The sequence below is a fragment of the Chrysemys picta genome, chromosome 5 (assembly GCF_011386835.1).
Source record: "Chrysemys picta bellii isolate R12L10 chromosome 5, ASM1138683v2, whole genome shotgun sequence".
In the NCBI taxonomy this organism is placed as follows: domain Eukaryota; kingdom Metazoa; phylum Chordata; order Testudines; family Emydidae; genus Chrysemys; species Chrysemys picta.
The window spans coordinates 107,743,781-107,885,593 of NC_088795.1; the positions used below are offsets into that span (position 1 = coordinate 107,743,781).

The following is a 141,813-nucleotide window of genomic DNA, read 5'->3' on the forward strand; positions in this document are numbered from 1 at the left end:
CGTCGACTCCGGAACTCCACCAGAGCAAGCGGCGGTAGCGCAGTCAACGGGGGAGCCGCGGCCGTCAATCCCGTGCCGTGTGGACCCCAGGTAATTCGATCTTAGATACTTCGACTTCAGCTACGCGAATAGCATAGCTGAAGTTGTGTATCTTAGATCGATCCCTCCCCCCTCTCCCCCCGCCCAGTGTAGACCAGCCCTTAGAAAGGCTGTGGGGGATCAATAGATTAAAAAGAAATAAGTAAAATGGTGAAGAACATGAAGAGGAAAACAGAAATGGAACAGAAGCATTTCTCTGATTTCTCCTAGGAAATGACATAAAAGTTCCCAAAAGTTAAAGCTCATTTTCAAGTGTTACTGTACTCTCGAGTTGGCATTCTTGTAGTGGGGGCTTGAATAAGTTATAATCAGATGAAAGACAGTTTTCTCCAATCTGATATTAGTGGATCTGTTACGGCACTCATATTAGATCAATAATTTAACTGCATTACCTTTGTTTTATTGCATTTTACATGCATTTTAATACATTGATTTGCGTTATTTATATGCACAAATAATGATTCTCATACCTCATCAGTTATATCTATTGCTGTTATGTTGAAATACAGCAGCATGCAAATACACAGGTTAGTGTGTAAAGTTATTATTTTATATGTAGAAAAACTTACATTTAACTGTAAAGAGAACATGATCTGTAAATGACATATACATACAGTTTAATTTGGTTTTATGCAGACGTTGCATAGTTCATTATTAGTTTCTAATGAAAGACTGGATGTGTGGTGTCAGTGACCTTGAAGCAGATCAAGTGACAGTGGCAAACAGGAAGATCTGAAGAAGAGGCATAACCTTCAGGGTTGAAAGGTCAGCAAGTACAGCCTGGGAAAAAGAACAAAAAGGATTTGCTAAACTTGAAAATTGAATCAAATTTCTCTGAAGTAGTACCTAAGAAATCAGAAAAAGTTGAGGCAAACTTGACTGCAGAATATATTGACAATAATTACCTTCTAAACTCTATTATATCATATCAGTCTGTGGAGGTTCCTTTTCCCCAGATTTTTCAATCTAACATTTCAACGCGTAAAAAAAAAAAAAAAAAAAAAAAAGTGCACCTATATGAACAGACAGCAAGTAAAGTCACTTTATTTTACCCTTTAGACTTACTTCAAATATAAACCCATGATACCAGGCACAAGAGGTCTAACATTTCAACTTGCTTCTAAAAATAACTGTACATTATGAATCTTTATCCTGTGTCTTGGGTAGCACTTGTAAGATAAGTCTGTGACTTTAATGATGACTTAAAGTGAATCATCATCTAATGGAAGTATATATTTTAAAAAAATATAACTAGTCATCACCAACATTCCATAATATAGAATAGAATTTTATCAGCTTCTTGGGGGGGGGGGGGGGGGGGATTAACAAAAATAGTAATTAGTAACAATAAGCTTCACTTTGGTCAGTTTTCACATATATAACAAGATGACATTTATCAAGATGAAATTTCTAATTCATTATTTGATAAAAGCAACCTTTTAAAATCTATGTAATATCAAAAGGCATAGAAGCAATTATCTTTTTATATTTATTAATAAAAATGAGTGTACAAACCTCCCCAATTTTTAAGGGTAATATTCTTTAATCATATTAGTAGAATAAATTTAGACCACATACTAAAATAGTGGGGAAAAAACTCAGATACACAAAGAGCTCAATGAGAGTGCGTTGTTTATAATATTTTATATGCTTTTGTCATGTGCCAAAAAAGGAATTTTATGCACTATATTCTTGTAACTTCCTCTGAGTTTTTACCTAAGATAAGAATTTAAGCATAGAGCTTTGTATTGCATGCCATGTACTTCTAAAGCTTAAATTGCTCTGGTTGGCAATGCATCAAGAACTATTTCAAACTCCTCTAACTGAAACTTATCCTTACTTCAGCTGCAGCCAGTGATGTCACCTCCATCAGGTTCACTGCTCGGAAAGCAAACACAGCAGCTGCCAGGACTGAAAAAGAATGCACAATATTTAAACTGCTGACCTATTAATTAATTGTTAGAATTAATCTTGATCTAAAATTAACAACACACTCTCTCTCTTTAGCAATCATTCTGTTTTTGAAGGACAGTAAGTAGTGGATTTCAGTGCTCTAGTTCTTACCATGTGGCTACTCCTTCATAAAAATGAATAAGTATGTTACTGTGTTCTTTCAAAAAAGTTGAGTAATATGTTTAAGGTTTTAACTGTGTGAAAGACATGATTAAAAATAACATTTTAAATTGTTTCTTTTCTAGGCATAGGATAAACATTTATTTAAAATAGCAAAATTTCAATGCATAAAGTGAACAAAGGGCTCATTTATGTTGCTTTTGGGCTGTAAAATTAGTTTCTCTCATAAAGGGAGATATTCTCTCTCTACATATGTCGTACAGATGCAAATCTAACTAAAAGGCTAATGGTCTATTCTTAGGGCAAGAGCTTTTTATTTTATTGAGCTTCTGCCTCAGGCTAGCTTCTTGCCTCACACTGTGCCTCTGTAATAATCAGATGTGTGATATTTTCAATTAAAAAAGCAAGCTTTTAATTCCACTCTAAATTACTTGTGAAATGCTTTGCAAGCTTGTTGTGAATATAAAAAGATACAACATTTATAATTAACTTAATTAATGATGTTACTAAAAAAAGTAAATAAAGTTCACATTTCTAAAGAGCAGGGGTATAGAGTAGTAGAAAATAAGGAGGATTTTTAAGACTCCTATTGATAGTAAAGGAGTCATCTTTTCCTGGGTCGGGGGCAGGGAGAACAACATCTTTTGTGTAGCAGTGACAAACTAACGTAAACTAGACTATGCACTACACTATCTTTGGGGCAGGGAACATGCAAACCTTCTTTTATGTTCACAAAGCAGCTAGCATGTTATCAATGCTATCAAAAGAAAATACTACTACTAATAATATTGGAGAAGTAGTCACAATAAAACCATTTAATTCTCTGACAATTCCTGTAAGAACTGGAAAATGCATGAATTACTGCTTTACCCATTTAATATATATTGACTTTCAGCAAATCTATTTTCAGCAGTCATATAAAAGGAATTGAATTTTCCTCTCTTGATAACATCTATTTTCATTTAGCACGTATTATCTTTAAAATTATTGACAAATAAAATTTTCCATTACCAGCGAGAATTTCTAGAGAATTGTATCCTAGGATTCTGTCCCACAAAAGCAGAAGTTGGTCTGTAGCTAAGTAACCAGAGAATGCTCGTACCATCCATTTAAACGATATTCGTAGTCTGTAAACAATTGGAAAACAAGAAAGTATTATATTTCTCTCACAAATTACAGATACACCATTTCAAAAAGAATTCCATGACCTGCAAGTCTTTGTATTTATTATTATTAATATTTATGCTGCAGTAGTGTCCTGAAACCTAATCAAGACTTGTAGGGAAACGTTCAGTATCTTCTATGTCTGGGCTCCAAATCAATTTTATTAATATAAAACTTCCTAATCCACGAAACCCATTGAAAGGGTTCTAAGTCACCTCCACCCAAAACCCTGAAACCAAAGACACCCATCCTGGAGGAACCAACTAAGGGGGTGTGCTCTTCTTGACCGGCTGCACACAAACAGGGAAGAATTGGTAGGGGAAGTAGAAGTGGGTTGCAACCTGGGCAGCAGTGACCATGAGATGGTCAAGTTCAGGATCCTGACAAAAGGAAGAAAGGAGAGCAGCAGAATACGGCCCTGGACTTCAGAAAAGCAGACTTTGACTCCCTCGGGGAACTGATGGGCAGGATCCCCTGAGAGGCTAATATGAGGGGGAAAGGAGCACAGGAGGTCTGGCTGTATTTTAAAGAAGCCTTATTGAGGGCACAGAACAAACCATCCCGATGTGTAGAAAGAAGAGCAAAATATGGCAGATGACCAGCTTGGCTTAACAGAGAAATCTTCTGTGAGCTTAAACACAAAAAGGAAGCTCGAGCATGCAAGAGTGTAATCAGGAAGGCCAAAGCACAATTGGAGTTGCAGCTAGCAAGGGATGTGAAGGATAAAAATGAAGGGTTTCTACAGGTATGTTAGCAACAAGAAGGTGGTCAGGGAAAGTGTGGGACCCTTATTGAATGGGGAAGGCAACCTAGTGACAGATGATGTGGAAAAAACTGAAGTACTAAATGCTTTTGTTGCCTCCATCTTCACACACAAGGTCAGCTCCCAGACTGCTGCACTGGTGAGCAGCCCTCAGTTGTGATAAAACAGGTTAAGGACTATTTAGAAAAGCTGGATGAGCACAAGTCCATGGGGCCAGATGCAATGCATCCGAGGCTGCTGAGGGAGTTGGCTGATGTGATTGCAGAGCCATTAGCCATTATCTTTGAAAACTCGTGGCGATCGGGGAAGGTCCCAGATGATTGGAAAAAGGCAAATATAGTGCCCATCTTTTAAAAAGGGAAGAAGGAGAATCCGGGAAACTACAGACCGGTCAGCCTCACCTGAGTCCCCTGAAAAATCATGGAGCAGGTCCTCAGGGAATCCATTTTGAAGTACTTGGAGGGAAGGAAGGTGATCAGGAACAGTCAACATGGATTCACCAAGGGCAAGTCATGCCTGACCAACCTGATTGCCTTCTATGATAAGATAATGGGCTCTGGGATATGGGGAAAGCAGTGGACGTGATATACCTTGACTTTAGCAAAGCTTTTGATACGGTCTCCCAGCAAGTTAAAGAAGTATGGATTGGATGAATGGACTATAAGGTGGATAGAAAGCTGGCTAGATTGTTGGACTCAACGGGTAGTGATCAACGGCTTGATGTTTAGTTGGCAGCAGGTATCAGGTATCAGGGGTCAGTCCTGGGGCCAGTTTTGTTCAACATCTTCATTAATGATCTGGATGATAGGTGGGATTGCACCCTCAGCAAGTTTGTGGATGACACTAAGCTGGGGGGAGAGGTAGATATGCTGGAGGGTAGGGATAGGGTCCAGAGTATCCTAGACAAATTGGAGGATTGGGCCAAAAGAAATCTGATGAGGTTCAACAAGGACAAGTGCAGAGTCCTGCACTTAGGACGGAAGAATCCTATGCACTGCTACAGGCTGGGGACCAACTAAACGGCAGTTCTGCAGAAAAGGACCTGGGGATTACAGTGGACAAGAAGCTGCATATGAGTCAACAGTGTGCCCTTGTTGCCAAGAAGGCTAACGGCATATTGGGCTGCATTAGTAGGAGCATTGCCAGCAGATCGAGGGAAGTGATTATTCCCCTCTATTCGGCACTGGTGAGGCCACATCTGGAGTACTGCATCCAGTTTTGGCCCCCCACTACAGAAAGGATGTGGACAAATTGGAGAGAGTCCAGCAGAGGGCAATGAAAATGATTAGGGGGCTGGGGCACATGACTTATGAGGAGAGGTTGAGATAACTGTGCTTATTAAGTCTGCAGAAGAGAAGAGTGAGGGGGCATTTGATAGCAGCCTTCAACTACCTGAAGCGGGGTTCCAAAGAGGATGGAGCTAGGCTGTTCTCAGTGGTGGCATATGACAGAACAAGGTGCAATGGTCTCAAGTTGCAATGGGGGAGGTCTAGGTTGGATATTAGGAAAAACTATTTCACTCGGAGGGTGGCGAAGCACTGGAATGGTTACCTAGGGAGGTGGTGGACTCTCCATTGATAGAGGTTATTAAGGCCCGGCTTGACAAAGCCCTGGCTGGGATGATTTAGTTGGGGATGGTCCTGCTTTGAGCAAGGAGTTGGAATAGATGTCCTCCTGAGGTCTCTTCCAACCCTAAACTTCTATGATTCTAGTAATTCGCTTCTTAAAAATCTGGGGAAAAGCTATTATTATTTATATTACACTATCATCTACAGGAGAACCAGGTTGGGGCCCCATTATAATAGGTGTTATACAAACATTACAGGAAATGACTGTCTCTGGCTCCAAGTGTTTATGCTGGTAAGTGCCATATCATAGAACCATAGAAATGTAGGAAAGGACCCAGAGACGTCATCTAGGCCAGCCGTCTGTACTGAGGCAGGACCAAGTACATCTAGACCATCCCTGACAGGTGTTTGTTCTAGCTGTTCTTAAAAACCCCCAATGATGGGGATTCTGCAACCCCCCCCCCCCTTGGAAGTCTATTCTAGAGCTTAACTACCCTTATAGTTTGAGAAGTTTTTCCTAATATCTAACCTAAATCTCCCTTGCTGCAGATTAAGCCCCTTTACTTCTTGTCCTACCTTGGACATGGAAAACAATTGATCACTGTCTTCTTTACAACAACCCTTAACATATTTGAAGACTTAACTGGTCCCTGCCAGTCTTCTTTTGTCAAGACTAAACACAGCTTTTTAAAAAAACCTTTCATCATTGGTCAGGTTTTTCTAAAACATTTAATATTTTTATTGCTCTCCTTTGTACTTTCCAATTTGTCCACATCTTTCTTACAGAGTGGCACCCAGGATTAGACACAGTACTGGAGCTAGAGGCCTCACCGGTGCCGAGCAGAACTGGACAATTACCTCCCACTTCTTACATATCACACGCATGTTAATATACCCCAGAATGATATTAGCCTTTTTAGACACACAACTCACTCAATTTATGATCCACTATAACCTTAGATCCTTTTCAGCAGTACTACTACTTACCCAGTTATTCCGCATTTTATAGTTGTGCATTTGATTTTTTTCTTTTTTTTTCCTTCCTAAGTGTACTATTTTGCATTTGTCTTTATTGAATTTCATCTTGTTTTCTTCAGACCAATTCTCCAAGTGTCAAGATCATTTTGAATTCTAATCCTGTCCTCCAAAGTGCTAGCAACCCCTCCCAATTTGGCGTCATCTGCAAATTTTATAAGCATACTCTTCACTCCATTATTCAACTCATTAATGAAAATATTGAATAGTACTGGACCTAGGACAGCCCCCTACGTGACCCCCTGGATGTGTCCTCCCAGTTTGGCATCAAGCCACTGATATCTACTCTTTAATAACCACTTTCAACCAGTTGTGCATCCATCTTCTAGTAATTTCATCTAGACAACTTCCCCTCTATTCACTAGGCTGTCAAAGAAGGAAATTAGATTGGTTTGGCATGATTTGTTCTTGACAAATTCATAATGGCTATTCCTTATAAGTCTATTATCCTCTAGTTGCTTACAAATTGATGGTTTAATAATTTGTTCCAGTATCTTTCCAGGTATTGAAGTTAGACTGACTGATCTACAATTCTCTGGAGTCCGGTTTCTTCCCCTTTTTAAAGGCAGGTACTGTGTTTGCCCTTCTCCAGTCCTCTGGGACCTCACCCCTCCTCTACAAGTTCTCAAAGGTAATTGATAACAGTTTCCGAGATTGCTAAGCTAGCTCCTTAAGATGAAGTTCACCAGGCCCCACCAACATGAATACATCTAACTTATATAAATACTCTTTAATTGTCCTTTCCCTATTTTGGTTTGTGTTCCTTTCCCGCTTGTTGTTCATATTTATTATATTGAATATCTGGTGACCATTAACCCTTTTAGTGAAGACTGAAGCAAAACTCCTCAATCTTCTTGATGTTGTCTGGTATTAGCTCTCCCTCCCTGCTAAATAGAGAACCATTTTCCTTCATCCTATACTTTCCTTTTGCTCCTGGTGTACTTACAGAACCCCTTCTTATTTCCTTTTATGTTCCTTACTAAGTGTAATTCATTTTGTGACTTTGCCTTTCTGATTTTGTCCCTACATGCCTGTGGTATTCTTTTGTAGTCAACCTTAGCAATTAGTCCATATTTCCATTTTGTTGCAGGACTCCTTTTGTGATTTTCAGGTCATAAAAGAGCTCCTGATGGAGCCATATGGGCCTCTGACTATTCTTCCCATCTCTCCTTTGCATTAGGATAATTCACTGTTGCTCTTTTAATATTCTCTCTTTGAGAAGCTGCCAGATCAGTATCACACTGTAATCCAACCATCAATTCCCCAAGAAATAAACTAAGACAGTCCTAGCAGATCTGGCATGAATTACTGAAATCTGTTTAGAAATCAGATCCTTACTTCAGTGAGTTGGTTCCTCTGAGTTCATTTTTCAGTAATTCAATCAAAAATGTAATATAAAGAAAGCAGAAGTCTGTTTAATATCCAATCTTAATTGTAGAATCTGGCCTCTGGGTAAAATCACACATTGAGAATTTGGAATTTATATACAAGGCAGAAAAGATCTTAAGGATTTTCCTGATATACTATCTATCCTGTAGGCCAGGGAAATTCTTGTGAAGTTCCTTTTGGCTGCAATACTGGAATTCCTATGAGTTCTTATTCTCAGGGATTTTATTGTTTGGGCATACCTTAAACAAACTGTTGGTGTAAGGTATGCCCAAACAAAGCAAATATGCTCACCCTTCAATTGTCAAAGAGGGAAGTACAGTGCTTACGTTGGAATTTAAAAAGATGCAAGCCCATTTTCTATTTTATGAACTGTAGGGGAAGACTTTCAAAAGCACACATGGAATTTAGGCAACCCACTCAAATTGACTTTCAATGTATGTTGGACACTTAACTGACCTTTGGGCTGTTAAAAATCTCCCCATAATTGTTAAGTTACAATATCACAGAACAGCATTTCTAGAACAACATGAGTTACAGTTATTGTCATGAATAAGTGGTGAAACAGGGAAAAAGTACTTACGGTTGCGCCCCAATTTCTCGAAGATGATAGAAGAGCTGAGGGAGATGGGTTTGAAGAAGTGTCTCAAACAGCAAACATAGTGACACGATGCCCTAGCAAAACAACAATACCACACCCTGAAAACATATATTCACTATTACTCATATATTCAAATTTAAATATTAATATAGTTTTAATTTAAGCATTAAGACAAACCATTAATACATCAGTGATACACAACTAGAGTAACGTGAGCAAACCAGATACCTTCAACCTCTAAGGCCTTGATCCTACAAGCACTTCCACTCCTGAGTAACTGTATATATAATGAGTAGTCACATTCAACTCCAAGTCACTCATGTGTAATATCTGTAGGGTTAAGGTCTAAAGGCCAGATATTTATAAGTACGTGGACACTGAAAGATACGGATAGGTGCCTAAGCAGGATTTTCAAAAGCACTTAAATGACTACGTCCCATTGACTTCAATAGTAGTTAGGTGACTAGGTACTTTTGAAAATCCCACTTAGGCACTTATCTGTATTTTAGGTGCCTAAATATCTTTTTAAAAATCTGTCTCTAAGTCTATTAAAGGCCCAGTAGTACATAACCTATGTGGTCTTAGTTTTAGTCTGATAAAATAGACTCCAGTTACACTACACCTGGGTCACTGACAAAAACAGGGTTTTTTGAATTATCTTTTATAATTAGAAAAAAGTGACAAATCAAATTATTACAAACAAGGACAAGTTAAGTGATCTAAACTGTGGAATAACATTTAAAATTTTTCCCCTTTTTAAAAATTCCTTTTAAAAATCATGAAACTAGCCTACATTCCCATATACTGGGGTACAATGCTGCTAATATCCCAAAGCATAGGCCCAATCGTGTAAATGTTTGTTACCAAACAGACTATCTACCACTGTGATGTTTGTTTATTTATTTGACCATCAATGTGACTATTCACAGTACTAAGTGGTATTCCCAAGAGTAAGCATTTGCAGGATCAGCCCTAAGTCACATTTTAACAAAATCTGTATTACAACGGACTCTTAATGGCCCTCATATTTTAATTTTATTGGACATTCTTCTGTGCTGTTCACATAATTCATAATACATTGTTACATAATTGGAAATATGATTGCTCTCTTCATTTATACAATCTCTTAATGGAAAAAACACTTGTCAGTTTAAAACGTTTTCTATAGCTTATGTAGGGCAAGAAGAACTTGTAATCATGGGAATTTTCAAAATTGTATGCTTAGCTAAATGAATACCATTTTCTTTTAAATAAAAGTATTTTATCAAAATGTAATTAATAACCAGATTTTGTACGAAATAGAAGAGAAAAATGTTATACTTTAATAGTTAATACTGCAGCATAAACAAAAAATAAGGCAACCAAAACTTTCAAAAATTCACTTGTATTTGTATAAACAACACTTGCACATGCAAGTGATAGAATTCACAAAGAGTCCATCACCTGCGTATGACAGTGCTTAAAAAAAGTGCATTCAAGTATGTTTATACACAAAGATGCATGAGTAAAAAGGGGCTAGTTGAGACCCCTTTGAAAATGACTAGTAATGACTAAACCTATAAACTAAGACTCTTATGAGAACTGAGCATTAATAACAGAGGTATCCAATGTAATTCTAGTACAGAGTAACTCAAAGAACACTGCAGTCCATCATCTATTACCTCTGTATCACACACAAAACTAACTGGCCTCATTCAGGAAGGCACTTAAACACATGCGTAAATGCTGTTCTGAATTGAGGCCTATAAAAGCTTTGGCTCCCCCCAAAGCCTGAAAGCATGACCACTGTATTATTAAATATGTCTTTGCAAGAGAATTTTACTACTATTATTGAGGTATAAATTATAGGATTTCAAATAAAGTTGTATAATGTTACTTCAGCCATGTGTGGCATTTTTATCACAGTTAAAGAGATATAACTCAGCCATGTACACTTAAGAAAATAAAATCAGGCTACTATGCATTATTGTTCAATAACAAATAGAAATATAGACTGATTGGGTGTTATTTCCTAATGAACTTACAGAAGGATGAGAAGAGATGGAATGGAGTCTGAAGAAAAAACGCACATACATCTCACGGAATATCTGATACAATTTGGAAGGTTCATGGTACAGAAAACAAAGTGGAGCAACTGAAATGATAAAAGAATTTAATTGACTCAATGCTGTAAACTGTTAAAATAGTTCAATGAGCAAGTGCATGAAGTAGGAGGAAAAACGAGCCAATAATCTCTTTAGAATAATAAATTTATAAATTAGTTCTGATTTATTTAGAAAGATATTTATTTTTAATATTAGATCCTAGAATTAAAAGAAATGACAAGCAAAGGTGAATGTTGTAGCCCATGTTACAACCCTATAGATTTCAAGAGACAGAATGAACTGGATCCTGCCTATTCCATAGAGTCGGCCCTGCATGAGCATCAAAAATATGTTTTGAGGATGGATGGTCCAGTGGTTCGGGTGCTAGATTGAGACTCAGGAGACCTGGATTCAATTTCGTACTCCACGACAGACTTCCTGTGTATGCTGGCAAGTTACTTTGTCTCTCTTGGACTCAGTTCCCCATCTGTAAAATGGGAATAATAGCACTTCCCTACCTCACAGGGATGCTGTGAGGGTAAATGCACAAAAGACAATGAGGTACTCAGATACTTCAGTAATGAAGACCATATAAGTATAATCAGTCAAAGGATATATGGACAGTTGCATACTCATTCTAAGATCTGGATGAAAATTTACATTTACTGGGCAACCATTATGTAGTCCTTTAAATATTAGCTGATTCAAAAAATTGCTATCTAATTAAACTAAGCTGGGTAGATTTCTAAAGGGTTGTTTCAATTCTAAACATTAAGTCATTTTAAGAGCCAGTTTTTAAAATAAACCTCCAGTCAGGTAGAGAAAGTGAAGGACTCCTGGCTGTGACTTCAACATTATCAACTGTGAGGAGGTTAGGTGGAGTTTGTAACCAAGCAGTTCAGTACTTAGAAGACCCAGATTCTCTATGCCAACCAGGGTTTAGGGTGACCAGATGTCCCGATTTTATAGGGACAGTCCCAATATTTGGGTCTTTTTCTTGTATAGGCTCCTATTACCCCTCACCCCCGTCCCGATTTTTCACACTTGCTGTCTGGTCACCCTACCAGGGTTCAAACTGGATTCCATACTCAAGTGACACTCCATCTTTTGTAGCTCAAACAGTGGAGAGAATAATGATTAAATCTGTATTGTTAATGGTAGGGAATGCAAGTTACTAATTAGGAGTAGTACCATTCTGACTTCCCAGGCTACCTATGCTCTTCAGAACAGAAAAGCTATTGAAAGTTATCAGAAAAAGCAAAAACTTAACTAAACAAAAACATTCCATCATCTGAGGCAGGACCAGTTTTAATTAGTACATTTGTACCAGCTGCCTTGTCAGGTCTGAGTGCTAAAGGATTTTTCACAAAATACAGAATTCATGTGTTTCTGGAATTCTTGTTGGCATAATGACATGTTCATTTAATCTAAACTTTTTTTTTAAAATCAGGATTTCCAGAGAAGACATACTAATGCAGTAAAGGGAGAGAGCCCAAACCATCCAGTATTAACAAGCTGCTAATGTTTTGTGAATTATTCATTGTATTCACAAAAGACATTTTTGTAATTCCATTATATGATGCCACTCACTATGTGTCCCAGCCACATGCTTATGCCAGTGGGCCTTTTACATACAATTCACTTTTATAAGAAACCACTCTTCACACACATTTCTTGCCTATTTGCAGCACAAAGATAATGCAGCCTGCCAAGACATCCTCTCTCCCCATTTGTGTACATTGTAATTCAATTACCATGAATGAAGCTAGCTTCTGACCTAGAGATCAGCTGCTCCAATAATAGGTTTCAGAGTAGCAGCCGTGTTAGTCTGTATCCGCAAAAAGAAGAACAGGAGTACTTGTGGCACCTTAGAGACTAACAAATTTATTAGAGCATAAGCTTTCGTGGACTACAGCCCACTTCTTCGGATGCATATCATCCGAAGAAGTGGGCTGTAGTCCACGAAAGCTTATGCTCTAATAAATTTGTTAGTCTCTAAGGTGCCACAAGTACTCCTGTTCTTCTTTTTGCTCCAATAATAGTTCTCTATATAGGGATTCCCACGTTAGCAAGTTACAACAAGAGCAAATGAGATCAGTCTGGACATTTTTCTAATTATGCATACACACCTTGGATACACAAACACGTGCAATACATAAATGTTTAAAATGCATAAAAGAATAGTTTACATTTTACCAAAAATATGTGGATGGTGTGATATAAACTGTGGTTTATTTACAAAAAATTATGCAGAATTGTTACTTAAAATAGTAATATTTGAAAGTCATACTTACCATACATTGAAAAGCCATGAAAAGGAATTACACCTACAAAATAAGGAAGGTTCTTTTATCCTTTTATTTTTATCTATTTATCCATAGAAGTATTAATATTTATTGCTTTTTCAAATTCCTAAACTGAGCTTTGGGTTTCACAGGAACAACTAAAGACATATTCCATATCCTGAAGAGCTTAGAGTCTTAGACCCTGATCTAAGCAAACACACACATGCTTAATTTAAACAGGGGGTATTCCCACTGGTAAGTGGGGGTATTCCCACTACTCACATGGTTAAAGTTAAGCATGTCCTTACGCACCTGTAAGATCGGATTAAGGACCTGATTTAGCAAAGAATATAAGCACATGTTTAACTTTAAGCATGTGCTTATGTGCTTTCATGAAATCAGGGCCCAGCTTCAGATAAGATACAACCAGCAAGGGCCATACACTGACAAGAAGGATGGAACAGGGAAAAAAGAAAGAGTTACAATAATGAGTTCATGCAGTACCCAGTAAAGATATGTAGCCATCTTGGCAGTTGTGTTTTCCTCTCTTTTCCAAATCATCTCACTTCCCATAGGTGACATGGCTGAAATGAGTGTTTAGAGAGGATTTGAATGAGGAGAGGGAAGTGTTTGGCAAATGGGTCTAAGGAGGATGCTTCATTCTTAGGGGGCTGCATAAAAGAATACATGGAGTCAGAGGTGGGAGAATGCGACAGAGGATGTGCCAAGACTGGCATCATTGCTGGAATGGAGAAGACGCAAAAGGAGACAAGGTTAGAGATACAGACACAAGACCAGTGACGTAGGACCTTGAAAGCAAGGACAAAGAGCATGAACTTGATATAAAGGGCAATGAAAAGCCAGCAGCAGAAGTCAAAGGGGAGGGGGGTTGATATGGACAAAATGACCAGTGAGAAAAAAAGACAACGGCAGCAATAAGGGTAACATTAATAGCATTAATGTGATAAATATATTCATACATTCGTGTCTAAAAATCAAGACCAAATGTTCAAAAGCAGAAGCCTAAAATTGGCATCTCAATGGCATGCTTTCCAAAGGTGCTGAGCAGCTGGGTAGTAGCTGGTGTTAAGTGGTGTTCCAGTCAGGTCCCCTAAGCATGAATCAAGGAGACTGAAATATGAGCTGCTATCCCGACCCTATGCCATCAGAATATTCCCCCACATAGAGAATGCTCAAGTGGCTAATAAAGCTAGAATTAACCTGGCTTTGCAGTGGTGCAAAGCAACATAACCCAGTGTGAGGTTCTAGCTCAATAACTTTAATCTCATTATACTACTGGCTAAGGTTCACTCTTATTCTGCTTATTTGTTAAGTTTAGCTTATTTTTGCATTGCAAAAAGTAGTAATTTTCCCATCTTCCACTAGAGGAGGCAATAGTATAACTCTTACCATTTGGTGGATAAAAGACAGCATATTCTTCCATGCCAAGTTTTCCTGTGAATGAGCAGACATAGGTTTAAACACACTCAAATGGTAAAAAGTCTCTTTAGAAACGTGAACTTTATTTACTTTTCAGTAATATCATTAAAAGTTCATTAATGATGAATTTTTTTATCAGTTTATATTGACCACAAAACATTTCACACGAGTCATATAGTAAAAGAAGATATAGTGTTCCTCAAATGTAAAACGCAGACGTGACACAACAAAGGAGATTGACAAACAATAGAGGGGAGATGAGGGAGAAGGAAGAGTTCAATAATAGGATTGTTACGTTTTGTGTTTCGTTAAATAAAAATTAATAAAGAGTATAACTGACTCACTCACTGTGGGCCTTGCAGACAAAAGTGAGTTTTCAGAAAGGATTTAAATGAAAAGGAGAGTGCCTTGGCAGACCAGAACAGGGAGAATGTTCTATGCATAGGAACAGCACTTAGTAAGGTGCAAAAATGTTAGTGAGAGGAAAAGGAAATTGTTGCATTAAGGCTGAATCACTGGAAGAGTGGAGGGGTACCCTAACTGAACTACTTTACCTATTTTTCTTTAAAATCTTAAAATCCCTATTGCTTCAACAAGCCCTTTTTTCAAATCTAATATCGGTGCCAACAACAAAAAATGAACACACAATTTCTTCTATTTCTATGCAAAACGAGCATGTGCTAATACTATACAAAATTATTTTTAGACCCACAATAAAAATATCGACCATCAATTTTGAGGCATACTTCAGTGCTTTTCTTAAACACAACTGCACCTATTTTAAAAGATGTTTTTAATTTCTTTTCTATAGTTTTAAGATAAAAGAGAACATTCAACTAGAACAGATATAAGTTATTACTAGTTATTTAAATTTATGGTTTAAAAATCTTAATAAATGATTATTTGTTATGATAAGAAAAAGGATCTCTTTGAATATTATATGTTTTCATCTCTTGTTCTTTGCATTTTGCAAATGTTATAAAGTAGGATCCTCTGCAGTGAGAGAGAGATTGCCAAATCCAGCAGGAAACCAAGAAAATCTGTGTTACATTATATAGTTTCCTGTACAGTAGAACCTCAGAATTACGATCACCTTGGGAAAGGAGGTTGTTCATAACTCTGAAACGTTTGTAACTCTGAACAAAACGTTATGGCTGTTCTTTCAAAAGTCTACACTGAACATTGACTTAATACAGCTTTGAAACTTTACTATGCAGAAGAAAAATGCTGCTTTTAACCATCTTAATTCAAATGAAACAAGCACAGAAACAGTTTTCTTACTTTGTCCAAATTTTTTTTTTAAACTTTCCCCCCTTTTTTTTTTTAGTAGTTTACGTTTAACATAGTGAATGTACTGTATTTGCTTTTATTTATTTATTTATTTGGGGTGGGGGTGGGGGGAGAGTGTCTCTGCTACTGCCTGATTGCATAGTTTCGGTTCCAAATGAGGTGTGTGATTAACCTGTTAGTTTGTAACTCTGGTGTTGTTAATTCTGAGGTTCTACTGTACTAGGGAACCAATAGAACTGGATCAAAAGCTTCCCTGTTTAGCTGTGGCCAACTGTATATATACACACACACATGAACCCTGTGGGAAGAGAAAGTTTGTCTACTTAATGGACGACTTAGTAACAATTAATCTGATTTTTAGATTTAATACTATCATATAAAGAAGAAGTTTAACCACAAATACATTAAAATATGGCTATTTGAATATACTGAGATTATATACACAAAAAATATACAATCATACACAACACATACATAGTGGTGATATACATGGGATAACTTTGAGACTTATTAGAAGCTGCAGTATCATGTACATTCTGACCACTAATTCATTGGAACCAGAACTTGTTCTAAACTTCTAAGTAAGTTCAAACAAATGCCATTTTTTAAAATGACTCTGCTAAGAAACTCTCTCATCCTTCACCAAACTGTGGAGTTTCTCAATAAAATTACACTGAATGGAAATCCAAAATGGTCAACATTCAGTTTTGCTCCAATGGTAACTTTAATCTAGTATCTCATGAATGTACTAGCAATGAGAGTATACGACTGGAAAGGGAAGAGTCCCAGCTTTCCAAGATTATATACACCATTTGCTCTGGGCCCTCCTGGCAGGACGGCCTAGAGATATTGATTTAGCTGGGAATTGGTCCTGCTTTGAGCAGGGGGTTGGACTAGATGACCTCTTGAGGTCCCTTCCAACTCTGATATTCTATGATTCTATGACTAAAGTTTCATAGGTTTATAAAATTTGTTATATTCTTCTGTCCTTCCAAGTACCATGCAGTTAAACTCAAGCGGTGAAATCGTGGCTCTATTAAAGTCAATGGGAGTTTTTCTTTTATAAAGTAAGCAGTATATACAGAATACACGATAGTTTGTCAGGGTAGGATTTTATTGGCACTCATTTAGAGTATCTAAAGTAACTCTCTCATGACTTCACCATTCATGAGTAATATAGCTAACTATCTCAAACTTATGTCAATAAAACTTTACACCATTTATTGTCTGTATACAGTAAAAGCTTGTATATCTGGCATGTTGGAGAAATGGGGGGGGGGGGAGGGTGCCAGTAAGTGAAAAATTCCGTTAACTAACAGGGAGGGAGTTTGGGTGCGGCAGGGGGTGCCGGCCCACCCCATCCCAAGTGCTGGCTCTGAGCTCCTATTGGCAAGGAGGCAGCGTGCAAAGCTGCCAAACTGCACCTCCGCCTAGGAACAGCAGGGACAGGTCACTGCTTGCGGGGAGCAGCTCGAGGTGAGCGCCCGCCGTATCCAGCACCCCCAAATCCCTCATGCGCCCCAACTCCCTGCCCTGAGCTCCCTCCCACCAGGGCCAGCTCCAGGCACCAGCTTAACAAGCAGGTGCTTGGGGCAGCCAAGGGAGAGGGGCCCTGCGGCAATTCGGGGGCGGCAGGTCCCTCACTCCCTCTAGGAGCAAAGGACCTGCCGTCGAACTGCCGCCGCCAATCGCGGTTTTGGGTTTTTTTGCTTGGGGCGGCAGAAATGCTGGAGACGGCCCTGCCTCCCACACCCAAACTCCCTCCCAGAGCCCACACCCCGTATATTAGATGAAGAGCTGGACAAGAGACTGTAAGTGGGACAGAAAGTGCAGAGAGTAAGGGTAGGATATGATGGACAAAGAGATTGGGACAGGGACAAGGAGCCAGGGGTGGAGAAGAGATAGGTTGGAGGTGATGAGGCAAGGGGTCAAGTTTGGGGTGGGGAAATGGATAGAAGAACACACTCCTGTCCAGAGCCTGGAATGGATTGCAGATTCCTGAGTCCTCTGCTGTCAGCAAATATCTGTAAAAACCCTGACAAAATGTCCCATCCCCCATAGTACTTGTCCACACAGAGGATGACAACCTGCTACTGCAATCAGTTACTCCATTAGCTCAAGTGGCAGAGGTCTGTATAGTGGATCTCAAGGTTCCAATCCTGCTGATGACCCCTATAGGTGTCAATATGATAACATATGATGGAATTTATTTTTTCAGTTTGCTTTTTTAAAAACCTAGGAAATTACACATAAAAAAAAACTAAGTTAAAATAATATTAAGGTCAAGCACTCCAAAAATCAGGAAACACGAGAATTAAGATTGCCCGTTCATGTGTGTATTCATCATCATATACTCTTCAATGACATGATCATATATTTCATGCTTTCTCTAACGCTGACCCTCACGCCTTTAAGAAATTTCCTGTAAACATCTTCAAAACATTAGCTTCCTCCAAAACCCTCCATAAAACTCTCCTTTGTCAATAGGCCTACGTAAAATAGACAAAAGCTATACACTGCTGGTATGCTGAGACTGTAGACTATCCTGATGACCAATATTGTCTCACTGTTTCTTTGTATGCAACCTTTGGTCTGCCTGTATCCATCTGTGGTCTGTCAGACTGTAAACTCATTGGGACAGAGACTGCCTTTTTGTTCTGTTTGTACAGCACCTAGCACAATGGTGTCGTGGTCCACAACTGGGGACCCTATGTGCTAATACCAGTAAAATAAATAATTATAGTATTTTCCCAGCCTCAGCTGGCTCATTCTGTGCACTGAATAAGGCAGGGGTTCTGTGGAAAAAACAGTATATGATCATGTAATTAAAGACTGTTTCATAATGCACATACATAGGCAACCTTAATTCTGGCATTTCTTAACTTTTGTGTGTTTGACTTTGTGATCTTAACTATGTTCTTCTAATGTACTTTTTGTGTGCATATGTAATATACATAAATTAAGTCCATAGAGATTTGCTTTTTTGGTATACTACATGCAGCAATCAACACTACTCTTCATGTTATCTTACACAATACTTTTTCTTTACCTCGTATGTATGATTTGGGTGGAGTAGCACTATTGTAAGAAAAGTGCTCCAGTACTGATGTATCTCGGGAAAAACAGAGTAATACCTGCAGAAAGCAAAGTAAAAAAACATCATCTGACTTGCTCGATGAACAAAACAGTGTCAAACATAAAATTATGCACTGGCAGTTGTTTCATTTTAAGATCTTCCTTACCGAATGCTATAGAGTTAATAGCGAAAAAACTCTTATGAGACTATTTTAATTTTTGAAACATGTTATGGTCCAAGATTTCTAGGTTTGTATTTTCAGACCAGTGTATGACGAGATGTGTGTGTAAACCATTTGTGCATGCAGTTATATGTATGCATGTAACTGACCACTTACATGTCTAGCAGGCTATTTCAATACCCAATTACCATGATTGACAGCCAACATACTAACTGCATAAACAAATGAAGCACGTGCATTTTTGTGTATGTGCAGTTCCTAACATTCTCCATCAGACACAGAGCCTTTACAGAATATCTTGATATTGTATATTCTCAACATTCACTTTATTATGAAACACCACAATAGGGCCGCCCAGAGGGGAGCGCAAGTGGGGCAATTTGCCCCAGGCCCTGCAGGGGCCCCCACGAGAATATAGTATTCTATAGTATTGCAACTGTTTTTTATGGAAGGGACCCCTGAAATTGCTTTGCCCCAGGCCCCCTGAATCCTCTGGTCGGCCCTGCACCACAATGGGAAAATACCAGATTAGGAAGACAGCACTATATCAGCCGCTATCAAAAAGCATATTTAGTGTTTAATAGTTTAGGATAAGAACACAAATATATCTGTACATGGGAGATCATTCTAGATTCTGAAGAAGAAAAGAGGCTAGCACATTGTGAGCAATCCTGGAATAGGTATAACTAGGGTGACCAGATGTCCCTGATATTTGGGGCCCGGCTTTTTCTTATATAGTTGCCAATCCCAATTTTTCACACTTCTTCTCTGGTCACCCTAGGTATAACAATAATAAAAGATGAAATATATGAATCTGAAGTTACAGAAAAATTGTGCCATATTATATTATATGATATTTGAAGATCTGAATGTTATCATGCAATCAAAGACTGTACCATCATAAACATACACAAGGTGGCAGAGTTAAAGTTGAGTCTGCTGTTTCCTGACTTGAGTGCTTATCTCTGCAATTTTAAACATTCTTTAATATAGTTTCTAATAGGGAATATTTTAAATCTGGCCTACAATTTAAAAAAAAAAAAAGAAGATCAAAATGTTTTAAATGTTTTAGTGCTGTTTCGTTACATATTTTCTGTTTAATAAAATAAACTGTTTTTTTCTTTGAATAAATTATTGTGATTAGTTTTCAAATAATAAAACAGTTTTAAAAATAAATTAAAAATAAAAAAAAGTTTTCAAAAACATGCAAAATTGCGACTTTTGTAAACCACTTGCACTTCTATTTGAAAACAGATAATATTCTTTTTGTGATAACATTTTACTTTTTTTGAATCCCAAACTATTTCTCATATTTAAACATCTTTTTAAAAATAAACAATCTATCTTAAATACTCTAAATTAAATATTGTTATTGAATAACTCACAATCATCTTCAAACTGTAACAATAAGCAGACAAAGTTAATACTCAGTATATATTAACTGATGTGGGAGAGACTAATCGAAAAAGGAAATAAACAATGTTCCCCAGTAGGAAAAAGAATCTAACGTTTATCTGCAGCCCTGTCTTAGGAATTCTTGTGTCTGGAAGTTTTTAAATCAAGACTGAATATCTTTCTAAAAAGTATGCAATAGCTCAAACAAAGTTATGGCTCGATATGGAAATTACTAGGTGAAGTACTTTGGGCTGTGTTCTGCAGAGAGTCAGACCAGATGATCATAATGGCCCCTTCTGGCCTTAAAATCTATTAATACTGTGTCTCACACAGAAGAGAAATAAAGCCAAAAGAAAACCATGATAACACAAGCTCTTTTTAAAGTATACAAATATTTGACAAACTAACGGAGGTGTTTAATTTTCTTCTTAATTTTGGACTAAATTGGACTAACCGCTAAATTCAAAGGATAAACCTAAAGTAATAAAATCATAGGGCATGTGATAAAGAGGAATTTTACAATGGATGTCAATGGAGCTGAATCATAGTGTAGGAGAGTTATAAAGTGGTAAAAATGTAATGTAGAAATCACATTAATGCAAATAATTGAAAATGATCAACTTTATCTCACTGTATTCTTCACACAAAGGATTATTTATGACTAAGGGTCTACCAAATTCATGGCCGTGAAAATCAGGTCATGGACTGTGAAATCTGATCTCCCTTGTGAAATTGGTCTCCGGCCACCCAGTTCTGAAGGCAGAGTGGAGAGCAATGGCTGCTGGCCAGGCACTCAGCTCTGAAGGCAGTACCACTGCCAACAGCTGCACAGAAGTAATATGCAATCCTACACTTCTTTGCTGCTGCTGCTGGTGGCGCTGCCTTCAGAGCTGGGCACCTGGCCAGCAGCCACTGCTCTCCCGCCACCCAGCTCTGAAAGCAGAGCGGATAGCAGCTTCTCCCGCAGCCCAACTTGAGGCAGCGCCTCCACTGGGAGCAGCAGAGAAGTAAGGATGGCAATACTGCGACCCCAAATAGGCTTGCCACCCCCTTTTGGCATTTCCCCAGTTTGAGAAATGCTGGAAAGAAATCACAAAATGTTTTGTAGGCTGGTCACTGCATAAATAGCAAATGTCTGTTTATGCTGTTACCAACCTGCGAAAAATTTAAGTAGACCCCTATTTATGACTAAATGAGAACCAATGGTACAACTCAATATTATTAATTATTATTATTTAATCTTTATATTATCATAAGCCCAGATGCTCCAGACAGGATCAGGGCCCCACTTTGGGTGCCGTACAAACCTAAGAAGTAGACATCATCCTTTCCCCAAAAAGTTTACAATCTAAGATGTAATAACTAATTCTGCCAAAAAATGAAGTACTAGACAGACAACTGATTCCTATATTCCTTTTAAGCTGTAATTTTCAGTGTTCAAATTCTCTTACTTAACCACTTATCCCCCTCACTTATTTGGAATCAGCAAATAATATGCCATAGCAGAGTGATTCTTAAACTGTGGTCTGTGGAGCTGCTTCTTGGTGGTCTACAGAATGAAACAATTTGAGAACTAGTTGAAGCTGAAGATTAGGTAGGAAATGAAGGTTGTCTTTAGGAGATATACTTCTTTTACAAACCATTTTGCAGAATGGAATAAAGTACTAAATGGAATGAGACACAAGGAGTGATCAGAAGTTTAGGGTTGTTTTTCGAATCTTAGAACCAAATTTAGCTCTGCACTTTTTAAAAAGCACACACATGGATTTAGCTAGGTGACTGTTGTTGAAGTCATTGGAGATTATGTGGCTAAAATCCAATACTTTTTGAGGTTTTTGTTTCTTTGAATTCCTACAATCACATTCATCTTTATTACTCAAGACTTAAATGTTGAAAGGAAACAAAAATAAAACCTTCAAATGTGGCTATGTACTGAGAAATGACGGCAAAAATGTCATCATATTTAGCATATTTGCTCTCCTATGTCAGAGTGACATAAGCTTCCCAGCACTGATAGAGACAAGCTTTTATGTCTGTCATCACGGTAGAGCCAACAAATTATTCTTTCTTCTTCATGACTGTCAGATAACTACTAACTGTAACATATTTATTGAGCCAAAAGAACAGTTTGATTTCAGCTCCCAACCTGAGATGCTAAGACTGACAGAAAAATTATATTCTATGTATATTTTTCTCGGTTTAGGAGTCAGAAGTATTTGAGACTGAATAAATATGGATACCTGGGATGTAATTTTTATGAAGTCTCTTTTCAGAATATAAATTACATTTTAATTCAGATATATTTTTATTTGAAAACGGTCATTGTACTTTTAATTGAAATGAAATAGAGATATAATTTGAAATGGACACTTAAAAGAATTGTGTAAAGTTTTATATATACAGATATATTTGAATAAATATATTTAATTACAAAATGTATACATTTTCTACAAGCAGCATTAAGCATAGTTTCTTGGTTATTTTTTCCTCCAGACCCTAAGCACAGATTTACATAGGGCACACTAACTTCAAAAGGCACATATTTAGTTTCATGTAGCTATGAAAAACAAAATTAAACAAGCCCACCCTAACAACTGTGACCAATCAAGCTGAAAGTGCTGTGAAAATGGTAAGTTTGCTCCATGACATTTATGTTGACACTGCAATCAAATACACATTAGGAAATTCATGAATGTAATCTCCTTCCATTTAAAAAGATTTAAAGGGAAGTAATGTAGATAATTCCATGTAAATTAACTAGAAATTATTTGCTAGAAATGTTAGAAATGATGAAAAATGACATTGCTGCATCCACACATTATATTTATAAATTACTATATTTTTTATTTTTAAAATAGTTAACCACTTCATTACCCATTACAATAAGCCATTGTCAAGCAACATTTTTATTTTTAAGCTAAGATTTTTGACTATTCTTCTCAAGACTTAGTCAATTTGTGTGTCCAACTCTACTTTAAAAAAAAGAAAAGAAAAAGAAAAACAAACAACTAACTTATGACTACTGGAAAAACAAAGAACAGGCTGGCTTCATCCCTTTTATGTTATTGTATTGAAAAAACAAACAGGTAGAATCATTTCCAATTTGGGGGCTTCTGAATAAGTCTTTGTCTCCTCCAATACACTCCCATCCAAGTGTCTTGCTCAGCTTCTAGACTAGTCTTGTTCAAATTCAGAAATATTCTATTTGATAATTCAAGGGACTTCAGAAAGTCCAGGGCATTGACACAGGAGAGAGAGTGACCCTGGTCTTTCTACAGCATAAAGGTTATTTTATATAACCTATATCCAGAAAGTGATATTATTTATTCTTTGTATTACAGTAGCATCTACGGCCCTCAATTAGGGGCCCCATTATGCTAGGTACAGTCCAAACAGGTACTAAAACACAGTTCCTCCCCCAAAGATGTTACAATCCAACAAATACATACTTTCATCTTTTCTAAAGCAGAACTAGCTACTTACCTGATATAAATAATCCTCAAATACAAAATAGTAGTCATCATTGCTTGCTGTCAGCTTTACATCCTACAATTAAAAAAATATAGCAGTTTGGTGCTGAAAGATAATTTTTTCATTTGGGTGATGCCTGCAGAATCTAGGCCCAGCATAGTGGTTGAGGACATTGTTTCAGCATTAGTGAGTTTCCTGTCACTTATCAGCTGATGTCATACACAGACTTCAAATTTACAATTACAACACAAAAACACTACAATGGTTTGATTACAATCATATTCTGGACTAAAACTCGGAGACCAAAAGCTCTTCCCTTGGTGTTTATTCAGACCAGCATCAAACAAAAAGCATCCTTGAGTCACCCCAAACATCAACAGTTTAGGGCTCAATCCTGCAGACAAGTCCTCTGTGTTCTTGTGGGGATTTTTAAATAAAGACTGGATTCTACAATTGTCATTCATGCTAAAAGGAGGTTACTTACTTGTAATGGGAATACTTGAAGATGGACTCCACACATTCACACTCATGGGATGCATTGGCTGGTGCAGCTTGGACTGTGGAAACTTCTCACACCAGTGCCTGTTAGGGGATCACACATCCCTACTGCTGCTCCTGCCCCTCCTCTCAATGTTTGTGAACATTCTGAGAGCGAGGCTATAAAAGGGGGCATGGTGTCCCATCTCAGTTCCTTCTAGCCCACCGCAGAGTCAATATTTCATTAACACTCTGAAGAAGAGGGGAAGGTGGGCAGGGAATGGGAATGTGCAGCTTCCCTCTCAAAGAATTCCAGTTACAAGTAAGTAATCTCCATTTCTTCTTCAAGTGTCCTCTGCATATACTGAGTCATGGGATAGTTTGGCAAGCAACACCCCATGACTGGATGGTGGGATTCAGTGTCGTAACTGAATAAAGATAGTAGTATGGATGCTCAGTTCAGCAGGGCCAATCTAGATGCTGGATCTAATGAACAGTATTTTGGAAAGGTGTGACTAGAGGCTCAAAGTAGCAACCTTACATATTTCAACAATCAGAACATTTCTGGACATGCTAGAGAGGTAACCACTGTGAAAGTCAAGTGTGTCTATAAAAGATGTGTGCCACGCCTGTGTGGCCCCTTGTGTCCAGACGCAGCAGTGCAGGTGCACCCTGTCTTAATTTCCCAGATTGGGTTGTATCAAATAGCGCCTCCACACCCCCCTGTCCCCGCACACCTTTGAGGGTCTGGATTTATTAACAGAAAGTTCAGCAGACACACAAGAAAGACTTTCACCCAAGCTTCTTAGCAGGGAGGCAAACTACATCTGAGTTTATTAGTCCCACCTGAGTCTAGCAATCCCATGGCCAAGCTCATTACCCGCAAGGCACTCTCGACGATGCCTTCCCTGTAACTAAGGGAGTCATAAGGAGGAGGGAGAAAACTTGTTCACCTTAGCCTCTAAGGATAGAGCAAGAAGCAATGGGCTTACACTGCAGCAAGGGAGGTTTTGGTTGGACATTAGGAAAAAGTTCCTAACTGTCAGGGTGGTTAAACACTGGAATAAATTGCCTAGGGAGGTTGTGGAATCTCCATCTCTGGAGATGTTTAAGAGTAGGTTAGATAAATGACTATCAGGGATGGTCTAGACAGTATTTGGTCCTGCCATGAGGGCAGGGGACTGGACTCGATGACCTCTCGAGGTCCCTTCCAGTCCTAGAATCTATGAATCTATAAGGCCTCTGCAGGGATTTTGTGTTGAATATAGATCCTCACCTGGCAGCATGCAGCTCCTCACAGGCTGGGCCTTCTGCAACTATCTAGGAAGTCCCTCCATAAATTCCTTTTCCTGAGGATTCTATTGCTGTGTTCCCTGGGAGCACCTCTCCCTTACAAGCCTCCTAGCAGCACCCTCCTCCAACTGAGCATAGGTAGCTATTTATCAGATCCAGGTGTTTGTTAGCTAATTAACCTATTAACCTGGGCACTTAGCTGCTGACATGTGGCTGACATGGGCTCATTTTCCTTTACGAAGTCCAACACAGGCAGACTGGTCCTGACATCGCTTAAAAGGGCCCAGACACCCCATGCCAATGTCCTAACTTCTGCAGAAGGAGGATCTAATGCAACTGTATATCCCTGTCCTATATGCTTTCTAACACCTAGATAATAGCATGACCCTTATAGTTGTCAGCATAAGAAATAAAAATTTTAGGAAACTTTTGAAGCTCTAAGAAAAAATGAACAAGGAGTACTTGTGGCACCTTAGAGACGAACAAATTTATTTGGGCATGAGCTTTTGTGGGCTAAAACCCACTTCATCGGATGCATGCAGTGGAAAATACAGTAGGAAGATATATATACACAGAGAACATGAAAAAGTGGGTGTTGCCATACCAACTCTAACGAGACTAATCAATTAAGGTGGGCTATTATCAGCAGGAGAAAAAAAACTGGTGTAGTGATAATCAGGATGGCCCATTTCAAACAGTTGACAAGAAGGTGTGAGTAACAGTAGGGGGAAAATTAGCATGGGGAAATAGTTTTTACTTTGTGTAATGACCCATCCACTCCCAATCTTTATTCAAGCCTAATTTAATGGTGTCCAGTTTGCAAATTAATTCCAGTTCTGCAGTTTCTCATTGGAGTCTGTTTCTGAAGTTTTTTTTGTTGAAGAATTGCGACTTTTAGGTCTGTAACTAAGTGACCAGGGAGGTTGAAGTGTTCTCCGACTGTTTTTTTTAATGTTACAATTCCTGATGTCTGATTTGTGTCCATTTATTCTTTTGCATAGAGACTGTCCGGTTTAGCCAATGTACATGGCAGAGGGGCATTGCTGGCACATGATGGCATATATCACATTGGTAGATGTGCACATGAACGAGCCTCTGATGGTGTGACTGATGTGATTAGGTCCTATGATGGTGTCCCTTGAATAGATCTGTGGACAGAGTTGGCAATGGGCTTTGTTGCATAAATTTGTTAGTCTCTAAGGTGCCACAAGTACTATTCATTCTTTTTTCTGATACAGACTAACACAGCTACCATAAATATGTAGTGTAGATTCTTTTTTATAAGCATGAGAGCTTGGAAAGGCAACCAGCAATTAACTGATTGATATGAAATCCAGACACCACTTTTGAAAGGATTCTAGGATGAGGTTTAAGGGCAATTTTATCTTTTGAAAAACAGTGAATGGTCAGGTCAGCCATAAGAGCATGCAACTCACTCACTCACCTTGCTGATGTAAAGGCTATTATAAAAGCTGCTTAAATAAACAAATTAAATAAGGAACCATCCACCTTATGTTCAAAAGTAGGATTCATAAGCTGGGTGAAGACCAAATTAATTTCCTATGATGGATTTGAGTCTTTCACTGGTGAGTACATATTAACTGACACTTTCATAAATATTTTAACTGTGTCATGTGCATCTATAGTACATGATGTGCTGCTATTGCTGTTACGTGTATTCTGAAACAGGTCTAGAGACTTTACATGCAGTAAATATTAATATACTAAATTGGTGCCCACACAGAATCTATACACTTGTCAGGTCATGAATTTATACCACCTAAACTCCACACTTTCTGGGTGATTGCTTCCTGGAAATAACCTTCTAACATGCAAGATTTTTTTCTAGATCCATTAAAGTCCTATAACCCCTGGCAGTTAGATGTAGAGAAAGAGAGCCTGGGAGATGAACCTCCACGTGCACTTGTGAAAACAGCTTTTGCTGCCATCACTGGCAGAAGGTTGTAAACCCCCTCAGAGAAGTGAAGAAAGTCCTTATACCACCATTGTCCCAGCGAGGTGGAAGTTATTAGAATTACTCTGGCCCCATTGTGCTTTATCTTTATGACCCGCTGTATAAGAGGAAAAGGAGGAAGCATATAACAGGCCCATCCCCCAATTCAGAAAGAAAGCATCCAATGTGTCCATTCTGAGCAGAAACAAGGGTATTTTATATTCTGTCTCGTGACAGAGAGATCTACTTCCAGAAACCACCAGAGAATGAATATGTCCTGAATTACTGAATCCTTAACAGAACATTCATGCAACTGCCTCACAGTACTGATCTATTATGTTGCTGTACTTGCCCCCTAAGTTCAGGGCAATTGGGTAGACGTTGTAGTGGATACAGCAGGACCATAGCTAGATTGCCTCTTCGCACAGCTCAGATGAGTGAGCTCCTCCCTTCTCATTGCTGTTATCTTGCACTACTTTGTTCTGGATGTGAGACAGAAAAAATTTGACAGCTAGACAGATAGCACTCATCTCCAGTTTACATTGTGGAAGCAGAAAAAGAACTGACAAAAAGGAAATTGCAATGCATAACAGTCTATTAGCAAGAGTCAGGCTAACTGTAACCCTAATAACGCAAAATTACCCAAACAAAAAGTGAGAACTCTGTTATTCTCCGACAATTTGGGGGCTCGTCCGGGATGGTAACACCCGCAGAGGCACCAGCAGCTCCTATGGATCGTTCCCCTTCGAACTCCATGGCACCACAATAGAGGTAGGAGACATTTTAAAATCTCTATTGGGGTGTCGGAGAACTGTCCGTGGGGCCATCAGTCCCTGTTGGGCTCACGCCATCTGAACTTATTAACTGTGCAGCAAGATCAGATGCAGAGCGGTTCTGGGGAATTGTTTTGCCATCCCCAATAAGGTAGTTTTATGCTGTTCTGGGGAACTGTTACTTTGGCCGCCCCCATATGCATAAGAGAAATGCATTAGGTATGCACCGGTGCTGAGGGGTTGTTACCGCCTCAAGAGGGGTTGTTACCACCTCATAGTGTATTAAGTCCGGACATAAGGTACAGATGCATCGTGGTATTTAGAAATAGAAGCCTTGGTGTGTGTGTGTGTGTGTACACCAGTGTAAATAAAAGTTACCGGAAGACGCCCAGAGTACTCTGCGAAGTCTTTTGGCTCGTGACCAGAACTACTCTAACGCAAGCCTGGTAACTAGAGGATCTTTTAGAAGATTCAACCCACGGTGGGCTAACTCGGCCTGGCATCGTCTGGCAAGAAAGCTACCTGGGTCTAGGAGTGTGTAAACCCATCTTCCCTCCCCTTCCTCTCTGTGTGAGCCACTGACAGTCTGATCATCTGGCTGGATGCAAAGAGAGTAAGCGGTGCCGTCTCCCACAGACTAGCCGACGCTCTTTGCTAAAGGAAGGTGTAAAAGGGTCGTGGCCATTCTCGTTAGTCTCTCCTGTGTAAGTACCCTGTAGGGAGAGATCCTTAGTTTATGTGCCGCTAGCGCGGACAGGGCATCCTCCCTGTGTGTGTGTAATTGAAAAATGGGTGGGGTACAGTCTAAGCATTCCCTCTCACCCCCTAAGGGTACCCCATCTTATTTCATGTACGTACATTATGGTCCTAAAACCTGCAAGTATTTAGAGAATTGGAATCATTACACGCATGCAAATCCATCTAAAACAATGCCCACTAGAAGGTACCTTCAATCTAAATAAGATCATACATCTCAGAGGAGCTTTTAATCACCAAAAAGCCTCTGACACACAATGGGAGCAATTTGTCTATTAAGGAAAGGAATGGGTTAATTTAAAATTCAGCTTGGTCCAGAGATAAAGAGAAAGTTAATCTGCGTTCAAGGTCAAGAATCAAAGCAGACCAGGCTAAGTACAAATAATAAATTTTAACAAGTTCCTGAAGGACCGGTACTTGCTTAGCAAGTGCTTCCTTTTCTGCCTGGAAGTTCTGTTTCATGGCTTGCAACTTGCCCTGGGTGTAGGTTTGAGTTACTGCCTGGTTTATGATCTATGCTTTTAATTGCTCAATTCTAGTTATCATTAAAACCACAAAGTCCAGAAATTCCTGCCTACAAAAAACATTAAAAAACTAATCAATTTTTAGTCAGTGCTCCTGAAATTACATCTGACATTTAAATGGGGTTAGAAAGTCAATAAACATTTTGGCCTTTAGAACCTCCACAGCTTCAGTGTATCCATAAACTGAAGCCAGGAGAAGTTGTTACTCTTCATAACTAAGTTTGCTGGGAGGTAGAAAACAAGAAACTACCCTAACAGAACACTTACTTTTTCAAGCTAATAATAGCTGTGTGTATGTTAAAGCCACCACATTGCAAAACATACATTTTAATTTCATTATCACTGCAGGCAATCATATTATTTACTGGCCTGCAGATAACATTTTGCAAGTAGCCCTTAGGTTCCAAATACCCTTTAATTAAACTAGTTTAGTGCCTAATCAATTTCAAAATTTGCTTTCACTGTTACCAAAGGTTCAAAAAAATCTCTAAAATACAAGGGCAAATTCACATGCTTCAAAATACATATCAAGTTAAAAAGTATGCCTTTCATACAGCTTACAAAGTGTTTACTTTATGTACTAAGTATAATGTATTGTGCTTTATAACTAAAATTGTACAACAACCCCATCATATTATTGCTATGAAAATGTTATTGCTTGTGTTGCTATTAGTTAGCTTAGAATTATGTTATTGTTGTTACAAAGGACGTAATAATAGTAATACCTTTCATGTCCATGTTCATCATGCATTGTTATTACATCCAATCAAAACCCCTAAGGTTAAAGCATTTAAAGTAAAATCTAAATTCCTAAACTTAACGCACATAAAAATTTAAAAAGGTTTGTTGTACTAATAGTACAAAAAGGGGGATTGTGGAAGCAGAAAAAGAACTGAGAAAAAGGAAATTGCAATGCATAACAGTTTGTTAGCAAGAGTCAGGCTAACTGTAACTCTAATAACGCAAAATTTGTAAAAGCGAGAATTGTGTAAGGCAAGTAAAAAAAACAACTGTGTAAAAAGTTGTTGCAACCTTGTGTAAATAATGTGTAAATAATATTGTATGTAAACTAAAGTCTAAACAAGGAAGAAAAACAAAATATCAGAATAACCTATGTATAAACAAAATGCAGCTGTTGCTCATTGTTATCTGTAACAAAAGGTATAAATGCTTGCTGTAATTGTTTACCTGTTAAGAAACCTGTTTAGCTCTCTCCCTTATAAGCAATTGCTTAAAAAAATAAAGTATCTAACTTGCTGTACCCAAACAAAAAGTAAAAACTCTGTTATTCTCCAACAACATACAAATCTCTTTTCTCCATAACTCCAATTGTCCTGAATTAACAGATCATGAAGGTGCACTGCCCATCTACTCTTAGACTCATCCAAAGTGACTGTCAATGGTGGAGTTACGAAAACTGAATGATCCCCCTTCAGAACATTCTCTTAGAGTATCCACGATGACAAAGATGAAAGAATTTCCTTCGGGAAAGACAACACTCTGAACATACGGCATGTCTACTGAGCAGCTAGGAGTCTGCTTTCCAGCACAGTAGACAGATATGTGCTAGCTCTGCCAGAGCTAGCACACTAAAAATAACAGCATGATTATGGTGGAAGGTCAGCGGCTTGTACTAGCTTCCAGGGGGGTCAGGCAGGATAGTCATATCTAAAACTTGGAGACACACCTTACTCTGCATTAGAACCGAAAATATCAAAAACTAGGTGGGAAGTCTCCTCTAAAACAACTGACAGGAGCGTTAATATTGTAACCATTCTACCCATGAGATAATTAAATTGCAAATCCTCCAAAGGTGAAGAGACTGCAGCATTACCAACATTCGTATCAGGAGAAGAATCATTCTCAAGCTCTGGTTATAACTGCTGATATTCCATTTGAATTACAGGCTTCTCTTCTTCAGATAAAGCATCCAACACTATAGTGGGAAAGTGCTCTCTGTAAGTAGATACAAAAAAAGGTCTCGGATCTGAGGTCTGAACCTTTTCCTATCTCTAGTCGGAGATGAGTGCCTATGCTGGTAAGGCTAAAGAAGGTCTCTGTGATGCCTAGGCAATGGGCAATATGGCCACACAGTGCAAGGTGGCACTTGCCAATCCTGCCATTAACCAAACTATGGCAACATCTCATAGGACAAGATGATCCACACAGATCATATCTAGTTGTATAGTCAGGTTTTTGTGACTGAAAGCTCAGTTGAACATCAGTAACACTAATGTGATCCAATTCTTCTTCAGATTGTGGATCTGATCTCAGATCTGACAATCACACTATTGGCAAAATAACTGATCCTAGCATCTATTCTAAACAATGGATTACAATGGTGGGGAGGGGAACCTGGCTGACTCTTAGGGAAGCAGCCAGGGAATACCAAGATAGATCCCTCTCTCTCTTCCTCTCATCTGCTGTAGAAGGATGACTCTCATTCAGATCTGGGAAACACTCCAACTGCGGCTCTGTGTGCACCTGAGCCATAGGAACCAGATGTACTAGCAACAAGAGTTACAGAGGTTTTTTCAGAGCCGATGCAACCCTCTGAACTGAGGAGAGATCCGTTGGGAGAGGTTTTCTCCATTCTGGATCATTTGTTCTCTCTGGCTTCAGAACAGTTAGGCTCTGATCTTGCTCAGAGGGATCTGAGGAATCCCCAGCATGTGGCTCTGTCTCAGCCTTCAGAGCATGCTTAGCCTTGATATTGTCTTTCTTGGAACCAAGGTTTATTGGATCTGTTGTGGCTTGGCTCTCATGTCAGAGGCCACAACCAATCGAAGTTTTAAGTGCTTCAAAGCTAGATACCGATAATGCAATAGCCTTGGACCCAGAGCCCAGCTCGGAGACCAGTGTCTTTTGCACTGCAAGGTCTGGAAGGTTCTAGGCATTATATCAGTTTCCTATCTTTAAGCTTGGATTCTTTAGCAGAGTTGGAGCAAAAAGGCTTCACAGCCGGTGCTTCTTGTGACAGTAAAGCTTGTAGCCTATTCTGCTACTCCTTATGTGTTCACAGGGTAAAGGTGCTGAAGTTTGAGCATCTTGAAGAAGAGTGGCCTTCATCCAGGCATGCCATCTAAACATCTAGTGCGAGCATCTGATACTGGAGAGACCACATGATATCACACACACACACACACACACTTAAAATCCGGTTATTTCAACTTTGGATCCACCATGGAACCAGAAGTCAGAATCAAAGAGCTGACTACTAACTAAATATATCCCATAACTAATACTAACTGTACTAACGCTAAAGCTAGACTAGACTAAGGTACTAAAGTCTTATTGAGAGAAGGATCTGGATTCAAAGCATCCGGAGAGGTTCACATCTTCCCGCTCCTGCAGCTGGAAGGAAATGAGGCAGCACAGAGCACCACACATTCAGAAACACTGAGGGAGGGATAAAAGGGAGATGTGAAGACTCCAAAGAGCACTGCTACAAGAAGTTTCCACCATCCAGTCTGCAGTAGCCAGCACATCCCACGAATGGGAATATGTAGAGGACACTCAAAGATGAGCACGCTTTATTCCCATGCTCCATATAACCAGAACATTTGTGTTTTCTTTATACGGAGTTATTGCTTTGATCAGTAAATACTCACTAATTAATGAATTACTCACTTTGTAAATCAGGCTGTCCACTAAAAGATCATGCTGAATCACATTGGACTTAAGCTGTTCGTAGTACAAAATGTCCTAAAATGAAATAAATATTATTAATCATTCTTCAGTCTGAAACAAACCCCCGATTTATACTTATATAAGTAAAATAAATGCTGATAGTTACATAGGAGGGCATATTACTGAAAAGAAGGAAAAATTATAAAAAGAGATCCATATGCCCGTAAATACCATTTGAAATATCCTTCCCCCAACTGTCAAGAGATACATTCCATTGCTCATTCTAAATTTCCTCCATAAAACACGTTAAAAAAAAACCTGGGGGAAATGCATGAGGATCCACATAATACAATATTATTGTTTAGTTGTACGTTAGAGGACACACAAAAAATGAGAATGAAGGGAAGGGAAGAGTTTGGACAAAATTGAATATCTCAGTCTTCCAAACTTTTGCTCTCTCTAGAGCCAAGCCTTGCCTGCTTGAAAGTTCTGAAAGAACTGTTCTGATTATTCTCTCCAACAACTTCTATTTTAATGCACTTCTGTTTTTATGGGTCCCATCAAATCTTGTTTAATATTAGTAATGTTAATATCAATTAGAACTAAGTCGGGCATTTGGATACAATATGAATATCCAAATATTTAAACCCACAAAAAGCCAGTCTAAATAGTATAAATGTCAAAAGGAGATCACATTGAAGAAAGGTTCAGACTTTTCCATGTTCATCTTAAATCACCCGGTTACTCCCTAAAGTCTGTGGAGAATATACTGGGGTGAACTCTTCTGCTTTTGCCCATGCTGCCCCCTATGAGTGGGAGGAGCTCCCTGCAAAAATCCACAAAGCCACTTTCTCCTCTTTTAATTCCCTCCTTAAAACTTACCTCTGCCATGATGTCACCAAGTGAATATGGCTTTACACAGTTTTACAAGGATTTTTAAATAATCCAGTTGCCCTCAGCTCCTTCCCTTCCACAGAACCCTTCTAGCTTCAGTGGGACTCCAGAGGACACAGTCAAACAGCTTGAATGATAAAGGCCCTAGACAATATTCGCTGGCTGATTTCTTGTAAGTGCTGCAGCAGAAGTGGTTCTTTCAAGTGAGGGATTTGAAGAGTGAATGGGTAGTGGCCTTACGAGTAAGTTTGGGGAAAACATTTGCAAGGGGCAGCATGCAAGAAAATAAGAAGGTGGTGGGAAATAGTGGTTGTTCTTTTCATATGAGTATTAACATGAGAGTGGGAAGAATACTATGCTTAATTAAATCAATTCCATAAACTGAGGGACCAGTTAAAACTAGCAAATTCTGAAACTAGGAAACACACTGTTCATTTCATGTTAACTGAAAATAGCTCAGGAGAAAATATATTTTCATTTTTCTTTCCAATAAAGGGCAAATAAAAGTAATAAATCAGAATTTTGTTAAATATTTCCTTTAAACTAGTTCAGACATAAAATGTTCACAAAATGTAAATGATTCAGGATATGTACTAATTGTGCTTTTTTTAAAAAAAAGCTTTGTACAAAAGTTTTACTGGTTTCAGAGTAGCAGCCGTGTTAGTCTGTATCCGCAAAAAGTTTTACTATTCATGTTTAAAGCCACTATTTTGAAGCAGACACTGTAATCTAATTAAGAAACACAGTCAAATTAAAAATCACTGTCTGAATTTTTTGTTACTGCTATTACAAACAATGAAATACATTTACCATAAAATAGAAGGATTTAAGAAAAAATATCCCTATCTTTTCAGTTTATTTTGTGCATTTGAAAGCAGGCTGTCTGTTTCACGGTTTCCCCTTGTATAGGCAAACAGACTCTGCCAATGGGCCATCCTCTGTTGCGCTCAAGGGTGGCGCTAACTTTTTTTTGCTGCCCCAAGCACGGCAGGCAGGCAGCTTTCGGCAGCGCACCTGCAGGAGGTCCGCTGGTCCCGCGGCTTCGGCGTACCCGCCACCGAATCGCTGCCGAATCCGCGGGACCAGCGGACCTCCTGCAGGCATGCCGCCGAAGGCTGCCTGACTGCCACCCTCGCAGGGACCGGCAGGACGGCCCCCCATGGCTTACCGCCCCAGGCACACACTTGGAGCGCTGGTGCCTGGAGCCACCGCTGGTTGCGCTACAAGCGGCCTGCCTCAGATTCCCCTTAAATGGACTTTTCAAATAAACTTCAAAGGCTTTTTTGTTCAATTATGCCCCTTCTCCCAGCATGTAATTTATTGACGTAAGACAAAAAGCAAAACTCAGTCCTGGGGCTTCTCTTCTTCCCATGAGTCTGTTCTTTGCAGCTCTTCCCTGCCTTGGCAAGCTATTCTCAGCCCTACCTGGCTGCAGTCTTTTTTACTCCCGTGGAGTCTGCTTTCTTTCCATCCAATTCTACCCCTCCTTGGGGGTCTGGTTTAATCAAAAACAGATCAAAATACAGTCTCTTCAAATCCATCAATTTACCCTCTTATCAGGGATCCTCCTAGGCTTTTCCTGTCTACAGACTCATTCCCAAATCCCAGGTCTCTCTCTTGGAGCCTACTCACTCATAACAGCCTCTGTATTCCACTCTGGCTTCCCTGAGTATCCCCACTTCTCTGCAGCTTTCTGCTACTCTTTATAGGGGAATCACCTGATTCCTGCTCAGATGTGCTTCCTTAGTAACTAGAGTTGGCTGGCCCCAGGCCTCTAGCTCTTAAAGGGGCAAGCCACCCTGTTACAGGCTCCAATATACAAATATTTATGCATGCGCTAAGCACAAAAATAGTCCTGTTTAAAATCAGAGGGACCATTCACATACTTAAAGTTAAGCACGTGAATAACTGTTTGCAGGACTTAGGCTTTTTGCTAGTTAGTCAATTTCTCTGGTCTGTGTGGGTCTTTCACAAAGCAAAATGAAAAAAAAATATGAAATGTGATTAAAATCCACTAAAACAGGCAGAAGGACTCAGGCTGATTTCAAGTTAAAATTTTTCTTTAAACAAAATCAAGTTCTCATAGAATTGTACTGTCTGTACAATGTGTTACCACAGCAATCTGAGGTGGTTGTCAAAAGATTGTGCACTAGCAGATGTCTACCAGCCCTAATTGCAATGAGAGCTCCATCATGGTATGCACAATGAGACAGGCTCTACTCCAAAGAGCTTGCAATCTAAATAGACAAGACCAGCACAGAGTGGACAACAGGAAGTATTATATCTGTTTTACAGATAGAGAATGGAAAGATTCAGTAACTTGCCCAAGGTCACACAAGAAGTCTGTGGCAGAAATAGGAACTGAACTCAGAACTCCCGACTTCTAGTCTACAGTTTTAACCAAAAGACTGATCCTTCCTCAGTTATATGTAATAATGAATATAATGAACATAACACAGCAGTTGGTCCAGAGATTACAGCACATGAATGGGAGTCAAGAGACAAGTTTTCTTCTCAACTGTGCAATCATGGGAAAGTCACTTAACTTTTCAGCCTTAGTTCCCCCACTTAAAAAATGGGGATTATAATGTTTACTTAACACTCTCAGATCTGTGAGGCTTAATTTATTATTGTTTGTAAGGCAGTTTGAGCTCCTAAATTGGAAGGCGATGTATATATAAAAACACTTTGCATTTTAAGTATGTGTATTTAATTATACTTAGAAATAGCAATTTTGGCATATCTGAAACTCATCTGAAAGTCCTGAAATCTTTATCAGAACTATGCTATGTAATTATCTGAAATGCAAGAGCCAATAGATAAGTCTGTATTTTCTGATGACTTCGTGCAACATAGTATCTTCATACTTCATTATCTTAAAAACACTGATGCTAGGGACCACCGCATTTTCTTAACAAATTAAATGTGTTACACATAGCTTTTGATCTACCAAGTTCAAAGAATGTCTAAAGAATTAAACATTTCTGCTGTCATCATAACCAAGAATCTGAAAATTGTACTAGAGGGCAGTGTGTTTTCTCAAAAGTAGCCTATATTATGAATGATTGTCTCCAGAACAGAAATACAATTAGACAATTCAGCAGAACCTCGCTAATTTGTACTTCAGGTACCTGGAAACCCAATAATTTACAGAGCAGCTCCACTCCTGTCACAATCACCATACTTTATCAGGCAGGATCAATGTAGATAGACCGTGTTCCTTGACTGGCCAATGAGGACCATCAACATCTCATATACACACAGGCTCACAACCACGCACACTTCACATGTGGTTTCTTGATCAGTGTGAATGAGTGTGGTTTTACCATATTAAACAGGTACACATTATTATTCATTATTTTATTGCATGGTACTCACAAATATGCTTCTCAGAAAACACTAAAAGACAGGTCCCTGTCACAAAGAGTTTACACTCCAGATTATTTTATGGCATTGCATCTCTGTTATGAAACTCTGGAGTATTTTTGTCAGGCAGGTGAAAAGGAAAACTTCAACAATGGTACACACTGTCTGAAGAATGCAGCTCATGAGAGCTTAAGGCGAGGCAATCCTAGTATGAGCCCCACATCTTTGAAATTTGCTACACCAGAAATATTCTTAAATGTGAAAGAGTTGCAAGATGCATTGATTTGTTAACCATGGCTTTTTCAGGGGACTTTGCTAACTGGCCATATAATTCTCTAGCTAAAAACTAAGGCAGCAGGAGAACATGGTATTTTGCTCCTTTACAGGGAATGTTAATGACTCAACTTTAGCTATGCAAGGTATGTCCAGCTACTACTGTAATGGGTGTTCTACAAATCTATGTAATAAAATCATAATCAAGCATTTAGGAAACTAAGGAAGCAGATATTATTAAAGGCCTAATTATTTAAAAGAAATACGTTGCGTAGCAGTGGGCTACAATAATTTTTTTCTGCTTTGTGCAGAGTGGGGAGAGAGAGAGGCTGTGACAGTTTTCTTTCACAATAAAGAACAAGCTGCAAGAGAGCAGTCCTAGGGGACATATGAGGTCAAAGAACCAGCAAAACATTTCTGAGACAGCATACTGAAAGGCAACAATCCCTTTTTCCATAACTAAGCATATCACTTAGCTCTTCAGAAAAAAATTATGCAGAAACATAGTATTAAGTAAAGTCTTCACAAACAAGTTTAAAATGAAATCTAAGTGAAAGCAGACTCAAGCCAAGCGAAACTTTTAGAGGCAATTTTAGAGCCAAAAATGGAGCTTATGTGGAACATGTCAAGAAGACAGATGCCGTAGTTGGAAGAATAAAATTAATGACTTGGCATTCAAATGTCATGACAGCTAGCAACATTTTGTAGGTGGTCATTGTAGCTATTTCTGTGTAACATACAAATAAGGAAAAAGAATAGGATGAACAATATGATTCTGTTAACATGTTCTATTTTTTAAAATTGTATATGAAATTTAATAATTTGTAAAATATAAATATTATGGTCCCTGTGTATAGTACTTCAAGGAATGTTGTCAGCTTTTTCCATTTTATAATTTTAAGAAGATAATGTACTACATATATTAATCCACAAAGGATGGCCAGACATTTAAACAAAATGAAATCCAATCAAAAGCAATAAAAGAGAAACATATAGCCACAGATTATTTACTGAACAAGATCTAGATAATTTAGAACATATAAATAGTCCAGCTGTAAAATATACAGAGACCATGTAATATCCAATTAGGAAAAGATAGGTAAAAACTATTCAGACACTGGGAATTATATTTAAATATAGACTTCTGGGGAAAGTTATCCTTTGCTACAATGCATGCAGAGCACATTTTCAACTCATAATCAAAAACAATTTTTTTTCTGAACACAATCACACTTTAGGGTCACAAGTGGTTCCAGCCCACAGGTTAGACACCACTTATCTAGTTCTTGACTTCATATTTCTTGTTTTATCCAACTGGCATGATTTTCCCCCCCACACCTGTTTGGGAGTTTTGTTACAATTATTTTTATTAAAATATTATAAAACTATAGCTAAAAAGTAATAATTTAAAAATAAATTTTCTATTTAACTTCATAGTCTGAACAATCTTACATTAAGCCCCTTTACTAAAAAGGATAAATATTCTTTATGCAAGAGAGAAAAAAAGAGCTTCACAATTTACACCCCAATTTAACAGACATGAGTTTTTTAGGACCGTTTTGAGTTTTAAGCTTTGTTTATGGCATTATATTGCATCATGATCAGAATGTTAATGGTTTACTTTTAATTAAAATATTTATTAGCTTTTTATCTCTGGACTTGAAGGGCAGCTTGTATTATTAATTAAGCACAGCAAACTGCAGTTTTGAATAAATTACAATGTAGAATAGACACTAAGAAACCTTCATGGTAGCTAAACAGTCTACGCTATAGAAAGCTGTAAAAATAAAATAATCTAAATGGAAGTTTCACTTAAACTAATGAGCTATTCCTTAATCTTAAGCATAACAAATATCTTTAATACAATTTTATAATGTTTCTGTTTTTATTGGTTTAAATGTGAAGAAAATCAGTAATGCCAGTTTAAAAAAAAAATCACAGCCTTTTGTGATAATTTTAGAAAGCATCCTCCTTTCCAGAATATAATTAATTTTAACCAGGATTCAGACATAGTGTACAAAAAAGGAGGATTTTAAACATCCTTTGAGAAAAGAAACAGATACTCTAATGAAAAATTGTATTTGACATTATCTGGTCCAGAACCAGGCATGCTCACTATTAAAACACTGGAGATTAAATTAAAAATCAACATTATGGGTTTTTAAAACAAACCAAAATTCGATCTAAATTAAGAAACAAAGCATATTTCCAGCCTGCTCAGTGTGAAGCAAAATCATGTAAAACTGTTACTTTACCCAATATTTCCATAAATAGCTTTTCTGTAGCACTTTCCATTAAAGGATCTGCAAGAACTTTACAAACATTAAATAACTTAATTTTCAACCTAAACAATTTACATATTTTGGACCTAATGCTACAGCCACAAGAATGTCACGAATACTAATGATAACTTAATTTTTAATGTTTCAGAGGGATTGCCATGTTAGTCTGTATCAGCAAAAACAACAAGGAGTCCTTGTGGCACCTTAGAGACTAACACATTTATTTGGGCATAAGCTTTCATGGGCTAAAACCCACTTCATCAGATGTATGGAGTGGAAAATACAGTAGGAATATATATACAACCGTACATGAAAAGATGGGAGTTGCCTTACCAAATGGAGGGGGGGGGGGTCGAGACGATTCAATTAAACTCAGATATAAATGTAAAAACGGACTCATTGAAGTATTTCAACTATGAGTGTTTGCAATCAACTATATATTTTATATTTTTCCTCCTGTGCCAGAATGATCCTATCCACTCCAGGAATGTTATTTCTGATTTCTCATTGATCATGAATTCTCTGTTCTGCAAGGGCGAGGTGCAAAATAAAGTCAGTGAGTTCTTTTGGTATCACTTGCATGCTTATCTGATACTAGCTGTAATGTGATTGGAGCTGAAATTTCATTATGTCTCTTAACAGGTGAGAACATTTCTGCTCTAGGCTGTGGTGTTGCAGGCCAGTTCTTTACCAATTTATTCCCTTGACTTCTCGCAGTGCACTAGGTCATGTACTTTTCACCTGCAATACTTGTTAGATTCCTTATTCCCCAATATTTTAAGTGCCTAGCAAGATCTCACATAGTTCCTTCTCTTTGCTTACTGATCTCACTGTTTCCCATGTAGGGTATGTCTATACTGCAGTTGAACACCTGTGGCTAGCCCATGTCAGCTGACTCAGACTCACAGGACTCGGGCTACGGGGCTGTTTAATTGTGGTGTAGATGTTTGGCTCGGGCTGTAGTCCAGGCTCTGGGCTCCTCCCGCCCCGTGGAGACCAGCTGCTGGTGTTTAATTGCAGCATAGACATACCCTTAGAGCTAGTCAACACTACAATGGCATTTCCAGTACAGCTATCCCGGTATAGCTTTACTGGCAAAGCCTCATAGAGGAATCACAAAATATACCCCCCCCCAAAAAAAAAAGTTCTGTTGATATTCTAGTTAAACCAACTTCCCGAGCTCTTTGGCCAGTATAGCTTGTGTCATTCAGAAAGGTGGTTTAACTACACTGGCAAAAGACTTCTGCCATTATACACTGCGTCTACACAGGGGATTTTGCCCAGTTAGCTAGGTTGGTTAGGGGTGTGGTTTTTCACACCCCTAACCAACATAACTATGCTGGCAAAACTTAGTAGGGTAGACCCAGTCTTAGTCTATGTCTAACCTAGTACTTTTGTCAGTATAATTTATGTCGCTCAGGGGGTTGAAAACAACAAACAACCCTCTGAACAACATAAGTTACATCGACAGAATTGCCGGTGTGGACAGCGCTAGGTCAGCAGGAGACACTCTTCCATCGGCATTGAGTGGCTACACAGGAGATCTTACAATGGCGCAACTGCATCAGTACATCTATAAGATCTCTACTGTAGAATCCGTTTGTAACAGAGTCCCCTCACCCTTTTTCAAAATTAAAGTAATGTTTTCTCATTAAAGTCAATGGAAAACTCCCACTGACATAAAGGGAAGCAGAATCAGGCCTCACATCTTCTACATACACTTTTACAAGCATTGCCAGACTTACAAAGGACTTAAATATTGCTCAAAGGTTCTAAGAATCTATGCAACTTGACTACAGGAATAAATTTGAAGATGTAATCTTTATGAATTGCTGTTTGTATATGTATAGACTCAGTAGAAAAATAGAGAACATATTAATAGGAAATAATGTAAAATAACAAGTGGGAGCAAAATAAAGAGTAACGATTTTAGTCATTTTAAAAATCTACTGTTGTATATTCAAGTTATTTCTTTCAGCTTCCCTTTCATTACATAATTTTAAGGACATTTCAAACTGCTGTAGTCCACGAAAGCTTATGCTCTAATAAATTTGTTAGTCTCTAAGGTGCCACAAGTACTCCTGTTCTTCTTTTTGCGGATACAGACTAACACGGCTGCTACTCTGAAACCTGAATATTCCAAATTGTAACTACTTGCCACCCTGAAATGGATTCCTACTACTTCCTGGATTAGTACAGTACAGGAAAAAATCCAAGAATAATTCTGTGGTTTCTCTCTCCACTTTGGAATGATTCTTCTTATGGGACAATTAACAACTGCTATTCCTGAACTATGAAGATCCAAAGGAAACAGAAGTGCTGTTCTCACAGAAGTAAAGTGCTAGTTGAACTGTGCAAACAACAAATCCAATAGTTATATTTTCTTCTGGACACATATTAATGCCAAAGAACACAATGAGCACTTTCATTTTCTACACCACTATAAGACTTGCAATACAGCCAGCAGGTGTGTACGTATGAACTTCCTGATATAATTCTTCAAGATGTACAAAACATTTTGCTGACAATTTCAATGTCAGACATATTTGAAATAAGATGATTCGGATTTCATGAAATGGGAAGTGAAATATATTTATTACAAACAGAGCTGGAAGCAGTGCCTATGATTAGGGCTGGCCTATACTTCTCATTACAAGACCCTGTTTTCAGTTGTTTACAACTCTGCCAGATATTAACTGTTTGGGCTGAAGTTCTCCATGCTAGATTGCTTCCTGAGACTGAATTCTTTTGAAAATTTCACCCAAAATGATTCCACAATTTCCAAGAATGAGGTTAGGGTAAAATATGTTGTTTTCCCCATGTCAAAATTTTTTGGCAACTTTTATTTGAAAAGTTCTATTTCTTCCATGCTTTGGAGCAGGAACCTGGAATTTGGAATGGTGGTGGCATTTGTATCAGCAAAGTGCACCAAATTTGGCCAATTTATAGGCATCTGAAATAACAACAAACAAACAAACACAGACACAGTTCAGACATGCTCAGCAGAGGCTTTCTTAGATTTTGTCCAATAAATTTCATGAAGAGTCTGTTTGCATTGAGGCTTAGCAGAAATTTTCCTGCAATTGCAGCTCTGGGCTGCTGCAGGCCAGGTCCAGGCACCTGAGCTGAAAGCAGGGGACCTGTTCATGTGATCTCAATGACCTTCCCAACCCCTGCCGGGCTTAGGCTACATTGAGGAGGAAGCTATCTGATTCTAATGCAGAAAGGTTAAGAGTCTGACCTATGCGAAGGGGGCAGGGAGAATAGATTGGGACAAAGAACCTGGGAAGTATGGAAACAGACTGGTGGGAGAAGAAAAGGGAAACTGAAAATTGGGACGGAATCTGGGAATAGGGCCAGAGACTGGGACTGGCTGGACAAGGAGAGTAGCACTGGGAGCTGAGGAGGAAAGAACAGGGTCTCACTAGACAAAGAGACAGGGACAAGGAGTCGAGAGGGAAGAGGTTGAGAGACACACTGAGACTGGACCAGGGTCCTGGGCAGAAGGATTCGGACTGGGAGCTATTGGGGACAGTGAGGTTATGGGCAGAAAATGCTGAGGGAAAGAGTCAGATCAGATGAGGAGCAAAGAAGGTGGGTACTAGGACTGGCTGGGCAAGGACACTAGAGAAAAGGCGCTGGGAATAGTTGGACAAGGAAACTGGGACTGGAAGCGGGTGAGCTTGAGGTGAGACTAGGACTTGCTGGGTAAGGAGACTGGGAATTGAATGAGATGTCTGAAGGGTGGAGACAGACTGGCTAGGTGAGGAGAATGAGATAAGAACAAGGAGCTGGGATGGAGAAGAAACAGGAATGGGACAAGAACAAGTAGGAGAGAACAGGGCAGAAGTTATTTTGGCTCTACTGATGAACAATATACAAGAGCTTTGCATTAATTATTATTAATGGGGGGGGGGGGTGGACACAAAATCTACAGTATATTCCTCATTAGAGCCCACTCCTTTCCTGAGCCTAGAATGGACTCAAGATTCCTGAGTCTCACCATTCCTCCCTCTGCTATCAACAAATATCTGTAAAAACCATTGGTGCAAAGTATCCCAGCCCTCTCTTGCAATGGTCCACAGAGCATGACAACACACTACTGCTATCAGTTACTCTATTAGATCAAGTGGCAGAGGTCTATGTGTTGGATCTAACGGTTTCAATCCCACTGATGATGCAAGTGGGTGTCAATATGATGCCACATGTCCGAAGTTCTGCTTTTTCAGTTTACTTTCTTAAAAACCTAGGAAATTATACATACAATATTACATTAAAAAGAAGATTAAGGTTGCAAAGTCAAGCAGTCAAAAATTAGGAAATGTAGAATTGAGGCTCCTTGTGCATCCTAAATTTGGCTCCTGCTGCCTATTCATTATGATACAGTCTGCTTCTTTTGTTGCAGAAGTTGGAAGGTATATAGTGAATGAGGCAGAGGATTGCATGAAAACAAAGGAGGGTCTCATGGTTAAGATAGTTGAATGCTGCCCTGGAGAAGTGGATTCTACCCCTGTCTCTGCCACAGAGTTCCTATGTGATGCTAGTCAAGTCACTTGTGATACTCAGCCAGGAAGGCTTAAGCAACCAGCAAGCTAAAGTTACCAAAGATCAACCTTTAAGAACATATTAGGGAAATATTGAAATGGTAAACAGGGCCATTGCTTGTAGATAGTTATCAAAGCCAGGTAAGTAGACTAAATCTTTGGAAATGTAAATCTGTATTGTCAGAGAATTAGAAGTAAATACTAATTGTATTTGTCTGTGTCTACCTATATGTTAGAAGCTTCACAATGTGATCTCATTAACTTGTAGATTATAAAACTTCTGTTCCTGTCTGTTACTATAGCCTATTGATTCAGAGATCAAAAGGGAATATTAGCAATAAGATGAAATGTGTGGTGTAATATCATTGTCTTCATTTCTCTTTTTTTCCCCCCATGCACCATCTGCAGCAAAATGTGCACCTCTAGAATTGGCTCGTACAGTCATCAGAGGACACACCATGAGACCAACAATAGATGATCTGCACAGATTTGTCATCATCGGATCAATGGACTACCAAGAAAGATTTCTCTTTGAAGTTTTTAGTATCTGGACTGTGAACCTTTGAATGGTTAATTGCCTTATGCTAATCAATGCAAATAATTACCTGTGCATAAACAGGAAATAGGAGATTTACTTCAAAGCAACAACATATATTACCTATTCTTCATCCAAGGAATGCCTGTTGTGTTATCTGCTGACAAGAGGTTATCATAGCCTGCCAGAGATCTATAAAAGAACTTTAGGATCTGATCCTGTTTATCTCAGGGTACGTCTACACTACGAAATTAGTTCGAATTTATAGAAGCCGGTTTTATTGAAATCGGTTGTATACAGCCGATTGTGTGTGTCCACACAATAAAATGCTCTAGGTGCTCTAGTCGGCGGACCGCGTCCACAGTACAAGGCTAGCGTCGACTTCCAGAGTATTGCACTATGGGTAGCTATCCCACAGCTATCCCACAGTTCCCGCAGTCTCCGCCGCCCCTTTGAATTCTGGGTTGAGATCCCAATGCCCGGATGATGCAAAACAGTGTCGCGGGCGGTTCTGGGTACATGTCGTCAGGCCCCTCCCTCCCCCGTCACAGCAACGGCAGACAATAGATTCGCGCCTCTTTACCTGGGTTACCTGTGCAGACAACATGGAGCCCGCTCAGCTCAGCTCACCGTCACCATATGTCCTCTGGGTGCCGGCAGACGTGGGACTGCATTGCTACACAGCAGCAGCTGCTAACTGCCTTTTGGCGGTAGACGGTGCAGTAGACTGGTAGCCTTCATCGGCGATCTGGGTGCTGGCAGCCGTGGGGCTTGCCTTTTGGCAGTAAATGGTGTATTACGACTATTAGCCGTCCTATTACAAGTCGGGTCATTGCACGTTAGCAGAGTCTTCCCCGAGCAGCCGATTGTGCAATAGGCCTGAAGACCATCGTCATACGCCGCCCCGTATTTGCTGCCAAGCACCCAGAAAGATGCCGAGGGCTATCAGTCACGCTGCACCGTCGTCTTAAGATGTAAAAAATAGATTTGCTCTGTATTCATTTGCTTCCCCCTCCCTCCGTCAAATCAACGGCCTGCTAAGCCCAGGGTTTTCAGTTTAATCTTTGGGGGGAACATTCTGTGTGACAGTTGTTTGTGTTTCTCCCTGATGCACAGCCACCGTTCTTGATTTTAATTCCCTGTGCCTGTACGCCATGTCGTCACTCAGCCCGCCCTCCCTCCTTCCCCTAGTCCGTCAGATACTACGTTTGCGCCACAGCTCAGAGAGCCGAGAAGCGGTTCGCGCCTTTTCTTTGAATTCTGGGTTGAGATTCCAATGCCCGGATGATGCAAAACAGTGTCGCGGGCGGTTCTGGGTACATGTTGTCAGGCCCCTCCCCCCTCGTCACAGCAACGCAGACAATAGATTCGCGCCTTTTTACCTGGGTTACCTGTGCAGACAACATACCACGGCAAGCATGGAGCCCGCTCAGCTCAGCTGAGCTCACCGTCACCATATGTTCTCTGGGTGCTGGCAGACGTGGGACTGCATTGCTACACAGCAGCAGCTGCTAACTGCCTTTTGGCGGTAGACGGTGTAGCATGAGTGATAGCCATGGGGCTGGCAGCCGTAGGGCTGCATTGCACCAGCCCCTTGCCAGGCGATGGTATATTATGACTGGTACCCGTCATCATCGTATTGGTGTGGCTGTCAATCATGGCCACCTGGGCAGACATGCTACTGTTTCGATGATGATGGCTACCAGTTGTAATATACTATTTTCTGCCAATTGCCCAGTATTGTCTGCTAAGCACCCAGAAGAGGCCGAGGGCGATGCTGGGTGCTGGCGGACGTGGGGCTGGCAGACGTGGGGCTGCATTGCTACACAGCAGCAGCCCCTTGCCTTTTGGCAGACGATGGTATTTTATGATTGGTATCCGTCATCGTCATACTGGTATGGGTATGGCTGTCACTCATGCTGCACCGTCGGCTGCCACCTTAAGATGTAAAAAATAGATTTGTTCTGTATTCATATGCTTCCCCTTCCTCCGTGAAATCAATGGCCTGCTAAGCCCAGGGTTTTCATTTTAATCTTTGGGGGGACCATTCTGTGTGACAGTTGTTTGTGTTTCTCCCTGTTCCTGTACCTGTACGCCATGTCGTCACTCGGCCCTCCCTCCCTCCCTCCTTCTCCTGGTCCATCAGATACTACTTTCGTGCCTTTTTTCTGACCAGGCGCCATAGCTAGCACTGGGATCATGGAGCCCGCTCAGATCACCGCGGCAATTATGAGCACTATGAACACCACGCGCATTGTCCTGGAGTATATGCAGAGCCAGGACATGCCAAGGCGAAACCCGGACCAGGCGAGGAGGCGATTGCAGCGCGGCGACGAGAGTGATGAGGAAATTGACATGGACATAGACCTCTCACAAGGCACAGGCACCAGCAATGTGGAAATCATGGTGTCACTGGGGCAGGTTGATGCCGTGGAACGCCGATTCTGGGCCCGGGAAACAAGCACAGACTGGTGGGACCGCATCGTGCTGCAGGTATGGGACGATTCCCAGTGGCTGCGAAACTTTCGCATGCGTAAGGGCACTTTCATGGAACTTTGTGACTTGCTGTCCCCTGCCCTGAAACGCCAGGATACCAAGATGAGAGCAGCCCTCACAGTTGAGAAGCGAGTGGCGATAGCCCTGTGGAAGCTTGCAACGCCAGACAGCTACCGGTCAGTCGGGAATCAATTTGGAGTGGGCAAATCTACGGTGGGGGCTGCTGTGATCCAATTTGCCAGGGCAATGAAAGACCTGGTGATAGCAAGGGTAGTGACTCTGGGCAACGTGCAGTCAATAGTGGATGGTTTTGCTGAAATGGGATTCCCAAACTGTGGCGGGGCCATAGACGGAACCCATATCCCTATCTTGTCACCGGAGCACCAAGCCACCGACTACGTAAACCGCAAGGGGTACTTTTCAATGCTGCTGCAAGCCCTGGTGGATCACAAGGGACGTTTCACCAACATCAACGTGGGATGGCCGGGAAAGGTACATGATGCTCGCGTCTTCAGGAACTCTGCTCTGTTTCGAAAGCTGGAGGAAGGGACTTTCTTCCCGGACCAGAAAGTGACCATTGGGGATGTTGAAATGCCTATCGTGATCCTTGGGGACCCAGCCTACCCCTTAATGCCATGGCTCATGAAGCCGTACACAGGCAGCCTGGACAGGAGTCAGGACCTGTTCAACTACAGGCTGAGCAAGTGCCGAATGGTGGTGGAATGTGCATTTGGACGTTTAAAAGCGCGCTGGCGCAGCTTACTGACTCGCTCAGACCTCAGCGAAAAGAATATCCCCATTGTTATTGCTACTTGCTGTGCGCTCCACAATATCTGTGAGAGTAAGGGGGAGACCTTTATGGCGGGGTGGGAGGTTGAGGCAACTCGCCTGGCCGCTGATTACGCGCAGCCAGACACCAGGGCGGTTAGAGGAGCACAGCAGGGCGCGGTGCGCATCAGAGAAGCTTTGAAAACGAGTTTTGTGACTGGCCAGGCTACTGTGTGAAACTTCTGTTTGTTTCTCCTTGATGAACCCTCCAAACCCCCCCCCGACCCGGTTCACTCTACTTCCCTGTAAACCAACCACCCCACCCCACCCTCCCCTCCCGCTTGCAGAGGCAATAAAGTCATTTTTTTTTAACATTCATGCATTCTTTATTAGTTCCTTACAGAGGTAGGGGGATAATTGCCAAGGTAGCCTGGGATGGGTGGGGGAGGAGGGATGGAAAAGGACACACTGCATTTTAAAACTTTAACTCTTATTGAAGGCCAGCCTTCTGATGCTTGGGCGATCATCTGGGGTGGAGTGACTGGGTGGACGGAGGCCCCCCCACCGTGTTCTTGGGCGTCTGGGTGAGGAGGCTATGGAACTTGGGGAGGAGGGCTGTTGGTTACAAGGGGCTGTAGCGGTGGTCTCTGCTCCTGCTGCCTTTCCTGCAACTCAACCATACGCTCGAGCATATCAGTTTGATGCTCCAGCAGACGGAGCATTGCCTCTTGCCGTCTGTCTGCAAGCTGACGCCACCTATCGTCTTCAGCCCGCCACTTGCTCTGTTCTTCCCACGATTCAGCCCGCCACCTCTCCTCTCGTTCATATTGGGCTTTTCTCATCTCCGTCATTGACTGCCTCCACGCATTCTGCTGTGCTCTATCAGCCTGGGCGGACATCTGCAGCTCCGTGAACATCTCGTCCCTCGTCCTACGTTTTCTCTTTCTAATGTTCACGAGCCTCTGCGAAGGAGAAACATTTGCAGCGGCGGAGGAGAAGGGAGAGGGAGAGGTGGTTAAAAAAGACACATTTTAGAGAACAATGGGTACACTCTTTCATTACAAGGTCGCATATTTCGGCTTGCAGGCAGCCATTGTAGGCCACAGTGTTTTGGCTTTTTTAACCTTCTTAACATGCGGGAAAGGTTGCAAACAGCAGCGCATTTCCCATATCAAGGATGAATTGGGTTGTCCATTTAAAATGGGGTTTCAATGTAAAAGGAGGGGGCTGCGGTTTCCCGGTTAACATGCGGCACAAACACAAGTAAACCCCCCCACACACACGATTCTCTGAGATGATCACTTCACCCCTCCCCCCACCGCGTGGTTAACAGCGGGGAACATTTCTGGTCAGAAGAGCAGGAACGGGCGCCTCTGAATGTCCCCTTAATAAAATCACCCCATTTCAACCAGGAGAGCTTTCTGGAGATGTCCCTGGAGGATTTCCGCTCCATCCCCATACACGTTAACAGACTTTTCCAGTAGATGTACTGGCCGCGATTGCCAGGGCAAAGTAATCATTAAACACGCTTGCTTTTTTTTTTGTAATGTTTACAAATAGTTACAAAGTTACACTCACCAGAGGTCTCCTGTGTGCCCTGAGGGTCTTGGGTGAGTTCGGGGGTTACTGGTTCCAGGTCCAGGGTCACAAACATATCCTGGCTGTTGGGGAAACCGGTTTCTCCGCTTCCTTGCTGCTGTGAGCTACCTACAGTACCTCCATCGTCATCTTCCTCGTTCCCCGAACCGTCTTCCCTGTGTGTTTCTCCAGTGAGAGAGTCATAGCACACGGTTGGGGTAGTGGTGGCTGCACCCCCTAGGATCGCATGCAGCTCCGCGTAGTAGCGGCAAGTTTGCGGCTCTGCCCCGGACCTTCCGTTTGCTTCTCTGGCTTTGTGGTAAGCTTGCCGTAGCTCCTTAATTTTCACGCGGCACTGCTGTGTGTCCCTGTTATGGCCTCGGTCCTTCATGGCCTTGGAGATCTTTTCTAATACTTTTCCATTTCTTTTACTGCTACGGAGTTCAGCTATCACTGCTTCATCTCCCCATATGGCGAGCAGATCTCGTACCTCCCGTTCGGTCCATGCTGGAGCTCTTTTGCGATCCTGGGAGGACTCCATCACGGTTACCTGTGCTGATGAGCTCTGCGGGGTCACCTGTGCTCTCCACGCTGGGCAAACAGGAAATGAAATTCAAACCTTCGCGGGTCTTTTCCTGTCTACCTGGTCAGTGCATCTGAGTTGAGAGTGCTGTCCAGAGCGGTCACAATGAAGCACTGTGGGATAGCTCCCGGAGGCCAATAACGTCGAATTCCGTCCACACTACCCCAATTCCGACCCGCAAAGACCGGTTTTATCGCTAATCCCCTCGTCAGAGGTGGTGTAAAGAAACCGGTTTAAAGGACCCTTTAAGTCGAAAGAAAGGGCTTCGTTGTGTGGACGTGTCCAGGCTTAATTCGGTTTAACGCTGCTAAAGTCGACCTAAACCCGTAGTGTAGACCAGGCCTCAGATCTGCTTGAACTTTGTCAGGGGAAGTTTAAATTGCAAGACTGAGGTCTCCAGCTCCATTCTGGACTACCCTGCAATTTCTCCTAGAAGAATTTAAACAAACTCTGCACATGGATTGCCTATGGGAGTATAACCTATGGAAGGGATTCTGAAAGAACTTTTTAAAAATCAGCAGCTCATCATCTCTGCTATAAAACTGACCTAAGAACTTTATTTATATATGTATGTATAACGATCTTTAACCACAGCACTTTCTTTTTTTTTCCATCTTATTAACTAAACTAAGAATTGGCTGTAAGTGTGTATTTGGGTAAGATCTGAAATATTCATTGACCAGATGGATAATGTGTCTGATCTCTTGGGATTAGCAGAACTTTATATATGGTGAATAAGAATTCAAGTAACCCTCACCATACTTGATTTGGCTGTCTGCGTGGGAGCCCTGGGCTGGATTGCTTTAGAGGAGCTACATTTTTGGCTTCTGGGTAAGCAGTAAGGTATTGTAGAAGCTCCTATGTTGCTGGCTTGGTGAATCTAATATTTAGAATAAACCACCAGTTTTGGGCATCGTTTGCCCCATTCTTTGCAGTTTTCCCTGATTGAGCAATCTCACTGGGGCCGCTGCAATCAAACTTTTCATTGATTGTCATTAATTTTGCATTCTTCATTTTCTGGATGCCCAGTCTGAGATCTTGGGGTTTGACATGCAAAAGTGCTGAGCACTTTCAACTGCAACTAAAGTCAACGGGAGCTGTGCTTTGAATATAAAATTGTCTACATAATGCTTGAGTCTCTGTAAAATCAAGTTCTTGGTGTTTCAAATTGAGTGGATCCTTAATCTTTAAAATGAGTGGATCCTAATCTTTCTGTGTCTCAGTTCCCAATTTGCAAAATGGGCATAAAGAGGGGGGTTGTGAAAATAAATTCATTAACGTTTGTTAAGCACTCATATACTATAGTGATGAGCACCACAGACAAAGCCCATGAGAATATCAGTAATTCTGTCTTCATACCAGGGTTTGACTAGTGTGCAGTACTAATGCATGGGGCCATGCATTGGACAACAAGGAGAAAATAAAATATTGAATAGCTGCTCATTAAGTAAGCATCATCCATTCTGTGCACAGAATGAGGCAGGGGTCGTATGGAAAAAACAGTATTTGCTCATGTAAATTAGGAACATAAGAACGGCCATACTGGGTCAGACTAAAGGTCCATTTAGCCAGGTATCCTGTCTTTCGACAGTGACCAATGCCAGGTGCCCCAGAGAGAATGAACAGGTAATCATCAAGTGATCCATCCCCGGTCGCCCATTCCCAGCTTCTGGCAAACAGGCTAGGGACACCATCCCTGCCCATACTGGCTAATAGCCATTGATGTAAGTATCCTCAATGAATTTATCTAGTTCTTTTCTGAATTAAATTAAAGACTGTATCATAATGCATACACATAAGGGAGTCAAATTAAGCTTGCACAAGCAACATTATTTCTGGCATTTCCCAACTTTTGAGAACTTGACTTTTCAATCTGAATAATGTTCTCTTTAGCATAGAGTTTGTGTGAGTACAGTTTTCTAAGTTTAAAAAACAAACAAACAAACCAACCCCAGAAATAATCATGTGACATCATACTGACACCCACCTGGGTCATCAGCATGGTTGGAAGCTTTGCCACCTTAGAATCATAGAATCATAGAATATCAGGGTTGGACGGGACCGCAGGAGGTCATCTAGTCCAACCCCCTGCTCAAAGCAGGACCAATTCCCAACTAAATCATCCCAGCCAGGGTTTTGTCAAGCCTGACCTTAAAAACCTCTAAGGAAGGAGATTCCTCCACTTCCCTACGTAACCCATTCCAGTGCTTCACCACCCTCCGAGTGAAAAAGTTTTTCCTAATATCCAAGCTAAACCTCCCCCACTGCAACTTGAGACCATTACTCCTTGTTCTGTCATCTGCTACCACGGAGAACAGTCTAGATCCATCCTCTTTGGAACCCCCTTTCAGGTAGTTGAAAGCAGCTATCAAATCCCTCCTCATTCTTCTCTTCTGCAGACTAAACAATCCCAGTTCCCTCAGCCTCTCCTCATAAGTCATGTGTTCCAGCCCCCTAATCATTTTTGTTGCCCTCCGCTGGACTCTTTCTAATTTTTCCACATCCTTCTTGTAGTGTGGGGCCAAAAACTGGACACAATACTCCAGATGAGGCCTCACCAATGTCGAATACATGGGAATGATCACGTCCCTCGATCTGCTGGCAATGCCCCTACTTATACAGCCCAAAATGCTGTTAGCCTTCTTGGCAACAAAGACACACTGTTAACTCATATCCAGCTTCTCATCCACTGTAACCCCTAGGTCCTTTTCTGCAGAACTGCTTCCTAGCCATTCGGTCCCTAGTCTGTAACAGTGCATGGGATTCTTCCGTCCTAAGTGCAGGACTCTGCACTTCTCCTTGTTGAACCTCATCAGGTTTCTTTTGGCCCAATCCTCTAATTTGTCTAGGTCCCTCTGTATCCTATCTCTACCCTCCAGCGTATCTACCACTCCTCCCAGTTTAGTGTCATCTGCAAACTTGCTGAGAGTACAGTCCATGCCATCCTCCAGATAATTAATGAAGATATTGAACAAAACCCGCCCTAGGACCGACCCCTGGGGCACTCCACTTGAAACCAGCTACCAACTAGACATGGAGCTGTTGATCACTACCCGTTGAGCCCGACGATCTAGCCAGCTTTCTAGCCACCTTATAGTCCATTCATCCAGCCCATACTTCTTTAACTTACTGGCAAGAATACTGTGGGAGACTGTATCCAAAGCTTTGCTAAAGTCAAGGAATAACACATCCACTGCTTTCCCCTCATCCACAGAGTCAGTTATCTCCTCATAGAAGGCAATTAGGTTAGTCAGGCATGACTTGCCCTTGGTGAATCCAGGCTGACTGTTCCTGATCACTTTCCTCTCCTCTAAGCGCTTCCGAATTGATTCCTTGAGGACCTGCTCCATGATTTTTCCAGGGACTGAGGTGAGGCTGACTGGCCTGTAGTTCCCCGGATCCTCCTTCTTCCCTTTTTTAAAGATAGGCTAATGTAGTGCCCTTTTCCAGTCATCCGGGACCTCCCCCGATTGCCATGAGTTTTCAAAGATAACGGTCAATGCCTCTGCAATCACATCCGCCAACTCCTTTAGCAACCTCGGATGCAGCGCATCCGGCCCCATGGACTTGTGCTCGTCCAGTTTTTCTAAATAGTCCTGAACCACTTCTTTCTCCACAGAGGGCTGGTCACCTTCTCCCCATACTGTGCTGCCCAGTGCAGCAGTCTGGGAGCTGACCTTGTTCGTGAAGACAAGAGGCAAAAAAATCATTGAGTACATTAGCTTTTTCCACATCCTCTGTCACTAGGTTGCCTCCCTCATTCAGTAAGGGGCCCACACTTTCTTTGACTTTCTTTTTGTTGCTAACATACCTGAAGAAACCCTTCTTGTTACTCATAACATCTCTTGCTAGCTGCAACTCCAGGTGTGATTTGGCCTTCCTAATTTCACTCCTGCATGCCTGAGCAATATTTTTATACTCCTCCCTGGTCATTTGTCTAATCTTCCACTTCTTGTAATAACATCATTCTTTTAGTGTGTGTGTGTGTGTGTGTGTGTGTGTGTGTGTGTGTGTGTGTGTGTGTGTGTGTGTGTGTGTGTGTGTATAATTTCCTGTACAACTCAACATAAAAGACTAATAAGCAATTCATTGCCAGACATTAAACTTATATAGTCCTAAATAATTCTGCAGCATAGAGCCAACAGTTTATTACTCGGCGCCATCGCGTAAGCACACTGCTTGTATCTTTGTGTATGACACTGTAGACGGTTTTTTTTATATGAGCTTTATTGAACACAATCTCTCAAACTACCTTATTTTGATGCTCCCACACACACCACCCAACTCCGCCTTTCAACTTCTAACAAAGGAAATTTACTGACCTATATTAGATTTATATGCTTATACGGTCAGTTGTAAATCTGCAAGTCTAGAAAAGTGTCAACTCCCAATGATATGCATTAGAGAGGAAAAATTATTGCAACCATATAATTCAGTAATGAACAAGCAGAGAATGAGAAAGTAGTGCTGGATAAACCATTAAAGCATATACAAAATATTCAGCTATTCTTTGTGATCTGTTACTTGAAAATTGCATCGTTTTACTGAACACCTTATTTCATCTTTGCACAATATATGCCAATGAGCAGCCACAAAAACACTTTACAGTAATAAAGTCTCAGGGCATAAAGAGTCTTGGATTACCGTAAGTCATTATACGATTAAGTCTGTGTTTATTAAAGATGACATATGATTAGTATTTCAGTTTATGGATATGCACATCATAACATTGTGCTGTTGTAACACACAAGTCAGCGTGTGTTCCATGTCACCCTTTGTGACCAATTGCAATATGGGTCTGTTACAACTCTGTTTGAGAGCCTGGCTCTTAAAGCTCAAACTGTATACATTCATGCTTTCAGCTGTCAAGGTCCCTGGTTCAATCCTTGGTACACTAGTCAAGATGGCAACCATCACACTATGATACAAAAATGCTGCTTATATACACAACAATAACAAAATAAACCTCCAAAAAGCTATTTGATCATAAAGTAGTAGTTTTCAGTTTAGTACAATAGAAAAATCATGATCTGGAATGCACACTATTTAGCACCACAAGTAGTAAGATTAAGACTAAAGAATTCTGTTTTGTTCATTGATTTGATCATTTCAGTCCCATCTCTGAATACGTCCACTGGCTCACCATCCCTTACTGCATCAAATTTAAGCTTCTTTTCTACACCTTTAAAGCCTGCATAACTTTATGCCTCCCTACTTATCCTCCTTTCTCAAAGTTCTTATCACCCTCTTCATAAACCCTGCCACCCACAGCTCCACCAGCATTGTCATCCACATTCAGCCATTCGTTAGCTTCTTGCATAATCATCACAGTGCCCTCTCACTCAGCACCATATGCATGCATGGTATTACCTCCATTAGCTCATCCACAAGGCTCCAACCCTCTCTACTTTTAAGTACCTCTTGAAGAGCAATTTCAATTGCATGATGAATCAAATTATCTTGTATACCTATTGCCTATTGTTTCCTTTCCCCGAAACTTTGTCTACTAATATTTGCATCAATAGATTTTGAGTGCCTAAGAGCAAGGGCCACTGCTTCCAGAATCCACCTTGAACTTTGTGAATGCTACATAAAGAGATATTATAGTTGGTTATTTTATTTAAAGAGAAACATTTGAGAATTTTTTTTTAACTGGGTTGGAACATTTTACCTAAGGAGTCAGTTTTCTAAAAGTGTGTCATGTGATACCCGAATATAAAACCATGGAATATCTTACTATTTCTTTTTTTTTTAAATAAACGCCTTGCCCTTCATTTATCAAAATAGAAGATTTGATCTTTAATTCAGTTATTTTACTTTGCATATTAAGACAAACATACCTTTAAAATATGAAGTGCTCAAGAGAATGTAGACAGATGTGCAATGAAGCCAACAAAATGAATTTAATATTTCTAATATGGTTACTGTCAAAGAGAGAAACCTCAGACTTCAGCTGTCAGAATAATTTAGAAGAACTCCAATCTAGCATTAAGCATCACAAATATGTTGTATAATATTTCATTATTACTTTAGCAGGGGCTTTTTTATCTAAAGGGAATTTAATCTGTTATCCATTGTAAACAAATGCCTAGACTATTTCTTCATGAAGGTCTGAACTAAGTGTTTTTATCACTAGACCAAACATCTGTAGTTGGATTTTTAAAAGTCCATTTGTCAAGACTGTTTTTCTTAGCATTAATGTTCCTAAGGTTTGCTGCCAATGTAAAACTTACAGTTCCTGAAAATATGAAAAGGTGTACATTTCATTAACAATGGCTAATATCTCAAACTTTCTAATGGTCAGTTATCAATGTCCCTCAATTACAACCATATGACTGCATATCTTCAAAAGATACAAAGTACAATATTATATTATTAACAACTGTGAATGTCACCATAGGTATGCATGGTTCCTGTCCCAGTGAGTTTACAATATAAAGCTCCAATTCTGCAAAGACTTATACATGTTCTTAACTTTATATGAATAGCCCTATTGACTTCAATGGGACTAGTCATGCTGCATAAGTCTAAGAATGTGCATAAGTATTTCCTAGTATCAGGGCCTACGTTAAATAAGACAAATACAGGATGCTTTGGGAAATAATGTTGGGCAAAGAGATGAGAGGACAGTACACATGTTGGTTCCTTAATTCATACATGTAAGGTGTATGCATAAATGTATATATTAATTTAGAATTACAGATACATAAATTAAAAAACAGATTGTGTCATATTGTGTCTTACAGAGTGATTGCCACAAGAGACTAGAGTGTCCACACTACCACTCAAACAAGAGCATTAATAAAGATATTTTGGTAATTCATAAATAAAATTAAAACATCTACATTAATTTACAGTTAAGGTCACAAAGCCCTAGCCTAAATTTTGCGATGTTTGCTAATTATCAGTTAGGAAGTGTTTGTCTACGTTGGGACTACTTAAAAACAAACATTCAAAATTATTTTTGAACCTTTGCTCTGTATTTAAAACCTTAACTTTGCTTCACAGCTGCAGTTTGCAAAACTCATGCAAAATCCCTAAAACTATTCTGTAATTCCTTCTCTCCTTATCAGCTAACTTCTCACCCCATGTCTTTCATGCAGATTGAAAACACATATTCCATGCCCCACCCTACTATTTTGAGAAGAAGATTTCAACATCTTCACATTGGACACAGCCTATAAATAGAAACATTCTAATATCAACCACATGGATTAAACCAGATTATGGACTAGAACTTCCAATTTCTATAATACGCCACCCACTTTGTCTAAATAGACTGATTCACCACTATGCTTGGCTTACTACTTCTTCCTCACCAACCACAATTTTATATGAGTAAGGAAAATTATATTATAGTTTTGTGGCTTAACCCATGCACACACTCATCAAGGCTGATTTATTAACTGTACAATACTTCTGCTCTGATTGGTCAATCAATGAGCTTTGGTTTAAGTGGGAAAGCTTGTATCCATGCATGTAGGCTTTTGTTTTGCAGGCATGTTAAACACACACACACGCACATGCACACACTATTTAAATCTACAAATATAATTCTTATAAAATGGCAAACTAACCTTACAAGTCTAAACATCTGAAAAATCAGTATGGTTTTAAAATGTTTACTTCTGTGACAAAACAGCAAAATTGGCAAAACATTACTAGCAAACATACATCTATTTTTTCAATAGCCAGGTGTATTTTAATTTGATTTTAACCTGGTTTGCCCCTTACCTCAGGCTGATTAGAAATATTCAGAATGAGGGCCCACAATTCAGCTCGGAGTGCTGTTGGGCATCCCTGACGGACATACTGTTGGGCTGCAGCACTATCTTGTTCTGTTAAAACTGCAAAATATGTATATGTCATGAATTTACATAACATACATAAAATCATACATTTCCAGAAATTGTCATGTCATTTTTAAAAGTTTTAACTACACACACTGAAAGTGATGAAGGAAGGAAAGACAAGCACAACCCAGGCCAAGTCCCTGCATCAAACAGAAATATTCTACCAAGTGAACTTCCCAAGTCTATCTCCATCTACAAATGTGTACTTCTTGTAATGCATATAAATATCAAAGGGACATTATATAAAATATCAAAATATATTTCAAACATTTACAATCACTGTATTTACCGTATATACTCGTTCATAATCCAAATTTTTTTTTAGTAATAAAGGGAAGCACCAGAGAAGGGGGTCGGCTTATGAACGGGTATAGAGAGGGAGAGGTGGGACACATCCCCTCCCCCCAACAGAGGGAGCAAGGAGAGGCAGCACAACCAGCAGAGCCAGAAGGGAAGAGGCAGGGCCAGAGTCTCTCCGCTTCTGGCCATGCTGCTCTCCCCCCCAGCCTCTGAAGCAGCTGCAGCTCCGGGGCTGGCAGGCTGCAGCCATGCTGCTCGGCCCTGCCCCCCCAAAGCAACCTGTGGCCACGCTGCCCGGACCGCTGGAAGATGCTGCGGCCGCCCCTCCCAGTCTGGCCAGCCAGAGCAGGCTGCGGCTGCGCTGCCCAGCCTGCCAAAGCAGCTCCAGCCAGGCCATAGACATCCTCCCCTGGCCCTCCCCAGATAAGGTGGATGGGATGGGGAGAGTGTGGGGGTCCCGGGCTAAGGGTGGGATCATGTGGGGGGTGGTCACAGGGGTTACTCCCCTGACCCCCAGCTTCTCCCCCTCAAAAATTTTCCCCATCAGTTGCTGTCCAGGTCCATCAGGGTAAGCAGTTGGTGCGCCAGGACACTTTGTTTACTTAGGTTTACCTCCATGCCTGCAGACGCTCGAGGTAAACAAACCATCTCGGCCCACCAGCGGCCTATCCTGATGGCCTGGGAGCCAAGTTTGCTGACCCCTGAGTTATAGGGTGGCTTATGAACAGGTCATAAAAATTTTCCATTTTTACTTATGCATCTTGGGGGGCGGAGGAAGGGTCAGCTTATAAACGAACCGGCTTATGATCGAGTATATATGGTAGTTTGATATCAATTTATTTTAACCTTACTTCTTTCCCCTTGCACCAAGTATGCTAGTTCCTTAGTATATGGCAACTTACGAGCAATGGGTTGCTAATATTTGTTTGATGCAGTCTCTCTCATACAAAAAGGAAACAAGGAAACACTGGGACATTTATTTTGAAAAATACACACAAAAATCAGGAGGACTTTATAAGCAGGACTGTGCTTCTTATTCTGAATTTACACATAGGTGATTCCTGGCCCAATGACTACAATGGAGCCAGGATTTCACCCAGGGTTTATCATCCATTTCCTTCTCTTCACATGTCTTTCCTTGCATCTTACTGGGCAATATTCAGCAGCTCAACCAATGGAGGGCTTCCACGTGAAGGGTGTGAAGTATCCCTTTCTATTCCTAAGCCTCAGTCATCAAGCTAATTAAGGAAGACCAATGCTGTGCATCTGAAATCCCAACGCACCACTCTAAAAACTGTCCTAAGAATTGTAGTTCTAATGTAAATAAAAGGACTAGCACTGTAGCCATTTGATTGGGATGGTGCTGCAATTTAGGCATGATGGCTTTACCACCCAGCATAAGTAGGGGCCTAAAGGACAATGTACATTCCCCTGATTTGCCCTAATGCAACAGTCAGCCAATGGGACGGTACCTCTAAGAGGAGGGCTCTCATTGAGAAGACAATTGATATTAGCAAGCAGAGCTAAACACGGGTCTTTCTGCTCAACCCTCTACTGTACAGTCAATTCTTTGTTCTTCATGCTTTCCTTTAGTTTGACAGAAGCTATTACTGTATTGTTGTCAGTTTTTAGCAGAATGTGTTGCATTGTTGTTGGCAGACAAACTTCAGGCTTTGCTGTGAATCTCAAAGCCTTCAGCTTCAACACATTAACGTGCACACTTTGAACAGATTATCAACTTCCCCACTCAGGTTTCCTAACTGTGCCTGGAGTCAGTTGTTAGCTATTCTGCATCTTATAAGGGTAATCCCTATAGAAGTTATGTGCATAGTTGGACCTCCAGTCTAGAAATGTTTTTCATGGGAGTAGTGGGAACTAAAGAGCATTTATGTCAGATCATCAGGCTGAATGCCTTTTGGAAAGCATCACACATCCTGGAAAGACATCAATAACCTCAAGAAGCAAATTAGCAATTATGCTGATGAATGGTTTGGTTGCTACATTGCTTTTGCGAGGACTTAACTTTACTATTAGGTCTCTGATTAGATGACTAAATTGTAATATACTCTATTAGTAGGCCAAAGTGTGCAAGCTTCTATGAGAGAGTGAATATGCTTTATGATTCATCACAGAAGACAAGTCAACTGCCTCTAACTTCTTTGTCCGGACCATTGAGCATAGAATTACACAAATACTACTGCTGAGTTCTGCCACCAATATCACGACCAATTTGATAATAGTATGGAAAAATCATAGCTAAGCCAAAGGGTAGGGACTGGTACTGAAGTGGACCAGACCAACACAAACCTGAAACATATTGGTGGCTAGAAAAATGTGTATGTGGGAAACTTTCTTAATAATAAATGCTAAAATATCTCCAATAGATTATGACCATAGTGGAATACAGGGGTTTCACACTGTATTCTTTGTACAGATGAATAAATAAGATGCAATTCTGGGGGGAGTTTCTTAGAAAAGTAAACTATCTTCTTGCTTTACTAAATTTTACTGACTCTTAAGTTCACGATAGGTATGTCAGTATTCCCATACATCCTGTGTGATATGGTGGGAGAAATCCGGAAGAAGATTTGGATACTAAACCTAAAGGATATGCCTCCTTTCCTCCTTGGTGAAGAGACCCAGGATGCTGGAATAGCCCAAGATGCTGAAAGTCCCCACTGGAGACCTAGGCAAAATAACTGTGCTTCATGAACTCTGCCTGGTTACATCAATAGGTGAGGTGATAAGACGAGAGAACAGAAAAGGATACAATTCAAAATCCTTGAATGAAGCTAGATAAGTCTGGTTCAGCTGCAGTCACCTCAGGAGTCAGAGAATCAGACCTACCAGACTTTTTCCACATTCGCTGGCTGGCCTGTTTCCCAATCTTCTTCAAATTCATGCTTAGATGAACAAGATATTTTAAGAGGAGGACACATCATGTGGCCAGCTGGTCCAAAGTAAACAAAGGGTCATCTGTTCCAGAATTGCTGGAAGTCTCTGTTTTACCAAATATTTTCTTGGCCTGTAGAGTTCTATAATAGATGGTGCATTCATGGCTTAGGGTTTTTTTATTTTCCACCTTTTTTGGCTTCCTAAATGCTTAGACAGTAAAGGAAAAATAAAATACTGCCACACTACATGCAAAAACTTAGGAAAAGAAGACAGCCTCAGCAGAGAACAAAACAATATACATGATTGAGGTGTTTCCATCTTACCACTCTTTGCAGAGGCAAGAAACAACCTCGCTAACAAATTGGGATGCGTTATGCTGGCTGTAGGAGAGAACAATGCTCAGCACATCAGTACAACTGACATGAAGGTAAGGACTATCCAGCAATGGCAACCAAGTCATAGATGGCGACCAAAAGCCTGATCCACTGGAGTTCATAAAAAGATTCCCATTGAATTCAATGAGATTTGAATCTGTGCCCAAATATATAGTGCAGCATTGGTGACAAACAAGCCTTTTTTTCAAGAAGCCTACTGTAATACACGAGAAAAAATAGAAAAACAGAAATACAGAACTTGACAAGTATAGGCTGCATATAAAGCAGATCTGCCTAATTTAATCTCTTAGCTAGAGGCACAAGCCTTCTTCAGTCCTGCTATATACTCCAAGCTTTTCTGGCCAACTGCCATATGTTGCTGGGGTTTTTTTTTATTGTTTTTATAATAAAGAAGGCTTCACCTCCCACGTAGCAGTCATCACAGTTGCTACTAGAAAGCAAGCTGGTCAGTGACCCAGACTCTTCTTCACAGCTGATTAAGACTCTGTCTCATGGCTTCATGTCACTCTAAGTCAGGGGTTGGCAACGTTTGGCATGCGGCTCGCCTGGGTAAGCATCCTGGTGGGCTGGGCCAGTTTACTTACCTGCTGACGCGGCAGGTTCGGCCGATCACAGCCCCCCACACACCGCAGTTCGCCGTCCCGGGCCAATGGGGGCGGCGAGAAGCAGCGCGGGATGTGCTGGCCGTGGCTTCCCGCCGCCCCCATTGGCCCAGGACGGCGAACCGCGGTGAGTGGGGGCTGCGATTGGCTGAACCTGCAGTGTCAGCATGTAAATAAACTGGCCCAGCCCACCAGGGTGCTTACCCAGGCGAGCCGCGTGCCAAACGTTGCCGACCCCTGCTCTATGCCATCCTGTAAACAAGGTGTAGAAGAAGAGTTGGGAGGTAGAAGCTGCTCTGAATGGTTAAGAGATAGGAAGCCATGAATACATAGGCAAGATACGGGGTTGACTAAAAGTCTGTTTTGCAGGGGACAGGAATTCATTGAGGAAGTATAGGGAAAGGGGGGATGAGAAGGATGGTACCTCAGCTGGTTACACAAAGACAGAATGAGTGGTGAGGAAAAGAGAGACGAAGGACCTCAGAAAAAGAGAGAAGGGAGAGATGCCGCTGCCACCTTAGCCCCAGCAGCGGAAGAGGGAAGTGGACATGTTTCCTGAAAATGCTATAGGAGTGCACCAGACCTGCTGTCTGCCCCTTGAAGTGGGGAGGCTGGCTGGAGGAAATAATAATGAGCAGTTATCGTCTACCCCTAAGACAATAGTAAGAGATACTGGGTGTTTCTTCTCTAGCAAGGTTTGATCTAATGAAGGACTTTTTACTCTGTTTTAAAATCAAGGATAACTTCTCATCCTACAGATACAAGAAGAAGATAACAACTAACTCAGAAAGGAGTACACGTGTGGAAAAACAAGTGAAAATCATCCATAATGGCTTAGAGTTGCAGTATTTATCAGGTTCAGCAATTATTAATAACCATCAAAAAGAATTAGGGTTATATTCTCATCTGATGCATGAGCATAAATCCCATTAACACTAATGAGAATTGTGTGTGTACAGATGGAAGAACAAGCTCTCTTGATTTTAAAATGAAATTCAAAAGTCGCATGGGTTAAGCTATTGCCATAAAGGTGTGTGTCTATGCTTGCTATTTTGCTTTTAGTGAACCAGCTGTAGAGTTATTTATCTGGCACCTATTGGTAGATGTAAAATGCCAGGTTTTCTACCTTTATCTGAACATCCATGGCATTATCCACTGTGCTTTGTGTTACCATGGGTGAAATACTAAAATTCTCAGGAATGAGTATTTGAAGAAGACGGTTATTTAGGATATTCTTAATTCCTCACAGTTTATTGCAGCTGAAATCAAATCCTTACCTGTTTGCCCAACACGTACATGTTCATTTTCAAAGAGTTCTAAAAAAAATAATGAAGTATGAATAAAATGCAAAAATAATGAAGAAAGAATTGACAAAAATACTTCAGCTATTATTGTGGTAACATTTTGTATTTTTGACAGAAGATTATTTTGACACCTGCAAAACATACATGTCTGCAGATTAATACACATATTTAACTCATTTTTTACGGCTAATGTTACTACAATTAAAACAGCATCAGCAGCAATAGTCTTCTGTAATTTAGACTGAAGGATAGAAATACAAAAAAGTACACAACACCTTTAAACAGAACATTTTTCACTTGAAAAGTCTCTCTATATCCTATAATTTTCCATTCTTTGAGACCATAGTGCTTTTTCTACAAAAATAATAGTGTGCATACAAGAAATAAAACACCATTATGTACTATTTAAACCACATCTTATTAACACACTTTTTTCTGTAATATTTTCTAGAGCATGGATATCAAAAAGGTGGCTCTATATTTTCCCAATAATCCTGTGGCGTCACAGCTGCACAACTGTGTTAGTCAAAGCAATTTTGATTTGTAACTTGAGACTTTCTTAAAAAAAAAAAAAATTATTTTGACAGACATAAAATCCTGAAAAGAGTTTAAACACCTGCCGCTCCATCTGAAATCAACAGGTATTGCAGGCACTCCACATCTTTCAAATCAAGCCCTTAACATTTGCAATGTTATCCACTACTAGTTCAAATATGTTCCACTTTATTTACATGAGAACCATTCGAGTTATAGCTCTGGGACAAATACTTATGAATATTATGGAAAAATTATATGAGTTTCCTTACAATTACACAGTATTCCATGAAAACATATACTTTATTACTTTTCTAATTAAATTATTAAAGCACAGCACACACTAACCTGGAGGCACTTGTGTAGAGTCATCAATACCCAGCTGTCCTGTATTCAAGCCTAGCTCACTGAAATAGTCTTTCTGAAAAAAAAAAAAAAATACAAATAGAGAATTAAAAGCACATTATTAAGAGCTAGCAGAAACAGATTCCTTCTTTAAAAGTTTAGGTTTTATTAAAAATCCTTGAACTAAATGTGTTTTTATATTCTAAAACTTTATACACATATACAGTAAAATTATTTTAAAAGAGAAAGAAAAATCTTGTTCTGATTCTTAGTCTTATTCTAAGACAGAAAAACAGTTTGACTTACAGGCACTGATTCTCACCTACATATGAGCTTAACTTGGACAAAACAGACAGAAGCTGCAGGGAGCCAATTATGGCTCCCAGATTCACTGGTGCACTACTCTAGGCCTCAAGAAGTGTGTGTGTGTGTGTGTGTGTGTGTGTGTGTGTGTGTGTGTGTGTGTGTGTGTGTGTGTGTGTGTGTGTGTAAAATCAGGTGCAGCACAGAACAGATAAACCACATCCCCTTTCTTCCCTGTCTGGCCTACATCCTGTCCCCAGAATGTACCTGACACATGCTATCCTTCCTAGGGTTGCCAGGCATCCAGTTTTCGACTGGAACGCCCAGCCATAAAAAGACCCTGGCGGTTCGGGTCAACACTGTTGACCGGGCTGTTAAAAGGGTTAAGGCAGGCTCCTGCCAGCCCTGGCTCCGTGCGGCTCCCAGAAGCAGTTGGCATGTCCCTGCAGCCCCCTAGGCGCAGGAGGAGCCAGGGAGGTTTTGTGCACAGTCCCCACCCTGAGCACCAGCTCTGCAGCTCCCATTGGCCGGGAGCCATTTGAGGTAAGCACACCCAAGCCCTCTCCCACACTCCAAATCCCAAAGCCCCAGCTCGAAGCCCCCTTCTGAACCCCAAGCCCCTCAGCTCCACTCCCAGGCGGAGCCTGCACTTCCTCCCACACCCCAATCCCCTGTCCCAGCCTGGCGAAAATGAGCAAGTGACCAAGGGTGGGGGAGAGTGAGCGACGGAGGGAGGGGAGTTGGAGTGAGTGGGGGGCAGGGCCTTGGATAAGGGGCGGGGCCTCAGAGAAGGGGCAGGACATGGGTGTTCCGTTTTCTGCAATCAGAAAGTTGGCCACCCTAATCCTTCCCCATGGGGGTGGAGGGAAGAAACAGGGAATCAGGGCCAGCTCTAGGCACCAGCATTCCAAGCATGTGCTTGGGGCGGCACTTTTAAAGGGGCAACATCCCGGTTTTTGCTTCAGTGGCGGTATTCCACCGCGCCCCCCCCCCTTTTTTTACTTTTGCTTAGGGTGGCAAAAAACCTGGAGCTGGCCCTGCAGGGAATGGCTTGTATAGTTGGTGTCAGAGCCACTTCCACTAGCTGTATGCTAGCAGAGAGTTCTCCTGCACAAACTGACTATGTCTGGTCACAGTAACATAGGCACTGATTCCGTGGGTGCTGCAGGGCTGGAGCACCCACGGGGAAAATTAGCGGGTTAATCCTCATTAGTTTGGTAACCATTAAAGCATGTTGACTTACAACTAAATATAACAACTTTATACTAAATTTGTGGCTTCTTTTTGCTAATCAGGAGACTCACTACACCTATAGACATTTATTAAAGCAATTGATTTAAGCAGTTTAACTTTTTACTTGTGTGTTGTATCAAGCTCTATAGGGTTGGAAATTCAAATCAACTAAATATATACAAAAACAGCATTTTTGTTTCTTTTATTAAATAAAACTATCTGAAATGTGTTGGATACATAAACTTTTTTCTCTCATCAAAATATGTTTTGCATTTCAAACAAACATTTATTAAACAAAAGGAAGCAATAATTGTATTTGAATTGAACTAATTGTTGTTTCTGGTCACCATGTCCTTCAAGATTTTAGAACTAGATCTCATCCTCCTCTTACACATGTACTACTTAATATTATTTGTGTATTTAAATTAAATTAGTTTGATAGACATAAGTAGTTTAGGCCTTAACATACATTGTCAATTGAAAATTAAATTTTAAATAGGCTTTTTTAAATTAGCCTATATTTAAATTTAGATTTAAATAAAAAAAATCTTTTTTTAATTAAAAAAAATAATCATTGATTTTTGGTCACCTGGTGTGGAACTCATTGCCACAAGTTGTAACTGAGGGTAAGAGTCCAGAGGGGTTCAGAAAAGGAGTATTATTTAACAGATAATATAAACATTCAGTTACATTAGGTAGGAAAATTATATAAAGAAAATATACTACCATGTTTTAAGGTGCAAAATCCAACCACTAACTAACTGGGGTAGGAAGAAATGTTCCTTTTTCAATTCTGTATTTCTTTTTCATTAAGAAGTTCCTTTAATAAATCTTTTCCACATGTTACATTTTATTTACTGACCTATTGTACATCCTTATTCACTTCTTTTAAAAACAAACCTATTAACTAATTAAGATTCCTTTTTATTGTCTAGTATATTATAGATTAGTCAGCCAAAACAATTCTCAGAGAAACTTTAAAAAAAAACAAAAAAACAGAGACTTATTTTAAGAGAACATAAGAACAAATACAACTATACTTACCAGTTCAGGGATGTCTTTAACTTTTAGAGGAACCTGAATTAGACCCAGGTGATTTCTGAAACTAGGCTGATCCCCATTTTCATAATTTGGGTTGCGCAGATTCATCAGTACCTTTTAAAAAAAGAATATAATCTGTCATTCCCTGTGTATATACCTAAACTTGAGATTGTGGCCCAACAGTATCAGTGTCACAAATTGTGCTTAGACACAAACGTAGTGCTATTTCCTGCAGCATTCCAACTCCCAGGTGAAGGCCTACATTTTTGGGCAGCCAACTTCAAAATCCATAAAGGGGTCTGATTTTGAGAAAGTGCTTAACTCCCACTCTGAAAATCAAAACCGAGGCACTGAAAAAAATCATACTCTATGTCCTAATTAACACTAGTTTCCCTATCAAACAGTACCTGAAAGCTAATAGTACCTTCCTCAATGGCTCTAGGATACTGATCTGCATTTTTTTTTAAATGAGCTATTCTATTAGTGTTCTGATACCCAGTGCCTTATGTATTCTGAAATTCCACTGCTAAACAATATGCCACAGGATTCACCTCTTGCCACAGAATAGTGGCCCAGAATCTCAACTTTCATTTTTTAAAAAGATATTTCTAGTCCTTATGGTGGCGACTCTAACACTAATAACATAAAACAAGAGCAAACTGATGAGTGACTTAGTCTACAGGGTCTGAAATCACAGCTTTGAGAGCTGTAAACTGCCCTATTCATCTGACCAAGGATCCCATATATTCTGTGATTACGTGGCCATGGATTTTGGCATTTTAATTGGCCAACAAGCAAGGAGTCTTTGTACTTTCCCAGCTTAGCTCATGGTTCCCTGAAGAGCCATCCCCCACTGCACTGAAGGGACATGAGGCTGAATTTAGTAAGGTGTTGCCCCACTTTTTCCAAAGTGTAGCCAAAGGGCTTTGGGAAAAGGAAAAAAAAACAAAAAGAGCATACATGAAACTTTACAAATAAGACACGGTCCCAGGCCTAAGGGCTTGTCTACACCTGCCCTATGGGGGAATGATGTCTAAAGCGCATTAATGTATTGCACATTTTATTGGTCCATGTACACATCCCCTGGTGCACACTAAGATGTGCTTTAATGTATGTGAGCACCTACAAGATGCAACAGCTAGGTCTATGTGGACAGATTAATGCACAACGTGTTAGTGTTCTTTAGAAACAACACCCCCATCGGGCACATTTCCCCACTATGCAGATAGGCCCTAAGGCAGTGGTTCTCAACCTTTCCAGACTACTGTACCCCTTTCAGGAGACTGATTTGTCTTGTGTACCCCAAGTTTCATTTCACTTAAAAACTACTTGCTTACAAAATCAGACATAAAAATACAAAAGTATCACAGCACACTATTACTGACAAATTGCTTAATTTCTCATTTTGTTTGTATGACATTTTAGTTTGAACGGACTTTGCTAGTGTTTTTTATGTAGCCTGTTATAAAATTAGGCAAATATCTAGATGAGCTGATGTACCCCCTGGAATACCTCTGTGTACCCCCAGGGGTATACATACCCCTGGTTAAGAACCACTGCTATAAGGAAATGCCTCCTTAAAATCCTAAATCTGCAACCCTCACTCATCTGATTAATCCAAATTCATGTGACTAGTCCCTCTTGACTTCTATGGGACTACTCTCAGGATCAGGCCCTTCATTGATACAGTAACATGAGAAATGACAGACTATGGGACACAAGAGGAAAAGGAAAGAACAGAAAACAAGAGGAAAATAAACACTACTTTATGGGTATGTCTATACTTACCTCCGGGTTCGGCGGTAAGCAATCGATCGATTTATTGCGTATTGTCTAGACGCGATAAATCGATCCCGGAAGTGCTCGCCGTCGACGCCGGTACTCCTGCTCTGCGAGAGGAGTACGTGGAGTCGACGGGGGAGACTGCCTGCCGCGTGTGGACCCGCGGTAAGTACCTGGTAGTTTGAACTAAGGTACTTCGACTTCAGCTACGTTATTCACGTAGCTGAAGTTGCGTATCTTAGTTCGAACTGGGGGGTTAGTGTGGACCAGCCCTAAGAGTAGTTAAAATAAGGTCAAAATACAAGTCAGATATAATTAGATTGAATTACAGATAAGTGTTACATTTATAATTAGCACAACTATGGCATCCAGAAGCCCTTACATTTAATAAATTTATAGTTTGATATTACCAATTGTACAAACGTGTTAAATTAATCTCACTTGCATATGTAAATTAGAATACTTCACTTTTAACATTCACAGTTCCAAACCATAACAGTTCATATTTATCCAAGCAAAAGTTACAAATATGCTACATCTCATATCACTGCAAAAGATATTCCTTTAAATGTATATTAAATCATTTTAAATACTAAATTTGCTGATTATGATTCATATTGCTGTGTTTCCTTTTAAATTTAATTTCTTGCTCCCTACCTACATTATCTAAGGTTCTAGACAAATTTGTTTCATCAACAGCTGACAGAGTATTATACAGTCATTGATTTTTGTATTGTATTTTCATAAGCAATAGCTTTCTACATATTGTCATTATTAACAAGTCACCAGCGATCTCTATTGTGCAACAGAGCCTGGACATAATTTTAATTACAGCCTTCAGTATTATGAATTATGAAAAAAAAAAAAAAAAAACAACTAAAACTGAGCAATTCTGGCCTTAATGACTTAGCAGTGAGCTAGTTTTATTTTTCAACTTTTTATTTTGGTCACAGACAAAAGCCTCAAGTATTTCCAGCTATCAGGAGACTCCCCATCTTTCATCTTTGGTTCTGTATTGCTTTCAGTTTTATAAAAGATCTGAATAATCTTTGTAGATAGTCCAAAATTTCATCTTCACATGACACTGTTATTTACCACAGTGAACCTACTTCAAGTAATATTACACCAATCTGCAATTGGAAATTAATAATGAAGCAATGTAACTGTTCATGTTAATAAAGCGAGCGGGAGTTAGTCCCACAGGATTCTTCCTCTAACATTTCAGAGAATTTGAGGCTTTCCATTATAGACGCAATAAAAAGGAAAATTTTTAAAAGGATGAACCAGCAATCTCTCCTCCATAATAAGTGCAATTCAGCATGATTCCCCATCCATGATCCATAAGGCTAGGTTGTCAAAGCAACAGACACACTGTTCACATTCGAAAGGCCACTTTACAATAGAAAAATGTTAGAAATTTATTTATTTTAATACAAACTTAAATTCTCAGGCAAAGAGCACTAAAGTAATAAACACCCTATTTCAGGGATCTGATGTGCATGACTTCCTATTGCTTCAAAGTCCTGATTAGTAAGCCAAGTTAAACATTTTTAGCTGACATTTTTCAAACACAAGAAGCTCCTTTGCTTAACAGGAATTGAAAAAGTTTCAAGTTTTAAGAAAGTTTTCAATGACCAATACGAGGTTAAATGTAATTCATTGGCAGTTAATAGTTAGTCTTATCGGCCCATTAGATATGATAATTTCTTATAAATTTATAAATGTACCATCAATTCTTTAAAGCAGCTTTGTAACTGATTATTTAATGGACAATGATTTGTGTGTTGATTCAGTTTACCTTATTAAGAAGAAAATTAATTTCTATTTCCTATCCATCTATTGAAGACTTACCATGCACAGGTTCCACTTTAAATAGCTAACTATAAAGGATGTAACTCAATGACTGGTTGGTTATTTCATTAATGCTTACCTCAAGAAAATCTTTAGGTGCATAAACAGGTCGGAAGAGACTTAGATCTGAAATTAACATGATTTAAAGAATGCTTTATTTAAATTAAAATTTTATAAAGGTTGGCAATACATATGAAGTTTTTTCCAATTCTGACACAATGTAACTGTCCCTATAATACATCATGACAATGAGATTTTATGAACAGTTACATTTAGAAAGTTCACATCAGTATATAAAAGAATCACTAATTGATGTCACACACAGCAACCATAATCAGGTATTTCATAAACCTGCTATTTAATGATCACTGATTTACAAAAAGACCAATTGGTGCAATATAAAACACATCCCTGTTATTCCACACAAAAATTAAAGCACAAAGGATATACTTGGAATGTTCTTAAATTATAGAAGTTTAAACAGCTTCAAAGCCAATGTGAAGTAAAAATACATCGTCACTTTATTTTTTTCTCTCCCCAGCAGTACATCTATACATTAAAGTGTCATGAAACTGCAGTTCAGACCATGAAAATTTTCAAGTCATTATCCAGTTTTATTCACATTGCAAGACAATACATGTATTTGGGGTTTGCTAGCTTGCTTCAAGCCCTGGTTGATCTGAACAGGATCATTAGCTATGAAACTGTACAGAATGTAATTTCTATATATTGATTAGCTGTTTCACTTTTAGCTATTGAAAAAATACATTATGTGAGTAAGAGAAAATTGTTAAGAATTAAATAACACAAAAAGTAAACAATATGATGTTTTTCTTTCAATTAGTGCACTGCTCCCATTACTACTACTAACTTGAGCTACCTCTCCAAATTCTCTAGGTATTAGTATGTAAGAGAATATATCTACAGACTGCAGGTGTAGATTCAAAAATCCAAACAATAACTCTTCAAATAAATAAATACAGTGAATAGGTATTTGTGAGCTACCACGCACTGCAAACTAGGGAAAAAATAAAGAACAGGAACTAGTTGCCTTTACAATGGATACTACTTTAATCCCCGACTGATAAATAAGGAGATAAATATGCATTTGCTTTGCTGCTACATAAAAAGACACATTTTATTTAGCATACCTGGCTCATCAGTTCCCATTTCATTCCATTTATTAAAAAGTTCTTTTTGCTCTCCTATAGGTCTCTGTAAGTCATAAGAAAAGAAATTGTCTTTTTTAATTAAGCAGCTAAAAATCTAAAATACACCCATCTCCTGTATGGATGAAAATTAGTCTTTTAAAAAAATAGCATGCACGAGACTTTATAAGTTAGCATTAGCCTTAGGCCATATTCTCTCTACTGCACTAAATCCAAGTAAGGATTGGAATCCCCCTCCTCACTTCATGGGGTAGTTCTGACACACTATCTGCTATTGAACCCTTTGCTATGTTTGGCTGGCAGTTCTATGTATCTGAGGATTCACCCTGCACCACCCATGTGCTGCCACCAAATTCCCTCTTCACGGTGCCAGAAGCCCTGAAGAGTATAGCTCAGTTACACAAAAGGGGTGTAGATTCCTCCGCATTTCTTTCTCTGTTCCTCCTCACAGCTTTGTCCTCTGCCTTGTACAATAAACCACAGCAATTCTGCCAGCTACCAGGCTTTAGGGGAGAGGGACAGGGAAGATTTGCCCTATAATACATACTTGCCAATTCTGCTCTGTTTATTAATTTACAGAGATTTGAAACATAAAGATGTCAGTGAGCAATGGATGACAAAGGGAAGTGATGATAGTGAAATACTGAGCCTTTCACTCCAAGGTCACAAGTTCAACTCTGGCCCCAATCAGCAAAGAAAGTATGTCAATGTAATTATTGGTTTTTCAGTGTCCGATGTGAAGTTAGTCAGTGGTCTCAATCCAGTCTGTGTGTACTACTGTCCACATCATACAAAATAAATAAATAAATAAATCCCCATCAATTGGCTCTCCAATACGGTATTCCCAACAGAGGCCAATGATTGCAACAGCGAGAGAAAGACTTATCAACACCCTTCATTCCCAAGGTGGTCCTTCCAGAGTACAATTGAGGCACACTGGTGGGGATACTCTCACACTACCACTATCTCTGCTATCTGTTTGTCCCAGAAGACTTTAGGCCCTAATCCTGCAATTCCTGACATCAATGGAACTACTTATGTATAAAGTTTGCATAAGATAAGTTTTCGCTGTATCAGGACCACAGTTTCCAAAGATGTGAAGGTGGCACAAGCTCTGCATTCACTTTAAAAAGTTAAATTAATAAACACAGTACCTTTCGTGCTAATGGGATACTGAGTTCTGTGCACATGCTATTTAGACTCTTCAGAATTCGCTTCTCCCAGCTTCCCTGTAACACAAACATTTTAATCAAAGTAAAACTTCCTTCCTCCCGCCCATATTTATGAGCATACCACAGCCTAGTCAATGAATAACTTTAAAAGAAAAGATGACTAGTGTCACTGATATCTGCCAAAAGTTTACATGATTACTTAAAAGTGTGAACAAAGGAATGATTTGTTAATTATACAATGAAAAACTTCTTTATACGACAAAGTAACAAAGAACCAGCAAAATAAGGTTGCTCACCATACTGTATGTTCTCCAAAATGCCTCTGCTTTACAGGTACTCATTCTTGGAAGGAAGGCTAGTGCCCAAACTACCTTTCATATTGGTAGCCATGAATTTTACATTTTAACCACACTACTGAACAAGCATGCTCAGGGAGGTAAACTGCGTAAAAATAATGCCCCATCCACCCTTTAAGACATGGAGAGAAAGTAAGTAAGTATCTTCTCTAAAGATATTGCACTAGCTACCCATTTTTAGAGAGACTAAAAAGTTCCAGGGATTTGGAATTATTGTAAGGCATAGATTGGTTTGGCAGATTTTTTTTTTATTTTTTTTTAAATATAATTTCAGCAGATTATATTGATGTTAAGCATTTTTAAAGATTTTTTTATCTATTTAAATTTTCACAATTGTGGGAAATTATCCGGGGGTCAGACAATAATTCCTTAATGACAATAGATGCTGAGATTCAAAAAATTAAAGCTTTATAACTGTTAAAATACAAATTGTCAACATCATATACCAAAATATACAAAATAAACAGCCTTAAATCAAACTCTAACAAGTTCTCTAGCAGCATTTTTCTTACTTTGCCCATCAGTAAATTTCGATTATCGATGGAAATATTTTTTCATCCGTTTGTGTGTGAACAGTGAAATCAGTTTATCAACATTTACCAAAAAAAATCCAGTCTTTCCTATGCATAGATAACAGTTCTTAAATGAGAAATTAAAAATAAAAGCAGGCAATACCTTAATAACTGAGAGAACAAAAAAGCAGCTTTCGGCGGAATCAGATTCCTGTCATAAATGTAGCATATTTTCAAATTTTCCATACTAGACCAGATCCTCAGTTGGTGTAAACTGGCTTAGTTCCACTGAAATCAATAGATCAGTGCTCATTTACATCAGCTGAGGATCTAGACAACACAGTTCAGTAATACTGCGACAACACTGAATTTATTTATATTTGATTTGTATTAGTTTACTGGCAAATTAGTTATTTTCTTTCTTCTTTGCCCCCTATTGTATTTCAAATGTTGTTTAGATAGTTTTATCTTGATAATGTTATAGCGATATTGCATATGAGGAATTTCACTGAGGATATACCCAAATTAGGGATTTTAACAATCTTTGTATTCTCCTGGAAGCGGATTCAAACCCTACTCAAGTAAATGGAAAGACTCCCATTAATTTCACTGGGCTCTGGTTCAGGTCCCTGATTTCCATTTTGAATAATATATTTCATTATTGTTTATTATTTGTATCTTGCAGCACCCACAACATTCTAGCTTTTGTCCACACACATGAAAACACAAATGCCCTGCTTCAAAGATCTTTCAATTAAAGATGGCAAGCAACACATGAAGGATGGGGGGGGAAATGGATAAAACATACATACATAAAATCAAAGTTTTATTTTGTTTTTGTTTTTTTAAATCCATAGTCTAGTGTTAACAGTATATGTATACAAGAAATTAACCAGCTATGTAAATGAACACCAATAAACCCCTCCAAATTAAACACTGGAAAAAAATGTTTTTAAACAGTAAAATCCCTCCATCCCAAAACAGATTCAATTCATAGGCTTTAAGGACAGAAAGGGCCATTATGATAATCTAGTCTGACCTCAGGAATAACACAGAACTTAGAATCTCACCCAGTAACTAGTGCAGGGATCGGCAATGTTTGGCATGTGGTCCGCCAGGGTAATCCCCCTGGCGGGCCAGGCCAGTTTGTTTACCTGCTGCAGCCGCAGGTTCAGCCGATCGCGGCTCCCACTGGCCGCGGTTCGCCACTTAGGCCAATGGGAGCTGCAGGAAGCGGCGTGGGACCAGGGATGTTGCCAATCCCTGAACTAGTGCATCAAGCCCATATCTTTTGTTGTTGTTCCCAATAATTAATTACCAGCAGTACTAACAATTCTCATTTTATTTCTAGTCTAAATTTGTTTAGACTCCGCTTCTAATCATTGGAAGTCATTATGACTTTTTCTGCTAGCTTAAAGAGAGATCTACTATCAGAAATCTTTTCCCTAGGTAGGTACTTATAGACCTTGATCGAGTCAGCTTTTAACATTCCCTTGGAAAATATATTCCAGTAATGAGGTCATTAAAGTCAAATGCAGAGGTAATACCACCTCCCTCTTAGCTGCAGAGCTGCACTGGGAATTCATGCTCAAGTATATATCCACCACAACTCCTATGTCTATTTCAGCATCCATGTATTCATTCCATGATACATTTACAAGATGGAATGCATGGTGACATACATTCTTTGTTACTAGATGTAAGGTCTTGAGCTTTGTTGCATTTCTTACTGAAAACCTGAAATTCACATCTATGCAAGCCTAGATGTTCCTTAAGGATACAGCTACTCTCACATGCAGCAAAGGCTGTCCTTACACATTGCCTAGAAGTCTTCAGTCCTTTACTGTTCAAGTTTCTCTCCTCCAGGAATTTGAATCTGCTAAGTGCCATTGTAACTTTCACCATCTTGGCCAACAGCATGGATTGAACAAGGACCTCCGAAGCTAAAAAGCATGAGTCTACAGCTTGAGCTAAAGAGTTAGACTGTGTAGCTGGGGGGCTATACAGACCCACATTGTCTGTTCATCAGGCACAGAGGGGGGATGCACTACATTCACTAACCGGTGTGACTTTCTACAGTTGGAATTACGGGAGTTGCGTGCTAAGGCATATAGCTTATCAGACTGAGCCTTAACTATGGCAGAAATTCATGGGCACTGGGGGAGAAAAGAAGAGGTGGCTTCTCTTAGCTCCTGTTCTCTCGCCACTAGTTTCTTTCTCAGGCCAGCATGCAGAAGAAGAGTCTGGTTGTACTGACATAAATCAGTATCAACATCATTTCTACTTCTGCAGAAGGTTTCAAAACCATTAATGCTACTGCATCAACAAAGCTGAAATGAAGAACAGCTACCTGTCACAATGCAGCCACTGTATCCAGAATGCTTAGAGTCCTAAGTAAGCTTTCCTGGCTCAAAACACACTGCACTGAGATCATCAGAACCACCCACCCTGTCTTTTGGAACAGATTCCACAAAACCCACATGCCATGCAGGTTATCTCCTATACCCACAGGTAGTCTGGCTCATCAGATATGCTAAAGTCAGGTTTGTTGTTTGTAAAAGGCTCAAGAACATTCCAAAGAGAGGGGGAGGAAGACAGACTAGAAAGACAACAAGGAGCCCGGTGGCACCTTAAAGAATAACAGATTTATTTGGGCATAAGCTTTTGTGAGTAAAAAAACCACACTTCTTCAGATGCAAACTAGAAAGAAAAAACTGATCACCTTTTCTGTACACGTTACTGTTTCCAAGAGGCTCCACTGTGCCTGACTGGTGTATTGGCACCAGAGTAAAAATATAGTGATGCACCACAGCTCTCTTCAGTGTCTCAGTTCTACACTTCAGCTCTGCCATTTCAATTCTTCAGCATATTCAAAGAAGTAATTTAAAGGAGTCGATCAAGCTGAAACTGAGAACTTTTAAATAGTTTCAGAGAATAGTCACCCCAAATAAATGAAAATTTCAATCCTTGGAAGCCTTCCTGTACTCATTAGAGACCTATCACACATGCTTTCTATAGGTCTGAAACAAAGTATTAAGGATAGCAAGAGCAGCAAAAAAGTGCTCTTCTTGGCTCAATGAATTATCCTCAAATAGATTTCTTAGCTAATGAAGTCAGGATCTTCCCTCAGGCAGAAGAGAACAGCAATCATGTTTGCTGTCTATAGACACCACTGGGTATATCACAGCTCTGCTTAAAGCTGCTTTGACTGAGTTCTTGACATTTTCTTGTCTCCAACTACACACTTAGAACAAAAGACAGGAACATTAAAAGTAAATCTCTCCGACAGAATAAAGATCAGGAGGAGAAAAAACCCTCTTTTCTGAACATTTTGTCATAACAAAGGGTATATTTTCACTGCAGAGTTAACTCCGATGTTCAGAATCTGAGTTAGCCTAGCTCAGGTGCAAGGAGCCATACTGAAAGGCCATACTCAAGTTACTGTGTTCTCACTGATGCCACACACACCCAGATTAGATGGTGTTCCTAAGACTTCTGGGGCATATCCCACAGTTCTTAGTGCTACCATAAGCTGAGCTGCTGTATGGTTCTTTCTCAGGTAATTGTGGGAGAACTAGTCTGTCCTTCTGGGCACCGGGAAATTGTGGGAAGGCACTGAAGGACTACCAGCACTCAAGTGGTTTAGCCTACAACCTCACTGTGGCCTGAGTAAAAGCAGCATGTGAGCTCTAGCCCAGTGGCTCTCAGTTTTTTCCAGACTACTGTACCCCTTTCACGAGTCTGATTTGTCTTGCATACCCCCGAGATTCACCTCACTTAAAAACTACTTGCTTACAAAATCAGACATAAAAATACAAAAAAGTGTCATAGCACACTATTACTGAAAAATTGCTTACTTTCTCATTTTTAACATATAATTATAAAATAAAGCCATTGGAATATAAATATTGTACTTACATTTCACCGTATAGTATACAGAGCAGTATAAACAAGTCATTGTCTATATGAAATTTTAATTTTGCTGACTTCACTAGTTCTTTTTATGTAGCCTATTGTAAGACTAGGCAAATATCTAGATAAGTTGATGTACCCCTGGAAGACATCTGTGTACCCCTGCTTGAGAACCACTGCTCTAGCCTATACCCCTAGCTGAACCAGCTAGCCCACGTTTAAAGCATCACCAAACTTGGATTGATGCGTTTTTTGTGTGGATTGAAGCCAGGTTAGGGGCAACACCCAAGTAAAAGCCTGAGTTAGATGTACATTGAAGACTTACTCAAAGACATCCACCAGTTAGGGCAAGTGCTGGGCAAGACTCTCGCACTGTCAAAGCGGCACATTCTGGAGCCATTCACAGTAATTATAAATAGAATGCAAAATACTTTACCCCACTAAAAAACTCTTTCAAAGCAGCAGATAGGGCTTCAAAAATCATTTTGCTGAAGGGCAGCAAAATGAGTTCCATCAATCTTTGCAGAAATTTAGCTTTAATTTAAAAAATTCTAGTAATTATGACTGCAAAGATAATCTTTAAAATGTGAATTGAATGTAAACCAATGTAGTGCTGTCTTCCTCAGGATGCAGGCAACTCTCAATGGCTCTGCTACAACTCAAAACTCCCTCTACATGTTATTTTCATAATTGCCCATTAGTAGGAAGCATCCGGTACTAGCCATGGTAGGAGATTGAATATCTGACTAGATGGAACACTGGTCTGAGCCTGTATGGCAACTCCTATATTTCTTTCAGTCTATTGATGAGAGAAAATAATATTGAGAATTGTTTAAAATTAATTTTCCATCCTGAATCTTAGCTGACAGTTCAAAGAGTAGATGTACAACTCCAATTTACTTAAAAATTGTAGGTTTCAGAGTAGCAGCCATATTAGTCTGTATCCGCAAAAAGAACAAGAGTACTTGTGGCACCTTAGAGACTAACAAATTTATTAGAGCATAAAGCTTATGCTCTAATAAATTTGTTAGTCTCTAAGGTGCCACAAGTACTCTTGTTCTTTTAAAAATTGTAAAGATTCCGGAACAGTTTTCTATGGGCTCTTTAATGAGTGGTTAATGGACAAAGGATTTTGATTTGAAGGAACTTCCTTAAGCTTTGAACATTTCTGATCATTTCCCAAAAGCTGAGAAACAAAAATCATCAAAGACAGGAGGAGGAGTTCTTATAAAGTAGCCTTCCTGAATTATTTCTAGTTATATCATTTGTAAAGGTGGCCAAAGATCTGAAGAAATGATTTATCCTTTGGCTGGAGAAGAACTTCCTGAATAAGGCATTAGTAAAGGGCTTTCTAGAGAAGCAAGAGTTAAAAATCCCTAGATTGGTTTCAGGGTTCTTTACAGGAGATGGAAGCCTGCTAAGGAAAGAGATTAGGTAGCACTCATCAATCTTAAAGTGCCGCCTTAAAAGACTACCAAAAAATGCAATCCCTTCAGAGCGGGCCATAATAAGATTATTCAGCAGGAGGGACCAGTATTCAGGGCTGTTCGTTGCAGAATCAAAACATGCTGTGAAGAAGTTTTTAATATTCCTAACACCAGTTCTAAAAGCAAGAAATAGTAACTCTTTAGACTGGCAGAAAGAAAAAGTCAACTTTAGGAACAAAGGAAAAGTTGTTAGATTTCCCTTTACAGATCCTAAGCAGCTTTGAGAGATTATGTTGTTTTTCTTTTTCTTTCAGATTCTGGTTTTCCAAAGAGATTCTGAAGAAGGAAAGGCAGATTGACTTTTATGCAGATCTGTAGATGCAGCATCAGAATCTTTAATATCTAGGGCTAGCATTTTAGCTTTCTTTAGACAGTGAGTGAAGAGCTACTCTCAGTAGTAAACACAGGCACCAACTCCGTGGGTGCTCCGGGCTGAAGCACCCATGGAAAAAAAAATAGTGGGTGCTCAGCACCCACTAGCCAATCAGCTTTTGGCTGCAGGCGAGAGATGCTGGGGGAGGAGGCAGAGCAGGGATGGGAAGAGGTGGAGTGAGGCCTTGGGGAAGGGACAGAGTAGGGGTGGGGCCTTGGGGCAAGGCGGAACCGGGGTGGAGCACCCACCTGGAAAAATGAAAGTCAGCACCTGTGGTTGTGAAGGAATATCTTTTAGATTTTACTTTATACGCTTTGGAGGGATTTTTTTTTTAAATATACGTTTCCTGGTGGAAAACCAAGATAAGAGGGGAACTAACACTCTTTTGCTTGTATTTTAAGGGTGAAAAGCCACTGACTTCAATGGGGCCAGATTTCACCATAGCTCTTTAGGCCAGGGAGCATTTCTTTCTATTCATCTGTACAGCACTTAGCAAACTGGGAACCCTTTCGTGACCAGGGCCAATGAGCACTACCTCAATATAAATAGTAAAGATTAAAAGTATTAAATAAAAATCCAATACATTTTTCCAATCAACGCTGTTTAAATATTGACTGCCTTCAGGATGTAAATCTTGGAAATGAGGAAAGAGGGAAAAGGGTGAGTTTGTTCATTTTGGGAGAAGATTTGTTTTCACTTAAACAAGGTCCTCAGATTTCTGTGGAGAGGCAGGATATATGGAGTGGAGGAAATTACATACATCCCAGTTAGGATCTTTGCTGGGAGAAGTACAACAAAGGTGGACCACTACAGATATATAAATGGGAAGGGGCAAGTGGCTCACAGAACAACCTTTACTTAAACCATATTCTTCCTTTAGAGGAAGGCCAGCCATATTGAAACCAAATTCAGAAATAATTCCAGCCAAGAAAGGATGGTAAGAAAAACAAAAAACACCACACCAAAATTACCTTAGAATGCAGGAGGCAAGCTGATGTAGGAACTAGCAAGCTGCTCTTACCTGCAGTATCAGGGGTCCCGGGAACTATTAATGGCAGACTGAGACCTACTGCAGGGGTCGGCAACCTCTGTCACACGGCTCGCCAGGGTAAGCCCCCTGGCAGGCAGGACCAGTTTGTTTACCTGCTGCGTCGGCAGGTTCAGCCGATCGCAGCTCCCACTGGTTGCGGTTCGCCGTCACAGACCAATGAGGGTGGTGGGAAGCTGCGGCCAGCACATCCCTCGCCCGCGCCGCTTCCCGCATCCCCCATTGGCCTGGGACGGCGAACTGTCATGGATGTACTGGTCCTCCTCCCTCTTAAAGGGCCAGCGTCACCCTGTCACTGGCTTGTTGAAGAAGTGTACTTTAAGGAAGGATTTGAAGGGGATTAGTTCAGGAAAGGTGTTCCAGGCACAGGTGGCCACATGAAAAAAAAAATCAACAAGACTTTTCCCAGGCATACTCATTCTAGAAGAGAAGCTGCCATTTCATAAGCTGAACTAAGACATGTAAAATACTAATATTTGTTATATATGCTTTCATAACAGTAACTACATCAGTGAACTCACTGGCATACAGATTATATACACATTTGTCTTACAGTATTTAGTCCATACCAGAAAAAACTATTATTTTCAATATAAGTAAATGAATGTGACAGCGAATTAATTATTTATTAAGTGCTGGCAGTATGCTATGTATTACCCAATACACAGTCTCTGTCCCAAAGACCTAACAAACAATGTAAAATACAAGACATCAAATTAATATACACTAGAATGAACAACAATTTGATAGACTAGGTAGAACAATTTACTGAATGACTTTTGAACAATATTACAATACATTTTAAGATGGGGTGAGTTAAACACACTGTGGCATCCTTCCAAATCACAGACCTTCAGCGGTAAGGAGGGCGGTTGTCTTTGCACAGTCTTTAATGTGGAATTTGTGGAATTTATCATTACAGATAAAAGCAAGCAGTTGTCTCATTGGGTTCAACACTATTCAGAGCTATACGCACAAGAAAGAAACATCACCAGCAAATCATTGGACCAAATACCAACTCTAGAGGTCATGCCAGAGCTAGATGTGGAGCCCACTATAGAAGAGCTAAGCAAAGCTATTGATTTGCTATCGAGTGGCAAAGCTTCTGGAAAAGATGGCATCCCAGAGGAAATCCTCAAGTGCGGGAAAGACAGCCCATTACCATATCTTCATCAGCTGTTACTTAAAGCTGGAAAGAGGGTTAGGTACCACAAGAGGTGTGTGACACAAACATCATCACTTTGTATAAAAATAAAGGCCAAAAGGGCGACTGCAACAACTACAGGGGCATCTCGCTACTAAGTGTAGTGGGAAAAGCTTTCGCAAAAATCATCTTAGTGCACCTACAACAGCTGGCGAATTGTGTCTACCCTGAATCACAGTTCAGATTCAGGGCTGGAAGATCAACAATAGACATGATATTTTCTCTGCATCAACTCCAAGAAAAGTGCAGCGAGCAAAACCAACCATTGTACATTGCCTTTGTGGACCTAACCAAAGCATTCGACACAGTCATTAGAGCAGGTCTATTTGCAATACTAGAAAAAACAGAATGCCCACCAACCCTGTCAAGTCTTATACATTCATTCCACAATAACACGAGAGCAACCGTCCAGTTTGATGGGTCCATTTCGGACAGCATTGAGATGAAAAGTGGAGTGAAACAAGGATCTGTTCTTGCCCCTGCAGTCTTTGGAATCTTCTTCTCAGTACTTTTGAACTGTGCGTTTAACAACATGAAAGATTGGGTGTATCTCCACACAAGATCAGATAGGAAACTCTTCAACCTGTCCTGATTTAAGTCAAAGACCAAAGTCAAAAAGGTGCTAATCAGGGAACTTCTATTCGCTGATGATGCTGCCCTCATAGCCCACAATGAAGATTTACTACAAGAACTCATGGACCACCTTTCAAATGCCTGTCAGGCATTTGCGCCCACCATCAGCATCAAGAACACTGTTATATTAGGACAGGGGGTTCCACAAGATCCTTCAATTACCTTAAATGCAAACCAGCTAGATGTAATCCAGAAGTTCAGCTATTTAGGTTCTACAGTGATCACCAACCTCTCACTGGATGAAGAGCTAAACATTCGCATTGAAAAGGCTGCCTCCACCTTTAGCAAACTAACTAAAAGAGCATGGAACATCTCAAAGCTTACTATCAAGACCAAAATACTAGTGTACCAAGCTTGGGTCCTCAGCACTCTGATGTATGTTGGGGAAACATGAACAACTTATGCGCATCAGGAGAAATGGTTAAACAGTTCCCTTCCACCTACATTGTTTACGCCGCATACTCAACACCAAATGGCAGGATAAAGTCACCAATGCAAGAGGTTCTTCAAAGGGCAAATTACTAAGTGTGACAGCCCTACTCAAGCAAAGATCACTGTGCTGGCTGGGCCATCTGAATAGGTTGGAAGACAGATGCATACCCAAGGACATGCTATACGGGGAGCTATCAGAGGGAACAAGAACAACAGGACGTCCCAAGCTTCACTATAAAGACACATGAAAGCAAGATATGAAGGAATTTGGAATTGATCCTGACCAATGGGAAATCCTGACAAATGATCGTAACAAGTAGCGCCATCGTCTCCATCAGGGTATCAAAGTTCATGACAGAAGCTAGCTCCTACAGCTTGAAAAGAAAAGAAAAGAGCCCGTAGGAAGCAAGCAGTTCCCAACCAAAATACATACATTGCAATAACAGCCAAAGATCATGCAAATCTTGGATTGGACTATTCAAGTCACATGAGACACTGCAAACAACCTACATCATAGGCTGCAATTCCCACATCTCTCGCAGATGAAAGGATGCCAATTTGATGTGGAATTTACTCGTAAAACATCATGAATAACTCAAACAAGGAAAGTAAAATATTTTCTCTGTGTTCAAGTTCCTCTTTTGATCTGTCTACCTATATTCCTCTTATTCTTCTGCATGTTCACTTAGTTCCTTCAGCTCTAGACTTCTGCCTACTCCTTTCACCATCCCATCAGTTTTCTCCATGCTGGATAATAAATCTTTCTTGTCTGGAAATGCCATTACCTGGGACAGCCTCTTTATCCTTTTGCACCCATTCCACTACCTGACTCTTCAAAATCTCACTTGATTAGCCATAAATGAAATGACAAATACCTCCTAAGCTTTTTTCCTAAATCATATTCTATTCTGTGAACCATTCTATTTTCCACATAATCTTTATAACACTCATTGATTGACCACTGTATCCTACTTCAACTTTATTCTACTTTATTTATGGATGCTGCCATTATGAAATATGACATACATTCATTTTTATACCTAAACACTTATAATTAAAAGTTACCATTTTAAATGTACAAAGATGTTTTAAAATTGTATGGTAGACATATACGGCATAAACTAAAATGCTCCAGTTGAAAACAGACAGATAGATTGATGACAACCAACCTGTGCTTTCCTCATATAAACTAAGGGTTCCTTCATGTGCTCAGGGGGTGCTGCAGGATGACAGGGTGAAGGGAACCTTAACAAAACAAAATTATGATTTGAATGTTAGATTAATTATTAAATACGTTGATGTCTTTTGCTCTTTGAACAAATTTTCTCAACTCCATAATTATTTTTAGAAGCAGTACAATATATGCAATAATAATTCTAAGCCCAAGGTCAAACCCCAACCTTAAAAAAAAAAAAAAAAAAAAAAAAAAGATCAATATCAATAAGTGAAATCCCAGTTCCCATCTTTGCATTATAGGTATTCACACTCTTAATTAGAAAAGAAATAGTAAAGGGTACTGTAAATCTCTGGCATGGTTGAAATGTGCACATTCATAACCCTAAACATAATTTCTGTCTTTGGATAAGACAATAACAATAATTTTGTGGATGGCAATCTAAACTTGAATGATGGGATTTCTCATAAAAAGCAGTCTCTTATCTTACTATGCATGTAGAGTACTTCAAGGACGTAAAATAAATATTCAAGGCTGTAGACAAGATTTTTTAACATAAATAGAACGTTTTGTAGAAACAACAGTTAATGACATCACAAATATTCATGAAAAATCAAATAATGTTTCATAAAAATTTTAAAGCAGTATTACAGAATAAGATAATGTCTAAATAAAATTATTTTCTCTTTCCAGGAAACGGTATTTCTCAAAAAAACAAGTTCAGTCTGTAACTTGATTAATTTTCACAACTGAACATGTCCAAAGTAACTGCATAATTTTGGAGTGCCAATCTCAGCAAGCTTGAATCTCTAGCCATAAATTGCATAGCAATAAAAACATGAAAGACGCAGGAAGAGAAGTAGCTAGTGGAATGAAGAACTGTCTAGACAAAATGCAAAATATGAACACCAAGAGATGCACTTCAGAAGTAAGACAGACAAGCAAAGTCCTGCAAAAATATTAGTAAAGAAATAAAAAAGAAAGTGTAGGGGTTTTAGAGAAATACCTTTTGTAAGTAAGAAAAAAAAATGTCTGTGCTTTACATGGTAGAAAAAATCCAGTGACTGACTGTAACCCTGGGATCCCTTAGTTCAAATGGGCAGAGGGCACATAAGATGCACAGTGTTTTACAGAGATCCTCTGGATTGGATACATGCGTAATTGTTTAAAGGTTAGCATGTGAGGTCTCTACTGAGAGCCATTAGCCCATTGGCTGTCATAATCATTGCAAAATGTATGTAAAGATAATATTTACAGAATTATGTATCTAAAATTACGCTCTTAAGATCTTGGAGATAAGACATATAACCAGGAGGTGACATACCTCGGAAGTTTTCCTTTCAAGCAGAAGGTAACAGACATCTATCTCTTGTCTGAGCATTTGTGTATTGTATGCCTCCTAATGTATGCCTATTGGTTTACTAAACCACAGGTAAAAGACGAGATTATAAAACCTACAAGAGAGGAAATCTACAGGAATAAACAAACAGCAAAGTGGGTATCTTGTCTATGAATAAAGATAAAGGATTGTTCTGCTATATCTTGAAGTGCAAAGCGACAAACAGAATCCCTCACCAAGGGAGGCAAATTGACAGCATGCTTGTGTCTCATGAAAGAAGGGTCAGAGCTAACTTGGCTATAATGTGCTGTAAGGATCTAGGGTGAGCAATACTCTACAAAACATGCGAGTACATTGTTAATTAAGTCTAGGCTCTAGAATGCAGATTACGATTTTATTTTATATGTACCCCATTTGTTTCCTATACTACTTCTTGCTACTACTACCACTTGAATCTCTACACTTTATTAAACTAACTTATATTTGATTTCACTATAAACACATCTAAGGGCGGTGTGCGAAGTGAAGCAGTGATCTGAGATAGAACTGGTAAGCTGGGGTGTACTGTTTCTTTGGAAATAGTGAATCTGTGAATATTGAGTGTGTTCAGTGAACCAGAATCTGAATGGCTCCAGGGAGACACTCGGAGGGCTTGAGGGTTTGAATGTGCCAATCGCTGACCTGCAAAGTGACAGCGCAGTCTGCGAGGCCTAGAGGGGAGTGTTTGTGTTACCCATGGCTAGTGGAGTTGGGATCTGACCAACGGCAGGCATAGTGAAAGCTTCTTGATGCTAAGGCCAGGTAGTAGTGAGGCACCTCACAGTCCTGGGTACCTCCAGGAATCCTCACACTGAAACAAGAATGAGTTGGCTGAACAGAGGTTCAGATGTTTTCAAGTGTGATATAAGCAACAACCATCAAATTAGAGACTGACCTTGTACACTTGGAGAAATATCTATATCTTAATACTAGAGCTTTTAATCGGGGCTCTAAAAGATGCAGGGGGAAAAAGAAAATCAAAACAAGTATGTCCTTTTTCTGCTGTTTTGTCCCTAAGTTAATGTAATCACAATTTGTATTACAGCAGTGTCTTGAGGTGCCTCAAACATCATAGGGTGCCAGTGTTCTAGGTAACGTAAATGGACTTAAGAGACAGTCCTTGCTCCAAAAAACATACACTCTAAAGGCAGACAAATGGTCTAAGAAAGGAAGTAATATTACCCCATTTTACAGATGGGGAGCTGAGGCACAGAAAGATCAAATGACTTGCCCAAGGGTAGAGCCAGGAATTGAACCAAGGTCTCCTGAGTCAGTGCCATAAGTAAAAGACCATTCTTATTTTCAAAATTTCTAGTACCCTTATGGAAATAAACTCAACATCTTTTCATAAAAGCAAAACTGGAAAGCAAAAGACAAGGAAAAAAAAAAACACTAGAAAAAAAAATCCAAACATTTTATTTACTTCCTTGTTTGCTCACCTGCGTGTTCAATGGCATCAGTATAGATCTTGCAGAAGATGATCTTGGTGATGTTTTTAAGAGCCTAAGTGACTTAGGAGCCTACATCCCATTTTAAAAAGTAGCTTAAGCACTTAGCAGCCTAAATCTCATTGAAAGTCATCCATTTTGGGGGTAGAAAAAGAAATCTGTGATGCACTAAAAATATAGGAACATAATTATACCTCCCTAGTGTGACATATACATAACGGTCTTGCAAATAATGCAGACATATCATACAGACAGATATAAATGTACATAAGCATATATAATAAAAATACTGAATAAAAACTCACACATTGAGTTCACTATAAACAGCATTCTGAAGCCTCTTTTCCCATCCTGTTTAAATAAAAAAAAAAGAAAAAAAAAAAGAAATTGGCAATCATTTCATAAACAAGTACACCTTTAAAGATCTGAAGTACGACTCAAGGGAATCTTTCAGATTCACTAAAGTTTGTGGTCTTCAATTCAATTTCACATCTACCTAAGTTCTCTCTCTTTCAGGCTCTCCCTAAAGGCACAGGAGGCAAGAAATAACTACACTAACAGAAGGTTAAAACACAGAAGGCCAAAGTAAAAAGTTGCATGTGCTCCCTTAATTCTGCCCCCTAGTTCAAAGCTTTACAATACAGTCTTCAGTTACAGAATCACAATTAAATGCAACCTTAGATACAATATAATACTTGTTTAATATGTTGATTATTGTATTCTTCAGGGCAAATGAACTCAAGCTCTTAGCATGCGTAGGGGACAATTTTCAAATTCAGAAAGTCGACATAACAACTAGGCAGTCATCCATTTTGGATCTGGTGTTGACCACCACGGATTAATTAGTTGCAAACACGAAGGTGGTTGGGAACTTGGGAGGAACTGATCATGATCTGATAGAATTCAAGATCCTAAGGAAAGGAGGACATGAGAACAGCAAAACAAGAACACTGGACTTCAAAAAGGCAGATTTCAATCAGCTCAGAGAAATATCAGGCAAGGTCCCATGGAAAGACCAATTAGGAAGAAAAGGAGTTGAAGGGGGCTGGCAGTTCCTAAAACATGTAGAGGCTCAATATCAAGCTATTCCAATGCAGAGGAAAGAAAAGAAGAGCCATAGGAGGCCAGTGTGGCTGCACAAGGAGCTTTTTAGTTATCTAAAAAGCTAAAAGGATACATACAGGAAATGGAGGAAGGGACATGTCACCAAGGAAATATACATGGGAATAGTGGGACAAAATCAGGAAAGCTAAGGCAAGACTGAGTGACAGCTGGCAAAAAAATGTTAGAGACAACAAGAAGGGGGTCTTCAAATATGTCAGACAAAACAAAGATCAGATTGGCGTGAGCCCACTGCTCAATGGAGAAGGTGAGCTGGTTTCGGAAGGCGACAGAAAGGCAGAGCTGCTCACTGCCTACTTTGCTTCAGTCTTCGTACAAAAAATAACAAGTGACTGGACAACAAGCAAAGTTATCATAGACAATAAAGGGGAAGGGATGCAGATCGAGATAAGTAAAGAACATGTCAGAGATCTTCTGAATTAATCCAAGTCAGTGGCCTGATGCTATTCACCCCAGGATGCTGAAAGAATTAGCTGAAGAAATCTCAGAGCCACTGTGTCATGCGGCAAGTACGCCCCATCCCCTCTTGGGGCAGGGTGAGGGTAATTACTTCCCCGCGGCCACATCTTTACTATCACCCCTTATCTTGGGGTAGCGTGACCTTGTCTTGGGGTAGTGGTAAAAGTCAATATGGCCACTCTCTCAGGGTTGTATGGCCTGATGGCCAGGGTCAGGACGACAGCCCCTTCCCACAAGGCTGTGGGACCCAATGGCTCAAGCCAGTATGATTACCCAGTTTGGCCAGGGTGTATGGCCTAGTGGTCAGAGTCAGTGTGGTCTCCAGTCTCAGCAAGGCCGTGTGGCCTAGTGGCAAGTGGTAAGGTTGTCCCCTCTCAGGGCTGCGTGCCCCAATGGCCAGAGTCAGGATAACTGCCCACTTCCGTAGGGCTGTGTGGCCTAGCAATCGGAGTCGGTAGGCTGCCCTGTTCAGCAGCGCTGTGTGGCCTAGTGACCAGAGTCTGTATAGCTACACTCTCTGGGGGCTTTGTGGCCCAATGGCCAGAGTCAGTATAATGGCCCTCTTCAGTAGGGAAACAGGCCCGTCACCAGGAGGGGGCGGGGGGGTGGGGGGGGAGGGAAGTGGCCAGGTAGGGGGACCCAGGCCCTCCCTACTTTACAAGGTCCCAGCTCAGAGTCCTGTCAGTGGCAAGTATACCCACTGACACAGTGGGGAATCCACCTGAAACACGGTAACCCCACTCGGGGGTGGGGGAGGGGTTGCATACTTGGAGGATAGAGCCAAACTTCAAAGAGATCTTGATAAACTGGAGAACTGAGCTATAGACAACAAAATTACATTTGTCTTTGTTGAACTTCACATAGGGAAGAAAAACCAAATGCACAAATACAGAGTTCAGGATAACTGGCTTGGCAGCAACACTGCTGAGAAGGATCTGGGAGTTGTGGTGGATCACAACTTCAGCATGAGTCAGCAATGCAATGCTCTTGCAAAAAAACCAAATGCAATTTTGGGTTGCATTAACAGAGGCATAGCATGCAAGTCATGGGAGGTGATAGTAGCACTCTACTCAGCGCTGGTTAGGCTTCAGCCAGAGTACTGTGTCCAATTTAGGTCACCAATGTATAGAGAGGATGTAGAGAAACTAGAAAGGATCCAGAAGCGAGCAACAAAGATGATTAAAGGGATGGAATGCAAGCCACATGAGCAAAGGCGGAAGAAACTGGGTATGTTTAAAAAAGATGCCATAAAAAAGATGAAGAAAAGTTGTTCTCTCTTGCCACAGAGAGCAGGATAACTGCTTATAAGTGCCTAAATGTCACCCCATTTTCAAAGGTGAGTTAGGTGGCTAAGTCACTTAGGCACTTTTGAAAATTTTATCCCTAGACTTGAAAAATGGTAAGTTCCCTTCTCTATAAGGTATGTATTTAAAGATTATTGAGTATGCAAGAGTTTTTTCCTTTTGCAGACAGACTTCTGGAAAGTATTGTAGAATGTCAAGTTGTTTCTTAGAGAAATTCACAGGCATTGTGCATATTAACAGTGTATCTTAAAATGACTTCTCATATTACCCTCTCTTATTTGAACTATTTTATATTTTATGCAACTACCCTTAAACAGTCTTAATAAAGTTCAGATATTACTTTCTCCAATTAGTGAATGTATTTTAAAAAAAAATATCGTTAAAGAGTTTCTTTAAATGTATTTAGATTTTACAAAATCTCAATAAATCATTCCATGATTTGGTAGTTTTACAGAACTTAAACTACAAAACATTCAAAAATTAAATTCCACAAAATGGGCTTCCCATCCAGCTTTAGTAAATGAATAAGTTTAATAACTACATTTAATAAGTTCCCACCAACATTTTTATTTACGACTATTATCTATTGAATCCCTACAACGGTGTCTTACATAACATAAAACAGACTCAGTGCCTGCCTTGCAGAGTTTACAATGTACTTCAGCAAGGTACTTAAGCATGTGCCTAACTTCAGTGGGACTACTCACATGCGTAAAATTCACCATATGCTTAAGTTCCTTGCTGAATCAGAGACTAGAATCCCAATGTCTTGGGTGGACTATTACACATGCTGGATGTCTTAACAACTTCAGTGGGACTCCACTCAGGCATAAGATTCTGCTCCTGCTGATGATCCCTTTGCAGTATCAGAACCTAAATGACCTGACATGGCAAGCAAAGACATGGCATAACAACGTAGACAAATACTGAGGGTAGGATAGCGTAACAGAAGTTACAGACACATGTTTATAAGGTGCTTCAATGTATGACATAATGATCCTTTTCTTCTTCCCACCTGCACATACCAAAGATGTTAATAAAACCACACCAATTTTTTTATGCTTGGAAAGTAATGATTTGAGATTGCATCTGAATGCACAGCTTTAATTTTGGCCATTTCTTTACTGGAGTAATTAATCATGCTGTCTTAACATGAGAAACAAAAATAAGACATTTAATTTTTGTTTTTAAAAGAAGATAGTACGAGCCTTAGTCTACAACGCTTTCAAGCTCTGCTGGTTGGAAATTGTTTTAAATAGAGCATGTAAATTCCATAAACTGGAATTACAGAATATTACATCTATATTTATTCACAAAAGTGTTTATACTTCTACAGATTCATCAACTGAATTGAATGAACTATTACAAACCTGAGGTCTTCAGAAAATCCTTAATATCTTCCTTTAGTGATTCAAGTTTAATTTCTGGTTTGTGTAGACTACCCTAATAAATAAAAAAAAATAAAAGCAGACAGGAGAGTAAGCTTTCTATTTTTAATTATGATATTAGAAACATTCTTATGACTACACAGGTAGAAGTAATATGCACAAGAGGAATGAATTTCAACTGTTGTGGAAACCATGAACTTAAAATTTCTGAGTTCAGGATCTCTGGAATCTCAGCCATAACATTGCATTTGGAAGATAATAATGGGAGAGTCTGTCATACAAAGATGTAATACATGGGAACTGTGAGTTGTAGACTTGGATATCGTAAAAGAGAAAGGAGCATAAAAAGATGCAAGAACATTAAAATACGGGGGAAATAGATTTTTTTTTTTTTTAGGCTCCAGAAGAACTGAAATAACTTAGTATAAAAATCTCCCACAGCAACTCCATAATATAGCTCCCTTAAAAGAAAAAAATCCAGAGTTTGAATAAGATTTGTCCAGACTAAACAAATCCTTTAGGGGCTGGAGCAGACCACTACCAAACTTCCAGGCTAAACTTAAGCCTGGTCTACACACAAAATTGTACCTGTACAACTAATGGTGTAATTTTATATCAATATAATTAAACCAATGCAACTTTTTGTGAGGATTCTCTTTTTCATAGATTCATAGATTCTAGGACTGGAAGGGACCTCGAGAGGTCATCGAGTCCAGTCCCCTGCGCTCATGGCAGGACCAAATACTGTCTAGACCATCCCTGATAGACATTTATCTAACCTACTCTTAAATATCTCCAGAGATGGAGATTCCACAACCTCCCTAGGCAATTTATTCCAGTGTTTAACCACCCTGACAGTTAGGAACTTTTTCCTAATGTCCAACCTAGACCTCCCTTGCTGCAGTTTAAGCCCATTGCTTCTTGTTCTATCCTTAGAGACTAAGGTGAACAAGTTTTCTCCCTCCTCCTTATGACACCCTTTTAGTACCTGAAAACTGCTATCATGTCCCCTTCTCAGTCTTCTCTTTTCCAAACTAAACAAACCCAATTCTTTCAGCCTTCCTTCATAGGTCATGTTCTCAAGACCTTTAATCATTCTTGTTGCTCTTCTCTGGACCCTCTCCAATTTCTCCACATCTTTCTTGAAGCATAAAACTTGAAACTTTATATCAGTTTAAACCTGACATATTGATATATCTGGAACCTATAAATTTGGTGCCGGCTAAACCGATATAAGCAGTTTTAAACTGATAAAAGAGTCCAAAACAAAAGTTGCATTGGTTTAATTAAACCAATTTAAGTTACACCATTACAACGTCTGTGTAGACAAAACTTCAATCTTAAAGATGAAACAGGCCTCTACATGAGCCAGCCTAACTTCAGTCCCAACCTAAGCCCCCAAAAGCTAGAGCTGGCTTCTACCTAAATGAAGTTTACAAACAGTGGCAGATTACTGCATGGGCTGATAGGGCCCATGCCCCAGGGCTAAAACCAATTTGGGGGCCCTGACCCCTGCTCCTCCTCTCCCTCCTCCCTTCCCCTCAGCCCTGCTCCTCCTCTTCCCCAAGGCCTCACCCCCTGGCCCAGCTGGAACACAAAGCTTGAGGTAGGGTAAGCCTATTCCCCCTGCCCCAACACAGAGCTGGCCAAGCCGCTGGTCCCACCCCACACGGAGCTGGTCCAAGAGGGACACCCTCCCGCAATACAGTGCAGAGCTGATCCAATCCTCTCTCGTTTTCCCCCCTGCACAGGGCTGGCCCAAGCCCCACTGCTCACCACCCAACAAACCTCACCACTCACCCCCAGACCCTTTTTGGCAAAATTGAGCATTTGTCCTGTTTGCTCTTGCCAACTGGCAACAATAAACAGGACAAAGGCACAGTTTTGCCAAAAAAAGTCCAAACATCTGAGGCCAAAATGGGACATATCACCCTAGGCCGGGGTCCCCAAACTTTTTTGGTTGTGCCCCCTCTGACCCGGTCCACACTCCCCCCCCGGGAGCCAGGACCAGGAGTGGGCCAGATTTAGGGGCCTGGAGCAGCAGTCAGGGGCCGGGAGCGGGGCCATGGCTGCAGCTGCGGCCGGGAGCAAAGCCACAGTTGGGGATACGGGCAGGGCAGAGCTGGGCCCCACAGTGCCCCTGAACATTGCTCCATGCCCCTAGGGGGATGTGCCCCACAGTTTGGGGACCACTGCCCTAGGCTGTGGTAAGAGCCACCCAGGGAGCCTGGGTAACTGTGAAGAGCCCCAGACCCTCCACTTGCTGTGGGCAGGTGGCTGTGGTGTCCGAGAGCAGCCCCCAGCATGTCCCTACCCTCATGGCACGCCGCCAAGGGCTCCCCCAGTGGCCAGGGTTTCCTGGGCAGCTCTTACCACAGCCCGGCTTCCAGCCAGGATAGGGGGCAGGATCTTGGAGGGCCCAAATGTTCTTTGTACCCAGAGCCCCAGTAAATCTTAATCTGCCTCTGTTTACAAATTAACAATCTATTTACAAACTAACAATGTGTTAGCTCCAGCCCTAGTAGGATCTACCCAGTCACCACTGCATCTGAGTTTCTCAGTTGGCAGCAAACACTCTTGTTCAGTTTTCCCAATGTAAATGTATTAGTTGAGTGGAAAGGAGAAACCAGCCCTAAAGACATACAGATGCTCCCCGATTTATGTAAGCATTCCGTTCCAGAATACCTTGCGTAACTTGAATTTTGCGTAAGTCAGAAATGTATACCCGACAATTACGCAAAAAAAAAAAAAAAGAAAGAAAACCTCCTATTTCTAGCTTACAGAACTTTTTCCGTAAATGCGGATTTGCATAAGTCGGGTTTGTGTAATCCGGGGGGGGGGGGGGGCATCTGTACCCTGCAGTTGGTTTCTACCTTAAATACCAAGGAAAATGCGAAAGGAAACTAGTTCCAATTACCTATTAAGTCTTGTACCAATCAATCCCCCACTCCCTGTAACAGTCAATTTTTTGCGATATGTATCCTCTTTTATACATAATGGAATGATTTCACGCTGTGGCTATTTGGATGTATATTTAATTATATGTATTACTTAATTGGAATAGCTATATACATTTACAACACTTGTAATCTTAAATGTATGGAAAACTTAAACATTACTTTAATTTACTTGAAGTTACTTTAATAGGAAACACATGGACCAATAAAATAAGGAAAATGAAGTACAAAACATTCCTTAATCCTAATCTTACTTTGAATTAGTGTTAAATTTGAATCTCAAAGCACAATTGGACAATTACTACAATAGTGACAATTACTAATTACTGGAAGAACAAATTCCAAACATCATCAAAGTTTCCATTCTGAATAATATTGTTTACTAGGTTGTTCCATTCATTTATTAGTTCTTGAGTGATATGGGGGCGGAGAGGTCTTTCGTTTTCATTTCTGTCCCTTAGCAAAGCCTTAGAATTGTTCAGAATACTATGGTTTGGAGTATGTACACACGTCGTCCTAATAGCTCACATTTTTTTAGTCCTGGGATCAACCTGCTTCTGTGTTTCAGGAATGGATATCATACTCTCCTCACTCACATCCTTTTTCAGCTGTATATTCAACTGATTTGACTATATAAAGTAATAATATGTTGACCATTTACTAGTTCTACACACTGTCTAAATATTTTCAGTCTTCCATTTAAAGTCTTTTCTTCTTAGGTAAGTGCCATGACTTTTGTATATGTTTATTACTGTTCATCTGGCTAGTTTCACACAAGTGCAAATGTTTTAGCTTTAATTGCTGATATCTCCCTAATCATAACACTCTCTCAAAATGGTCATAAGAAAACGTTCACAGTTTTGCTTGCTAGGTAATTTATATTACTAAAACCCAAAGAAGTCCAAGTGCTAATTTTGGTTGGATTTTAATTTATACCCCCTTTTCAGAAAAAAAAAGTTATGAACATGTTTGAGCCAATTTTAGAGTATAGAAACCTGATTGACATTGACACCAATAGCCTTGTCTACATTTGAGCATTTCTACATTAAATTATGTTTGATAGCTAGGGAACAGTGTAGTGGTAAAGTGAAGCACTGTTCATATACAAGTACAAATAATATAGCAATTGAAATGGAAAACAATTGAGAGCAAGTAACAATTAGTCTCAGCTTTTAGGCAGAAGTAGGTCATTTTAAATTTGCTGGATAGGTTTTGTAAATTATAATATTTGCAGTTTTAATCAACTCCCTAGGTTTCATTTGAAGATAGAAATTTGCTGCAAATAAGGTACACATCTGCAAGGTAGTTCATGTGTACATACATAACTAATAAAGATCTTCCGTGAATCAAACTTAAGTTGTTTCTGAACTCCTTAATCTGTTTAACGTATTCATAACAGTATTCAATTTAAAATTCTTCACACTGCAAATGTTACTGCTGAACAATATAGACAAGAAGATTACAATCTCTATGAATACGAGAACATGTCAGTAAGTTCTCTGTTAAATATGATACATGAAAAGAAATGTATTATCTATAATGAATCATGAGCCTACTATTGTTTGATATATTTTGGTATATAATGTTGCATATTACAGAGATGATCACTTTCTAAATGTGAACTTTCATATCAGCGAAGTTCAGTATCAATAATTCTTCTAGTACTGAAAAAAAGATCAAAATAGTTTCCTTGATTATCTGATCTCACAGTCTGTCCACCCTAGCTAAGCTACTATAATGTCCATCTGCCTTTCCTTTAGCCACACCCATCCAGGTAGTGTCAATACCTTGACACTTACTCCTCCAACCTCAGGTCCATCAAAAAGCTGCTGCTAAGGTCATCTTCCTGAGCAGTCATTCCCATCATGTCACCCTCTTCCCCTTCTTTAATTACCTCAAGCGGCTCCCCTTTCACGACCAAACCAGATATACCTTCTTATCCACACTTTAAGATCCCTTATGATCCTTTCTATCTTATCTGCCTTCTCCACTTGGCCAACCTCTATCACCCAAAAGTCTGCTTCTTCTACAAGCACCTTCACATATTCATATTCGATGCTGATTCTTATGCACGAAACTCCCTCTCATAACTTATCTATAAAGCCACAACCCTGTCTTCTTACAAATCCCTCCTCAAGACCCACTGCTGAGATGCCAACAATAAATTGCAATCTGAAAAGGGTCATGCAGGTGGCAACAGGAATTACTGGTATCGTTAATATCACATTTGTTTATGTTTTTAAAAAATTACTCTGCTTAAGTTTTCATCTCTTCTTTTACTCCACTTCTCCCCACTGTATGTCTAATGTCTGGATAGGGTTTTTCTACATGTCAGAAGGACAGTTTATGAATCTTCTGCCCCAATGAAATGCTGGGGCCTATTTTTTTTTAAATTATCTGTCCATCCAGCCAGATATTTTTATGGTTACAGTAGGTTCTGAGTGACTCACAATCATTAACAAATTTTTATGAGTGCTCAATGGAGGTGGAAATTCCATTTCACAAAAGTTTATAAGATTTCAATATTTGGCTTCATTTCAAATCAGAATGAAACCAGAAAATTTCATAATTTTCCACAAAAGTCTGACAAATTATTTCAGATCAAAACATTTCATTTTGATTTTGACGTTATTATAATGTAATAAAAAATGTAAAAAGTCATTTCAAAATGAAATATCAAAACATTTCATTCCAAAAATGTCAAAACAGGGCATTTCAACATTGTAGGAACTTTTTTCCCACAATTTTTCTCTTAGAGAAAATTTTTGCAAACTCTACACAATGTCACAAAGCATTTGATTTCAATGGAACCATATTTTTCAGTGGATTAAGACCCTTGTCAAAAGACAACGGGGACAAGTGTGTCTGTCCCCTGTGTATTCAATAGCCCTTTGGTTGGGGCACTTACCTAGGATGTGGGAGACCGCAGTCTGAATCTCTGCTCTGCTTGATTTGGAGCATTGACTTGAAGCCAGGGCTCTCAAATCACAGGTGAGTGCCCCAGAATATAGGGTCTCTCTCTCTCTCTCTGATCCAATGAATATTTAAATTATTTATATACAGTGGAACAGTTCTAACAGAAGAGATTGAGAGAGACCCACTCCATTACAGGCAATAGACTGGTGGTCAGGCACTCATTAGAGCTGTGGGAAACCTGTGTCCACATCCCTGCTCCAAATCAGGTAGAGCAGGGATTTGAATATGGGTCTCCCACATTCCAAGTGAATACCCTGACCACTGGGCTATTGGCTTTAGTGTGCGCGGGGGGCGGGGGGGAGGGGGAAAGGGTGTCTCTCCCTCTCATTTTTTGTGAGGAAGAGGCTGACCTGGCTTAGGCACCTAACTCCAGGAGAGGGTTCATGGCTGAAAAGCTGAAGTAGTGCTCTCCAGCCTTTCAGTCAGGCACCTAAGCCTCTTTGAGGATCTGAGCCCTTCAGCCTTGTCCCTTTCCTTTGCATTTCACTTGTGGCTCGCTCAGGCAGCTGCCTGCTCAGTTTGCTGGCTTCTGAGAATCCCTTTCTTAAGTGTCTAACTCTCCCCATGCACTGTATGGGAAGGCTGGGTGCCAAACTGTGGGCTATGAATTCCAGTGGGCAGGAGGGGCACTTAGGAGTTCATTTAAGTCCCCTTTGTGAATCAAGCCTTTGGTCCCTACCTTCTAGTTACTGTGGCTCAGAGGTATATTCAAACCTTTTTAATACTCTTGGGTTAGAGCTAATCTGCCATCAGAGTGAATTATCAAAGATAACTCTGAGTTTTTATGCAGGGTTCTAGCATCTCACATCAACTTGATGCTGAAGAATCCTGTAAAATAAGTTGCTGTTTCCACTATGTGCTTGGCAACTTAATTATCCTAAATACTGTAAGTAACATATCACACATGAAAATTTAAGAAATAAAGGAGAAGTCTTGTCTCTTCTTTACAATCCCCTTTTCCTTCTTGTATCCAAAAACATAACCAACTTGTATCTCTACTCAGATCCAAAGACTCAACATTCATAAACGTCATTCTTAAGCAACCCAGTTTTTTCAGAAGTTCTGTAAGCTGACAACAGAAACTGTTTTTTGAGCTCTGCCTGCTAGAACTAAAAAAAACCACACACATTAATGAGTATAGCAAGAATTTTGTTGTTATTTTAAATATTAGTTCCCCAATGTTTTAATTAGGCTCAGTAAATATCACTAACTCTAAAAATTTGTACACTAATTTTAAAGGGGCATTATGTGGACACACATATCTTGACTTACATCCTGACATTTGTCAGATATTGTACATGCACATGCATGTGCATACAAAATTTTGAAGAATGGATTTTGAGTGATTTGAGGGTTTACAATGTTATTTACACAGCACTCCCAAAGTGATTTTTTATATTTTTTAAAAACAAATGAGAGCTAAAAGTTAAGTTTTCTCTTGGAAGAATTTATATCAGCAACAAAACAGATCTCAATATCACTGAGATTTATCTAAAATTGGCTTCATGTAGAGAGGTTCAATTCTGCAGTTAGTACAGATTTATTTATACCACAACATTCAGGTCAGAAACAGAATGTAACTAACAAGCAGACTAGAACATAGATCATGTTTCAGAGATAAATAGGAGTTGAGGTGTCTTGCATAAGAATAGCAAGATTTTGTACACAATCTGCAGCTTCAAAAGTTAGTCAATTTAATGGTCTGATTAGGCAGTAATTTGAGACTAACAATAACAAAATTCAACAAATCACAAAAACAAAACAGACAAGGCCTGGATCCCTCCCCCAAAAACCCATTACAAACATCCAGTATAGAGAAAACTTGAAAATGGATCAGAGTTTTGGCAGAAAAGATAAAACAAGAGAGATCTATATTGTTCGTAAGGGGAGGATAATTGTGAGGTTCATAAATTAACTCAGAATCAAAGAGAATGCACATATTCCTGGAAAAACCCAGGATCCAAAGGTAACCTCTTAAAAAGCAAGAATAAATGATGGAACAATTGCAATCAGGACCAAGAAACACTACCTCAACTTTGTCAGTATTCATTTAAACTACAAATCCCCCAAAATGGCTAATCACATTTAGAAATGCTTTTGTAGGTAGACATCAAATAATGTCAAATTCAAGCTGCTCTCTTCACCTTTACAAAGCTTCATCCTACTCTACCCTCATCTCCTAAGTATTCGCAATATTTAAACTCTGGCCAATCTGCCTTCTTCTTACCCTATTTGTCTCCTTTACCTTCTCCATATGACTGGAATAATCTCCCTACCAATATATACCAAGCTCCTTCCTTCTCCTTCCACAAACTTCTAAAATCCACCTATTCTGTGAAGTTTTTAAGAGAGACTGGGCTGTGGCCATTATGTACTGTTCTGTTTGTACTGTTGGTTTTCACTTATATATTTAGATTATAAATCTTCTTTTGTGTTTGGTAGTGACCTACATAGCACTTACAACACTATGTTCATTTACTTATCTATATAAACAAGAGAGCAGAAGATACAGATCTGGAACTGCAGACAAATTATATTTAACAATTGCATATAATTATGATGGATAATATAGATTTTTATTTTTAAGTTTTTTATTTTTATCTATTTAAATTTCACAATTGTGGGAAATTATGTAGGAGGCTAGACAATGGCTAGTCAGACAATAATTACTTAATGACAGTAAATGTTGAGGTTCAAAAAGTTTAAGCTTTATAACTGTTAATACACAAATTGTCAACATCATATGTCAAAATATACCAAGTAAATATAATTAAATCAAATTCTAAAAAGTTTGCAAGCAGCATTTTTCTTACTTTGGCGATCTGTAAATTACCTTTATCATTGATGGAATTTTTTTTGTCAGTTTGTGCGTGTACATTGAAATGGACTTTTATCAATAAAAATTTAATCCTTTCAAGACTATTTAATAACAATGAAAGTCAGGGGACAGCACTAATAGATATAAAGAAAAATAATACAGGGTCCAACACAGAACCCAAACAATCAGTCGGAAGCCTACACTGACATAAAAGTGAAATGGCATGATCCCACACAGAACCCAAACAATCTGAGAGCTATAAATTAAATCAACAGAGCAATGAATCATGGAAGTCAAAAGTGGACAGCCACGGAACATAGCCTTGTCTAATACAGGAATACTAAAGTAAGGCAAATAACCATGTGTTTTATCCACTAAAACATCATTTATACAACATAAGGGACACTGTCAATTTAAATATTGTCCACAATTGAAATTTTGTAAAAAAAACAAAAACAAAAACCAAGATTTTATAAAATGTAATACCAAATTAGATGTTTTCATAATGTTTTTAAAGTTTGAAACCCAGAACTAAGAACCTGAAAATAAAATTGATAAACTAGACAAAAGTTAAATTGACTTAATTGATTTTATTACCAAGCCAAGAGAAAGACAAAGAAAAAAAGATAGTAACAAAAACTGGAGTTTCAAAAGAAACTACAGAGAATAGGATCATGCAAACAGATATTGCCATGAGCAATACGACAAGATGTCATCCACAAGAAAAAGCGGGGGGAAGGGCGGGAAATACATGAAGACAGAGTTTTAGGCTACAAATTCATTTCAGGCCATAATGTTTGTGGCTGTTCCGCCACAATCCACAGGACAGGATGTCCACTTAGGAGATACATATTAAAACAACATCTCTTTGCCTTTAAGAACACCTAAAAAAACCCTAAAAGTGGATATAGAGTGCAGTGAGAATACCGGTGAGAACAAAGGATCACAATTATTACAACATCATTTTCTGGTGCATATTTCATTTATTTTCCTTCCTTTTCACCAAATCCTTATGTTCTGAGGGGAAACCGCAGGAGGAGAGGGAGTTAAAAAAAAACCGCATCCCAAATTAAGGATTAAAAAACGACCCAATTCATTTGGTGGAGCAATTTGAATGAGTGCGACTTTAACCAGATTATTAATATACACAGAGAAATCCTCCCTCCCCGGAGGGTGAGGATATAAATACTGTCCTGACAGTTAAGCAGCGAGTCTCCTGGCCCTGCAGAAGGGTGAAAGGTTTAGGGCAGGTCTGACTCCCTCTCCTCTGGACAGGCACAGGGTCCCCACGTTCATCCCCGCCTTGCGGCATCCGCCCAGCAGTGTCCGTGGCGAATGCTGGGCGTGTGCGTCCAGCCAGGGAGGGAAGGGAGGACAAGTGGCAGGGGTGACGGGGGGATGGAGAGAGGGACACGGAGAAAGGCCGGGGCGGAGGGGAGCAGAAAGGGAGACGGATGCATGGAAGGAAGGGACGGGCGGGGATGCAGCGGGTCAGGCAAGCAGCGGGGGGAGGGCAGCCGCGGGCCGGGGACTGGGCTCACCCGGGCCTGCCGCTCCAGCTGGGAATGGAGGCTGGAGCCCTTCAGCCGCTGCACGATCTGAGCGATGGCCAAGGAGAGGCCGGTGTCCTGCTCCAGCATCATCCCAGCGCAGACCGGCGGGATGCGTGCCCGGCCAGCACTCCTCGTCGCCCTAGCGGGGCCAATTTCAGGGGGACACCCTCGCTCCTTTCTGCTACTTCACTGACGGCGTTACCAAGCAACTAAGGGAGCGGAAAGCGGCGCTCTGCTGCGGATTCCGGCTGGAAACTGGCTTCCCCACAGCAGAGTTCCGGGCTCCGGCCCTTCCCCAGCCTGGTTCTGAACTAGCCCGGGGCACCATAGACAAAGTGCTGGCCCTGTCGATACCAAAGGCAAAACTAACCTTTACTGCAAAAGGCCAGTATTTCACCCTCAGCCCCTGAGCAGGAGACAGGCTCCCAGCCCCACCTGCTGTCCAGAATAAGAGACCCCCCTCCCCTCTCCCAGCACTGACTGCAGCATTCACTAGTGTCACCACCAATGTGTTCCACCTACGTAGGGTTACCATACGTCCGGATTTTCCCGGACATGTCCGGCTTTTTGGGCTCCAAATCCCCGTCCGGGGGGAAATCCCAAAAAGCCGGACATGTCCGGGAAAATTGGGACATGTGGGGCCGGTGGTGCCGAGCCGGGGGCCGGGGATCGGGCCAGCGGGGCGGGGGCCAGGCCGGCGGTGCTGAGCCAGGGGCCGGGGGTGCCGGGCCGGGGGTGCCGAGCTGGGAGCCGGGCCGGGGACCGGCAGTGCTGGGCGGGCCGGGGTGCTCGGCCGGGGGCTGGCCCGGGGCCAGCACCCCAAGGCCCGAGCCGACCCAGGCTGGAGACGCCGGGGGGGGCCAGACTGGACCGCGCCTCCTCCCTCCACCCCCGCCTTACCTGCTTCAGGCTTTCCGCGAATCAAATGTTCACGGGAAGCAGGGGAGGGGGCGGAGTTGGGGCGGGGACTTTGGGGAAGGGGTGGAGTTGGGGCGGGGCCCCATGGAGTGTCCTCCTTTTGGACACTCAAAATATGGTAACCCTACACCTACGGAGCCAGTCACCATGACAGGGCAATCTCCACCCCACCAGCACTGCCCTGCTGCCTCATACACTGTTCCTATGCCTCCTGTTACACTTTTCTGGGGCTGACCCCTACGAGCCTACTGCATCACCATAGCACCCCATGGCAAAGCCATGACATGCCATCCCAGGGCTTTACATGCCATCCTGGGCTGGGACCACACCATAATTAAAGCATTGGGGTGGTTAGAATTGGGAGGCATAGGCTGTACGCTTAGCTCTGCACTGACTTTCTCTGAGTCTTTTGGCAAGACATTTAGGCCTGGCATAAAAAATGAGATTGACCTCGCTATGGCACGCAGAGCAGTGAAAATATTTCTGCCCTGAGTGCCAGGCCTAGGAAGAATTATTCTATCACTGTAGCTACAGCCTATTTCTGGAAAACCTCCACCGTTGATATAGGAAGTGTCTATACTACAGCAGCATAGCTGCAGCTATGGTGATCTCTCACATATTCCTGGAATACGGGACTGTGACGTTGCACTCTATATGATTTTATGAAAATATGCTAATGTAACTGGAATATGCTTCATGCAAAAGGTCTTTTGTAAGGTATCATTACAAAGCTTATAATCTACTGAGTGTGGTCATCCTATTTGTATAAAGGTATCACTCTTGTATCTGGAACTAGAAATATTAAATATAACTCTGAGGGCCTATTGTAATTATGCAAAGTGTGGGCCATTAATGGTGGTTTGGAATCTTGATGACTCCCATTAACCAGGACAACTGTCTGCAGATGGCTCTGTTTTACTTGTAAGTCTCCCTGTATATGTGTGTGCTGGCAAGTGGGTAATGAAGACTTACAGTGACATGTGATCATGTCACCTGAACTGGAATCTTTAACCTGGTGCTTTTCCATTGAAAAGGTGGGGGTGGGAACCCAGAGGGACAAAGGATTCCCGCCTTATGCAAAAGATATATAAATGGGTGGAACAGAACAAAGAGGAGCCATCACGAGAAATCCCCTAGCTACCACCTGAACTAGAACAAGGGCTGTACCAGGGGAAAGGATTGTGCCCAGACTAGGAAGGTGTTCAGTCTGTGACTTATTGAAACATCTTTCAGGGTGAGATTTTATCTGTACTCAATTGTATTACTGTATTAGGCTTAGATTTGCATGTTTTATTTTATTTTGCTTGGGAATTCACTTTGTTCTGTCTGTTACTACTTGGAACAACTTAAATCCTACTTTCTGTATTTAATAAAATCACTTTTTATTTATTAATTAACCCAGAGTATTTATTAATACCTGGGGGGGTGGGCAAACAGCTGTGCATATCTCTCTATCAGTGTTATAGAGGATGAACAATTTATGAGTTTACCTTGTATAAGCTTTATACAGGGTAAAATGGATTTATTTGGGTTTTAGACCCTATTGGGAGTTGGGCATCTGAGTGTTAAAGACAAGAACACTTCTGTAAGCTGCTTCTGTAAGTCTGCAGCTGTGGGGCAAGTAATTCAGACCCTGGGTCTGTGTTGGAGCAGACGGGAGTGTCTGGCTCAGCAAGACAGGGTGCTGGGGTCCCGAGCTGGCAGGGAAAGCAGAGGCAGAAGTAGTCTTGGCACATCAGGTGGCAGCTCCCAAGGGGGTTTCTGTGATTCTAACCTGTCACAGGGACACTCCAGTACTTCTGGGAACAGCCCCCGCTGGCATGACCTTGGACACTCGGTTAGGGTTACCATATTTCAAGTTCCCAAATAGATGACATTGCCAGGGAGCGTTGGAGGGGGAGGCAGGGTTCAATTTTTATGACACTATCATACCATGCCACCCTTACTTCTGCGCTGCTGCTGGAAGTGGTGCTGCTTTCAGAGCTGGGCGGTTGGTCAGCAGCCGCCGCTCTCTGGCCGCCCAGCTCTGAAGGCAACGCCACTAGCAGCTGCAGCGCTGAAGTAAGGGTGGCAAACCAGTAAACATACACACCGCTATTAAGACATGCCAGGAATTGTAATTCTACCAGAAGCAATGTTGGAAAAGGACGAGCAAGGAAAAATCATGGACCTTTCTTCATATTTCAAAAATCCACCCAGACGGAGATCAGAGGACCAAAAAGGAGGCCATAGATGGGAAAATCCATACGTATGGTAACCCTCCACTTGATACACCTGCAATCATGCTGTACAGGGGACATCATTTTTAAAAGCATGCCACTTTACCCCCCTCCCCTACCCCCGCATAACTTTGCATGCAAGGTCACACCAGCAGGGTGGGGAGCAGCACACTCTTCAAAAGAATGTCCCCCAGCCGATACTGGACCACATGTGTTTTTGTCTGAGTATCAGATAGAGGACAAACCCTAGAAAAGCAGGACTGTCTGGTTTAATACCAGAGGAATGGCCTGCCAAGCTATAGCTCTGCATTTGTAGTTCTTGTAATGTAGACAGAACCTTAGCCTCAGTTTCCTGCTAAAACTTGCTAAAATATCACACTATATAACAAATCAGAAGTAAGTGTTGGGAAAGCCAAGGGACGTGGCTTGAAGAATGAAATTCAATAATCTTTAACAAACCAAAATTTGACTTTAAAAAGACAGCAATCAGCACTACCCAGAATCCTTAACAAGCAGTCTAAACGGGATAGTTATCCTGTTTTTCAATGAGCCCTAATATTAGGAACAAGTTTTTTTCATTACTTTGTCACACTCTGTTTTGGAATTAGATATGTCCCCCTCTCTGCTACCAAATGTTGTTTTCAAGTGAGATAATCTGAGATTATAAAGTGATCAATGGGAACAATGGTCTAACCAGGCTGAATCCTTCCTAACTGCCTTAAAAATAAAATGTTTGTCAAGCAAAGTGACACTTATTTTGCACCCCAGACATTTGTCACTGATGTGTACCTTGCCTGTCCATTAAAAATGGATGCAAACATCTTTAGAAGATATAGGCATATGAAGTGTCAAGATGAAGCCTCAAATACGGGTGGAAATACTGTTTGAAAGAAGGTTTCCTTTAGAAAATAGATGTTTGATTCAATGAGGTGATGCCTAAGCACCTTCTACTCCCATAGAGCTTATAGAAGTGGCGTATACGCAACCTGTCATCGGAGGTGTTCAACATTTCACAGTACACTATAGCAAAATTATTCCTAACAATCTCATTTATGGCCCAATCATGCAAGTATTTCATTGTTGTTATTTTCTCCAATAGGACGACTTATGTGAGTAAGGATTGATGAGGCCCACAATGTTTTGATGTAGCTGACAACATATCAGGTCTAACAAAAATTACAAAATAGAAAAAAGGGCAATATCTGTCAGTGATTTGCCTTCATCAACTTTAAGAAATATTAAAATCACTGCAAAGAAACATGGCACCATATCTTGACAAGTTTTCATATTTTATTTTAAATAACCAATTCCTATTGTGTAATGAGATTTTTTCCCTAATACCATAGCTGCAATCTGCAGAATGTAGGAAAGATTACATAATATATTTTGAATTATTAAGGCAGAAAAGATCTCTTATTGCAAAGACTATTTTTCATGAAAAGTAATATATTTTATCTAATAGATGTCTGAACATGAAAGCTAGATTTCCCTATGAATAACTACAAGTTATTCAACTACAACTACAATAACTTAATACTCTAGTTTAGAGAATTTGACAATGCTTCTGTTCTTGATTTTAGATATATTATTTGTCTTCACAGATCTTGGCTTTACATAAGTTGAAGCCTTTTGTTGACAATAACTTATTTTTCTATTGAGAAGACGTGGCTTGGGAACTAATGTCAACTACTTTTTCATATTCATTTTAAATAGCATGTAGCAACTTCGAGTTACCAAGCTTGTAAAACAGGTATGTGCACAGAGATCCTGATTCTCCAGTCATGTTAGTTTTATAAACATATTGGACTAACATCAATATTATATTCTCTGTCTAAGATAGGGGCAGTTTCTTTTATGGAATATTTAAGCAAAGTTTAAAATAATCTGGTATGTATTTGTTCAGTGCCTGGAATATATATTCTATTATAAAGCAGTATCAGCATGAGCGTCAAGCCTTCAGCTTGAAGGGATCAGCTATGCAGGGATCTGTGCTCATTAATCAAACAAAATTCTCATTGACTTCAGTTCAGTCATTGACTTTAATGGGAATCTGATAGAGTAAGTACTCCTGGGGGAATTCTGCACCAAAAAATTAAAAATTCTGCACACATTTTAAAATTCTGCAAAATTGTGTATATTTTATTTGTCAAACTAACACAATATAAACATGCCAGTTTCAATTATTTTGGTAATTTATTTCAAAATACTTGTCAACAAGTATGTCTGTAACAATACAGACACACACAAAAAGATTCCTTACTAGGCATATTAATACAGAACTTTAAGTAATTCATTTAAACTACAATACAGAAACGTATATCCGCACCCCTCAGAAGCAGTTGAAAGGCTTGGGGGAGTCAAGCGTAATGGAGGAGCTGAGGGAGAGGGAAGGAGCTTGGGAGTGAACCTGGAGGGTTGTTGGGTGTGGGTGGGAGAAGTATGGAAGTTTCTTGTGTGGGGGGGGGTTGTTAGGGAGTTGGGGAGCCTCTTCCATGCAGACCCTGGCTCATCCCGAGCCTCTCCCATTCAGTCAGGCACATCTGCCCCTGTGCCCATGTGTCCCTTGTAGAACTGATGAATGAAATTGTTTTTAATTGTTCACTTTATTAATATAACTTCATAAGTAAAGTTTTATGAATGAAACAATATTCATTCATAAAACCGGTTACCCCAATAACTGGCTAATTAACAATTAAGATGCTTGTTAAGAGCCATAGCTGTTCAGTCAGCTGCCTTTGTAAGTTTCACTATCAATCCAAATCCTGCTTAAATCACTAAGACTTGCACTGTTTCAGTATTGTAACTTCTGTTCACCATTTATTACACTTGCCTACAGTGTAACTTCTGTTCACTGTTTGCCATCCATTATACTTGTCTATATTGTAACTTCTGTTCACTGTTTGCCATATTGTAATTCAAACCCCATTTTTAAAATGCTTACTCCATTTTGTAAGGGCTTGCTGTAACCTTCATTTTTGCAAACCCTGCTGTAATCTTATTAGTTTATTTTAAATGTGTGAATGAGGTATGTATATATAATGGAATCAACCTCCAGCCCCAGCCTGTCCTGATTAAATAGAGTTCAAACACCAATGGCTGAAGATGCAGACAAGAGCCCTAACAAAGTAAAAAGAATCCACCCTAAAAAGAAAAGGTACAATAGAAGGAAGATCAAAGCCCGGTCCAAGGCTGAAAGTCATGTCTGCAATTGACGGGTGATCAATCACCAAACCTGAAGGCAGCGTGACACAGCAATAGACTCTGGATTCAAACTAAAGCCTACAAAAAGGATGGGTGAGATGGAAAACTTTGGAGGAGGGTAACATTCTGCTGCCAACATGGAAGGGCATCGGTGCATGCCCAACAGAGACCTAGCTCGTCCTTGTGCCCGGCTTTCCTGGACAGTTAGCCGCCACAAGCTACGAACCCAAGCTGCAAACTCAAGCCACAGACTCAAGCAGGACTGGTAACTATGCAGCAGCTGCAGAACATCTGATGGATGTGTGTGTGTGTGTGTGAATGTGTGTGTGTGTGTGTATATAGGTATTAAGTATAATGTGTGTGTATAAGGATTAAGATATTTATTGGTCATAAATCAAATTGTTATCATAATAAATGTGGCATCTGTATCTTGTCCCCTTTAATAAGATCCTGCATCCCCCCTCCATCTGGCCTTGGAGCCCCCCATCCCCATGTAGCCTTGGAGCCCCCTGTCCCCATATGACCTTGGAGCCCTCCTACCCCCCATCCCCATGTGCTCCAGAGCACCCCCTTCTATTCAGCCCCTGGCTCAATGCTGTCACCCGACTGGTTCCTGAGCCCCTGCCCCAGTCTGTCCCCCCACCAGCCCTTCTGAACCCCAGTCTGTGACACCCCCCCCCCCAGCAGCTTCGTGTGCCCCATTCTGTCTCCTAACCTAGCTCTACTGGCAGACTGCTGTAACAAATGCAGCCAGTTCTGGAGCCTCAGTGACCTCTGATGCATTAAAGGCAGAACTGAAGCACTTCTTGGGCAGAATGTATTTTCTGCAGGAAACAAAATTATGCACCAGATATGAATTCTGCACGTGTGCAGTGGCTCAGAATTCCCCCCAGATTAAGTAAGGACTGCAGGATCTGTCATGTTAGTTCCAGAATTTCTGTCATTCCTATAACAGGGCTTTGGTGATAGGTCAGAGTTAAAGAGGACCAGTCTTCTCCCTGCAGGAAAGTTTATTTCATTATTTTATGAGGATTGGCAGGCATTCTGATATATGACAGATGCAGCTGAATTATTTACCAAAAGTTTACCAGACATTTCAGTTGGAAAATTTGTTTATTAAAATCTTCTTAAATAAAGATTACAAATTAAAGAATGATCCATGGGGAGCTACAGAATCTCTTAGGGATTCAGGGTCCTTTCCTGATGGTTATGAGCTCAGAGGATAACCAACTTCAGTGATTATCAAAGGGAAAACATCTAGCCTTGCTTCTGTTATCAAGATTCCTGAGACATCCTCTACCTTCAATCTTGAATTTAACATTTGCTCCCTTAAAAAAAGGACAACTAGAAGCATTTGAAAAATTAACTACAAAATAGAAACACTAAATGAGCAGAACAGAAGAGCTTTCATAAGTTTCTCTTAGTTTTATCTTCTCTTATAGAGCTTTCCTCTCCTTGGAGGGACAATACTTTTATACCACCTAAAGAAGACACAGGACACTGACTGAAAATCTTAACCAACTATGGACTAGCATCTCAAATGAGGGGGGAGCCCGCCAGGAAGTTCTGATCATTTAAGCCCTGAAGGTAACAAGGTGCAACAATAGTAAGGGAAGTACTACATCAACTTAAGTTTATGTCACTTTTCCCAGTTGTCAGGACTGCAAAATAAGCCTCTGACAGGATGAAAGAAGGAGGGTATTAAAAAAGAAAACGTTTTTCAGGATACATCTACACTTCAATAAAAACCCTGCAGCACTGAGTCTCAGAGTCTGGGTCAGTTGACTCAGGCTCAAGGGGCTCGGACTGCAGAGCTAAAGAATTTAGTGTAGATGTTTCCCAGATCAAAAAATAAATAAGGAAAGAGAAGTCTAAAAAAATATCTGTTTTTGTCAAATGCTTGTTAAAGAAAAATTGTCAGTAAGTGATTTAAGCCACAGGACTTTATATAACATGTTTCAAAAATGTTTTTATGCCTTAATTATAAACCCATTGAAATATTGTTATAAAGAAATATTTAGAGAACCTTAATTTAACAGCCTAATGAGAACCGCTATAATAAGAAGTGAATTACAAAGCACTTTGTTCCTGGATTTTGCCTGTCTTTTTTTTTTTTTCTGAATGTTGAGTGTTTTCCTTGGCAGCTTTAAAAAATTCTGTGATATAAACAAAGACTGAATAATGAAAATGAATTTATATCTTACATCCTTTCAATCACATTAACTACCTGCACTATATAATATTGTATAAACACTGGCAAACAGTCCAAAACTACCTACAGTAATTCTTCCTCAGAATGCATTTTCTTAATGATAATCTAGACAAAAGCATCACCCCTAAGACTCATAGTAATAGCTTTTAAAAGCCTATCCATAGTAAAACTCTGGAAATTCTTACTCTTTGTCAATGTTTGGATAATATTTTGGAATGACTCTATATGGAAATTATTTGAAGTTTAAATTTATTGTGACTGTGTGGTCATTCAGATGGTGATATTCAGTATTGGCAACACTTCTATGGGTCTGACATTGCCTCTCTTAGGGTAGGTCTACACTTACCTCCGGGTCCGGCGGTAAGCAATCGATCCCGAATCGATCCCGGAAGTGCTCGCTGTCGACGCCGGTACTCCAGCTCGGCGAGAGGAGTACGCGGCATCGACGGGGGAGCCTGCCTGCCGCGTCTGGACGCACGGTAAGTTCGAACTAAGGTACTTCGAATTCAGCTACGTTATTAACATAGCTGAATTTGCGTACCTTAGTTCGAAATGGGGGGGTTAGTGTGGACCAGGCCATAGTCACAAAAGTAATCTCATTGACTATAATTGCCCTCCATTTTGACATCCAAATTACTGGAGACCATAAGGTTTATCAAGGAAGTCCATAAGAACCAAATACAAGGGATTTTGTCCAACTTGACAAGGAAATGAACAGCTTAGGCACAGCCCATCAAGTCTTCCAGAAACAAAGGGCTGGGGGGCAGATCTTCGGGTGGTGTAAATTGTCACACCTCCTGAAGTCAATAGAGGTATGACAGCTTACACTAGCTGAAGATATGCCCCATATTCTGATTTCAGTTAGTTCAATAATTAGTCCAGATTCACAGTGGTGTAACTAAATATCAGAATATTGCCCTAAAATTGTGATTAAAAAAGAACAAGACTCAGGCTCCAATACAGCAAGATTCTTAATAATGTGTCTAACTTTAAGCATCTGAATAGTCCCAATGAAGTCTGGGGCACCAGACACTAAACTGGTAACTCTATACCTGGTTCTATACTGCCACCCATTACTGTAGCATCTGAGTGTTTTGCAGCTAAAATCAGTAGCAATAACAAAGTTGTTGGCAGACGCAATGGAGTCTCTGGCACTTCTCTTTTTTGGGGATCAAAATTCAGCTTGTGTTAGGGTTTTTTATTTGGTTTTTTTTAGGAGGAGGGTTGGCTTTTGGGAATGGGGGGACTGGCAGGGGCCTGGGAATAGAAAACAGTGTTGACTGTGAAATTCACTTATGCTGGAAAGGCTTTCTGAAAGAGGAAAGTGTTATGCTGTCTGGAGCGGTTCACAACTGTGAGCGCCTGTCTCAGGGCAGACTGTCAGAAAACAAAGGCAGACATCCTTAGGGGAGGGATAGCTCAGTGGTTTGAGCATTGGCCTGCTAAACCCAGGGTTGTGAGTTCAATCCTTGAGGGGGCCACTTAGGGATCTGGGTTAAAAATCAGTACTTGGTCCTGCTAGTGAAGGCAGGGGGCTGGACTCAATGAGCTTTCAAGGTCCCTTCCAGTTCTAGGAGATGGGATGGGATATCCCAAACTGGTGGTATATTCTATAATTAGATTTCACCAAGCCAGTAACAAATGTGAACTCCTGGACCACTATATCAATCTTACCATGGAGTCACACACAGACAGTCCTCTTAGACTCTCCAGCATATCTTGCTACCCAGACAAACTGAATTTGTGATTTTTGGTGTAAGTGACATCAGGTTTCTTCCAGTCATAAGGGACCAGTCACATACCCCAGATCAATTGTTACTCCAGATCTTACATCAAAGATGATGCTGGGAGCCAATTCTGTAGTAAACTAACTATAAGTTTATGAACTAAGAAAAAGGAATGAGCATTATGGAGAGATTAAAGCAGGTAAAATATATGTACAGGTAAATCAGTTTGTAACTCCAAATGGTGGCAGTAATGTAATAAACTGCCAGTTTCCCAAAAGTTCTTTCAGGGCTACTCAAAATAATTCTGGGGAATCTTTGTCTTCTCATTCAGTTATTCTGCCCTGTTAGAATCAAACAGTCCAGAGATAAAGGATCTTTCTTTTTAGAATTTTCACATAGAAAGCAAGTTGACAGTGTCTCTGCCCACCTGGGCTTTTCTTTTGATAATGGTGAGGGAGGAATGCACTTAGACTTTTGACCTCCAACCATATACATAATGGCCACTTGCTTTGAGATTATTATTTGCCCTTCAAGTCGTTAAATCCTTCATTAGCATTTCACAAGATTTTTTGATGGGTAATTTAGTTACAAGGGTATTTATCATGTAAATGTTTGCTATTACATTATGGCATGAACAGATAACTGAAAACAATACAAGTAACATTCCACTAGTTTTCATGAAGTTTAAATATCTGAATACACACTCATACATCTAACCATTACTTTGGTTTACACAAGTGCATTGACCTGAATACCCTCTAAGATGACCTGGTCAGCCAGTGTCTCAGAAAGTTTTGCAATGTTTTCTAAAAGTAGTCAGACTGTGTTCACCTGATCTCTTTTGGAAGGTTGTTCCAGAGCCAGAGCCCCTGGATTGAGAAAGTTTTGCCCCCAGATCTCATGTGCTTCATGCTGGGCTTCGTGATCAACATGGTCTCAGAAGATCAAAATTCAGTCTTTGATGCACATGGGGCTTGATCCATTAATTGTTTTAAAAATGAAGACCAAAGCCCAGATCAAAGGTATTTAGGGGCCTAATTGCCATTGAAATCAATCAGAGTTAGGCCCCTAAATACCTTTGAGGATCTGGGCCCAAGGTTTTAAACTGACATTGAAAGCTAACTGGGACCCTAGGGAGGGATTTGAGCATAGGCCTGATAGGACTATTCATGTGCTTAAGCTTAGGCACACCTTGAGTAACTCAAGGCCTCAAAAGGAAAATGGGCATTTTTCTGCTCATCCTCTACATGACAAGGGCTCGTTACATTTCTGGAGGTCTCATGGTTAACTTTTTTAGATGACATCACAAGTTTGATATGAAACCCACTGTGCCATGAGAAACTGAGGTAGTTATGTGAGGGGACATACTCTCACTTTTAGGTTAACAAGTAAGAGAATCTCCAAAAGTAAAGACAATTAGAATGTTCAATTTCTTACATGGACAACTTACAACAAATAACATAACACTGACAGTCGGATGAAAGTTTAAGACTGATACTGGAACTGAACCTTTTAATAAATACTAATATGGATTTAAACATGTACACTTCTGTAAATTCTTCTACCAGAGCCAATACTTTTCTAGTTACTTCACAGCTGGTTCTCCTCAACCAAGGGTTATACTTCTATTTAGAAATTCAACTGGTAGCTTAGCTAATGAAAACAGTAGAATTTTGAAGGAACTAGCTACCTTTTATGCAAATTAATATTTCTCTGATGCTTCAGACTTACATAATAAAATTAGAATAATTTCTAATTCTGCAGAAAAATTAGTACCCGCTTCATCTGACACTGCTTCTCTTCAGAGCAGCGTGGCTTGCCCAAGTGAATAGATCGCAGACTGGGACTCAGGAGACCTGCTTCTTTTCCTAACTTTTCCATGAGCATATTGGGTGATCTTTGGCACATCACTTTACCCCTGTGCCTCAGTTTTCACACCTGTAAATGGATATTCATAATGATAGTGACCCCTTTTGTAAAGCTTTTTGAGATCTACTGATAAAAAGCACTACCAAAGAGTGAGGTATTGTTATTTATTCTTCTTTCTGATCAGTGTTACTTAAATGAGGCCATAAACAAACATTTTAACAAACCAAATGACATTTGTGGTGATTTCTGTTGCTTATAAAGACCGGACATATTTCATACCTGATAGATCTGCTTCACACTTCAGAAGCCTGCTTGGTGTTATACTATGTGAGCCCATTTCCCTGGGAATCATGGACTGGGTTACATAATGAAGAATGAGCATTTAATCGAATGGGATGGGCCCAGGTGACATAAGCTCTGACCAAGTTTTTCTTTCTTCATAATGTTTAGATTCTTATTCTGAGTAAAGAACAGATCCTCAAAGATATATAGGCACCTCACTCCCATTAAAATCAGTGCTGTTTTCAAAATAATTTTGTTTCCCAAAATGTCATGCATTTTACAAATCCATGAGCCTGATTTAGATCACACACCAATATATATTAGGAGTAACTCCACCAAAGTGTCAGAGCAGTTTGTGAAACTGGCATATAAGTGGAATCAGATCCGGGGCCAGTTCTGTATTTCCATACAAACTTCCTATAAATAAGCTCTCTTATTTTATTTGGTGTAACAAAAAACCTAAAACCAAACATATTTTCACATTGAAAGAAGGAATTGCTTTTCCAGATTTATTAATCTGAAAGTGGAGTTGCTATTTAAATTTATATAAGGAATGGGATCTTTGAGCATTGGTTTCAGACTAGTGAATTAATGAAAAAAATAAACAAGATAGAGCCTCACTCTTAAAGAAAAATTATTAGGCAAGCAAACATATGTGACTTTTTGTTAGACAAGCATAATTCTCTTTATTTTGTGGTCTAGAATACTGATATGTTATGAAATGATAAATTGTAGCAATTATTCTGCTATTAAACTAGTGTTTCCCATGTTTGACAGCAGCACTGGAATGACATCATCTGGAGAGAAAAAGGTATTGAGGTTAATAATATATTATCTTTATTTTAACAGCACATTCTGTTCATTTATAGATTTGGGCAAAAGAGAGGTATTACTATATATATTTCTTTAAAATGTCTGAAAAGCCATAACATTGTCTAAATTCTTAGGCTTAACATCTTAAGGCCAATAAGAAACATATTTCAATTATTGTTGTTTTTTTATGTTAAGAATAGAGATACTCAAGAATGATTCTTGCCTAAAGCTTACAAAGTCCATTCCCAACTAGTGTACACTGATTTTAATGAGGTCTTCCCTGGCCCTCGCACAAATCAGTCAGAGACCTCCTCCAAGTGCAATCACCCGTGCTTCTTTTATTAACAGTGTCAGCTCCCTTCTGTTTATAGACAGTTGTAAACCAGAAACCTGGGGGCAGCCAGCTTCTCCAACTAGCAGGGATGCACAGCCTGTGGCTCCTCCCTTTCCTTGCTCTCCCCGCTCCCGTCTTACTTCCTGCCAGCTTTACATAGTCCCCTTGCTAATAAGGCCCACATTTGCTTCTGTTTCACCAATTAGGCGTGGCATACCCAGCCAGCCCCAATTAATACTCCTTAATTGGAGCTGGGCTAACAGGGGCCTGGCTCAGGACCTCCTGGCTAGCACCCTGTCACACACCTCCCGCCTTAAGAACCGCAAGGTCCGGCCAACCTCCGCCCCTCCGCCCCCTGGAGGAGCCCCGAGAAGTTCCCTGCCCTTGGCAAGGCGATCGCCAGCATCCTCTCCTGTGGTTTTCTCCATCCCCCTCCCACAAAATGTACACTGTTTAGGGAGTGGCTGCCCCCATAGTTCTGCCTCTGCCTTCAGGTCATCACACCCGGCAGGCGTCCCTTTCCCTGTTCCCCTTTACTTTTGGTAGGGGATCAGGATCCATCCCACCATACTGTGGGACCCCCTGTGCCTCAGTTTCCCCCGCACCACCCAGCGGGTTCTGGGTCCCTTCTCTGAGGAGCGGTGTTGTGGGGTTCCCCAATTGGCCCCGTTCCCCTTCCAAGGGGCTCAGGCTGGCCAGCTCCCCCATACACTCTTCCTGCAGGTCTGCTTGCTCTTGGCTCTGTTGTCTCGAAGTTTCCTCTTTGCTATTCCTGGTACTTGGCTCACCTTCCCCACTTGGGATCCTCGGTTTAGGGATATCTGCCTCCTCCTTCAGGGCACACCTCTCCTTTTTTCAAGATAGTGGGCCCCAGTCCCTACCTAACACCACCGGGTATGGCAGCACCTCTAGCACCCCCACCCGCTTCCATTTGAAGCAGCCCCTCACTTCAAAGGGTACCTGGGCCACCATGAATACATTCGAGAGCCATCCCTGCCCCTGCGATCAGCCAGTGCGGCTTCACCAGCTCCCCCTGCACCAGCAAACAGGCTGATGCCATATCTATTAGGCCGGTTTGGGGGTTCCTCCCAATCTTCACTGGGATGGTGGACAGTTTCCGCCCCCCTTTCCACTCCCCAACCAGGGCCGCCCAGAGGATTCAGGGAGCCTGGGGCAAAGCGCGGGAGCTGCGGCGCTTCTACTCACCTGGCGGCGGTCCGGGTCTTCAGCGGCATTTCGGCGGCGGGGGGCCCTTCAGTCGTTCCGCGCCTTCGGCAGCACTGAAGGGCCCCCCGCCACTGAAATGCCGCCGAAGACCCGGAGTGACTGAAAGGCCTCCCGCCGCCAAAATGCTGCCAAAGACCCGGACCGCTGCCAGGCCAGGGCTCGCGGGGCATTTTGGTGGCGGGGGGTCCTTCAGTTGCTCCACATCTTCGCCAGCACTGAAGAAGCCACCGCCGCCGGGCCAGGGCTCGCAGGGCCCCTGTGGAGCCTGGGGCAAATTGCCCCACTTACCCCAGGCGGCCCTGACCCCAACTTGAGTCCAGCCACAAAACTCGGCCCACCCACACTCCATATCAGGGCAGTCACGTTTTGTGTGTCCAGGCCTCCCACACTGCCAGCAAACCAGCTTGGCGGGTCTCTTGGGTGCTCCTCGGGGCTCCCCCTTTCTCTCCAGACCTTTCCCAGGAAAAGGTTCCACCAGTCTCTTCCCCAACTCCTTGTCTTTCCAGGGTCGGTCCTTCCTCCAGGGACCCTCTGCCTCGATATACTCCTCAGTCAGCCTGATGGCTGCCTCGACGGTGCCCGGCTGGTGACGCCTCACCCAGACGTAAATGTTCTTGGGGAGGCTCTGCAGCAACTGCTCTAGGATCAATGCGTCCATCATTTCTCCCACCGTGCACGTCTCTGGCCTCGTCCAGCGGGTGGCCCAGTCCATTAGTCTCTGGGCATATGCCCAGGGCCGCAACCCCACTGTCCATCGGGCCACCTGGACCCTGCTGATGGTACTGCTCTGCTGACAGGCCCACTCGGTCTAAAATGGCTGCCCTGACTGCCTCATAGTTCTGGGCTTGCTCGTCACTCAAGGCCATATAGGCTGCTTGAGCCTCTCCCGTCAGGTAGGGAGCCAGTCGGTGGGCCCAGGTTGCCCTCTCCCACCAGGCGCCCGTGGCTACCTGCTCGAAGGTCCTGAGGAAGGCATCCAGATCATCCACTGGGCTCATTTTACAGAGTTCCCAGCCTGGCGTTTGGGTGCACTCCCCTGCCGCAGGACTCACCACTCGTTGGAGGAGCTATTGTTGCACACCGTTCTGCTCCTGTATGAAGCCCTGCAGACTCTGCGCTGTTGCTCAGCTTGCCAGGTCAGTAAGGCCGGTCTCTCGGCCTGCTGGGACTGCTGAAAGCTTTGCAGGGCCTTCTGCATCTGCTCCTGCTGTTTGACCAGCCATTGCAGGGTCTCCTCCATGTCCAGGCCGCCAACCACATTCTCTGGCTCTTCGATCCCAGATAAACCCCCACGTGTAACGAGGCCTTCCCTTGCCCTCGCACAAATCAGTCAGAGACCTCCTCCAAGTGCAATCACCAGTGCTTCTTTTATTAACAGCGTCAGCTCCCACCACCTTCTCTTTACAGACAGTTGTAAACCAGCAACCTGGGGGCAGCCAGCTTCTCCAACTAGCAGGCATGCACAGCCGTTGGTTGGTTGGTTGGTTGGTTGGTTGGTTGGTTCCTCCCTCTCCCTCTCCCTCTCCCTCTCCCTCTCCCTTTGCCTGCTCTGGCTCTTCCCCTCTTCCTTCCTTCCTGCCAACTTTATATACCCCCCCTCGCTAATAAGGCCCGCAGGTGCTTCTGTTTCACCAGTTAGGCGTGGCATACCCAGCCAGCCCCAATTAATATTCCTTAATTGGAGCTGGGCTAACAGGCCTGGCACAGGACCTCCTGGTCAGCACCCCGTTACACTGATGGTAACATTAATTAAATCCAGGTGAAAGAGAGATATTCAGATTATAATCTGCTCTATAGCCAAAATGCTTTTGAAATAAATGTAGTCAAACTTTACTAATTCTGGGTCACTGAGAACAAAAATGATGCTAAAAATTGTTAATTGGCTCTAGTTTTCAAGATATGCTATTGGGTCAGTATATACGACCCTTGACTTGGGAATGGCAGAGGATAAGTGAGTTATAAAGGGAAGGGATCTCAATTTAAACCAGAAATGACTAAAATACATCTTTGACTGGATCTATGAATAAATCTATGACTGGGTTTGGACAGTACTAGCTTTTTAGGCAAAACAATGAATGATGCAATCTGAAGCTGGTATTGCATCATACATGATATGAATTGCATCATGTTATTCCTAGAAGTCATGGATGATGCAATCATAATGAAGCTTACATCATTCTGCTGAACAAATTGCCCTATATCAGCTCTAGAAATCATACAGTGTCGTACTCTCTTATTTGTCAGTGTTTGATTTTGCAAAGGGACACATTTCTGTTTAGCTTAAGTGAGCAGAGATGCCTCGTACTTGTGTGAACAGTGCAGATAACTTCTGCTATGTTTGTGGTGAAGTGACTTTTGCATCACAAAAGCGCAGTATAACCACTATGGTTAAGAAAGCCTATCACCTTTATTTTGGCTGCAAAATTGGAGATCAGGACAAGAGGTGGGCCCCACACATATGCTGCAACACTTGTGCAACAAATCTTCGCCAGTGGTTGAACAGGAAAAGGAAATCTATGCCTTTTGCAGTGCCAATGATTTGGAGAGAGCCAACAGATCATACCAGCAATTGTTACTTCTGCATGGTGCCTCCAGTTGGGAAAGGTGTGTCAAAGAAGAAAAAGTGGACTGTGCATTATCCAAACATTCCATCAGCTATACGCCCAGTACCCCACGGGGAAGGACTGCCGGTTCCTGATGCACCAGAATCATTCTCACTTGAGTCAGACTAGGAAGAGGAAGAGGATGAAACTTCTGGTCCTGAACCATCAATGTCACAGGACCCACATTTTCTCCCATCCTTCTCCTCTGAACCACACCTCATAACACAAGGTGAACTGAATGACCTTGTCAGGGATTTGGAACTACCCAAGAGTAAGGCAGAGCTGTTGGGCTCCAGACTACAGCAGTGGAATCTCCTGGCAGGTGATGTTATGGTTTCCATGTTCCGTGACCGTCAAAAGGATCTTGTCCCATTCTTCTTCATGGAAGGTGATCTTGTAGCCTGCAACAACATCGATGGTGTGATGGCAGCCCTCAACATCGTTCACGATCCAGATGAGTGGAGACTGTTCATTGATTCATCCAAGACTAGTCTTAAAGCTGTTTTACTGCATAATGGCAATGTTTTGCCATCAATTCCAGTTGGTCATGCAGTCCATATGAAGGAAAACTATGACAACACGAAACAACTTTTGAGGTGCATAAACTATGACCATCATCAGTGGCAGCTTTGTGGCGATTTGAAGGTTGTTGCTCTCTTGGCTTGGTCTGCAGACTGGATACACAAAGTACTGCTGTTTTCTCTGCGAATGGGATAGTCGTGCAAGAGATTCCCACTATATCAAGAAAGATTGGCCACTCCGACAGTCATTGGAGCCTGGGAGGAAAAGTGTTCAGCATCCACCACTTGTTGAATCAAGGAAGATTTTGTTACCACCCTTACACATCAAGCTGGGTCTGATGAAGAACTTTGTCAAGGCCATTGACAAAACACAAGCAGCTTTCAAGTACCTCCGTGGAAAATTTCCAAGGTTAAGTGAAGCTAAGATAAAGGAAGGTGTCTTTGTTGGTCCTCAGATTCATGAACTTCTTCGAGATGATGCATTTGACCATGCACTGCGTGGCAAGGAAAAGACGGCATGGAAAGCCTTCCAGTTAGTGGCAATAAATTTTCTCGGAAACAACAAGGCAGACAACTACAGGTTGTTGGTGGAAAACCTCCTCAAGGCATACAAAAGCCTTGGTTGCAACATGTCACTAAAGATACATTTTTTGCACTCTCATCTAGATTTTTTTTCACCGAACTGCGGAGCAGTGAGTGACGAGCACGGCGAGCGATTTCACCAGGACATTGCAACAATGGAGAAACGCTATCGGGGCAAATGGAGCCCATCAATGCTTGCAGACTATTGCTGGACAGAGACAAGAGATGCTCCATTTAATGAATACAAGAGACAAGCCAAGAAGCGCTGAGTAGACACTGAATAGGACTAAACTATGTACATAATAGTTTTTCGCCTTTTGTTTCATAATCAATTTTATTTATATAACCCTTTTGCTGATTTTTAAAGTGTTACATAAACAGGACAGGTGAAATATTATCATGTAAAGCAACATAAACATATGAAAAGACCTAGGTTTACAATTTATGATTAAAACTCTACTATCTACACAATATACATAGACATAAAATGTAAAAACTTAAATATCTTAGAAACAGTAGCCAATCAGTTGTTTTAATTGTCATATTTGAATTCAGCACCTCAAAATACATAATAAATAGCACATTTTATCTCTGAAGCAGACGACTTCTCAAAAATTGTAGACCAGTGTTATTATTTCTCCTAAACAATGAGAACATACTATGGGAACTATGACATTCAAAAGCTTTATAGAAAAGTCTTTTCTTTTTTTCATTAAATCATAAGGTGAATGGCTCTTGTGTGTGTATTTCTCCTTAAATCAGTGTCAAATTATATTATCCACTCACTCTACATTGCCTATGCATACGCGACATGTAGGGAAGGAGTGCCCCCAGCCCAGATTTCTGCTTGATCTGCCCCAGCCCCACAGGACCTGGCGGGATTGTCTGCCCTGGCCCAGGGAGGTGGGGCTGGAAGTTCCTCCCAGAGGAGACAAGTGGGGCGGTCACATGTCCTCTCCTTTACATTATGTCTTCCAAGTATCAGGAGGCACGTGTTATCTGTGTCTATGTATTTAATTTGATACTGTACAATGTGTGCCATATGCTATGTGATTTTCTATACAATTTCAAGTATTGGGGCCTGATCCAACAACTAGTAAAGTCAATGAAATTACTCCTATTGACCTCACTGGGTGCTGGATTGTGTCTTAGGCCTGCTATTTTATAGTAAGTGTATGGAGCATTTAAAAAGGTGCTTATGAATTTTGATACTTAGACTATATAATTTTTATTATTATTTATTTGTATGGTGGTAGCATTTAGGAGAGTCAGAGACCAGAACCCCATTGTGCTAGGTGCTGTACACAGAACAAAAAGACAGTCCCTACTTCAAAGAGCTTACAATTTAAGTAAAAGACAAATTGACAGACAGGGGAGCACAAGGAAACAAGGAGACTGCTCGGCTTGATAAGTAGTGGTCTACCATGAAATTAGTCAGTTATGTATACACTAAAGAGCGAAACAACTTAAAAGGGCAGACATTCAAACCTTACCAAACAGAGCATGGTTATTGGCTCTGTATTACAGACCATCAGATATTAAATCTTAGCAACAAACATTTTCAGTGGTATATAAAATGCATAGACCTTGCAGCATTCCATATAAAAACCTAGGTGGGTTTTTTTCAAAATGAGAAGGTAAGGGTTCTTTGTAAGTTTTAACTCAGGTATTCTGTCAGCTTGTTCCACAGATGTCAAAACTAAAAATTAACTTTAAGTAGTAAAACCACACAATTCATCTTCCACCCCCACCACAAAAAAACCCCAAACCCTTTGCTAGCACCATTTTTTTGCCAATTCTTGCTTGAGAAGCCTAAATCTTTGCCCTGTCTCTTGTGATTCCCTGGCCACTTCAGGATTACAGAGTCCTGTCTGAGTGACCCCAATACCATCTGCCTGACAACACTTCATTTTTTGGACCGGTCCCAAATGGTCCCCAATCGATTCTCTTCCCTTCTGCCCTAAAGTTATATCCAGGCTCGCTCTCTCATTGACTAAGGAGAAGAGTATCTCGGAAGCTCCACTCACATCCCCACTCAGGCTGCTCATTGAGAGAGAAGAGGAAGAGACATCTACCCCCATGGCTACTTACTGCATTCCATTGCTTTTATTTCAGGTCAGAACTTACGGGGACCTCATGCAGGGGGACTGCTCAGCACATGCTGTATTGGTAAATCTGGGAGCTAGGCAGCCAGAGACGATACAGGCACTCAGGCTGTGTCTCAATAAAAGTTGCCTTTGTATTTATTATACCATGGTCTGCTTACCTTTTCATGTTACATTAATGACAAGGACACGATACACACATCAGGATACTAGCTACTAACCCAGAAACAAATATTAAGATGTAAGCAATATCAAAGCTGCAGGAGAAAAGAGTCTGAGAGAAAATCCAACCTCAAGTAGCAATATATACAGAGTAAAAAACAACAAATGATTTATTGCTAACACCAGGTAACCAATGCAACTGGAACTGAAAACACAGCAAATCATTCCACTACTACAAGTCTTTGCCAAGCAGGAAAATATTTTCTGGTGGAGTATGTAGCATGGAGGAGAGCCCCGCCTTCATCAAGGATAACTCATCTTGACTAGAGCAACAGTCTGAAATCTTTTTAAAAGAAAAGCTCTAATTCCACCACAAGTTATTGGCTGCAGGAATTACTTGATAAAATTCTATGGTCTGTATTACAAAGGAGGTCAGACTAGATGATCATAATGGTCCCTTATGACACCTAAATCTATTAAATTTATGAATCTGCAGATCCTAAGCACCCATTTTGTATATTAAGAAAGGAGCCTAAAACCAAAGAAGCTCTCATTGAAGTGAGTGGAATGCAAATAAAGAGTGCAGGATCAGAATCTTGACTGGAGGAGCGCAAACACTGTAGTAAGACTCAGAGGAAAGTTGTAAAATGCTGTTTTATTTTGGTCTGATGACTCTCGGATCACTTACAGCAAAGTAAATGCTTAATAGTAATGTTTGGCAGCTCAACATATCTCCTGCTTCACCTCACTGTCTTTCCAATATTATCACCCATCAGGAAAAGAAAAAAAAAAAAAGTGAAATGTCTTTTCAAAAAAGTTTTTTTGTTTTTCTTGTGCATCCTGTGCATTGAATCAATACATCTGCAAGCTGCCCTTTTAAAAATGCAGGCGCTTGGAATCAACTCTAATGATAGTTCCCACTTGGACCATCTGAAATTGACAGTGAAAGTGTTCAGTAAATACTGAAATAACCCCAAATTCACTCCTGCATTTAAATACAAACAGTCTGTCTGCCATTTCATGTAAGAGTTGGTTAGTACCATCTCTGTGATTTATTATGTAAAATAAGAATTTAAAGGTGAACTGGAAAGCTAGAGATCAAACTCAGTTATTCAAAGATTGATGTACCTAATGTTCAAATTAACCTGGCTGTAAAAATTGAAAGAAGTTGTATTTAAAGCTATTTCTCTCAGATAAAATTCTAGATTAAAAAAATATCCCAGAACGTATAATTCTAGAATGTCACAGGTAGACAAAGGCTCCTAGGTTTGTATCATATATGACATATTCCTGGAAAGAGGAAAGGAGTGTTGTCTGCTGAACTTAGTTTATTTCATTCTGATGGAATTACATTAAGTACATTGTATACATTGATCAAAAATTTGACTCTGTTTTACCTCAGATTAGAAAATGTACAAGAGTCTGTACAACACATTGATAAGGATCATAATAAACCTTTTTAAGGCATGAGAGCAATTTAGACTTTATCTGCAGTGTTGCTGTATATTCCCCCACATAAATATTCCAGAAAATGTGGCTGTGCATCAGAGGTTGGAGGAGCTGGAAAATAAATCCAGGCCCTCCAATCTTGTTATATTTAGTTTAAAGAAGGGGTTGGAAGGACATAATCCTGTTATTGCTCTCCCTTTTAAAAATAAATTTGACTTCAATGGAGTAACAGCAGGGATGAATTTATTTCATTATTATTCAGTAATTTCTTGTAATGAATTATGCCTATTAATTTTTCCTAGGCTTACACCCAGCTTTGGGTTTACACACTTTGTGGAAATAGGAGAGAGAAGACAGTGTTTGGAGAAAAACATGATCAGAAATAGATGTTGTTTATTCATTGTTGCTATCTTGTAGTCCAGGAGTAGGCAACCTATGGCACACGTGCCAAAGGCGGCAAGCGAACTGATTTTCAGTGGCACTCACACTGCCCGGGTCCTGGCCACCGGTCCGGGGCGCTCTGCATAAAATCATAGACTTTAAGGTCAGAAGGGACCATTATGATCATCTAGTCTGACCTCCTGCACAACACAGGCAACAGAATCTCACCCACCCACTCCTGTATCAAACCTATGTCTGAGCCATTGAAGTCCTCAAATCATTTAAAGACTTCAAGGTGCAGAGAATCTTCCAGCAAGTGACCTGTGCCCCACACTGCAGAGGAAGGCGAAAACCCCCCAGGGCCTCTGCCAATCTGCCCTGGAGAAAAATTCCTTCCTGACCCCAAATATGGCGATCAGCTAAACCCTGAGCATGTGGGCAAGACTCACCAGCCAGACACCCAGGAAAGAATTCTCTGTAGTAACTCAGATCCCACCCCATCTAATATCCCATCACAGACCACGGGGCATATTTACTGCTAATAGTCAAAGATCAATTAATTGCCAAAATTAGGCTATCCCATTACACCATCCCCTTTTTAAAACCTTATTTACTTTACATACAACAATAGTTTAGTTATATATTATAGACTTATAGAAAGAGACCTTCTAAAAATGTTAAAATGTATTACTGGCACGCAAAACCTTAAATTAGAGTGAGTAAATGAAGACTTGGCACACCAATTCTGAAAGGTTGCCGACCCCTGTTGTAGTCTAATTACAGATAATGCAAGTGCAATGGAAATTTATAAAGCTTTCGTATAAGCCCATACTCAGAGAAAATTCACAGGATCCTTCTTATATTAACAAACAATATTCATATTTCAGTTTTATACGGCCTGATCCATAGCCTATTGAAGTGATGGAAAGACTCCCAATGCTTTCAGTGGGATTTGGCTCAGGCCCTATAGTGCTTTCCATATGAGAATCCCAAAGTGCTTTCCAAAGGAATATAAGTATCATTATCCCCATTTTACAGGAACCTGAGTGATAAATTATTCCATTTGTTACTTAGCCGGTTTTCCAGTTGTACCTAGAGATGTTACTGCATTTTTTCCAAACGTAAAAGAAACTAAATTGTTTTTATATAATGAAATACAAATGTAGACATACAAAGCTCTAACTATGTTTCTTCTTTTCTGCATCCTTTTGTTCAAGTATTTTCTATTATCTTGTTAAATATTGTTAGCTGGAAGAGTGATTTGTTAAATCATTTATTGCTCATGATTTATTATCTGTGGCAATAACAGATTCACACAGAGAGGTATTGTAGATGTGTGAGCTGAAACAATCTTGCAAGGGGTTAATTTTATAATCGCTATCTAGTATGTTTATAATCCCAACACTAACCCAATAATAGAAGGGGGGCGGATCTAGAAGGTACAGGAGAAGACGTGTGTGTTCATGCTTTTCTCTCATGCATCTAAACTGCTTTATATTCTACTGGAATAAATCTTTTTCATTCTGAACAGAATTCCTTGTACTGGATATTCCTTATGGCTAGCTGAAAAAAGACTTACTTGGAAAACCTTTGTCAAATCTTTTCACTGCAGACTTCATTCAGGAATATTTTTGCTCATAGAAAGAATGGGCAGATAGTTGCAAATCCGCCTTTCACCACATATAAGCTAACCTGTAGAGACTGAAGAATGGAAATAGTTGATGACATCCTACTTGAGAATGGAACCAATATTTCTGCTTTCCTGTGTGATATTGTCATGGAAAATGATACGTTTTTCTGTGTGGATGACTCACCTCATCTTGCTAAAGGTATGTGGAGGAAAATAGATTTTTCAGACATCACCAGTTCCAGCTGAAGGCAAACTCATGGATATTTCAAGAAAAACAGGTACACAAAGGTTTGTAGGTGAGGCAGTGTGAAAATAACCATTTGTTGCTAAATTAGGATAAGAAACAGACCAGCAAGAACTTTATATGTCCTGTTTTTCCAGATTATAAATACATCTAGAAAGTAATACTCAGTTAGAATAGAATGTAAACAGTACTGATAATTGTTTAATGAAACATAATTTTATATTGCTCTTGAATAATTCTATAACAATGAAGTTATCTGATCTAATGCAGTATGTGGAAGCAACTACCATGAAATTATAACACTGTATGTAGCCGCTAAAGAAAATTTGCTCATGTATTAAAATAATATAGATTGTCATAATGTTTCTTACTGTCTCAAAGAACAGTTCAGGTAGGTCAGAATCAGGCCCAGGATTTCTAACTTCCACCAGTTTTACATTGGTGTAATGACATGACTTCAGTAGATTTGCATAAGTGAGATAAAAATCAAATCTACTGCCTTGAATGATGAGAAGTCTTCACCTTTTGGTTAATGGATGAAACCCCTGTGATAAAAATTAATTAGTTTTATAATTTTCACATTTCATAACTGATTCTTCATTGTGGCAATTTTCAGATTTACATCAAACAGTTCGAATTCTGCTATATTCGTTGATATTTTTGCTCAGTGTCGTGGGGAACATGCTGGTAATTACAGTGTTGATAAGAAACAAAAGGATGAGGACCGTCACTAATATATTTTTGCTGTCGCTGGCTGTCAGTGACCTAATGCTTTGCCTTTTCTGCATGCCTTTCACCCTCATTCCCAACCTGCTGAAGGATTTTATATTTGGTAGTGCTGTTTGTAAAACTGCCACCTACTTCATGGGTAAGTCTCTGAATTTTGTACCTACTCTAAAGTAAATAACCCATTAAATTTGTGAGATACTAAACAAGGGCCAGATCCTTTAAAGTGCCAAGCACTCTCAAAACCTGCTAAGCAGGACTGACTGGGCATTAACACCTTATTGGAAAGATCAGCACTAAGGAACAAAAGTAGCCCAGGCAGTCACATGAAGATGGGAAAAAGCATATTTTATAAAACCCTTTTTCTTTAATTAAAATTTGACTTAAATTGCTATAAGAAGACAGGGTGCTGGAACAATTTTTATAGTGGTGGTGCTGAGAGCCATTGAACCAAACTGTAAACCCTGTATATAATGGAATCCACTTCAAGCCAGGGGGTGAGGCAGCAAACACCAGTACCCCTACTTCCAGCACCTGTGTAAAAAGCGATTAGTAAAAGTGTCATCCCCTGTAATCAGCAAACATTCTCCCTGTGTGCTGTATGCAGAGCCATAGCTGATCACCTTGATAACAAAAGTTAATTCTCTTGTTAGAGCTGACGAGAGAGCTCTGCACAGCTCTGGGGGCATAATCCTGCAAGATGCTGAGCTCTGTAGTTTCGTCTAACATAGCACTGAAGCATACACTTAAATTAAGCACATCCTTAAGTGTTCTGCTAGATTAGGCTCAGCACTTTGCAGGGTGAAGCCCTGGAGAGAAGTTGGATTCTATTCCTTCTTGCATATCATCAACAGAATCATTATTGTTCTAATTACAGAGCAAATACAATAAGATTGTACAAGGGTAACCATTACCAAGGGCCGAATTTGGCCCACAGAATTTCTACTACTGGTGACAAATGAGAAGGAAAAAAACCCCAACATTCTGATTTTGCAAATCCAGGTGGAATTTGCAGGGCTGTCAGTTAGAACAAATATCCTTTTATTTGTTAACTGATCAAATATAACCCGGAGTCACTGAGAGGCAATAAATATGAAGCCTAATGATACTATTTTTAGGGAGTCATATTTTAAAGACCACCACCACATTCAATATGCTTTGGCTTCAGCTGCCTCCCATTATAGAAGTGGGATCCATGAAAGGGCCTGGTTTATAAATTATCTGGATAAGTGATACTGTCCCAACTTTTTAGATTTAATGTTTAAAAATGTAAAAAGAAAAGAGGGAATTCTGAAAAGTTTATGTTATCTCAAAATGAGACTTAGCAATTAATTACAAGAACCTCTGTTTAACGTGTGCCCTTGAAAACTATGATGTAATGTGAAAATACATTTTGAAAGTGTGGGAATGGGAAGTCAACATCTTTCCTTAGATATAATCAATAAAACTAAAGGTCATAGTTAAACATGTAATGAATTACTGACATAAACGTCATGAAAATTACTGAAGCGTATTTTTTATATTTCAATTTAAGTGTTACCAATTACATACACATACACACATATATATATTCAAAGGGAATATATTCTAATATCAAGTTTTACAATTACAAAGTTAATTTTATTTTAAGACTCAAGGTGAATTGTCCCATAAGTCATACAGTAAACACATCAGAGGTGCACAGTGAAAAAAAAATAGCACATTGCACTGAAAGTTTGAAATATTATATATAGTGAGGAGGAGAAATTAATGAACATTTTATAGAAAATGGGTCTGATTCCTACTGCATTACTCCAGTTTTATGCCAGTGTGACTCCACTAAAATCTATGAAAATGTAACTATTTAGGTTTTTTTACTTCATTTTATCAAAACAGGAAGTTAGGTTGTCAATTAAACAAGATACTTGCTTTTTTTAATTAAAACTAAAATCATACCTGATTCACTGCTTTGTTACTCCAGATGCACACCAGTGTAACCTCACTGTTTCCAAAGTGCCTGGTTATGTTTCCGTAAAGTTATATTAGTGTAAAAACTGGAGTAATACAGAGATGAATCAGTACTTTGATTGGTAACAGCTTCCTGCTTTGATGGAACTAAGTCAAAAGATGTCAATTATTTTTTCATACACATCAGTAGTTACACAAGCATAAATCTGGAGCATCACAAAGGTGAATCAGGTCCACCTCTGTTAACTTAATGAGTTGTGAAAATATGAGTAATGCTATATTTTCATTGTTTCGCATATGTCCATGGAAACTTAGCAAGTTTATCTACAAAGAGCCAGCCTTTTAAAACAAGAACCCGTTGCTTTGTTTTATATATTTAGGTGTCTCAGTAAGTGTATCTACGTTCAACCTGGTTGCCATATCTTTGGAGAGATACAGTGCTATTTGCAAACCCTTGCAGTCCAGGGTATGGCAGACAAAATCTCATGCCTTGAAGGTGATTGCTGCTACTTGGTGTCTCTCCTTTACCATCATGTCACCATACCCAATTTACAGCAAACTGGTGCCTTTTACAAAATATAACAACAGCACAGCTAACATGTGTCGCCTCCTTTGGCCAAGCGATGTCATTCAGCAGTCCTGGTAAGATATAATTGACTGTTAAATAACATATAATTATCTGGCAGAAAATAGGATTACATGGTAGCATTAAGCCTGTTGAAAATCAATTATTAACCATTAGTGACTGTTTATAATTCTTTTATGCTTGTTTAAAAAGTCACAAGAATTTCTATTTTTAATTGCTGCTATTTTTTGTTTTTAAATACATTTATTACTTTTGCTTCACATCTGGGGGATATATGTAAAGGGGCAATGATTTTCAAACTGTAGTCTATGAAGCTGCCACTGTCACTGAAATGAAGGCTTCTCTCAGACTTCCAGCAGTGATGCTTCATGTTAGTATAGCTCCGTCTGTTTTATTTTTTGTATTTCCTGAGGATTTGTTTATTTTTAACAATTAATCTTTTTAAAAGCCACACGTATCTCTGTGCCCCTTCCAGGACTGATTCACTTCTTTGTCTGCATTTCTTTGATGCAGTTTCAATTGTGAACAAATATGATGACATGAAAATTGGAGAAGTAGCAAATGTACCTGAGAACAGAACCAACCTAGTGACTAGAGAGATTAGTGCAAAGGGGGCAGCAGGCTATTAGGGTACAGTCAGTGTTAAATGTCCACACCCTAGGAATAAACGGCACAGAAATAACATAGGGACATAATCAAGGAGCTGCACTGTTGCATTAAACAAGCTCATTTTTACTCTTTAATACTTTCCTAATATTTATTTTTCCTGTAATCAAGCACTTTAGTTGGTGCAGGGAAGATAAAGGATTTTTCCTACTGTCTTTAATGGGAGGCAGAATAGGTCTATAGTTTGCACCACCTAAATATGGTTCATGCATATAAATATCTATTTGATATTAACATTTTCAGTAGTTTAAGGTATAATGCCATAATGAGGATGTATGAAGAGAAAAGTTAAAAGGCCAAATTCTGCTCTCAGTTATACCAATGTAAATCCAGAGCAATGCCAGTGAATTTGCAGCAATGTTCCTGCAAGGAGCAAATGGTTAGGCTCAAAATATATGATTGATTTGTTAATAAAATACCTTAAAGCAAAATAATTTACCTGGGTGTAGGTACCATTAGAGAAACTGCTTATGTTTTGTTATGTAGTATATTTACCCATATGCAATGTGTAATCAAATACTAAAGGATTTGCTTTAAAGTGGAATCTCTCCTATGGAAGGGATTCAGCAGAAAAATAAGAGACCAAACTGTAACATCTTTCCTTCAGAATCTGTATGGGGCTAGAGGGGAATGAAATGCATCTCCCTCCCAGTGCGTGCCTCTGGGGGGGCACACTCCTCGGGGGGGGGGGGAGGGGAGGAGAAGGGGAAGGAGCACAGTCCCACTCCATGGATGTAATAATCCAGGTTGATGAAGGAGAGGAAAGGGGAAACAGTTGTACCAGGATCCCAAGATCAGCACTCCCTCCTCCCCCAAGTCTGTAACATCTGTAATGAAGTGAAATGGGAAAGGCTGGAGACCCAGCAAACATGATGAACCGGGGCCCAAAATTTCTTTTGAAAGTTAATGGCTAATATCAGCATCTCACTTAAGCACAGGTAGCTGCTCATTTGAATTCCCACTGGACAAGCTTTTATATCATAAAAACCATCACCACCACCATAGACATGATTCTGGTCTCGGTAGAGGACAGGTATTGAATGGGCACAGAGACTGAAGCATCTTTTTAGCCCTAAGTGCCTCTGGGGGTGAGACACATTGGATGGACAGCGTGGAAAAGCCAGCTCTGCTATTGTTTGCACTGTACTATTTCTGTGGAGGGAAAAAAAAGGGATTCTAGCTTCCAGCACTGTCAATAGAGTACCTCTCATCAGCCCTAAAAACATTTCACCCAGATCTTTAGAAAACAAACAAAAATATACAGTTGCTTCTCTGTATTTCTGCTGTTCCCTAATCTCAGTCTCTTTTGTGGCTTCCTCAGGTACGTTTTCCTGTTGCTCATACTCTTTCTTATACCTGGTATTGTAATGATGATTGCATATGGCTTAATCTCTTTGGAACTATACAGAGGAATAAAGTTTGATGTCAGCCAGAGAAAATCTTCACGAGGTAACAGCATGTTTGTATTTGTTTTTGTTTTAAGTTCATCTTTGAAGATGTGAATAGTAGAGCGGAGTCAATAATTTATTCTATAAATGCCATCTCTTTTTTGTTTACAAAACATCTATGAACAGATTGCAAAACTACTGCATGTATTTGTTAATCAAAATTATTGGAAAATTTCTTAAGTGAATAATCTATCATCTGCAGATTATTTGCAAAGAGTTCAGACAGGATATTTGTAATTCCCAATGTTTTAGTTAAATACACCAAATGGATATTGTTTCTCATCACAGATTAGATTATTTTTGCTATTAAGCAATATGACAGGAATTGTAAATTTAATCTAAAAATACAATTCAAAAATTACTTCAAGCAGAAATTTGAGCATTCAATCTTAATGTTCCTTTTTTTTGCCAATTTTCACAGTACTACAGACATTTAGATGTTCATAGAAAGGGAACACCAGATGGTCACAAAAATGACTGAATCAAAATTCACTTTAGAATTGGAATGACAGTTTTTACCACTCGTTGCTCATCATCCATGAAGGATTTTGTTTACTTCAAAATTTAGACTCCACTAATCTGTTTATATTTTGAATCACTATTCAGAAATGTTTTGTGTTACATATTTATGTGAGTGCTGCTGATTTGTACATACAGACAGGAAAGCCAGCACCAGTAGCAACAAATATGAGAATGGAGATGGTTGCTACCTGCAGAAAACCAAAAAGAAGAGAAAAATGCCACTGCAACAGCTTTCTGCCACCAGCAGCACCAAAATAGACAGGGTCAGAAGCAACAGCTCAACTGCCAACTTGATGGCCAAGAAGCTTGTCATCCGCATGCTGATGGTGATTGTGATTTTGTTTTTCCTTTGCTGGACTCCCATCTTCAGTGTAAATGCCTGGCGTGCATTTGACACCACATCAGCAGACCAACTTCTCTCAGGAGCTCCTATCTCCTTTATTCATTTGCTCTCCTACACTTCATCCTGTGTGAACCCCATCATCTACTGCTTCATGAACAAGCGTTTCCGGATGGGCTTTCTGGCCACTTTCACCTGCTGTCCCAAACAAAAGCCTCCAGTAATAAGAGGAGATATTGGAGATGAGGAGGAGGGGAAGACCACAGGGGCATCTCTCTCCAGGTACTCTTACATGCACATGAATGCGTCTGCTCCCCCATGAACTGCTACAGAAAAGGAGAGGCTACACATGGCCAAGATAAATTCAAACCCTTATCTTCTTGTCTGGTCTTGGAAAGATGACTAAGGTTTGATTTGTAACATGACTTAGTTCTGAAGAGATGAAAACACCACAGTTAAGCAATTAGCTGGTAGGAAATGCCAAGGGAATTGTATGGGTCATGGACACTGCTAGGGTCTGTGCTTTGTGTCACCTCCATTTCTAAAAAGAGACTGGAGTTATTAGGCTCTGTGGAGATGAGGGACTTTGAAACCAGCCCTCCAGCATGGTGCATTTGTACTAAAGCCTCCTGTAAACATATTCTATAACTTGAGGGTGTCCTTTCCACCGGCAGTTTGGCTCACCCTTTTCATGCAAAATTGCAGTTTTTAGAGATAGCTCAGAGTATCTCTTGACAATTCCAAGACACTAATAGATTGGGGTTCCTTATCAGTCCTGATTACAAATTTCTATTTTTATATTTTATGGTTAAATACCAATTCCATGAAATCAAAATATATTGGCTATTTGCATAGAACTCTTGGTCGTCCTTATTTTAGCTGAGCTATCACCCTTTGAAATTCTTGGTTTAATGGTCAATTAAAAAAAGATATTGCTGGAGAAAAGAAAGGGCTATTGATCCAAAGCAATGGGTCCAGGACACTTTTAAAGTAGATTTATTTCAATTTTTTTTGGTGAAAGTTAACAAGAGAAATAAAAACTAGTAATTTTACAGGCAGATGAAATACACTTGTCCAGACAGCAGCCTGTGACAGCTTTTGAAGTGTTATAAGTATTCTGAGAATTTAACATATTTTAGCTTTAAACAGCAAGCGGAATGTCTAAAGGCATGACTTTCTAAAGTGACTTTCTTCCGTGCACATGCATATACTGGTGCGCACACTTTTCAGCACCCGTGCATGCAAGTGACAGAGTCTAACACCAGCCCAGTTGAGTGTGTAGAAATGCTATTACCAGCACACACAGGTGCTAGTGATGGAAAAGTGCACACAGAGGTGTTAGCACACACAACTTTGCATATATGAGAAGGATACTGGGGTGAAGTCCTTTTGAAAAATCAGGCCTGAGATATTAAACGTAAATTATTGCAATAACAACTTTTACAGCATATCCACAATCACATTGTGGTATTGCCCACACATGAAAGTAGAAATGGTTAAATGGAGAAAAGAAGTAAACAACAATAAAAAGCAAGGACTGAAGAATTGGGCATGATGTCAGAAATGTCTATGGATTTATGTGGAGACTATGGAAGGATTTCTCTCTCCTGATAGACATATATGTGTATACATATGGCATAGACTAGAAAGAGTCACGAATTGTGTACTTCATCTGTGTTTTGTTATGTAAGGAATCCAATCTCCTCTTAATTGTTCAGTGTTTGGGTGAGCTTGGGTGTTCAGACAATACACATAGTTCTCCAGACAGGACAGTCAATCTTACATAATTTATACTGCATTTTATTTTGTTTTGTGAATGCTTCTTGTTGAAGATTCTTCTACCTTCTAGTTTAGAAAATGTAATTTTTAAAAATTGGTATTAGATAGAAATTAGACTTTGGTAGTAAATGGAAAGTAGATGTGGATGTTAAAGGCAAGCACTGTCAAGGTTTTTAATCTTAAAATTTGACCTCTTCCAGATAGATTTTAAATTGAAGTAGCACTCTTCCCGCACTTGTGCTAACATTCTTGACATTGATCTGACCCTCTGTCCTTATCAGGCATAACTCCTATTGAATTAATTATGAAAGTTTTATCTAAGTAAGGGTGGAGGATAGACCCCAGCCTGGTGTGCAGGGCACTGTATAATTTATAGCTATACAGCAAGTTGAAATTGTTAAACAAAACCAGCTATGTTAATTTTAGCTTCAGTCCAGACTCCACTGGGTAGAGAAACAATTTCTTTTTAAATTGAAAAGCACAGTGAGTAGGGAAAAAATTAATAATTTCAAGTTGGAAATATATTTCATTCCATAGACATAGCAAAAAATCAAATAATTTTCTATTTAAAAATATACTTGACAGTGTCTTTTTAGCATCTCATAAAGTAAATATAATTCTGTACCTTTCAGATGTTTAAATCCATTATAAAGTGTAGTTTATAGATGGTTATTTATGTAAAGAAATCACATTTTTATAACAGATGTGAATATTGCTGACTATATTCAGTTTAGAGACAAGATGTAGTTTGGAATTCTATGTCCAATGTAGGAAAATATTCCTATTATAATGTAAATTTTCTGGTACAATCAGAATATGTTGACTTGCATGCACACCATCCCACCACACTGATTTACTTGGCATAATGCTTGTTTTTTTGCAGGGGTGATAGTTTTAGGTCTACAGATGAAAAGTGTGATGTAACAAAGGCTTATTTTGATCATTGGGCCCATGTGGCTTGCAGTACTAGTGGCCAGAACATGAACTAGGGAGCCTCTGATTGTTGTGATTGCACATCAGTTGAGGGAGGAGATGAGGTAGGAAAGAGGTAGTGGGAGGAGGGGACAAAAAGAAAGAATCAGGAGAAATATACCAAGGCATAACGCATAGCAGTGGTGGGGTGGCTGCAGTCGAGGAATAAGGAGAATCAGAGAATGGGAGTGAAACTTACCTATTTCCGTCGGGAGGGTAAATGCTAGAGCTAGGGGAAAAAATTTCAGCAAACTGTTTATTCACTGAAAAATGTATTTTTGGTCACAAAACTATTCACAAACTCAGGCTGAATTCAGCAAATAATTTAGGCTGAATAAAAAAATGACAACAGTTTTAAAAAAATCATTTCAACATTTTTGAAACAAAGAGTTTTGACTTTTTGTTTTTGTGACATTCTGTTTGAAAATTTAGATAGATTTATTGCAAAACATTTAAAAAGGGTAAACACATATGACAAACATAACAAAAGGGGAAAAAACGAAGGAAAAATCATATTGGGTTGAAATGTTTTTTTCAACCCAAAACAATTTTTTGTTTCAGAGAGAAAAAGTGAAAAATTTCACTTTCAGATCAACCCTAACCAATTTTTTTTTCTGATTTTTGTGGTTCTGCCATGGAATAATAATAAAAAAATCATATATTCTCTCAGCACTAGTATGTGCATGTATTTGCTTTTAAAAAAGAGGAGCTTATCTTTCCATGAAGTGATACAGTTACATGAGTGCCTGTGCCTGAATCTGACAAGCCTTAAATCAAGCTATATCTAGGGATACACTTATATATCTATCACCTGCCCACTGTGTTGCCCTCTCCTTCCCAATCTCCTGGCTGATAAAGCCTCAGGGATTTCCCCCACTCCTTGGCATTTTTTGCTATTACACCACACATGCCATCTGGCATGATCTTGTGTGTCCCAAAGGCAAACCAAAAATCACTGAAGGATAAAAGATATCCTTGGCATCATGATATGGCAGGATCCCTCACCACAGCCAATGAAATCCTTCTCCAACACCTTCCATTCAGTCGCTGTTGATATCAGTGGAAATGTGATTTGTTAGAGAGTAAATATGGGCTGAATAAAATGATATTTTAAAAAAGGAACAAATTGAGTCTTATTATTTTGACATATTTTTGGCTAGTTGCAGGGGAACCACCTCCTAAAAATCTACTCCTACAGTTAGTAGCAAAGACACCTGTAGATAAAGCTCTTTCCAGATGCAGCCAAAAATGTACAGAATAATGAAGACATAAACTTTACATTTTAGATTTAGTGTAAGTTTCCTTGTGCTCTTTTAATTTTTCTTTTTCCCTTTGTTTCTCTCCTCTGTCTCCCACTTGCTTCCTTGTGTTTTCTCTCTCATTTATTTTTCTTATTCCCTGTTACTTTCTGTCCCTTTTCCACACCTCTCATAACTTCTTCTCATCTGAGGAACCTCATTTTTTTCTCTAGACCAGTGATACTCAGACAGAGGCTCGAGATCCACAAGTGAGTCTTTAATATGTCTCCTGCGGCTCTTTGGGATTAAACTGTGGAATTTAATTATTAACCCATCTATGTTAGTAACCAATCAGGATGCTTTTACTATGTTATTAACCAATTGTAGTTGATAAAATAATACTTGGTCCATCTTTTTGCTGTTAGAATAATATACTAATATATATACATACATACACACACACACTAAATATTTCCCATCATACTGTTTAAATATGAATATGTACTATAGTACTATAGTAAATGAAACAATGAATTCACACTATTGTGGCTTTTTTGGGTAATGTTGATCACTAACTTGGCTCCTAAACCACTGAGATCGGAGTATCACTGCTCTAGACCCCAATGTTCCCCTTCCCTGGATTTGAGAGGGCTCCTATTCCTCTTTCCCACTGACTGCCAGGGTCTATCATCTCCCTTCCACTCTCACTGCCCTCCTTTCCCTCCCTCCCTTCTGCCAGCTCTGTTTTCCCTTCACCTATCGCTCTCTCGTCCTTCCTCTCCCCCTCTTAAGTCTGTCTTCTCTTCTGCTCCAACACTACCCTGATCTACATTATCCTCACCTAATTCCACTACCTATGCAGAACCTTCTTATAATTGCACCTTCCACAATCACTTCTCATAATCCCACATGCATGAGCTCTCACATTATTTCCTCTTATAATCAATTCCCTGAGCGCACACCCCCAAATCCTCTCTCATAATAATTCCCCCATATACACAAAACCCCGCACAAAATCTTCTCATAATCCCCCTTCACACACATACCCCACAGCTTTATGTCTAGACTATTACAATGGGTTTTATTTGGAGCTATCTTTAAAGAGATTCCTAAGCTTTAGCTAATGCAGAATCTCTTCCTAAGTGGGGTAGGTGGCTATGTTTATTTCACCATTTAGTCAGGGCAGAGCAAACAATACCATATATTTTTGAGTGCAGTTCAATGTATTGACTATCCTAAAATCTGTAAAGACCTGAATGGTTTAGCCCCCTGTTATGTGAGTGATCCTGTCACAGGGGTCAAGAGCTGCTGGACTGCACTCACTGATGGTGCCCGTAACATTATTGTCCAAGAAAGCCAGCAGGATATTTTCAGCCAATGGCCCTCACAAGGTTGAACTTAATACCTCCAATAGCTTCTCAAAGCCAGGTTTGGTGGTTAGCACACAGTGCCATCATATGACAGATGATTACTTCAATGAGACTATGCTGTGGTGGTTCACACTGTTAAAAAGCCAAGATCCTGCAGCAATGGGCACTGCAGAAAAGTAAATAAATATAACATTTACAAACACAGTCTAACCTCCCACTCTTCCCCCTTACACACACACACCTCTCATAATGTTTGCTACAAACAAGAGAGTCTTTGCTCTTCATTTTTTGCTAGAATTTTTGGGATTAGGGAGAAAACTGAAAGCCTCATTCATAGTTTTTAAAGGGACAAGAAAGAATCATGCATGACCTCCTGCATAATGCAGCACACAGCATTTTACTCAGTGATTTTTTGCATCGAGGCTAATAACTTGCATTTGAACTAGAGAATAACTATCTTTTAGATCTCTCCTTGTAAGGTGTATTTTCCAGACAATTAAACAGTCTTGTAGCTCTTCTCTGAATCCTCCCCAATTTGTTTCATATTTTAAAGGGTGGACACCAGAAGTTCCCCCACACGATGAAGTTGGGTGGTCCAGTCTGTTTCCATTGCCAGGGTGGAGACAAACTGTTTTCAAAAGGGCTGAGAGAGATAAAAAGATGATTCTATGCCAACTGTTTCATGAGGTATTCATTTCCCATAAGTCAGTCTTTCCCATCCAAACTAAGATTTACCAGAGTTCATCATCTGTTTAATATTTAAGAGCTCTATTTATTTTCTCTCTATTCCATAGAATTTCAATAAATATTTACTTTGATTTAATCTCAACCCAACTGGGTTTTGACTAATCCTGGAGATATAAATTTCTGATGCTCTTGAAGAAAACAGAACTCTGTCCTTGAGGGAGGCGGAGAAAGGTGAAGGCGATTGCCTGTGTGCAGGATTACTTACAAAGCAAAGGCTGCACTCTACTCTTGAATACAGTATGGTATAGTATGATAGACACCATGGAAAGCACTGAAATACATTAACTGTGCAATGCATCTTGGGATACCATTTAAAACATGACTCTAGCCACCCTACTCACACTTCACTTTACTGCAAACATGCATCTAAGTTCAGCAGCCTTACATACCCTTCCCACTCACTTCCCTCCATGCAATATTTACATCGGTTGGACAGACTTGGTTCTTTATATTGTCTGCACAATCCCTGTGTGCCTTTTCCCTTAACAGTCCCCGCAAGTTGCTGTGTGTTTTGAATGTGTTAGAATTTTGCTGTGTAAATTGCTGGTAAACAGGATGCCTCACTAAAATGATGCTTGTTTTGTTCCATGTTGTTAGGGTGCGCAGGGCTCCAACTGGAAGAAAACAATTTAAGGGAAATATTCCTGAGTTGTAAAGCTGCTACCTTGTCTGGCTAATGGCAAAGGATCCCTGCTAGGACGACTTATTGTGGTCTCTGGAGATCAATTATTGCATGAACAATTTCCTTCGGTTTCAACTTCCGGCCGTGCCCAAAAGCTCTAATTTTGATCTAGTGAGGTATCAGCTGTCCATTCTGCACTGTGAGACAACAGCAAGACATACTCATTATAGCCAGCAGGTAGCAAACATCAGGGGGGAAATCATCTCCTGCTGAGTAAATACTGACTTTAATTGATTTCCTGCTCATTCAGCAGTTTTTAAAATAAAAAACAAACCCTGAACAGAAATGGAGAAATGTTATTTATGTGGGGTTTGATTTAAAACAATGCAGAAGTTCCAGTCTGGCTCCTGCAAACATGGTAGTAATATTGGTATTCAAATACAAGCATGCAAATCAATAAATGAGCAGAATTTAAAACTACAGGAGAGGATGGGGTGCTTTCTCTCATAGCAAAACACCCCAAAGATGACATCCCGGAGGTCCTTAGTATAAGACATGTTTTACAATTGATAAGAGGCCTGGTCAGTGACAGGAAGTGAAGGATATTTTATGTATTTGGCACTGCAGGGTAATTAGGGTAAGCAGAAGGCAATACCCAGGGTGGATTTTGGTCACCAGACCAGGCATATTACGTTTTTGTAACTGTAATTGGATCTTTAATGATCCCAAGTGCTCAGGTTCATATCTCACCGGAAGAGGGTCGCTTTGGCAGCACGGTGCCCTCTGGTATTATACTGGGGGATTAGATCAGAACAGGCTCAGAGCCAACACACTGGATAACCAGCGCTACGTCTGGCATCACCTACAGTTTTTGAAAGTTTCCCTTCAAAGGACTAACCCAGCCCAACCCTGTTTATCTAATGAGATCAGACAAAATCACAGTACAAGGCTCCTTTCTGAAGCTGTGCTGCCTCTTGCAGAAAAAGCACACTTTATTTCAAGATCAAGATGCGATCAAACTGCTGAAATTCACAAAAATAAGCCCTTCATAAGCAGAGTAGCAAGTAGGGGGAATATTTTCAACCATGAGACAGCTTTTCCTTTTGCAGAAAGAAAGTTCTGGCCAATTTTCTAGTTATGGTTTTATTGAGATGATACAAGTGAGAGATGGGCTCCAGGAAACATTTCTCAGTGCCCTGGTGTTTATTGAATACATAAAACTGTTTAAATAGTGTCAAGGGGCTTGAAACAAAACAACTCAATCCAGGAGAGAATGTCAACCTTAACTATGAATTGCCTGGCATTATTCGCCTTCCTTCCTTCAGTGTGATTAAAAAAAAAAAGACACTCAAAAGATTCAGAGACTTGGTTAAGATGCTGTCATCTGCTTCACTAGCAGCCAAATACATTTTGATTCCTCTGGCCCACTAATGCATTATTATTTTGTAAGGATTGACAGTGCCCTCAATGCTGTACGAGTCACCAATAAAGACAAGGAGCAAGAGAAAAATGGACACAGATAAGATGAGATGCACTGGGAAACCCAGAGGAAAATATTGACTTTGAGGTTTTTCTCCCTTCCTTATTATGAAAATTGGAAAGGGGATGGCAGAGGGATTACCATTTGTGAGCCTGGTGGAGAATGGGAGTCTTTAGGAGGGCTATGAAGGAGGAAAGCATGGCGCATGGTGCACTGGGATTAAAGGCAGTTCCCTAGGGGCAGCATGGAAGGCAGTGAGATATAGATGAGGGTACAATGTGCAGGGCCTTGAAGGTGAGCATGAGAAGTTTAAACTTTCTATAGCAATCAAGAAAGAATCAGGAGACTGACAGAAAGAGGAAAACTACAACATGGTCTGATCTTTGGCTAGAGAAGATTATTTCAGCTGCGTTGTGGGCAGCCTGGCTGGGATCAATGTAGGAATCAGGGAGGCCAGAGAGGAGAGATGGTCACACTAATAATGGCAGGAGATGAGCAGGGGCATTTTATTAACTAGCAGGAAGAAATGAAGTTCGTGTATTTAATACAGTGTTGAGGAAGAATTGATCCCAGCCTGGATACACTGGAAGATTGAGAAAGACAAGGCTCCACATTGAGAGCCTGACTAATGACAATGCTGTCTACAGCGATGATACAGCATTAGTGGTTATGTTTAATCAGATCTTCTTGGGTTCAAACCAATTATTGCAAAAGTCTATATTTTGTAATGCACTTTGTGCTGATCTACAGGAATTATGAAATAATTTAAGGCAAAAAAAATACTGCTCTATTTTAGCATGCACATTGCTAGGCTGCCAAGATAGGTAGTGTTTCCCCTTCCACACCTGCACCAGCTTTAGGGGACACCACCCTGGTAAACAGCAGTGCTACATATCTCCCTAATTTGCCCCTTGCCTTTTTGACCAAGGCCCTTCTCTGAT

The 141,813-nt window shown here is 40.2% G+C and overlaps 2 protein-coding genes across 5 annotated transcripts; one reads left to right on the plus strand and one right to left on the minus strand.

Moving 5' to 3' along the window:
• Positions 1–477: 477 nt before the first annotated feature.
• Positions 478–102,169, minus strand: TBC1D19 (TBC1 domain family member 19). Of its 4 annotated transcripts, XM_005300298.5 has the most exons (21): positions 101,939–102,168; positions 91,629–91,701; positions 87,679–87,724; positions 84,543–84,618; positions 73,399–73,473; positions 72,227–72,290; positions 71,155–71,201; positions 67,446–67,556; positions 64,869–64,941; positions 63,960–63,998; positions 58,372–58,484; positions 33,319–33,393; positions 23,924–23,986; positions 18,838–18,922; positions 14,469–14,513; positions 13,068–13,100; positions 10,714–10,823; positions 8,672–8,763; positions 3,184–3,299; positions 1,940–2,010; positions 478–879 (listed from the first exon to the last, which is right to left on the minus strand). In XM_005300298.5, the coding sequence occupies exons 1-21, from the start codon at positions 102,038–102,040 to the stop codon at positions 805–807; spliced, it is 1,584 nt and encodes a 527-aa protein (XP_005300355.1). In that variant the 5' UTR covers positions 102,041–102,168; the 3' UTR covers positions 478–804. The 4 variants fall into 4 exon arrangements, with proteins under 4 accessions (XP_005300355.1, XP_065453080.1, XP_065453082.1 ...); XM_065597008.1 differs by lacking the exon at positions 33,319–33,393 and having other exon boundaries at positions 101,939–102,169; XM_065597010.1 differs by lacking the exon at positions 91,629–91,701 and having other exon boundaries at positions 101,939–102,157.
• Positions 102,170–125,970: 23,801 nt separating this feature from the next.
• Positions 125,971–136,084, plus strand: CCKAR (cholecystokinin A receptor). Its single transcript, XM_005300295.4, has 5 exons — positions 125,971–126,384; positions 127,046–127,297; positions 129,483–129,744; positions 131,676–131,803; positions 132,460–136,084. Exons 1-5 carry the CDS (start codon positions 126,264–126,266, stop codon positions 132,984–132,986), a joined length of 1,290 nt encoding a protein of 429 aa, XP_005300352.1. The 5' UTR covers positions 125,971–126,263; the 3' UTR covers positions 132,987–136,084.
• The last annotated feature ends 5,729 nt before the right edge of the window (positions 136,085–141,813 follow it).

What these genes read in the sequence shown, in the direction of transcription:
- TBC1D19 (XM_005300298.5), bottom strand. Translation starts at nt 102,040, where the DNA reads ATGATGCTGGAGCAGGACACCGGCCTCTCCTTGGCCATCGCTCAGATC. An exon ending in TGGACAGCCTGATTTACAAA is followed by an intron (nt 23,987 to 33,318) that starts GTGAGTAATTCA and finishes TTTTAATTGTAG; the next exon opens with GATGTAAAGCTGACAGCAAG. An exon ending in TCATGGCTTTTCAATGTATG is followed by an intron (nt 10,824 to 13,067) that starts GTAAGTATGACT and finishes TTATCATTTCAG; the next exon opens with TTGCTCCACTTTGTTTTCTG.
- CCKAR (XM_005300295.4), top strand. Translation starts at nt 126,264, where the DNA reads ATGGAAATAGTTGATGACATCCTACTTGAGAATGGAACCAATATTTCT. An exon ending in GATGTCATTCAGCAGTCCTG is followed by an intron (nt 129,745 to 131,675) that starts GTAAGATATAAT and finishes TGGCTTCCTCAG; the next exon opens with GTACGTTTTCCTGTTGCTCA. An exon ending in CCAGAGAAAATCTTCACGAG is followed by an intron (nt 131,804 to 132,459) that starts GTAACAGCATGT and finishes TTGTACATACAG; the next exon opens with ACAGGAAAGCCAGCACCAGT.